This window comes from Microcebus murinus, chromosome 5, assembly GCF_040939455.1.
Source record: "Microcebus murinus isolate Inina chromosome 5, M.murinus_Inina_mat1.0, whole genome shotgun sequence".
Classification (NCBI taxonomy): Eukaryota; Metazoa; Chordata; class Mammalia; order Primates; family Cheirogaleidae; genus Microcebus; species Microcebus murinus.
Window position 1 is genome coordinate 39,965,581 of NC_134108.1, and position 144,179 is coordinate 40,109,759.

Sequence of the window (144,179 nt, forward strand, 5' to 3'; positions counted from 1 at the left end):
TCCTGATGCTTTTGTTGAAAGGAGAAACTACTTTATTGCTGTTGTCAATGTAAGGCAAGTATGGTTTGTGTGCAGGACATTTTGAGCTCTCAAGTTCATTTCCACTTTGAAGCAGACTCCTCCAGGGAACAGGTAATAAATCTGCCACTCCACATGGATCCCTGAAGAAGACAGTGCTTTAGCTGGTGAGCAATACATGTCAGTCCAGGCATATCTGTAAGAAGATGATGACCTTATAGCTGCCAATGTCTTCAAATAGCAGACAGATAGCAAAAACAAGCTTGACAACACCAAGATGAAGAATTAAAAAAAAAAAATCAAGGGTAAACAAAATAATTTCAGTCTAGTTCACAGTGAGATGTACTTTGTCATTGAGTGTTGGTGTCAAAGAACTCTAAACAAGATAAATTTGGCAAGATAATTTTTATGTTACATCTAGCACACTCAATGACATATTGAAGATTTAACATGCTGTTCATATTGAGAACTTCTTCTGACATTATCATTAGCAGCTGTAGGAAGCTTGATATTGGTTCCATCACCTCTATTTCTCCCTTTCCAAAGACAGAGCAAGCTTTTCTTCACATCAAAGTTGATTTGTCTATTCTTTCTTTTTTCCAGACTTAACAGAGTAACTAGTTTTTGACTGAGAAAGTGGAAAGATTTTTCTTTTCCTGAAGAAAGTTTAATCAGTGAAGTAATCTGAATTACTCATCAGAAGAATAAATAGAGAAATGTCAGAGCCTCACTGCACCAGTTTTCAAATGGGTGGAATATTCACCAGTTGATTTTCAGAATAGTCTTCTGAAATATATTGGGACCTATTAATTATTATGGATAATTATTCCCCTAGAAGTAAAGCTATCTCTTATTTTCTGACATATTTATACTCTATATTCCACTGTATCTTTTGGAAACTCATTTCATTTTATATAAAGCACCTTTATTTTCCATTTGATTTTTTTTAAATAAACCATTCAACTTTTATAATTTTCAGAAAATGAGATTTCTCCTCATTATAGTGTGTACTTCCTTACTTCATCTCTTTGGTCTTCTTCAACTAGAGGAAAGATTGATTTCCAGAGCTCTAAACTGTCTTTCTCATGGGCTAAACTCTTTTTTCATGTGATTTGATATTGAGTCTCCAGGAAATGCTCTTCTCAGAAAGTTTAACACTAAGCTGAGATTTCCTTATAATCTCCATTCTATATTACCATTCTAAAGTACTTATATTGAATATCAATATGGTTTCTTAACCTTACAGTTGTTTTATCTCCTCAATTATTTGATCTAGAAAAGCATTAATATAATCTTAGTGTCAGGTATTATGATAAGCCCTTTGTAGGAAAGGCAAGTAAAACTTTCTTGATGATCCCAATGTGGAGGAACCCAGCTGTCTTTTCTATTACATACCAGACTGGCCTGGCTTACAGAAGTCAGTACCTATGTTTATTTTCCTGAGTTTTTTCTCTGGCAGCAGGTTTGTCCTCTGCCTTGACCACAACAGGCTGGACATATCAGAGAATACAAGCACTCTAGAAACATCATCACTCAACCAATGATTGGAGGACATTAGTATATCAGTATGTTGGCTCCCTTTTCTTTTGGGTGGGGTGATTCTAAGATTCTTGTTTCTCACAGACACCTATAATTCCTCAGTGAAAATCAGATCTTATTGCTTCTGGTGGTAATTTACTTTATAGCATCTCTTTAATTGACAGTTTTCTCTTCACTTTCTCATGTCCTGTCTCAGTTTAGAATCCTACAGAAGAAGAGGCCGAGACAAGGATTTAAATACAAGTTGTTTATATAGGAAATGCAAAGAACACTGGAAAGGAAATAGGCAAGTGATACAGAGAAGAAACCAAGCAATGTAAGTGTATATCACTAAGCCGGCAACCACAGGGGTTGCTTCACTTTGGAAGAAAAGAAAAATGCATGCCTCAGAGTTGTGTTGACCAAGAGAAAAGATAGTTGAGAATATACACTAACTCCCATAAATTATTAATTGAGGACTTCTGGTACACATTTAGTTCCCTGGTACTTCTGCCCTGCCAACTATACAAGCAGAGTGGTCTACATATCAAGGAAAGCCCCTGTGTATGGATATGTACATAATGGCCTCTGGAAATCAGAATGAGCATGTTGAAATGAGAGAGTTTGAGGATACTGGGTAGGAGACAGGCAAGGTCTTCTATCCTTCCCCACTTACCTACCAGTATTGTCTGGGATCTTCCTTAATGAATTATTTGCACTAGAATTTTTGTCTCAAGAGTTGATCTTGAAAGATCCCAAACCAAGATAACCAAGTGAAGATACATGAGTTGTCATAACAGGAAAAATACTAAAATAAATGTATAAGCAGCATGCTATGGAGAAATGGCAGGGGGCAGAATCAGGAAATGGCTTCTGGAGAAGATAAAGACTGAGATAAAAATCTTAGGACCAGTGGCAGCTATGTAGATGAAGACAGGGAGAAGGGGGCAGGTACCAAGAACATTTCATCAAGTGGCACTAGAGTATCAAAGGCAGGGCAGTGGGTGTTGCCTAGCTTAAGTGCAGGCAATAAAGTGGTGCATTTGTTTATAGGCAATTAGAAACAATAATAATGCCAACTAAAAATTTGTATAATTTTTGTCACATGTGTTCTCAATTCTTAAAATATCAGCGATAATATGTTTATTTAGGTTCTAAACTATTACTGCAGTTATATAATACACATGAGTGCTATATATACATATTTTATTATATATCATTTAATAAATATTATACTTTATGCAGAAGTTAATTTGAAAAACCCCTAGTTATCTAGTGCTCATTTATTTATGTTGGTTTCAAGAGTTGGTAATAGTTCAGAGTGATTTGAGTTTCCTTCTAATACAACTTGCATCTTCAACCCATATGGTGCTTCAATTTTCTGCATTTAAACAGATTTGAAATAAGAAACAATAACACCGTGATCATAAGATAAAAAAACATAAACTGAATTACTCCTATTCTGTCGTTCGAAAATGCCAGAAGAAATGACAAAAGATGCTGCTCTTTTACATTGCCAGCAAAATTAAATTGTCAATGTTTGAATGAATTGTTTTCATCATAAATTGGACACTATAGCAAAAAATGTCCAGGTTTGGTATCTTTCAGTCTTTTTTGTTTTTGTTTAAGCAGAAAAAAAGTTAAAAACTTTAACGGACATACTAGAAATTTTATAAACATTTATGATGAAATTTAGTGAAAATGTTTTGCTGTAGAGCTATTTGAAATCTGTAGAATGGATTCTGAAGAATGTAGGCATGGGGAGTATTACACATTTTGGATTTATTGTGAAATGAGATTTTTATAAATGTCTCCTAAACATATACTTACATTTAAGGTGAACTTTTCTATTAACACACACATATACACACACACATGTACTTTCTTGTGAAAGGAATATTTTATATTAAAAGATATAAAAAGTATCAGAAAATTGATGATAATGTAGCCATGGAACTTGAATAACAAAAAAGTCTATATATTTTTATTTAACATAAAATTGATAGTTTGAGTGTATAGTCACTATATGGATATACAACTGATTATTCATTTGCAGTTTAAAGTCACTTGTCCTTTTTTCCCAGTTTTTAGTGGTTATAAAAAATATTGTATAAGCATCCAGAATAGGTTTTTTTTTTTTACATAAACATTCCATTCTTTCAGTAAATGCCTGGTAGTTTTATTTCTCAGTCATAAAGTAAGTATATATGAATTTTATGAGAAACTGCCCAAGATTTCTATAGTAGTTATATTCCCAGCAGCAAGGTATGACAGTTTCAAGTGTTCCCTATGATTTCCAGTACTTGACATTATCTCTATTTTTTATATTAGTCAGTCTAATAGTTATATAATAGTATCTCATTGTGTTGTCAATAATTTAGAGTTCCTAAGAGAATAATAATAGGGGAAATTTTTTTTCATGTCTTTAGTTTTCATTATATATTATCTTTGGTGAATCATCTAAGATATTTTTCCATTTTTTAATTGGGTTATTGTTTTTTTTTCCAAGCTTTATTGACAAATGAAAATTGTATGTATTCAAGGTATACATATGTTGATTTGACATATGTATACTTTATGAAATAATTATCATAATCAAATTAATTAACACATTCATTGCCACACAAAATTACCACAGTTACCACTGTGTGTGTGGTGAAGACAATTATCATCTACTCTTTTAGCAAATTTCAAATATACAATATAGTATTATTAATTATAGTCACCATGCTGTACATTAGATCTCCAGAACTTATTCATCTTATAGCTGACAGTTTGTACCCTTTGAGCAATATTTTTTCATTTCCCCCACCACCAGCCACTGGCAACAACCATTCTATTTTTGGCTTATAAAAATTTGGTTAGATTTCACATATAAGTGTGATCATACTGTATTTGTCATTGTATGCCTGGCTTATTAGATTTAAGGTAATGTCCCCCAGTTTTAATTATGTTGTTGCAAATGGCAGGATTTCTTTCTTTCTTGTGTCAAAATGATATTGCATTATACATACACATATCCACGTTTTCTTTATCCATTCATCTGACAGACACTTAGGTTGTTTCTATATCTTGGCTATTGTAAATAATTCTTAAATGAATGTGAGGGTGCAGATTTCTCTTTAAGATATCGACTTCAATTCTATTGGATATACACACAAAAGTGGGATTGCTTGATCATATGGTAATTAAATATAACTTTTTTGAGGTTTTTGAGGTACCCCCCAAAAATACTGTTTCACTTATGTAACTCATGTAGTAAGCTCCAGTTTGGAAAAAATTTCTTGTGATAGTTCCTGTTATCAGGCAAATTGTTCACAAGAGCTCTCCCTTCATGGCCTTTGCCAGCTTCATTTTGCCAGGGTTTGACACAGAGACTCCATGTTGATCTGACTCCTTTCACTCTGTGGTGTGTGTCTGTGTGTGTGAGTGTATGCGTGTGTGTGTGTGTGTGTGTGTGTGTGTGTTTATGTTGGCTCACGTGATTATGGTGACTGGGAAGCCCAAAACTTGCAGTGTGGCTGGTAGGCTTAGGTCCCAGGAGAGCCCATGGAACAAATAGTTCCAGTCTGAAGGCAGTCTGCTGGAAAATTGCATCTTGCTTGGGAGGCCAATCTTTTTGTTCTATTCAGACTTCAACTGATTGGATAAGGCCCACATGCATTGTAGCGGGCAATTTGCTTACTCAAATTTTACTGGTTTAAATATTAATCTCATCCAAAAACACCCTATAAGTTGACACATAAAATTAACCATCACATTTCTTTTCTTCTTTTTTCCTTTTTTCCTTCCATGATAGAAGTATTTTTAACTGGTTTATATGCTTATCTGCTAAAGAAGCCATAGGAGAAAGAGGGAGAAGTTTGACAAGCAGGAGGGATGATTGATAAAGCAGCTTGCCTGAGTTGCATGTAAATCACAGAGAGAGATAATCTTGCCAAGAAAGAAATAAACTTAATCTGCTGAGAACAGAAAAAACCCTAGTGCTATCTCCACTGTACTTCACTCCCACTCGTCTACCCCCAGCGTGGTTGCAAATATACCATCTTCAATGTCTAAAATGCTGTAGTTTTTCTCTTGGAGTGCAACCACCTGCCTCATTTCCCCATTCACTTGCCTTTCATCATCAGCAAGAGGGCCAATCCCTCATTCCTCCAAGCCTTTTAGTTATAAGATTCAAAAAAATATGTATTTCTAAAAAGGCTGTCTTCTTTATAAAGCCCCTGTCTCCTTATTTGCTCATTCCACACTCTTCTTCATTTCTCTTCCTCTAAATTCAGTCTCCTAAGTATTGTTGGATATATACATTTTTTAATTTTGTCAATTGAATTTAATACAACGTCATGCTGTTTAACTTCATCCAGGGCCTGGCTGACTGTCAGGACATGTTTGTGTCTTAATTGCATGTTGCACATTTCTGGGGCCTAAGGTGATTTCAACATTCAATTTTTTTCCCACATGCTTCTTTCTCCAACACAAACTTTAATTAATTTACATACCACTTTCATGGAATTACACTAATGATCTTCTTGTGACAGTCAATACTCTTTTCTCAGCCTCTGTCATCCTCCACCTCTGCAGGATTTCCCTATGTCTACCATGTCCTTCTTGAAATAATCTCATTTTTTGGTTTTATTATTCATTATTTTTCAGTTTCTTCAAACTTCAAAGATGAATCAAAATAACCCTAAAAGTTTGGCTTGTTCCCACAAAGTCTACATTTTTTAAATGAGATGTCCTTCTTTTATATTCACAGTTACTCAGGGAAATCGTGAGGAAAAGCTAATGTCTTTTTATCTTGGCAAACATCTAAGAAGGCTATAGAAGTGAATATTTTTCAAAAGATGTATTATCCCTAGCTAGCATGGGGCATTTTGAGCCATTTGGAAATAATTTTATAACAATCATTACTCAGTAAAAAATGAAGGGGCTATACTGCTTTCATACATAATGAAGGAAATATTGATCATCTAAGAAGACAGAAGTTGACATAGAATTATACAACTACTGAACAGAATTGCTTGTGTGCAGATAGGGCTAAAATTAAGAGACTTGTAAATTGCGTATGATGTTATTATTAGCATCAACAAAAATAGAAATGTTTTATAAAATTGAGGCTATCCCTAACTAGGGAAGCAAGGAGACTGACTATAATAGTCATCATACATATAAAGGCTTATTATAGGAAATATATTAGTAGACTTAGCTTACATCACAAAGTAAGGATTCAGGCTCAAAATAAATTAAAACCTCCTCCTCTCTGTATAGTTCACGAATTACTGAGAGGAATTAATGAAGAAATTTTTTTAAATGTGGTCTTATTCCTTCATGTTTTTAATAGCAGGATTGTTTCCAATCTATATAATCTGGAAAGAAAAAAAACAAAAAACACAGGGCAAGGGATTGAACTAAGCAGGTTCTTGATAGATTTGTAATGCTATATTCTAAGAGCATTACAGTGAACTCATAAACAAAAGGGTTAGTATGCATGAAGAAGAATAAAAATAATTAGAGAAGATATTAGAATATTATTGAAAGGGAACATTGTTTTATTTTTTACATTATTTGAATATATAGGAAGTACATAACAACATTTATGCAGATATTCGAAATATCTGCATATCCCAAACACTTGCAAACCTGAAAAAGAACACAAAATTTTCTGGTAAAAATTCTTCATTTCTTTTATTGATGATATTATGCAATTAGAAAGCAATTCTTATACATAATGAGTGAGATGTGCACCATCTGGGGGATGGTCATGATGGAGACTCAGACTTTTGGGGGGAGGGGGGGAAATGGGCATTTATTGAAATCTTAACATCTGTACCCCCATAGTATGCCAAAATAAAAAAAAAAAAAAAAAAAGAAAGCAATTCTTCATTTAAATTTTTTTTAAAGTTTTTTCTTAGATGCCAGCTAATAATCTAGTTGAAGAAGCAGTGTGTGCATATATACGTGTATGAGAGAGAGAGAAAAAAAAATGGATATTTGGAGCATGGATTATTATTATTAATTTCTTATTTTTACTTATATTTACTAATATTGTTTTTCTGGAAAGTATACAGATAAAAAAAACCCTCACTTCTCAGTTTTTAAATAACAGTTTGAAAGAGAATCACATAATTGACCTCAAGGTGAGACACTCTGCCTCATGGTAGCTCAAACCTTTGATCTATCCAACATACTAACAATATTATTTTTGACAGAGAGCCAATGAATTTCAAATCTGGTCTCTATAAACCATTTATAGCTATAAGCAATCCTCACAGGCAGCCTAATTCTGTATTTATGAATCCTTGTGGGGAAGATTTCCCACTATATCTCCATTTTATCAGAATAGGAGAGAAGCAGAATATCAGTTTCTTTCGATATTTTTTGTCCCTAGACACATGTAACCATATTCAATGAAGAGTTTGCTGGAGAAAGTAAAACTTATTCACAATCAATTGCCCCTTTTGTACCAACCAAATTCATCTGAGACTTCAGTGATGGACATTTGTAGGATCAGGCAGATAATGCACTGGCTGAATATTTTATAATTTAGCCTGAGTAAACCTTCTTAGAGAATACAAAGTATTGAAATTCTAAGCAAGACAATGCTGTGAATAAATTTCAGAAACTTCTACAGAAAAAAAATGCCATTTAGAAGGATAACTTCTTTTGTTTTTGCTGTTCCCAGAATCTAGTCACCTTCCCAGTAAGAGCTTGCTTTAAGGCTAAAAAGTTCTTGATAATGAAATAATAGCTTTCACAATTCAGTTTGAGAGGAGGAGGGAAATCACAATGGCCTCCAGCTGTCAATGCTATACTTTTATCATTGATTGTTTTATTTAATCATAGCTATGTTTATATAAGCTTGTGGCAGAGTGAAAGATCCATGGCCTTATCAGAAAATAAACTTACCTTTGGTGAGAATTATTATGAAAATTATTGTAATAATCTCATTATTTCAAACCTTAGGGACGAAGTTTCATTTTAAAGGTTGTACCTTCGAATACTGTATTTGAAATGTAAATGATGGCCTTCAACTGTTTCCTTCCAGCCTAATTATTTTAATTTTTATGCCAAGAATTATTGAAAAGCACACTAAAGAACCAACATATGTAAAGATACCTTGAAGTTCAACAGGTAGAACAAATCATCACTTAGAAGAATTTTGAAAAGAAGAAAAGACTTTAAGAAAAATGAATAAAGGATTGAATTAGAAGGAAGTGAAATTTAGAAAATTTTAACTATTATGTCCTAAGAAAAAGTATAGTTTCACTTCTAACAGTAATTTAATTGTAGATTTTTCATGAAGCTGTAGTTTCTTCTATATGTATGAAAATGCACTATGCTCTGTTTTTGTGTGTGTGTGTATCACAAAAAAAATAACTTGAATCACTCACAGCATTTCAAGTATCTACATTGCTTTATTCATGCATTTTATCTTTCCTACAATATATACATCATTGCACTAGACATTACTTAAAAACAAAAGAAAAAAAATTCTCCTTTGCCATGGAAAGCTGTGACAAGTTGGCTAGGCTATAGTGGCCAGTTGTCAGTGGTTTGGTCAAACACCAGTCTAGATGTTGCTCTTAAAGCTATTTTTAAGAAGTGATTAAAATTTAAATTAGTAGACTTTGAGTAGAACAGATTATCCTCCATAATGTGGATAAGTTATCTAATCAGGTGAAAGCCTTAGAAGAAAAGACTGAATTTCCCCAAAGAAGGCATTCTGCCTCTAGAGTGCTTTTGGAGTCAAGATTACATCATCAGTTTTTCTCTGGGTCTGTAGCTTTCAGGCTTGCTGTGAAGATTTTGGAATTACCAGCCCTCAAAATCAACTAATTCCTTAAAATTTCTCTCTTTGTATGTATTTCTCTCTCTCTCTCTCTCTCTCTCTCTCTCTCTGTCTGTATGTCTGTCTGTCTCTCTCTCTCTCTCTCTCTCACTCTCTCTCCATCCCCCCTTCTCTCTATCCCCATTTCTCTCTCCTTCTCCACACACACACACACACACACACACACACACAGCCTCTTGGTTCAGTTTCTCTAAACAGGAGCTCATTCATTCATGATACTCTTTGTGAACCTTCTAAAATTGTTTCTTTTATTCCTATTCCTAATACTGTAGTCACTTACTTGCTTTTATATGTTTATTAATATTCAAAAGTCAGAGCTTTCAGAATGTGACATTTCTAGAGAGCTTTTTCTTATTCATTTATTCAAGAATTATTTATTGAAAGTGAACTAAAAGTGCTCCAGCAGCTAAAGCTATAGTGGTGAATAAGCCCAGCAAAGTGGGCTCAAGGAGTTTTCATTCTTATATAGACCAGTCAGGAGCCCCTGAAAAATCACTAAATTTTTAAACACAATTTATATTAAATGTTATCTAATTTCAATAACTGAGTATACCAAAAGTGTCTAAATAAAATTAAGATGCTTCTGGTTTAAGCAGTTCTGTTTCATGATAGTCTTTAATGAGTTGAAAACTTTTATTTAACATTAGCATATATATGGAAATGTGAGTATATAATAATTGTTTGATTAATTCATTTTTCCTTGACTCATTTAATTTATATACCTCTGAAATGTCTAAGAAGTATTTATGACAGCTTAAAAAAAGGCCAAGTCATTATAATTGCAATTTATGTAGGTAATAGTATGAAACTCAAAAGAAATAACCAGATACAGAAATATCAGATATTCCTATTAAAATTTAAACTTGGATTCTAATTTTCAAAGACAATTGCTTATTTTAAGTGGTTTTATGAAGTAGTTTCATTTCTAATTTACATTTTTTTCCTAAATACTGTTACTGGCCCTAATTGAGGATATCATTATCTCCCATTAGGGGTATACTAACAGCCTCTGGATAGATTTCTTTTACCTCCAGCCTTTGCCATCTTAAATCCAGCATATCCACCTATATGAATATGTAATTTCTGTACTCAAAAGCTTACAGTGATTTTGTTATATCAAACAGAACAAATCTCAGATATCTCCACTCCCAATTGGAGCCCTTTTCAACATTCACACCTAACACTCCAGTCCCTGTTTCATTTGATGTCCTTCTTCTCTTATTTTCATCTCTGCACATTGTATATATATCTTACTTATAGAGTTCTAGATATGCTTATATGGAATAACCACTTGAATTTTTGTTTATGAATATTTGTCAAAACTGCCATAGATTGTGCTACTCTTAACATAACAGAATTGGAGTGACTAAATAAACTCTCCGGGGAGTGGCAATTCTAAACACTCAGACTGCAACAACTTCATGCCAAAATGATTCTGCCTCAAGACTTCCAACTCATTCCACCAGTTGATATAAAGAATAGAAACATTCTTCCCATGGGACTCTTAGATCACGTATCCAGAGATTTTTATTAATATTCTTCCAATATTAGGCAGAACCTATGCTCATAAAATCAGCAAGAAGCAGTTACAGAAGACAGACCTCTGACCTTCTGCAATCTTTTAAGATTAAAGAGAAGCATTATCTCTGAGGGAGGAATGAGATAGGGAACTGGCAGGCACTGCTTAACACAGAGTCAAAAGTCCCTAACCAACCCTGATCAAAACAGGATGTGACGACAGAACAAGTTAAGACTAGTGAAAATGAAAATGGAAAGGAAACTAGCTACTACTTGACCTTAATCTCATCATGCCCTAGGTATAATATATTAGCATGCTTAAAAAAAGAAAAAAAACAAAACTTCCCACCAACATCATGACCATTCTAGGAGGGACCCTATAAAGTAAAATAAAAAAGGGAAGTTCCCAGTTTTAGGAAATGACTGCCCTTTCCCAAGAAATAACATGAATATTCTATACCTGCTTAGCCCATGATTAAGCTAGTGCTTAAATAAAAAACCAAAGAAACAAATAAAAACAAAAAACCTAAGAGGTTGTTCTCCTCAGTAGGGAGAACTAGCTTTTACTCTGTGGAGCAGATCCTCTGTGTTTCCTAAATAAAACTTTTTTTTGCCTCATACTGTGGACTCACTCTTGAATTCTTTCTCACACAAAGCCAAGGACCCACTTGGACCCCAAGTGATTCCCAGCATTGGGAATTACTTTCCTGTGATAAAGATTATTTCCAAAAATGACAGCTGTTCAAAATTCAATTCATCATTCAAAGTGTCATTCAAATTGTAGTGTTTTAAAAATTGTTCACATTGAAAGGCTTCTTCAGTTCTCTGGATCAGTCTTTTAGTTTCATATACTCATAAAGCATTATTACTGCATCTGTCAATATTTTTGTATTGGAAATACTTATATCCTTGTCTTTCTTCTTAACTACTGGAAAAAAACATGTCTCATTTATTTTGTATTTTTCCCAACCCATCATAGAAGTGTTGTTCGATAAACGTTTATGAAGTAAAAGTTCTTAGGTAAACACTTTAAAAACCAATAAGACTTATCTTTAAGGATCAGAACAACCAAATGTATGGGGGTTTCAAAAGAAATATCTGAAATTATCATTCCTCGTGATAAATAGGTGCACGTTGGTATATATTCTGAAGTATGACAACTGAATGACTAAAACCAACTTTTAGTGCTGAAAGTATTCATTCATGAGAGTTCTTTTAAATCTAGTATTTCTCAGGCCCAAAAAGAGTGAAGCATGAAAAAATACAATGAAAACTTTAATATAAAATGAAAATGTAACTAATTACTATTAACTCTAGATATATAACCTAAAGAAATAGTGTATCAACAAAAGAGGAAGGTGGAGCTGGAGTAGGTAGGATCCACATAAACCAAGTAATAGAGAAAGGTCAACTCACAGGCTCAAATCTGAGTACCGTATGACAACTAGTTGAACCCACGTATGGGATGTATGGTCAGAGAGAACACACTGACACACACAGAACAGGGCTCAGAGTTCCTGGATGAGGCTCAGGACATTATGTCCAGCTACTCCCCCCATCCCATATTAACCTCAAGTTAAGACTCAAAGGGACTTCCTTTCCAAAGTCTTAGGGTGTTACTGCTTTCAGCATCACTTCATCAATGGCACTTTGTCCCAGATGTAGCAGGTACTTCCAGACACCAAATTGCCTTTGCACGGTCAGAACCCCAACATTATGAGGTTCTTTTGGAGGTGACAGCAGCACTCTGGAAGGACCTTCCTTCCCATACTTGAGCTACAGCACGGTCAGAAACCCAACATTATGAGGTTCTTTCGGAGGTGACAGCAGCAGTCTGGAAGGACCTTCCTTCCCATACTTGAGCTCCAGCTTTAGAGAGTCCGTCTTTGAGACTGTAGATTTGGACATGCACTACTTTTTTCTCTTTACTGAAGCCCTAAAGGAGGTTGTCAGCTTCCTGTAGTTATTGTGGGATAACCCTACTAGGCCCTTCTTGCTTATTAAATGCTCAAATACTGGTATAAATAATTTTCTTTCTTAAAGTCCCTTTATTGAAAGAACTAGTATGTTTTCTGTTTTCTTGACTGGATATTGGACTGATGTACTTATAAATCAGAGATAAAAGGAAACAACTTTCTAAAATTGTTGATTATAAAATTTTTAATTGTGGTCAGGCTTTATACCTAGATGCTGGTTTGACTGAGACAGACCAAAACCTCATGCCCTCTTCTTACATAAAATTTAGTAGTTTATATAAATTTGGAGAGCAATATAAGATGGAAAATTAATATGCCATAATTATAACAAATAACAGACTACTGTACCTTTAAAGTAAGCTCACTGAAGCAACAATTTGTTGATATTACTAAATGCTGTTAATTGACAACATATTTTAAATACCACACAATGTTTTTTGTAGTTCTAATTTCCCCACCATGATTAACCACTAGGTACCAGCGTTGACTATAGTCGATAGCCACAGATGAAAGCGCACAGCCAAGTTATCAGCCCCTTATCAGATGTGTAGGATGCAAAAATTTTCTCCCATTCTGTACGTTGTCTGTTTACATTCATGACTGTTTCTCTGTCTGAAGGAAAAGCAGAAGCTTTGTAGCTTGATCATGTCCCATTTATTTATTTTTGTTGCTGCTGTGATTGCCTTTGGGGACTTCTTCATAAACTCTTTGCCTAGGCCAATGTCTAGGAGAGTGTTTCCAACATTTTCCTCTAGAATTCTAATAGTTTCATACCTTAGGTTTAAGTCTGTTATCTAGCTTGAGTTGATTTTTGTGAGAGGTGAAAGGTGTGGGTCCTGCTTCAGCCTTCTACAGGTGGCTATCCAGTTTTCCCAGCACCATTTATTGAAAATGAATTCTTTTCCCCAGCATATATTTTTATCTGCTTTGTCAAAGATTATGGCTATATGAGGATGGTTTTATATCAGGATTCTCATATCTGTTCCACTGGTCAATATTCCCATTTTTGTGCCAATACCAGATTGATATAATTACTACAACTTTGTAGTATAGTTTGATATCTGGCATATTAATGCCTCCCATTTTGTTTTTTTTGCCTAGAATTGCTTTTGATATTCGGAGTCTTCTTTGGTTCCATACGAAGTGTAAAATTATTTTTTCTATAACTGTGAAGAATGCTGATGGGATTTTAATAGGTATTGCATTGAATCTGTAGATCAGTTTGGGTAGTATAGACATTTTGATGATGTTGAGTCTGCCGATCCACGAGCATGGCATGGATTTCCATCTGTTTACATCCTCTGCTATTTCCTTCCTCAGTGTTTCATAGTTCTCCCTGTAGAGGTCTTTTACCTCCTTGGTCAAGTATATTCCTAGGTACTTTAATTTCTTTGTTGCTATTGTGAAGAGAATTTAGTCTTTGATTTGGTTCTCAATTTGATTGTTGTTGGCATATATGAATGCCTCTGATTTCTGTGTATTGATTTTGTATCCTGAGACTTTACTAAATTCATTGATCAGTTCCAGGAGTTTCTTGGGTGAATCTTTGGGATCTTCTAGATATAATATCATATCATCAGCAAATAGTGAAAGTTTGATCTCTTCTTCCCCTATTTTGATACCTTTAATTCCATTTTCCTGTCTGATTGCTGTAGCCAGGACTTCCAGCACTATGTTGAATAGAAGTGGAGATAGTGGGCAGCCTTGTCTGGTTCCAGTTGTAAGTGGGAATGCTTTCAATTTTTCCCCATTCAGTATGATGTTGGCTATGGGTCTGTCATATATGGCTTGTATCATTTTTAGATATGTTCCTTCTATGCCTATTTTATTAAGTGTTTGTATCATGAAGGGGTGTTGAATTTTGTCAAAAGCTTTTTCTGCATCTATTGAACGAATTATTTGGTCTTTGTTTTTGCTTCTGTTTATGTGGTGAATTGCATTTATAGATTTACGTATGTTGAACCATTCCTGCATCCCTGGGATGAAGTCCACTTGATCGTGATGGATTATTTTTTTGATAAGCGTCTGGATTCGGTTAGCCAGGATTTTGTTGAAAATTTTTGCATCTATATTCATTAGGGATATTGGTCTGTAGTTTTCTTTTTTTGTTAAATCCTTTCCTGGTTTTGGTATCAGGGTAATATTCGCTTCATAAAAGGTGTTGGGGAGGTTTCCGTTCTTCTCCATGTTGTGGAATAGTTTCTGCAAGATAGGTATTAGTTCTTCTTTGTAAGTGTGGTAAAATTCAGGTGTGAAACCATCTGGACCGGGACTTTCTTTTTAGGGAGATTTTTAATTGCTGTTTCTATTTCAGCTCTTGAGATTGGTCTATTCAGGAAATCTATTTCTTCCTGGTTGAGCCTAGGGAGGCTGTGTGTTTCTAGAAATTTGTCCATTTCCTCCACATTTTCCAGTTTGTGTACATAAAGATTTTTGTAGTATTCATAAATTATATCTTGTATTTCCTTGGGATCAGTTGTGATATCTCCTTTTTTGTTCCTGATGGAGCTTATTAGAGATTTATCTTTTCTGCTTTTCGTTAACCTAGCCAATGGTGTGTCAATTTTGTTAATTTTTTCAAAGAACCAACTTTTTGTTTTATTAATCTCCTGAATAGCTTCCCTGTTTTCAATTTTGTTTACTTCTGATTTGATCTTGTTGATTTCACTTCTTCTGCTGGGTTTGTGGTTGGTCTGTTCTTCTTTTTCCTGCTCTTTGAGTCGTTTCATTAGATTGTCTATTTGTGATTTTTTTTACTTTTGGTTATAGGCATTTATGGAGATAAACTTTCCTCTCAGAACTGCTTTAGTTGTGTCCCAGAGGATTTGATAACTTGTCACTCCATTGTTATTTTGTTCGTAGAATTTTTTATTTCCATCTTGATTTCTTCATTTAGTAGGAGGTTGTTAAATTTGCACGTTTTTGTGTAGAAGTGTGAGTTTCTGTTAGGGTTGATTTCTACTTTTATTCTACTGTTCTATTTCTACTGTGATTTGATAAGATACATGGTATGATTTCTATTTTTTTTAAATTTCTTGAGGTTTACTTTGTGTCCTAGGATATGGTCAATCTTAGAGAATGTCCCGTGAGCTGATGAGAAAAACGTTTATTCAGTGGATTTTGGGTAGAATGACCTGTAAATGTCAGTCAGAACCAATTGTTCTAGAGTTTTGTTTAAGTCCATTATTTCTTTATTAATTTTCTGTTTGGAGGATCTGTGTTGTGCCATCAGTGGGGTGTTGAAATCTTCGGTGATTATGGAGTTGCTATTAATCAATTTGCTTAGATCCAGTAAGGTTTGCTTTATGAATCTGGGTACACCTAAGTTGGGTGCATATATATTTAAATTGTTATCCCTTCTTGTTGGACTGTGCCCTTCACCATTATATAATGACCCTCTTTGTCTTTCACTACTTTTGTTAGTTTAAAAACTAAATCGTCTGAAATTAGAACTGCCACATCAGCCTTCTTTTGGTTTCCTCTTGCTTGGAATACTGATCTCTACCCTTTTACTTTTAGTTTATATGCATCCTTGCAGGTTAGGTGTGTTTCCTGAAGACAGCATATACTTGGCCTGTATTTTCTTATCCATTCAGCCAGCCTATGTCTCTTGAGTGGAGAGTTTAAGCCATTCACATTTATTGAGAGAACTGATAGGTAAGGTAGATTACTGTTCATTCTGTTGGGTTGGATGTTGTTGCTTTGATTTCTCTCTTGAGCCATTGTAATATCTGGCCTTTAATCTTTGGGTTTTTGTTGTTTTTATAATCGTGAGTTTTTATTATGGTGTTCCGTGCATAACACTGTTTTGAGTACTTCTTGTAGGGCTGGTCTTGTCTTGGTGAATTCTCTGAGAGTTTGCTTATCTTAGAATGTCTTAATTTCTCCTTCATGTATGAAGACTAATTTTGCAGGGTAGAAGTTTCTATGCTGGGTGTTATTTTGTTTTAAAAGAGTGAGAGTGGGTCCCCATTCCCTCCCTGTTTGTATTGTTTCAGTTGAGAAATCTGGAGTTATTCGGATTTGTTTTCCTTTATATGTAACTTCCTTCCTGCATCTAACAGCTTGTAGGAGTGTCTGTTTTGTTGATATTTTGTTCAGTCTGATGACTACATGGCGTGGTGTTTTTCTGTTTGCATTGTATCTCCCAGGAGTCCTTTTGGCCTCTTGTATTTCTAATTCTAGGTTACTGGTTAGACCTCGGAAGTTTTCCTCAATTATTTCTTCAAAAAGCTTATCTAACCCTTGGGTTTGCTTCCTCCTTCTCCGGAATCCAGTGGACCCGCAGGTTATTTTTCTTCGTATAATCCCACAATTCTTGTAAGCTTTGCTCATGTCTCTTATTTTTCTGCTCTAGCTCTGTGATTAACTTATTTGATTTGAATGAGTTGTCTTCCAGCTCTGAGATTCTTTCTTCTGTTTGGTCCACCCTAGTTTTGAGGCTTTCCACTGTGTTTTGAATTTCCCTGAATAAATTATTCATATCGAGGATGGCTGATTAATTCTTCTTCAAGATGTCAATCTCCTTAGTGAATCTTTCTTCCAATTCTTGTATCTTCTTTGTAGTTTTTTTGTGCTGGTTATCCATTTTTCCTTGCATTTCATTGAGCTTTTTAACAATCCAATTTTGGAATTCTTCTTCTGTCATTTTAGTGTTTTGGGTGTGTTCAGGCTCCATTTCTTGAGAGCTGGTGTATCTCCTAGGGGGAGTATTTTCAGCTTGATATTTTGAATCGCATTGGGTCCTCCCCATCTGGGTCAATTGCTAGAGCTCATTCAACTACTTTTTGTAGTTTCTTGATCAACCACTGGGCAGAGCTCTTCCACCACACTTGGAAGGTTCCCCTGACAGGGGTAGCTTTTGGGGAAAGTGGGTTTTCTTGTCTCGCCCTGCCTCCAGGGGTGGAGCCTACCTCTTTGGGCTAGAGAGATGGGGGCTGAGGGGACTTGGTATCTCCCCAGTCTGCCCTGCACCCCAGTGGCTGTAACTCTCCTTGGCTGCTAGACTTCTCAGTAGATCCTTGATGGAGCCAGGCCTGACGAGCTGATCACAAATTGTGTAGGGGCAGGATTTGCCAGGAGAGACTCTAGTCTGGGCAGGGGTAGGGGCCTTGGCCACTGCCGGCTGGGCTGTGGACCCCCTCAATGGCGATGGCTAGCCCACTCATAGGGCACCAGTACTAGGGGCGACTGATTAGGGTGCAGCCAGTGCTGGGTTGGGGGCCTGGGTCAATAGGATGCCCCGCAGGTTCCTCCATGCCACCTGCCCGCCTGTCTGTTCAGTCGGAGCCCACGCTTTTACTGACCCGCCCTGTGTGGTTTTATTTGCCCGGGACAGTTCCAGCTTAGAGCCCCCCCCCCCTTAGTCTCGCATGTTACCGGAGGCGAGGCTTCTAACCGCCTCCCAGGTCGCCCAGATCAGTTTCCTCCCATCTTGGAGCCGTCCTAGCATGGGGCTCAGGGGAGACATGCTGCGACCTGTCACCATCAACCGCACCCTTCAGCACCCTCTTCTCCTGCTGTGATTTTGCACCAGTTTCAGACAGGTCTCTGGCTGAGTGGGTGTGGAGGTCAATGGGGAAGCAAGGAGTTCTCCTGTGGGTCTGATCCCACTTCACCTCCTGGCCCTGTGGGCCAGCGCCCTCTCACGGGCCTTATTGTTCGCTTTGCACTCTCCAGAGAACACAATCTTATTTCCCGGTCACCTTGTTTATTTTTTTATGAGAGTCCGCGCTGAACCTCTGCGGATTCTCAACACTGTCCTTGTAGTGGGAGATCCACTCACGTGTAGGAGACCAAGATCTATGTCTCTTTCTCTGGAAGCAGAAGTCCGGAGAGTTACGTCTACTCCGCCATTTTTTCCAAGCTCCTATATATTCATTTTAAACACTATAGTACAAATCAGTTAAGTTTCTACAAAGAAGGGCAAATATATCTTTTCCCTTAATTGTTACCTCAGTTATTTGAAAGAAGGAATTACACTCAACAGTACTGACAAATAACGTAGAACATCAGCTCATTTATGGTGAAGAACAGTGACATCTTTTATTTGTATGTACTGCTATTTTTCTTAATAAATTTCAAACCAAAAGTCACAATAACACTTACCAGATGAAAAATTTTATAGACAGTAATTCTTCTCATATTCTTGTATTCAAAATGCTGATAAACTAAAAAATTACAAACTGAAAAAGTCAATTGTATTGTCTTGGCTGCTAAGATGACCCAGACCTATATATGAGGATGGGAACATAAAACATATCATTTAAGCATTTATCTTATTCTTTGACTTATCAAAGCACAGAAATCTCCTAAACTAGAACCTAACTTATGAATGATGGGAAAATTTCTTAATGATTCACTTTCTGGCCTAAATATTTTTTCTTCCCCCAAATATCTTATCTTCATATTCAATAATTTTGAAGTGAAAATAATATTCAATCTAGTAAATCTTTGTAGGAAATCCTAATCTCTAAGTAGAAAAATCTTATGTAATTTTATGTTTTGCTAATATTTAGACTATGCTGATATCCAATGAATGGTAAATAATAGGCATTTATTAGTATAGCTTATAAAGTAGAATATATACTATTTTAGGAAGAAATTAGAGATAGATTATCTGAATTAATGTTTTACTAAGTAAAATGAGGAAAAACTCCTCTGTGTATATACATATATTTAAGTACAAGCAACAAATGAGAGTAAAAATATTTAGCTATGCTTCAACTTACTTTTGTACAATTTCCCTTTATAGAGATTATCCTGTTGCCAACTAACTCTGTAAGTATAAGTATGGGCTTCTGAGGATTTTAAAACATTCATATAGTACTCATCTATGTAAAATCCATTTCATAATAATCAAAACAAACTAAGTGTATAGAAGTGTTAGGCACTAAATATTTTACTGTGTTATACATTATTATAATATTTAGTTGAAATGTAACTAATCTTTGAGATTGACTTATTCTACTAGGATGTTTTTAATATTCATGCAATTCATAGAATATATTTACACTCAATATAACCACTTTCTATTTATTTATCTCACACTACTTTTTACATAAAATACTTGTTTAAAAAAAGGATATGGAAGGGTCTGTACTTTCCACAAATGTAAACAAATACATATCTCATGAAGAATCAAATATTTAACAAAGACTCAGACTCTTTACATCTATCCCAGCAACAAAAATGTATTATTTTAAAAACAATATTAATTGATTTTACCATAAAATTTTGTGTTTACCTTCATGAATGTATACTATTAATACTATGGTACAGAAACTCAAATGTTTTATTTTTACAAAATAATTCTGGGTCCTTTAGATGCAATTCAGAAAGAAAATGTGGCTCAACTACCAGGAGGTGAATACCAAAATTTTGTCCAAAGCCCTAGAGATATATGCATCTCAATAGCCATAGGAATGTAAAACCTATTACATATTAACTTTTTGATATAATACATGATAGCATTATTGTAATCAGTTTATCAACTTAGTACGCATACTACATGCCTAAAAAAACATTATCTATTTGAACTATAATAAAATATATATTTCTGTTACCTTAGTAAATCCACTACCACCTGTACTAAATTATTTAAAATAAAAAAGTTTGGCATATAGGAAGTTAAATAATAATAAGGGAAATATATATGTGTGTATATACACACACACAGGGTGGTTGGGGGAAAGAGAGAAAGGAGCAGTTCCTTCTTCCCAAACTCCTATTACATTGACTAAATTATATTTCCTGTATAATTATAATATGATTTCAAATAAGAAAGACAAACTTAATCACATATGTTGTATATTACCTGAATAAATACTAGATTTATAAAAGAGGAATAATTTTCAAAGAAGCAAGAAATCATTCAATTACCGTATCTTGACTTTGGTCTAGGGAAAGACTGCCATAGCAGTGAATGCAAGTATCCAGCATTGATAGATGTATACTGAAGTTAGAATCAATAAACTGGTATTAAAAGTGTTAAAGTTTAAAAATAAAGAGAATCCAGACTCTTTAAGATTATCTCACTCCCATTTTTCTAATCATATTTTCCCCATGTAATTTTAATTTTGCTATCTATGCAGATTGATGAAATCAGATGCCTAAGTTTGATTGAACTTAGATATACCATGTAACAAATGTATGGCTCTGAGAAATTTATTCAATTTGCTCTGATTTAATTCCTACTATGGAATGGAGACTAGTAATAGCTCAAAGTCTTAGGATTATTGCAGGTATTGAATGAATTAATACATGTAAAGTTCTTAGAAGCCTGTCTGGCATATAGAAATTGGGTAATTCGGTACCACTAAATAGCAATTATCATACAGTGGGTTATTCGCTATGAACCAGGTAATAAAGTAGGCTTTTAAATACATAATTTTCTTAGTTTTACAACTAATTTGTGAGGTAGGATCATTTCTTTAGATAAGGGAATTGAGCACAAAAAGAAGCCCATGAATTATCAGTGACTACTAATATTCTAAAATGCTTTATAGATATATAATTTTTCACTTAGTGCTGAGATTCTTTGCATACTAGTCTCCTATGAATTTGGCTACAATGATTCAATTCCATAAAGAGTAATAAATTTTGGGAGACCAAATGTTACATTAGTTCATGCATCTCTAAAGCTGAAGATTAAACTTTGGAAGGTAATGAGAAACTATGCAAAGCACTGTCTTATTATGAGATTTTATTTGACCTCGGATGATGCCTAATTTTGTCACTTTATAAATTCAAGAAAAGTTTCCTGTCTGTCCTTTTTATGGAATGATTATGAAATCTTAAATTCAAATCTCATAATTTTTTCTGATTTTAATATTTTGAGTCATACATTCTATTTTATCAAATCCCCTTAGAATATCTATGAAAAATTTTCCTGAGATGTTTAATTCAGTTTAATATCCAATTGTCATGTTACATGTTTATAAATAAGCTAATGCAGAATGTGAGGTGGAAATCTCTTTTTTTCTGACCTATTATTTGTAGGTGAAAGACTTCCACTAGAATAACTCTTTTGGACTCTTTCCATCACCTTCCAACAATATGACATCTCAGTGGATATGTGTGTGAATGGAGCATTTAGAGAAAAGAAGATCAATCCCTTAACCTTCCTTTCTTTTAATTTCTATCATCATTATTACCATCATCATCATTAATGTCATATGTATCATTATTATTGCCATTATTATTACTACTTTGACTTGCTTGCCTTCAAAAATGGTATATTATATTCAAGTATAATGTATGTGGCAAGTTTAGGTGAATAGGTTTTACTCCCCAAGGAAGCGGACAGAAGGGCTGGAATTATCCAGGATAGTCTGTTACTAGGTTGGCGAATCTGTTTTATTCTGGGATGAATTCTCAGTGAGCTATACTGGTCACATATCTAGAGTCAAACTCTTCCATCTTTTTTTTTTTTAAGTAATTAAAGTATGGCTGTATTATACATCAACCTCTTCATTAGTTTTGAATTTTTGAAAAGATATAATATTAATTCTCCTCTAAAACTTTCAACACATAAGACAATCAGAATATCTTCATTGTGACCACCATACATGCAGGAAAAAATAAAAACAGGAAACTCTAGTTGTGAAGCCAAACATCATTCCTTTCCACAGTTCCATTACATAGTACTATTTCATTGCTTTAAGCATCTTCCAATTCTCTTACCTACCTATTTTCCCCCGGCTATTTCATCACAAAAGAAATAGAGATGTATTGAGGATCTGCTTGACTGAAGGCTTAGTATTGACTCTCCATACATATAAAATATTTTGCTGAAATATTATATAGATTTTGTTGAAATACAACATATGTTATACAACAACAAAAATTGTGATAATTTTATAGGAAATAAATCATCAAAGCAACCACTTTTCCTGCTATTGTAAGAGCAGCCAGAGGGAGTACATTTATACTGAACTCTCAAGAGGTAGAAAGAATAATATAATAGGTCATTTCTGGCTTTCATTTCTATGAGTATTTGGACTCATTAAATGCATTACTAAGCTCCCTAGTAATATGTACAAGAATTAATTTGCCTAAAAACATACTCCATTCTTTCAGAGAAAAGCATAAAAAGTTATTCATCCTATACATTTATTAGGGTCAGAAACTTAGTTTCTAAATAAAAGTCCCCAATATAATCAGTAAGTCAGAAGAATTTTATTGACAAAGGAATGAAAGAAGTAGGGAAAAGGAAATAAGATATTTTAAAATACTGTTGTCTTAATGTTGATATATGTGCAATCACCTGCTGAAGAGTGAGTTCCTACCTAGCTTGTGCTATTGACTACTAGTTCCTAATAACTAAAAGATAGAAGATGCTTCACAAGGCACTCATCCAATTCCCAGATCACTTTTGTCATCAAGCTCACCGACAGCCCAGAAAGAGCAGAACAACACAGTGTGTTTTGCTGGAGGAAATTCCAAGAATTGAAAGAATTCAAATATATGTATGGTCCATTTTTACCTATGACTATGAGTAGCATTAATGAAGATGAAAAGGGCTTCATCTACATCTAACGTATATCAAGATCCTAATGCATTTATTCATGGGAAGGAAGACTAGACACAGGAAAGACAAAAACGAAGTCAAAAAATATTTTTTTTCCTTTTTCTAAACAAGAACTGTATAAGCAGCATTCTACTAGTGATCTGGTCCTTTTGCTGGCTTACGGTCTTTGAAATATTTGCGTATGTCATGTACACATGAAAAATAACATTCTACTAAATTAATTGATTTAAGATTAATAAAACAAATAGACAAATATAACTCTTATTCTCAATGCTAAACAATAAAATATTGACACAAGAACAGAACAAAAATATTAAAATGTTTACAGAAGGAGAAATTTCTGCTACAAACATGTGAGCAAGCACCTCAAACTTCGATACTTTAAATTAAGCTTACCAATTGTAACATGCGTGTTTATATTAATACCTTGTTCTCTTCTAGTTACTGCAGGATATTTTTTTCCTTCACTCAGTAGTTCATTTCCACTTCAGAATATGGGTAACTTCTGTAATTCTATGTTAATACAGACTGTGTTTTGCTTTGTTGTGCTCCACAGATAGTACATTTTTACAAATTGAAGGCTTGTGGCAACCATGGTTAAGCAAGTCTATAGGTCAACATCATGTGCTCACTTTGTTGCTCTGTGTCACATTTTGATAATTCTCAAAATATTTCACACTTTCTCATTATTATTATATCTATTAAGGTGATCTGTGTGGACTGAGCCCATGTAAGAGAGCAAACTTAATTGATAAATGCTGTGTGTGTTCTGACTGCTCTACCTACTGGCCACTCCATCCATCTTTCTCCCTCTCTTTGGGCCTCTCCATTCCCTGAGACACAACATTATTTTAATTAGGTCAACTAATAACCATACAATGTCATCTAAGTGTACAAGTAAAAGGATGAGTGGCATGTCTCTCATTTTAAATCAAAAGCTAGAAATTATTTTGCTTAATGAGGAATGTATGTTGAAAGCCAAGGTAGAACAACAGCTAGGTCTCTTGTACCAAACATTAGCAAAATTGCGAATGCAAAGGCAATGTTCTTGAAGAAACTTAAAAGTACTACTCCAGTGAAAAAAATGAATGATAAGAAAGCAAAACAGGTTTACTGCTAATATGGAGAAAGTTTGAGTCATTTGGATAGATCAAACCAGCCACAACATTCCCTTAAGCCAAATCCTAATCCAGAGAAAGGCCCTAACTCTCTTCAATTCTATGAAGGTGAGAGAGGCGAGGAAGTTGTAGGAGAAAAGTTTGAAGCTATCAGATGTTGGTTTATGAGGTTTAAGGGAAGAAGACATCTCCATAACATAAAAGTGCAAGGTGAAGTAGCAAGTGCTGATGGAGAAGCTGCACTATGTTATCCAGAAGATCTAGCTGATATAATTGAAAAAGGTGGCTACACTAAACAACAGAGTTTCAAGGTAGATAAATTAACCTTTTGTTGGAAGATATCATACAGGACTTTCATAGCTAGAGAAAAGACATCAATGCCTGGCTTCAAAGCTTCGAAGGACAGCATCTTATTAAGGGGTAATGTAGCTGGAACTTTAAGTTGAAGCCAATGCTCATTTATCATTAAAAAAAAAAAAAACCCAGGGTCCTCAAGAATTATAAATCTATTCTGCCTGTCCTTTATAAATTGAATGACAAAGCCTTCATGACAGCACATCTGTTGACAGCAGGGTTTACTGAATATTCTAAGCCCACCATTGAAATCTGTTCAGAAAAAAAGATTCTTTTCAAGATATTACTACTCATTGACAATGCACCTGGTCACCCAAGATCTCTGATGGAGATGTATAAGGAGATGAATGTTTCTATGGCTGCTTTCAAAACATCCATTGTGAATCCCATGGATCAAGAATAATTTTAACTTTTAAGTCTTATATTTAAGAAAGACATTTTGTAAGGCTATAGCTGCCATAGATAGTGATTCTTCTGATGGATCTGTGCAAAGTAAATTGAAAATCTTCTGGAAAAGATTCAAAATTCTAGATGCCATTAAGAACATCTGTGATTCATGGGAGGAGGTCAAAATATCAACATTAACAGATTTGGGAGAAGTTGATACTGACCCTTATGGACAATTTAGTGTGGTTCAAGACTACAGTGGAGGAAGTAACTACACATGTGATGGAAATAGCAAGAGAACTAGAATTAGAAGTTCAGTCTGAATATGTGACTGAATCGTGGCAATCTCCTGATAAACTTGAACAGATGAGGAGTTCTTTCTTATGGATGAGCAAATAAAGTGATTTCTTAAGATGGATTTTACTCCTGGGGAAATGCTGTGAACATTGTTGAAAAGACAACAAAGGATTTAGCATATTATATAAACTTAGTTGATATTGCAGAGGCAGGATTTGAGAGGATTGACTCTAATTTTGAAAGAAGTTCTACTGTGGGTAAAATGCTATCAAACAGTATCACACACTACAGAGAAATCATTTGTGAAAGGAAGATTCATTCCCTTTGGAAATGTCGTTGTTTTCTTACAATTTTTTTTTAATTTTTTAAATTTCAGCATATTACGGGGGTACAAATGTTTAGGTTACATATATTGCCCTTGCCCCACCCAAGTCAGAGCTTCAAGTATGTCTATTCCTAGCAAAATTAAGTTTCATCTATGAAGGAGAAATAAAAACCCTCCCAGACAAGCAAACACTGATGGAATTGATGAAGACTAGTCCAGCCCTACAGGAAGTACTCAGACCTGCATTACACATGGAACAGCACATTAGACATTCTCCAAAGTGAAATCACTCAAGAGTTAAAGTCTACCTAATTTTCGTGAGTTCTAAGTATATTCTAGTTATCAGTCCCTTATCGGATGCATAGGATGCAAAAATTTTCTCCCATTCTGTAGGTTGTCTGTTTACTTTCATGACTATTTCTTTGGCTGTGCAGAAGCTTTGTAGTTTGATCATGTCCCATTTATTTATTTTTGTTGCTGCTGTGATTGCCTTTGGGGACTTCTTCATAAACTCTTTGCCCAGGCCGATGTCTAGGAGAGTGTTTCCAACTTTTTCCTCTAGAGTTCTAATAGTTTCATATCTTAGGTTTAAGTCTGTTATCCAGCATAAAAAGTGGGCAAAGGACTTGAACAGAAATTTTTCTAAAGAAGACAGAAGAATGGCCAACAAACATATGAAGAAATGCTCAACATCTCTAATCATCAGGGAAATGCAAATCAAAACCACAATGAGATATCACTTAACCCCAGTGAGAATGGCCTTTATCAAAAAATCTCCAAACAATAAATGCTGGCGTGGTTGCGGAGAGAGAGGAACACTCCTACACTGCTGGTGGGACTGCAAACTAGTTCAGTTTCCATATTGTGGAAAGCAATATGGAGATACCTTAAAGCGATACAAGTGAATCTACCATTTGATCCAGCAATCCCATTGCTGGGCATCTACCCAAATGATCCAGTGACACTCTACAAAAAAGACACCTGCACTCGAATGTTTATAGCAGCACAATTCATAATTGCAAGGCTGTGGAAACAGCCCAAGTGCCCATCAATCCAAGAATGGATTAATAAAATGTGGTATATGTACACCATGGAGTACTATTCAGCTCTAAGAAACAATGGTGATATAGCACACCTTATATTTTCCTGGTTAGAGCTGGAACCCATACTACTAAGTGAAGTATCCAAAGAATGGAAAAACAAGCACCAGATATATTCTCCAGCAAACTGGTATTAACTGAGTAGCACCTAAGTGGACACATAGGTGCTACAGTAATAGGGTATTGGGCAGGTGGGAGGGGGAGGGGGGTGGGTATATACATACATAGTGAGTGAGATGTGCACCATCTGGGGGATGGTCATGATGGAGACTCAGACTTTTGGGGGGAGGGGGGGAAATGGGCATTTATTGAAACCTTAAAATCTGTACCCCCATAATATGCCAAAATAAAAAAAATAATTAAAAAAAAAAAAGAGTTAAAGTCTAGAACCTGGTCTCTACGATGGCCCAAAGAGTAAAACAAAACACTGTGTTCTTATTTTAAGAAAGTCCCACCTCAGCCTTCAGCAACCACCATCCTACTCAATCAGCAGCATCAACATAAAGATAAGACCCTCCAATAGCAAAAATTGTATGACTTGCTGAAGGCGCAGATGAACATTAGCATGTTTTACAATAAAGTATTTTTAATTAAGCTATGTATGTTTTTTAGACATGAGGCTATTGTACACTTAATAGACTACATTTTAGTGTAAACATAATTTTTATATGCACAAAAAATTATGCATGACTGCTTTATTGTGATAATCGTTTTATAGCAGTGGTCTGGAACTAAACTCACAATATCTCCAAGCTTTATCAGCAAATAAGCTTACAAAAATAATTTGCTTATGATCAACACTGACTAGGTATGACTATAATGGTAGTATCCTTATTTAAAGTTTCAAATAAATCTTAAGGTATGGAAAATACAGGCTTATTGGCTTAAAATGTAGACACTACTCAGTTTTGACAGTTATGTGAAAAAAATATTTCTGCCTTTTTTTCCCTCTGGCTTCTGTACAAATATTTGATATGTTTCTGTTCACTGTTTAAAAATTATAATTGCTAAAGATCAATAATGGAAGACATTTGTGGTTCTTGTTGGCATGGAAGAATTTGATTTTTTCATTTAGTAAGTGCAAGGTCAAATCCCCAGGAAAGAACTAAAGAAAATAGCCTATTCTTAGTTTCCTATTGATTTGTTTTCTGATATTAATGAAATACATAAAAATATTAAAATACATTCTCCATATATTATTCATTCATAGGCAAAGTATGCATTAATTATGTCACTCTTTTCTTCTTGTCCCTATGGCAATTGCATTGAATAAACAGATCTGTTTGTATTTCAATTATACTAATTATAATTCAATATATCATATGAAAATAATTTTAATTTTAATAAGACAATTTTGCACTGGTACAAACTTAAGAAAGCAAAATGAACAATTCAGCAAAAAGCAACTGCTTTTAATTTTCTATACTAATTACTGAAGCAGCATTAGATTTTCAAAATGCAGTCAAGCTTTTTCTGTTTTTCAAGCATTCAGTCTTCCCCTTTTTTGAGGATCAAAGTACTTTTATTAATCTATATAATTATTTTTAAGCAAGGATTTTTAAAATATATATATTTGTTTTTAATTAATATGGGTACATAAAAATATATTTTATTATTTATATATTTATTTTTAAGCAAGGAATTTTTAAATATATATATTTTTGTTTTTAATTAATATAGGTACATAATGGTTGCATATTTTTACAGGGTATATGTAATGTTTTGATACAGGTATACAATGTAAATTAATCAAGTCAGGGTAATTGGAGTATTCATCTCTTCAGGCATATAACATATTTTTGTGTTAAGAACATTTCAATTTCACTATTTTAGTTATTTTAAAGTATACCTTAACTAACTGTAGGATATACTTAAAAAAAAAAAACCTAATTATAATTACTTTGTTGAACTCTCATTCTTTTCCCAAATATAAGATATCACCCCTTCTACTACAGATGCTCCTAAATTCATGATGGAGTTAGGTCCCTAACAACCTAAGTTGAAAATATTGTAAGTCAAAAATGCATTTAATACACTAACCTACCGAGTAGCATAGCTTAAACTAGTTTACCTTAAATGTGCTCAGAACACTTACATTAGTCTACAATTGGGCAACATTTTATAACCCAAAGCCTCTTGTATAATAATTGTTGAATCACATCTTTTAAAATATTTCACTAGGAGAATGGTTGTATGCGTACTCAAAGTACAGATTGTGCTAAATGTCACACCATTGTCAACTCAAAAAAATCAACCTGTTTTAAGTTGTAAACTGCATGTACATTATAATCTTGGTATTTATCTCACTTATTTTCTTCCTAATTCATGACATCGTTTTAAAATTCATCTTTACCAAACCTACTTTCCATTTCCTCCTATATGTATCAGATCCTGTACACCAAGTGCAGAGAAATACTTAATGACAGTCCTAATTAATACAGGATTATTACTACCATTTAGGATTATACACTTGCTTATAGATGAATATTATAGATAGATATTTTTGGATATTTTAACCAATTTCAAATAAAATAAGCTGAATCATTATTTAGTTCACATAAGTGACTGTATGTAACATTAATTTTGTATTCATTCTCAATCACAGTAGACGACAAAGGTACTCAAACCTGTGATTTTCCTTGCTATTAATACTTCTCCGGATTTGTCTTACATTAAGAACAAACTAAATATAGTACTGTGCCCATGAGAGCAGACCATTTAAATAAATTCACATTCTTTCAGTCATCAATGTACCCTATAATTCTTCAAACATAAGTATTTGAAAGTATTAGTGAAATCAATGACCAGCATAATTTGCACCTGTGAAAGATATCAACTAGGCTTTTTAGAATTTTTATCCAATAACTTTAATAAAATAACAAGTAAAATATATTCTTGATTTTTTACAAACAATATTAAATCATAAAAAGCCAAATGCATGATGTTTTAACTTTTCAAAAATGGTAGCTTAGATACTAAAGAAAAAAGATACATTTAATGTCTTGTGATTTTAATTTTCATTAATTTGTTAATTAAGTTAAAAATAGCATAGACTTAAATTTGAGGGATTTGGGACCTATACATATTACCTGTGTGACCTTGGGGAAATTATTTAATAAATTTTGTACATATTTTCTTTATTCACAGTATGAGAGATTTGGACCTGATAATCCCTGGGATATCTTCTAGATTTAAAATCTTGTGACTTTATTAAAAAAAAAACACAGCAAAAACATAAATCCCAAATACTGTAATATTCTAAGTGTTGAGGTACTATATGAGGTGAAGGTATTAACTCAATATGATTTTGAATATATTTTATATTGAACAGTGCTACCTCACCTAGATTTACAGTTTTAATTTTATAGTTTAAATACCCCAAGTGCCTTATTTACTTTTGGGGGAGGAGGAAGAGAAGAAATTGGTATGGAGTATCTTGTAATCTAAATATTTTGTCACCTAGTAACACATTTAAATTTGAGAACCTTTATGTAAAGGGCACTATGTACATTGTTTGCATAAATTTCCCATTTCACTTTATTTACCCCAGTGTATTTAACCTTGATTTTAACCTATTTTAATGAAAAATATTCAAAGAGGCAACCAGTAACCTTAACCAATAAAGTTAACAATGTTTTTATAGTTAAGACCAAAGGCATAAAGACTGAAAGGAGGGAAAATGGTATTTGGTAAACTCTCCTAATAATTTTCTTTCTATTTTCTGAATTATTCATATTCTGAGGGTTATTACTAGCTGGCATTAAATGGTGATAATTAATTGGTTGTATTTATCTGGCAATAGCTGAGTGATTGTGGAACTGAATGAGATCACATGAAAAGTGAGTAATATTAATTGCAATTGCAAATTTGAGTGTGTTAAATAGCCTGAGAAAAAACAGGAAGTTTGTCAAAGCAGTCATTCTAAAGGGATACAAAAGTTTTATATTAATTTTCTATACATATGAGAAGTAATCTTTACATACAAATATAATGAAGGCAGATTAGTCTGGACATTTAAGAAGCTATCTCAAAGTCTTCAAGTACATTTATTTACACTATAGTCCATCTGAATAGCAATGTGAGTGGTGAATTAGAGTCTATATAATAAGAAATTAGTGGTAACAACTTTTCTTTCAAGATAACCTAGAACTGTTATTAAAAATAAAAATAATTAGATTGCTATTTTGGAAACAGTGGTAGACTGGACAACTGGACTATGAATCCATTGTCACACAGCTGGCTAGACTGGGCTTATTCACACTGGCTCAAAAGTATATTAAGAGAGAACAGGAAGAGTAACTGATCTTGTCTTAATTTGTTCCTATGGCTATAACAAAATACTACAGACAAGTTAATTTATAAATACTAGAAATTTATTTCTCAGTGTTCTGGAGGATGGGATGTTCAAAATCCAGGCACAAGAAAATCCAGTGGCCCATGAGGGCCAGGTCCCTGCTGTTGAGATGGAGCCTGGAACACTGTGCCTTCACATAGCAGAAGGGCAAAAGGGGAGCAAAAAGGCATAGCTAATTATTTCCACTGATTTTCTAATGGCATTAATCCCATTCATGAGGGTAGAAACCTCATGACCTAATCACCTCCCAAAGTCCCCACTTTCTAATACTATCCCCTTGGGGTTTAATTTCCAACATACAAATTTTGGAGGGGCACACACATTCAACCATAGCTGATCTCTTGAAGTTAGGATCAGAACAGCTATTTCACTCCCATTGAATTATCTTGGCCAAAACAAGTCTCAAGACCAGTCTGTTTTATTCACTGGCTCTTCAACCAGTCAAGAGGGAGGAATTCCTGCCCCAGGTTATTGCTAAACACATAGCACCTGAGACTGAACAGATGTACTTGGTGGCAGTTTATTGGTCACATATACTCACAGCCTAGGGGAGGAGGGACCATGTTACACACACCATGTGGCAGCTGCCTTCAGGAACAGAGGGAAGCAGCACAGTCTGTGGGTAGCAAGGTTCATAATATTAAGAGGGGAGGAGACTCCCTGGTTCCTACAAAAGGATGTTACTGGCTTGTTTGAGTAATTTCATGAGCAGGCAAGAAGGTGAAACCCATGAAGTTGAGAACCATGTAGGATGCTGCTGGTCTGGATGATGGGGGAACTGACCATGAGACTGCTATTGCTCAACATGAGAGATTGGGGCCAATGGTTCTAAAGGAAATAGAGTGGAAAGAAATTCAGGATGGAATTCGGGGTTTGGAGAGTTATGATGATGTTCCAGAAGAAGATGACTTAACTATATTTGAATAAATGTAGATTGTTGTACCCTACTTAAAAAAAAATAACACATCCTCTGAAAATAAGCCCCAGGGTGTCTTCTTGAGGAAAATATAAATATGAGACCCTGTCTTATTTTCAGGGAAACACGGTAGCAAGAATAAGGGAACTTATGGTTAGAGCTTTGGGTTCCTAAGAGACTGAAAGATATCAAGGCAGCTCTTAATTAAATGTATATTAATTTTAGGCCTTATATCACATAGACAGAATGCATATTAATTTTAGGCTTTATATCACATAGAAAGGAAAAAAAGACATTTTATAAAAAAGACATCTGCACTAGAATGTTTATAGCAGCACAGTTCACAATTGCAAAGATGTGGAAACAACCCAAGTACCCATCAATGCATGAGGGGATTAATAAAATGTGGTATATATACACCATGGGGTTCTACTCTGTCACAAAAATCAATGGTGATATAGCACCTTTTGTATTATTCTGGATAAAGCTAGAACCCATTCTACTAAGTGAAGTATCCCAAGAATGGAAAAAAACAAGCAACACATATAATCACCATCAAACTGGTATTAACCGATCTACACTTAAGTGCACATATAGTAGTAACATTCATCAGGTGTCAGGCAGATGGGAGGAGGAAGGAAGAGACGGGTGTATACACACCTAATGTGTGCTGTGCGCATCATCTAGAGGATGGACACGCTTGAAGCTGTGACTCGGGTAGGGCAAAGACAATATACATAACCTAAACATTTATACACCTGGAATATGATGAAATTTTAAAAAATATATATGAAAACAAAAAATAAAAAAGAAATAAATAAATCTTCATCTCTATTTTAAAAAAACTCTTATTCTATATCAATCCTAGTATTTCCATTTCTCCTATCAAACCCTAATTGATACAGATCTTAATAGGAGAAGTTACAAAGTCATGTTGCAAAACTGTGGCTACCAGAAGAGTTTGAGACATGTACAAGTTATGAAGAAGGATTAACTTCTATGTAACTCCATGTACTAGTAATAGCATTAAAGCAATGGATTTATAAGGACATTAATTTCAATGTAATTAAGAGGAAGATGTTCTAAAAGCCATAGGTATCCAAAGATGAAACTTGCTGTCAGAAGCTAGCAAGTTTCTTTGACTTTGTACTTCAAAGTCTTCAAAGTTTAATTGGGATTAGCACTTAGCAAGGATACTACAGAAAGTAATGAAACATTTGTTACATATTGTACATCTCTCTAAAAATCAAGTACCAAAAATTATACAAAAGTCAGTGTCTGGGAAATTGTAGATAAGCATCCATTTGAGTCTGAGAAAGAAGAGATAGTGACAGAAACAATGTCTGGTTAAACCCTATAGTTCTAGGATAGACATAAAAAACTGAGTTATTGGAGGAATTGGCATAAGAATGACATTAAGAAAAATAATTAGCAAAGCAACAGGAATTTTTTTTTATTTCGGCATATTATGGGGGTACAGATTTTAAAGTTTCAATAAATGCCCTCCCCCCTCCCCCCATAAGTCTGAGTCTCCAGCGTGACCATCCCTCAGATGGTGCGCCTATCACTCGTTATGTATGTATATGCCCGCCCCCCCACCCTCCCTCCCCAATACCCTATTACTGTAGTACCTATGTGTCCACTTAGGTGCTACTCAGTTAATACCAGTTTGCTGGAGAATATATGTGGTGCTTGTTTTTCCATTCTTGGGATACTTCACTTAGTAATATGGGTTCCAGCTCTAACCAGGAAAATATAAGACAGGATTGACAGAATCTTGATAGAAGACAATGAAGAAGAGTGTGCCCATAGGAAGCATGTTTCCCATTTTTTTAAATTTCAAAATATTAAGGGGATACAAATGTTTCAGGTTACATGAATCGCTTTTATAATGATTGAGTCTTGGCTATAGGCGTGCCCATCACCCAAATACTGTTCACTGTACCCTTTAGGTAGGTTTTTGCCCCTCCCTGCCTCTCTTTTCCCCTCTCCCCACTGCTTGATTTCCACTGAGTTTACTTCCCTCTGTGCACATGTGTGCTCACTGGTTAGTTCCAATTTAATAACGAGTACATGTGGTGTTTGTTTTTCTATTCTTGAAATACTTAGGAGAAGAGTCTCCAGTTCCTTCCAAATTGTTGCAAAAGGCATTAAATTATCCTTTTTTTATGGCTGAGTACTCCATGGTATACATATATCACATTTTATTAATCCACTCATGAATCGATAGGCACTTGGGTTGATTGCATGTTTTCCATTTTTTTAAGCTTTAAAATATTTAAGGGGTACAAGTTGAACTCTGTTACATGTATACATTGTATAGTGGTGAAGTTTCAGCTGATCCATCACCCATGTAGTGTCCATTTACCCCATATATAATTTTTCATTATTCATTGCCTGCCACCCTGCCTCCTTGTGAGTCTCCAATAACCATTATACCACTGTGTTTGGCCTGTGTAGCCATAGTTTAGCTTCCACTTATAAGTAAGAACATGTAGCATAAATTTTTCTATTTGAGTTAATTCACTTAAGATAATGGTCTCCAATCTCATCCACATTGCTGTAGAAGACATTATTTCATTCTTTCTTATCACTGAGTAGTATTCCATGGTGTATCTATCTATATACCACATTTTCTTTATCCACTGATCAGATGATGGGCACTTAGGTTGATTCTATATCTCTGCAATTGTAAATTGTACTGTAATAAACATCCAAGTGCAGGTCTATTTTTGATATAACGATTTCTTTTCCTCTCAGTAGATACCCAGTAGTGGGATTGCAGAATAGAATGGTAGATCTACTTTTAGTTCTTTGAGGAATCTCCATGCTGATCTCCATAGAGGTTGTACTAATTTACATTCCCACCAACATTGTGTAAGTGTTCATTTTGCACTGTATCCATGCCAACATCTATTGTTGTTTGACTTATTAATAATGGCCATTCTAATTGGAGTAAAATAGTATCTCATTGTGGTTTTAATTTGCATTTCACTGATGATTTGTGATGTTGACTGTGTTTTCATATATTTTTTGGCCATTTGTGTATCTTTAAAAAAAATACCCATAATCATTTGTCCACTTTTTAAGGGAGCTTTTTTTTTCTTGCTGAGTTGTTCAGTTCCTTATTGATTATGGATATTAGTGTTTTGTCAGACACATACCTTGTGAATATATTCTCCTATTCTGTAGGCTGTATATTTACTCTTTTGATCATTTATTTTGCTGTGCAGAAGCTTTCTAGTTCGATTACATTTCAGTTGTCTGTTTTTGTTTTTATTGCATTTATCTTGGGTATACAAAAACATTTTTAAATGAAAAAAATATAAAATTAATATTAATATCTATTTATAAATATACCACCAGAATATACAGTCATGTACCACATAACATTTCAGTCATCAATGGACCACATATATATAATAATAAGATTATAATTAAAATTTAATACTTTTACTATACCTTTCTATGTTTAGATACACAAATACTTGCCAATATGTTACAATTGCCTACAGCATTCAGTACAGTAACATGCTGTAGTTGTTTGTACCCTAGAAGCAATAGGCTATGCTATATAGCCTAGGTATGTAGTAGGCTATACTATCTAGGTTTATACAAATGCACAATGATATTGGCACAACTTCTAGCAAAAACTTTCTCAGATGTATCCCTATTGTTAACTAATGAATGTATATTTTCCATCAGACATTTTGCTATAAAAATATATATTATACTATGCAGAATAAAAAAGAGAGATATCATTTTAGAGCCTCTTCCCCAATTGATGAATGGTGCTAATTTTATCATGTGACAATTAGATATCATTAGTTGTATTCAGTGATGTGGTGACAACATTTTTTAAAAGCAGCAATTTTCATGGTGTAAGTTACTGCCACCATGGGCTATTTCAGACTGCAAACATGAGGTCATTGAAAGCAGAGTTGAGAAGAGATGAACATAATTGGCTATTATGAGCTTTTACTGGTGGGCTCCATCACACCGTGGTGCTACAACTGGGCTATATTTTTTTTTACTTACCTGATTTTCTGCTCTTCTATCGTTCATTTTTTTTCATAAAATGTTTTAATGCATGCAAAGATATTGATCCTTAATAATCCCCTTTTTCCAAAACTACCTTTTGTTTCACCATTTTTTGCAGAAAATTTAAAATTTTATTACTAAAACTTCTGTTAGTATTACATTTAATTTGTAAATTAACTTTGAAGAAATGACATATTTATAAGAGTCAAAAACTTCCATCAAGGAAAAGAATGTTTCTGTATTTTTAAGGTTTAGTTTATATTTTGAAGAACTTTTTTCCTATTCTTTTTTTTTTTTTTTTTTTTTTTTTTTTTTTTTTTTTTTTTTTGAGACAGAGTCTCGCTTTGTTGCCCAGGCTAGAGTGAGTGCCGTGGCGTCAGCCTAGCTCACAGCAACCTCAAACTCCTGGGCTCGAGTGATCCTTCTGCCTCAGCCTCCCGGGTAGCTGGGACTACAGGCATGCGCCACCATGCCCGGCTCATTTTTTATATATATATCAGTTGGCCAATTAATTTATTTCTATTTATAGTAGAGACGGGGTCTCGCTCTTGCTCAGGCTGGTTTCGAACTCCTGACCTTGAGCAATCCGCCCGCCTCGGCCTCCCAAGAGCTAGGATTACAGGCGTGAGCCACAGCGCCCGGCCATTTTTTTCCTATTCTTAATTTTCTTCTTTCACATTCACTATTGTATTATTATAAGTTGTGTTTAAGTTTCTGAGTGTTTTTATTTATTCACTTATGCTATTGGGAAAGAATGAAAGTCTTCTATTTACTAAATAATTTCTTTGCTATTGCTTTGGTATAGGAATTTATTTCCATGTCACTGACCTTAAATTGGTTCTGAAATGGGTTTTATGCCTGTTTTGAGGCTTCCTAGGCAGAAAGGATGGTGCAGTGGTTAATAATCTAAGATTTACAATCACACAGAATAGGTCTAAATCCTGGCTTAGTAATATACCAGCTATTTAATCTTGGACATGTTTTTTAATATCTTGCTTCTTCAATTGGGGATGATAATGAGACATATAAAATGATTGTTGAGAGAGGTTAAAATAGTTATTAAGACACTTAAAACAGTACCTGATACAGAGTAAAAATGTTGGCAATTTTTAATATCTTCTACACTTTTCATCTTTTTTTTCATTATCTTGTTACTTGAGTAATTCTTAGGTTGTAATAACCCAGTATAAATAACATAGTCAGTATTTGTTCTCCAATCAACTTTTTATTCCAGAGATAGTTTTTACTATTTTATTCTTTTTCTTTTCTTGTACCTGTTTATTCCACTCTTATGTTTTGGGTCCTAAAAAAAGGAAATCAAGAAGTCAGATAAGATTCTAAGCTTATTTGTATGTATAGGTAATAGTGTATAAGCATATATTTTTAAATCTATTATGATTATGTCTCTTTCTCTCACTTCCTCATTTATAGCATTATTTCATTTCCTATTGCTATTGATGGCATTAACTAGAGGTTACCTCAATATATGAGAGCTAGTGTTTGATTTTATATAAATTCTATTATTCAATTCACTAATAAATATTTCTTATTTCAAGTTTTTCTTTCCCCCTCCATTTGGTTATAGTTCTAAGTTCTTGAGTGATAAACAAAGTTCAACCACTTTCCTTTTTTATAAAAAATATTTATGACCTTAATTTTCATATAATTTTATTAGAATCTCATTTGTTTTGATGGGTAATGTTTATATTTCCATTGTTTCCTTTTTTAAACCTCTAATTGCACATTTGATCTTTGAATGATTCACCAGTCATTTGGGAGAAAGGCTTCCATTCAATCAGGCTTGTTGTTATTGTTCTATTAACTTTGATAATTAATTTTCATTTGTAAGGCATTGTTATTCAACAGTGAAATTCATTGCCATTTTTTATTGCTTAATGTCATTCTTAATCTTAAAAATGAAATCAAAATGAAAATATTTTGCATACTTTACCTATCAGACTAGCATTTCTTTTGTTCAGTTTTTAATTTTATTTCTGACTTTTAATCTTTTTAATTTAAAAGTTTCTTTTGAATTTATTCTTGAGTAGATAATACTTGATATGGCTTAATATTCAGAAATTTAAAATGTTATAAAATGAAATCTTGCTCTTCTACCTTGAACTCTCAATTATTAGATCCTCGCCTGAGCTAAATAATATAAATATTTTATATATCATTCCAGAAATTTTATGTATATTTCACTTAAAATACATCTTCAAGGCTGTTTCATATTGATAAATAGAGAATTTCCACTTAGATTTTTTGTTCATGGCTGAATTGGCAACGTGTGATATATTACAATATAGCCAATCATTTTAAAATGAACATTATATCCTTCCCAATCTTTTGCAATAACTAACAATGGTATATTCATTAATTGCATACCTACATTGTTTTCCATATTTGTGAGTTAATCTTTAGGATAAATTGGAAATGGAATTGTTGACCAAAGAATATCTATAATTTATAATGTGGATAAATATTCTCAATAGCCCTCCATACTTGTTATACCAATTTGTATACCCATAAGTACAATGTGATAGTTCTAATTTTTTGAGACATTTTCTAATAAAAATGATTAGACTTTTGTTTTTGACCAGGTGGTAGGTGAAAGATCATACATTAGTGAAGTTATGTCTTTCCTGTCCTTCTCATAAGAGATTGGATAGTTTTTCATATGTTTTAGAGTCCTTTTTATATCATTTTAAATTAACTACCTTTTCCCAATTTCTCTATTGTATTTTTAGTCTTCTTCACATTGATTTATAGGTATTCTTTATCTGTAGATAATGTTTATATATTTGTTTCATGAGTTGGACATTTATAATATCTAAACAAATTTCTGAGATTTTTATATGTTAAGTATTGGCTTGATTTAAAATTTATTGATTTTTAACTGAAGAATAGACCCAACTTTACTTTCGCAATATGATTGTCAGGCACCAGTACAATTTATTCAATATTTCAGAGTTCCCCCACAAATTAGTATGCCACCATGTATTTTAAATTTTAATTTGTGTCTGTAATTTTATTAGCTTCTTTTGCATTTCATTGCTCATTCATTTTATTCATTAATGAGTACCAGAATATTAATTGTAAGTTGTTTTAATATCTAAAAGGATGAGTTCTTCCTTGTTGCTTTCTTTTTTGAAAATCTCTTGGACATATTTCCTAGTTTATTACTACTTGAATATTGACTTAAATAAACAATATCCTATAGGCACCTTTTCTTGGAATTGACCTAATTTTCAGATTATTTTAAAAAGAAGTGATATCTTTATGCCATGTCTTCCCAAAAGAAGGTATATTATTACATTTGATTAAGTTGTTTTTATGTCCTCTACAAATACTTTAAAGTTATTTTTGTATAAATATTTCCCCATTCTTAGTGCTAGTCCTGGTTATTTTGTCTGTCATTGTTATTGTAAATGAGCTGCTTCTTTCATTATATATTTTATGTATAAAAGTGGTGGATTATAGTTTTATCCAGATACCTTCATAATGTCTTTACTGTTTGGATAGTTTTTCCACTAGACCTAATGTTGTGTTCCAGGTATATGGTCATATCATCTGAAAAAAGTGGTGATTTTCAACATATATTCCAATTTTTATACTTTTAATTCATTTTATTATTTTTACCACTGGCAGAGTTCCAAATCAATGTTTTTTATAGTGATATTAGTGGACATACTATCTTTTTTAAATTTTAATGTGAGTATTCCTATTAATTATCCCTTTTGTATGATGCCATCTTGGAGTTGAGATAGAGATGGTTGGTATGATGTGGAAGAATGTGTGTATCTGTACTATACAACTTTATTTACTATCAAAAATAACAGCTAAAAAGTTCATGAAAGCATTATAGTCACTTATATTAATGATTTTTTTTCTTTTTGGATATGTTGAATTATACAGTAGATTCCTAAATAGTAAACCATATTTACAGCACCATAATTATCCTCACTTTTTCCTGGTATATGGAATATTCTGTTTAATAGTAATGTATTTAGGATTTTCACTAATTTTAAGTAATTTTGACAGTAAGGTTTTTTTTTTATTCATGTATGTAGTCTTCCTGGGTTTAAATACTAATATAATGACTACTTTGTGAAAAACTATTTGGTGATTTTTCCTCATTTACTATATTCTGGGATATCTTAAATAGCATCATTGATATGAATAGATGATATACATGAATAGAATCATCTATTCATTTTATCTTTTTTCAGAATTTTCCCATGAAAATGACTGTCTAGTTCTTGTTCTGTGGAGTTTGCAGGATAGCCTTTGTGTGAAGTCTGAAGCTCTGAAAGGCTTAAGATTGTACCCCACTTGCAAGCTAACAAGTCAATCTGACATAGCTGGCTGGAGGTCAAATCAGACCTTTATTTACTCACAGCAGTAACAGCAGCTGGAATAAGTTCATAACACAGGCTCTTCATGCCCAATTCTCTACAGGGCAACATGATGGGAGCCAGATGGTTATATCAGTATGTACAGAAATTAGAAACTACCCCTCCCTCCCACCACTGACAAAAACAAAAAAGAGATGGAGATGGAAATGGAAATAGAGATATTATTTTTTATTCTGCAATGTAAATACATCATCATTTGAGGAAGGAGGGTAAGTTCTATACCCTGAAATATAAACTGGCTCCAAGAAGATTTAACACATGCCAAAAGGTTTTATTACTCTTTGAATGGGAGCAGATAGCTCCTGGAAGAGACAAATATCTATGGGCATAACACATTCTCTCCTTTATAGCACATCAATTTCTATTTCTCAGAAGGCCAAGTATGCACAGAACACTGAGAAATTTAGGGAGGTTTGTTTTCCAAAAGTTTGGAAAGAATAACTCATTCTATATTATTTTGTTTGTTTGTTGTCTAACTTTTTTGGCATAAGTTTTAGTAAGATATGTTTTTCTAGAAAATTATTAATTTCATTTATGTTTTTTAATGTATTTGCATAAACTAGACTAAATCACTTATCATCGCTTCAATTTTCCCTGTTTCTATGTCTGTTTCATTTTCATCATTTCTTATTTTGAGTATTGATATTCATCCCTCTAATCTTGATGTGACTGGTTAAGATTTATTTTCTCAAGGATTCAGATGCATTTCTTTTTCATGAGCCTTTGTTTTTAAGTAACTAACTTTTGTTCCTGTGACAAATAATTCTTTTCTTCTACTTTGTTATTCCTATAATAATTTTTTGGTTTTGCAAACATTACTTTTACATTCATTCTTCCACTGAACATAAATATTTAGGTATATGAATTTCTCTTGTAGTACTGCTCTACTGTAACCAATATGATTTTTACACACTTGCCTTAGACATATTTTTTTAACTTAAAGGTAAATTATTAATGTAGAGGAGTGTCAAGAAGAAACAAAAAGTAGTCAATATGCCCCTATTCACATGCAACTATTGCTTTATTTTTTAAATAAAAGTTACACACACACACATATGGTTTGGAAATTCAAATGGTACAAAATGTAATAAAAGGAAAAGTAAAAAAGTCTCCCCCTCCCCATCTATTCTTCAAAGTTAATGCTGAATTTTTATTATTCCATACAAAATATGTACATACTCTAGTATATATGTCTTCCTCGATATATACCATTTTTAAACCTATGTAAGGATTATATGATATATACACTGAAAATATCTCTCAGAGATCCCTGTCTGTTGTCATCTAGAGTTCTACTTCATTCTTTTGAAGACATGCATGCCAATGCATGTCTTTTGAACAATGAGTATTTGTAAAGAGCACAAGCACTGCCCTTCAAATGATTTAAAACAGAATTGGGAGAATAATTAAATAAAGCTATACAATATTCCCTTACTTTTCACAAGGAAGAAGGAAAACAAATTAAAGGGAGATCAACTATTTCTAATGGGATATTAGATATTTTCTAGGTATTAGATATTTCTGGATTTACATTTGGACTTCACCTTTTGGCTAAGCGTTGTTTAAAGGACAGACCTTTATTTCTAATTTTCAGTTAGAGGAGCACATTGTTTTCTTGTTTTATTCATTTGTAGTGCTACCGAGCTACTATTAGCTGAAGTCATCTATATATTTTCACTATTTAAATATATTTGAGGTCTTTGTTTCTGTCTGATAGACGAATGCTACTGTATGATCATTTCTTATACAAATTTTGTGGGCACTTGGAAAATGGCTTGTTGTCTCCTTTCAGAATAAAAAAGTTAATATGACATTGAAGTATTATATAACCTTACACTTTTTTTTTCTACTTGAAAAAGAAAGGATGGCCTGTTAAGTTTTTCTTTTCTTAGGATCTTTGTTTTCCTCTCTTATTTCCTTCTTTTCCTTCACTATCTTGTTTCCAAGTGGTATCAACAATTCTCTACACATTTGAATCTCCCTAAGAAACCATGCTCTTCAGAGGTGGCTACATCTGGTTACACACAGCTTCTTATCTTTTCCTTCTAGTCGGAGCTGTGAACTACCAAGTGCTCATCTATGTTTAGTAATTTGGCATTTATCTGCTGTTTCTTTTCCCCCGGTGATTTCATGTGCTCCCTCTATGTTCTTTCCTCCTCTGCTCTTTGTCACAGGTTCCCTAAATCTCCACTCCTTGTTCTTTGCAGTGGGAGTTCTATTGGGATTTGTTTCATTTCTCCACTTAGAAAAATTTCAAGTATATGATGTTCTCTGTTTACTAGTAATGAGAAGGTCTGGGTGCTGTGGCTGTGTGGGTTTTGTTGTTGTTGTTCTTTCTCTTTTCAAGGCTTTGTTTTAAAAGATATAGGAGGGATTCAGTATTGAGCTGTTATATGTAGAATATTTTCAGTATTTTATAAGAATATTCTTTAATGTAGAAAGGTAGTTGTTTACTTTCTACAGAAAAGGTAAATTATAGGAAAAAACCATATTGGTTCCCCAGCTCCTTCTCTCTCTCTCTCTCTCTCTTTTTTTTTTTTGGTGTTTGCTTTATTTTATTATTTCATTGTCAAGTTTATATTTTACAAACATCTTCATTAATTATAACTTCTACAGTTGTTCAGCTTATTTCTATATAAAAATAATTTTCTGTATTCTATGTATTGTTTTACAATAGCTATGTATTGAATACTTATTTTTATTATTTTCTAAAATTTCTAAAATTTATCAAGATTTTCTTTTCAGAATGAACTAATGAGCACTATAAAATTTTGTGCATTTTAAAACATTTCAGTTTTAAAATCAAATATAAAAAATATTGGATCATATGTAAATTAATAAAAAAGTTTACTATATATATCTTCATCACCTTCTATGTTTAAATACTACTACAGAGAAATTTAAGACAGGCTGACATTTTCCAAATAGTCATGACTTTATCTTTTTGTCTAAGGGCCCATTGGATTATTCTTCCCATTGAATTTCATAAATTTTTAATCCTATTTCTGAGTGACAATAGTTATCTAGCAATTTATTTTTCTAGAGCATGTGCCTTTTAAAATATTTGCATTGAAATCTCTATTCCTGAAAGGTTTTATTTGATTATATATTTTTACTTTTTAAGTTTATAATTATGTTTTTCTCTTCTTAATGTTCCTAATTGTGTTTACACTGGAACTCCTTGGATTTCCTTTAATATCTATCATCCTTCAAATCAATCACTTTAATGCATTATTTTGTTCTCCATTTTCCTTCGTGTGATTCCCCAAGCATTGCTATTGTATCCTTACTTGACTCTATGTTTATTCCTCTTGAATCTACATTTTATTATTTTTATTATTTTTTTCATCTAGGAAGCTTTTTGTTTCCACTTATATTTTTGTTGTTGTTCTTTCCTTTTAATATCTTTTCTTAACTCATTTTATGAGTATCAATCTGTCTCTCATTTCTTTAAAACTATGGATCACTGTACTATTTGTCTAATCTCAGCAGATTCTTTAATCAACTTCTTTTGCAATATTATTTATATACCTTTTGCATACATTCCCTTCCATTTTTCTTAAGTGTATAGTCTTCGTTTCCACGATGGTTTACTTAATATTTATCTTAGAACAGTATCAACTCAACAGGGGGAAATTATGAAAAAAGAGAACTGGAGAAAAAAATAATTTTAGTTTTATATTTTTTTATATTAACTATCTCAAACTCTTCCCCATGTAATTATTGCACTGGAAATATTTCTCTCCTTAGTTTTCAGTATCAGCAAGTGAGTGTGGTTATTGAAGGGGTTTAATTGTGATGATCTTGCAATTGCTGCTTCTCCTTCTTTTATGTTGCCTCACCACAACAATCTTTGTCATATAAAAAGCTAGACTATGGAAATATAAATGCAATTTTGATATGATTTCATCTTTAGGTCCATCCCTTACCCATCACATCACTGTATATCTGGATCTCTGTAGATACACTTATGCACACACGTTTTTCAAGGCATGCCCTAGCCACTAGATATGCTCACTGTAATACAAATTGGTAGAAATAACCTTCAAAATGTGACAACTACTTAACAACTTCTAGGAAAATGTGCACCAACCTGAGGTCTACTGAGTTACATATATATGTTGCCAACATCATCCTTCATATATGTTCAAATTAATGGATTCAGTCTTCATATATGTTCGAATTAATAGATTATTTTCTTCATATTTGTGATCTGGAATCCTGATTTTCTCTGCTTTATTAATATAGACTTTTTTCCATTATTTTCATTGCTTGAGGTCAGGGGTTCAAGACCAACAAGAGTGAGACCCTGTCTTTACTAAAAACAGAAAGAAATTAGTTGGATTACTAAAAATATATAGAAAAAATTAGCCAGGCATGGTGGTGCATGCCTGTAGTCCCATATACTCAGGAGGCTGAGGCAGAAGGATCACTTGAACCCAGGAGTTTGAGGTTGCTGTGAGCTAGGCTGATGCGATGGCACATGGCACTCTAGCCTGGGCAACAGAGTGAGACTCTGTCTCAAAAAAAAAAAAAAAAAAAGGAGCTTGCCATTTTTCCAAAAAACTATCATCTTAAAGCCCCTCTTAATCATTACAAGCAAGCATATTCTCTATACCAAAACTCATGCTAGTTTTTTTTCTTAAGATACAGGATCTTACTATATTACCTGAGCTGGTCTTGAATTTCTGGGCTCAAGCAATCCTCCTGCCTCCGTTTACAGAGTAGCTGGTATTACAGGTATGTACCACTATGCCCATTTATACTAAATTTTAACTAGTGTTATTAGAATGCTCTTTAAAGTGAAAGAGAATATATATTATTGTTGAGGAAAATACAAAATTATAAGAAATGATATAATAAGAAGGAATTTAAAACTTATCATAGTGTTTAATCCCATAGTATAATTAAATAATTAAATTTAAAATAGTTTATGTAATTTTTTCTCTAGTTGTCTCACAATATACTTTAAAAAAAGAAAGCCTGAAAAATTGTTTCTTTCCTATTTAAAATTGCTTTTCATCTTTATCTCCAAGAGCAGTGCAAATAAATGTTTTACTATAACTGTGTGTACTTTAAAATGTCCCTTAAAATTGCCAGTTTTGCAGTTTGTAGGAAGAAAAGCCACTTAAAGTATCCACTTTAAAACAAAATTTAATAAAACCTTTGTAACTGCAGCAGGAAAGTGGAAAAAACACTTAAGCAACAATGTTAAAAGGCCATTTATTTAAGCATTCATGTCCTTACACATACAGGAAATGAAATGCAAACAAACTAACTAAATATAGGTTTTTAATCTAGGCCTCAGCAGTCCGTACATTCAGAAGAAAAAAAAATATTGCTACTTCAATGAGTAGAATAGGAAAAGTGAACTTATGAATAAAGAATTATATATAAATGTTGATACTCTTCATTATATTTAACATAAAATGTTGTAAAATACAATATAGATATTTTGTAGCTTGACCAGACCCCAATATAAAGCAAGGCCCAAGGACTGGAGAAGAGATTTCCAGAAGAACATCTCATTTCTTCACTGATGCCATAGCTTAGTACAATTAGATCAATTACTTAGAAATTAAGCTAATTCTAAACTTGCACAACTTTATTTTCTACTAAATTTCACATTTCCCATGAAGAAGATTATTACATAAACATAGATAGTCATAAAAATAACCCTATTTTTTAATTTCCAGCACTGGCAAAATGGTATACAAGAAACAATCCTAGAGATTAGGTACTAGGCTTCACCTCATCATTTCTTTTCTTATCATATTGAATTTTCTAACACCACATATTTAGAAATGAATATTTCCACATGCTTTCTTTCGATGGTGTTGGTTACTTAGCCAAGGTTAATTGAGATGAGGAGTGAGGAAATGATTCATTTAACAGGTTCAGCTAGATACACAAATCATATATATGTTATACCACCAAGCAAATTCTCAGTATCTATGTGTAAATGTGTTCTGTGTGTATCTGTGTGTGTGTGTATGTGTGTGTGTGTGTTTATGCACATGAGTAATTTGGCAAGTACAGATATCAACTCTCCACTTTTAAAGATGATTTTAACTAGACAAGAATAATTCAGGCCTCCTTAAAGTAAAAAATGCTATTAATTTTCACTAGGTTTTAAGCATGACTCAATAACATGCTATTTTCTTTTTTAAAAATTATTTTACTAATTTATAAATCTTCCAACAATGAAGCATCAAAATATAAGTTTAAAAGAATAGATGTTAAAATCAAAACACATTCAAGTATTTCCAAAATAAAATACAAATAAGGCAAAAGGGATTCTTTAAATAATCATAAATGTATTAATATAAGATAGTAATTCAATATTTAACTGGCAAATATTGTCTTTTTGATGAGATATTTTAAAAACAGATTTAGTATGTGTACATTGGGTGTCTAAAGTTGGTTATTTAGAAAAACAGAACAGATAAAAGAGTATTTATGCTTCATGGTTATTCCCTTAATAATTACGGAAAGTTATGGAGATTGTGTCTGAAGCAGGAAAATCTATAAGAATGGGTAAAATCTCAACAGTCCCAAGAATGAGTAAGTTATTCTTTAGACTGACAAAATGATAAGAGTAAAAGAATTTCGGAGTAATAAATATGGGGGAATCACAGAAGATCATGAAAATTATAGAGGGCCCCAAATTCCAACTGCAAAAAAAAGCAGACTAGACATTAGGGTTAAGATCAAAGTATAGTTCTTAAAGTTGAAATGAATGAAAGTATTGTGAAGTGTTTACTAAATGTAAAAGATGGAGTTTGATTTAAGAGCAAGTAAAAGTTTTTTTTTTTTTTTTCCAGACATGTATTTTAGGAGGCTAGATATCATAAACTTTAAGTGTCCAGCAATTAATAAGCAATTCAAATTTGGAATTTAAATAAAGAACATCAGAATGGTAACTTACTTATTTTGTCATAAGTCTCTCTGTGAGATTACACTTTTCAAACTATTTTAAATAATTTTATTAAAAAACTGATTTGATAATAATCTTTATGAAAATGATGCTTGTTAATGTTTGTGAGCTGATAAAACAGAGAAAACCATGGATCTGTAATTCTTGTGTGTTTAGACAAACAAGTCTTAAGGAAAGCTGCCAATGAGGAGACATGGAAATAATTATAAGAGAAGAATTGAGAGTGCATGTTGCTGTGGGGTAAACTGGAGAAAATAATATCCAACTGGGTGCAATCCATGCCTTCAAATGTTGTGGGGGCATCAATTAAAAATAAATTGAAAACAAGAAGTCATCAATGCTCTGTAAGATGAAGTGACTGATGACATAATAGAGGTGATGAGTTTACTCCACATTTTCATTAAGATTTGAAGTGAAATAAATGGCAATTCTAAAGTGAAACTTTACAGAGGTGGTAGGTTCAGTAAGAATGTTAATCTAGTCATAGAAAATATAAGTGAGAATAATCTATCAGCCATCTACTCTGTCAATTGGGCAGCACTTCAGTGATCTGGAAGTCCCCTCCACTTCAGTCTCCCACTACAATTGTGACATGCTCTACTCCATCGTCTGCCTGAACAGCTCTACTGCTTACATGTTAATTATAAACTCATTCTTTTCACCAATAGACTCATATTTCTCTCCTCATTCTCATTGTACTTCTTCTTTGATCTCAAGCAACAAGGGCACTTCTAGTTCTTCTCTGTATAGCAGACTCTTCCAATCCTCTCTTTTAACCTCAATCAAGCACTACTTGATTAAACTGGCCCTTCTCTACATTTCCTGCAGGCTGCTGTATAAAGTGACACAATAGCAACATTTTACACAATGATGAAGAAAATCAAGGCTTGAAAGCAACTTAAAAACTGCCTCCTAACCTTCCTATGTTTCTGAAATCGCCTTTTTCTCATTTTTACAGCAACCAGTTAATTTGTATCAATTTCTTCAACATAGTCTCTTGAATGCTTTTTCCACTCTAATTACCACCTTACCATCATTTAGATCCTCTTTCTAGCCAAAATTTTTGAATTTTCTTTTCTTTACTTCTTATTTAGTCCTCTCACAATGCCTTTGAAACTGATTTTTACAGATATATTAATTTATTTGGGATACTAAATTCAGAAGTCAAATCTTACTTTTTCATTATACTTTTTTATCAGCAGCTTTTAATGCTTCTCATAAAGGCTTTCTCAGATATTGCCTGTTACTACAATAAACTCTTCAGGGTTTGCTCCTTCTTATGTTGCCACTATTTTTCACATACTACTTTGTAATCTCCTTTTCTTCTGCCTACGTCTTAAATGACATTATTCCTTATGACCTGTCTTAAAGTCCTTTTTTTCTTCTTACTCCTCCTGGGAGATGTCACTCGCCATCAGGGTTTCAATAAATATTTATAGGCAAAGTATAGCCAATTCTATGCTTCCTTGCTAGTTCTCTCTCCTCATAGCCAGACACGAATTGCTAACACTTGATTTGTCACATAGACACTTCAAATTCATTATCTCCAACACTGAACCTATCATTTTTGTCCCCAGAACTTGCGTTTCATTCTGATTTGCAAATTTCAGTGAAAGTTGCCCAACTTTCTATTTAGTTGCTGATGCAAAAAAAAACTTTCATATCACTTTAAAAATAACTTCACTCTGCCGCTTCCTTCAATGTACCACCAAATCCTGTTAATTCTTAGAGTTAAGCTTGCAGATCATCCACTTTTCTTTCTCTTATTGACACTAACTTAGGTGTTTGTCACCTATATTGCTGAGATACAAAGCAAAACAATAAATATATATCTTTTTAAAAAGTTTACCTGCCACCAAGTTCTCTTTTCTCAATCCATTCCCAATGCTGAAGTCAAGAAATTATTCTAAGCTATAAATTCACTTCTTTACCTTTCAAAATAATCTCACTTTCTTTTCTTTTCATCATCATTGTCTGCAAGTCTTTTCACCTTCTGGCCCCCACTGACCTACCTAGAATCGTCTCGTGTTGAGACTTACATTGTAAAGTGAAATACATTAAAATTTCATTCTTTCAAATGTGCAATGTAATTTCTAACATCTGAGCTGTCCCCACTCATAACACTCTTATGTCTCCTTATCTTATAATATCTAGTAATCTTTTAGGTTTCAGAGTAGTTTTTTCTTATTGGAAAATTCCCTATTTCTAGTTAGCAACTGATCCTCTTCTGTGTTCCACAGCACTGACACCGATTTTATGTTATTTCCTTTTAACTTATCTCTATCTATTATTAAAGTCTAAATTACATGAGGGTCAAGAACATTGTGATTTGCCATTGTATCCAAAACACCTATGTCAGGCCGTATATAAATACTCTAAAGAGATTTATTAAATCAACAGATTCACTTACAACAAATATGTGGAAGGAAAAAAGCCTGAAAGAGGGGAGGGGGCAAATTATACAAATAGCTTATATTATATATTTACTCCAAAAATTCTAATGAATATGTCATGATCCCATAGGTAACTAAGGCTCATTAGATAGTGATTTTTGAACTGGAAACAGAGGTCTCCTGGGGCCACTATGAACTGTGACTGTCGTGTTTTTCATGGTCACAACTGTAGATGGTGAGAGAAAGTGGCTACTGGCATTAAGTAGATAGAGGCCACGGCTGTAGCAAAACATCCTACAATGCACATGGAAGCCTCACGACAAAGATTTATCCAACTCAAAATGATAATAGTGGCGAGGTCATATGGCATAAGGCTTAAAATTAGTATTATGTGCTGCCTTAGCATCTGATAAAGTAGGAGAGCCTCAAAGTCTTTAAGCCTTAAAGACTTAACCACAAGTTACCCTCCCACTCTACTCTAGTGAATAATGTCCTCTAGCTAAGAAAACTCTTTTTATCAAATGGACCAGTTGTAATTCCTGATTTTTCTGAGTAGTGGGTTCCCTGTCAGCCTGCAGAATTATTCAAAAAGCCAATAATATCCTCCTGCAGGAACTGAGGGACGCCCTGGCCTCTTGATGCTGCATAGCCTGCCTTCCACAGCCCCTTGTTGTTGACTCTTTTTTCCTGAGTGCAACCCCTGTGTGGCCCCGTGTGGTGCAGTGTCCTCATCCCTGGGCTGTGAGTGTACATAACTAATAAGATACTGTCTCTCTCACCTCTCCAGTGTCAGGGGGCAGTGTCCAGCCATCCCCATAACCCTAGGGCAGGAATCCCTCCCTCACCAAGGAGATAAGGAGTGAAACAGGTTGAGAAACCCTGCAGTACGGGAGCATGCCTCTATTTCCTGTTGAGAATTTCTAGATTAAATGAAGAAATCTTGAAAAGGTGAGAGACAATACTTTAGGCCTTAAAGTGGAATAGGATGAGAACCCAGAGTTTTCTCCAGGTCTTTCTCAGTATAAAGTTTTTGATAGTTAAATGACTCAGGGTAACTCAGCCTCCTGTGGATTCTGTTTCCTCAGAGTTGTAACTCATTCCAGTAATAAGACCAAATGGGTTAGTTTTCTGAAAGGCATCTTCCATACTTGGTCTGCCTTCTGTGGGCTTCAAAATCTTGTTTGCAGAAATCAGATGATATCTGCAACCTATATTCATCTGTAAATAGATAGCACTAGTCTAGAGATCTATTTGCAGATCTGGGGTGGTAGACTTATATATGGCCTATAGCCATGTTGGATTATTTAAGAAATTTTATGCCATCTGCATTTTTCTGAAGATATTGCAAAGTGATAAATGAAAAGACTTATACTGAACATACTTAGAAACATTCAGCAAAAATTTAACGTAATGTTGATAGCATCAATTTTCTAGGTCATTGGGAAGAATGATAAGGATGGAATAACAATAGAGAATGGCTGAAATATATCAAAACAGTTACTGTATTAAATTGTATAATATTTAAAATATTTATTATAAACTTCATTACATTATTAGCAAATAATTTCTACCAGTAATTATTAATATTTTCCAAATTGTAATGCAAAAAATATTTCTGATATGCTTGTAAAGTTCTGTTAAAAGCAATCCATGATAAATTAAGTGTGGGAAATGTTAAATTGTTTGGTCCCATCGCTGAGTCCCATAATTAACCTAAAAAATATTTTCAATGTTATTTAATCTAAGATTTCCTAAACCTATTTGATTAGAGAATCTCTTTTTTTAGACTTTTAATACCATGTATTACATTCAATAAACTTTGGAAAATATATGTAAACAATATATATAAAAACATGGATTTGAAGATTTAGAATCAGAAAATACAAAGTGTTCTAATAAGCAAATAAGCAAAACATACAACTTTGGGATAGGGTATTATTTTTCTACCCAAATTTGGCTAAGCAGATCAGTGACATCTTCCAAAACTATTAGTCACCTAGTAGTAATCAATTTTCAATGTCAATTTTCTCATGTTCCTTTTATCATATTGTTGTAAAAATGTATTCTGGAAACTGGAATGAAAGTGAATTAGTTGTAGGACACAGCAACTGGAGAAAACATACAAGCACCAAGTCAACTGCTGTAGCCAGGGACATCCCCACCCCAACCTTGGGAATACTGACCAGATTGTAGGGAACCCAAACAATTTCTTTAAGTAGACAGTAAATTAATTAGGAAACCAGCCAGATGGCTGAAAACACGTTTTCTTTTTTTCTTCCTGTTCTCTTTTCTTTTTATGATGTAAAGAATAGACAGGTGTGAATTGCAAGTGCAGAAACCTATCTTGCCTTGCTGCTGCCCAAGACAGCCTCTTACGTTAAGTTCCCCCTGAATAAAATCTTTGACTACCTACTACTAACTTGGAGTGTTCTGCCTCTTTCATTGGTCTGACTTTGCCCTTCATTTACTGAGATCAGTTCTCAGTTCTGGCAGATTTTCCCAACTAATATCAAAATATTAGTTCATATCCTGATTTTTATACATGCATGATTGTTCAACTTATGTGTATACCATGGCGTCAGTTTTATTGACTTTTCTATGGCTCTTACTCTGAACAGGAACCATGTTATAGCTTAGTCTGCGTGAACTCTACATTGGCCTTTTGTCAATATTTAAGAATAGAATTTGCATTTTAACATCACTGTGAGAGTCAGAGTTAATTTGGAATGTTCTTCTAAGAGATTTTATAATAACTCTGAGCAAATTTAAACTAAGATATACATTTGCCACTTTATATTTTAATGATATAATATTGCTATTGGATGATTTAGAGATGTTCTTCTCATTAGATATAAGAAAAAAAGATGGTAATGCTCATAGATGCAGGTGGTGACGTTACAGAGATGACCTGAAATAATCAAAAGCTGTGGAGATTTTCTCTTGAGCTTCCTGATATTTCTTCAATATTCTAAAAATATATCATGTGTCATTTACCCTAGAGAAACAAAGCTTTCCTTGATGATCTTGATTTAAGTTAAGCTTTTGCATTGGTGTTTGTTCAAAGTGTTTGTTCAAAGTCACTCTTTCTGATAAACTTTGCTTATATCATACCATCTAAAAGAGCATGAGCTCTCCACTCCCTCATTTTCTAACCCCTTATCCGAATTAATCTTCCTTCTTAACAATCACACATTCACACTTTCTTAATAAGTGATATGACATAATATTATGTCCTTATTCATCTCTTTCCCTAACTAAAATGCAAGATCTTGGAAGGCAAGTTCTTTGTCAGGTTAAGATTGAAACAGGATCCATGTCTCTCACCACTCACAAAAATTAATTCAAGATAGATAACAGACTTAAATCTAACACATGAAACCATAAGAATTTTAGAAAAAAATGTATGAAAAACTCTACTAGATATCAGCCTAGGCAAAGAATTTATGAAGAAGATCCCAAAGGCAATCACAATAATAACAAATATAAATAAATGGAACTTAATTAAATTAAAAAGCTTCTGCCCAGCCAAGGAAACAGTCAACAGAGCAAATAGACAACATACAGAATGGGAAAAAGTATTTGCATGCTATACATCCAATAAAAGGCTAATAACCAGAATCTACAAAGAACTCAAGCAAATCAGTGAGAAAAAGAAGAAAACAAACCCATTAAAAAGTGAGCAAAAGACATGAACAGAACCTTTAAAAGAAAAATAGACAAATGGCAAATAAACATATGAAAAAATGCTCAACATCACTAATCATCAGAGAAATGCAAATCAAAACCACAAAGAGATATAACCTTAGCCCTGTTAGAATGGCTTGTATCAAAAAGTTCCAAAACAATAGATGCAGGAATGGATGCAGAGAGAAAAGAACACTTATACACTGGGGTGGGACTGCAAACTAGTGCTACCTAAAATAGTATGGAGATTCCTCAAATAACTAAATGTAGACCTACCGTTTGATCCAGCAATCTAACTACAGGGTATTTACCCAAAAGAAAAAAAGAGATTTTTATCAAAAAGAATACTTACACTAAGAATGTTTATTCAGCACAATTCACAATTGCAAAGATGTGGAATCAACTTAAGTGCCAATCAATTCATAAGTGGATTAATAAAATGTGGTATATGTACACTATGAAGTACTGTTCAGCTATAAAACTGAATTAATACCTTTTACAACATTCTGGATGTAATTGGAAACCACTCTTCTAAGTGAAGTGTCACAACAATGGAAAACAAATAGAACATGTACTCACTATTAAATTGGAACCAACCTATCAGCACTCATGTGCACAGATGGAAGTAAAACTCGATGAAAATTATGCAGGTGGGAGGGGGAAGGAAGGTATAGGAGATTTCATACCTAATGGGTACAATGTACACTATCTGAATGCTGAGCACACTTATAACTTTGACTCAAGCAATACAAAAGCAATCCATGCAACCAAAACATTTGTACCTCCGTAATATTCTGAAATTTAAAAAAAGACAAAATTAAAAAATAATAATTGAATTAATAAACAAAAATCATTCAGGAAAGAAAATATCTAAATTTCATTTCCTGGCATAAAACATCATATATTTTAGGCAAATGGAGAAGGGACAGTGGATCCTCCCACCTCAGTAAAAGACCCAGTCAAAAAATCCATTGCTTTTGTAGAGAGGAAGAAGCAAAACCCTTCTTCAAGGAGGTATAGGAAAACCTCCTACCTCCAGAACACAAATAAAGATGTACTGCTTCAGGAAGACAAGAAGCAAAAACCCTCTGCATATGGGAGATGAGCAGGAAACATGCTGTGGTCCACAATATTGAATCAATAAAAATATTTCATTGGGTAAGACAGAGGAGGAGAAGTAAACAATCCTTTACCTACTAAGATCCAAAAATAGAAGCTGGAGTTTGGCTCCCACAAATAGGTAATTGACTCAATTTCACATAATAAAGAGAAGATTTATGTCCATTTCTGAGAGTAATATTATTTATCTTTGTCTCTACTGATATCATAGTTTTTGAAATTCAATTTTTAAAAATTATGAGACACAATAAAGCAAGAAAAAAACCTGACCATTATCGAGAGATGAAGTAATCAATAGACTCAAAAGATGCAAGTACAAAAAAGTCCAATGGAAATGCTAGAAATAAAAAACACAATGTAGGGAGCAGGGAGGAGGGGATGGGTATACGCATACATAATGAGCGTGATGCGCACCTTCTGGAGGATGGACATGCTTGAAGCTCTGACTCAATGGGAGAGGGGGGCAAGGGCAATATATGTAACCTTAACATTTGTACCCCCATAATATGCTGAAATAAAAATAAATAAATAAAAAGTGAAAAAAATAAAAATAAATAAATACCAACTATTAAAAAAAACACACACACAATGTAATAGATGAGGAATTTCTTTGATAGACTCATCAAAAGTTTGGACATAGGTAAGGAAATAATCAGTGAAAGTGAGGAAAAGTGAATAAAAATTATCCAAATTGAAATACAAAGAATAAAATGAATGCGTATGTTAGGGAGTAGAGGTGGGGAAGGTGGGAGCCAGAGCAAAGTTTCCCAGAGCTGTACAACATTATGAATCAGCACATAAATGTAACTGCATTTTCAGAAAGAAAAAAAGAAAGACAATGGGCAGAAGGAATGTTTAAAAAACATTGGCCTAGAATTTTCTAATATTAATGAAATACAGCAAACCACGCATCCAGGAAGGTCAGAAAAACTCAAAAGAGGAAAAATGTAAAAAGCAACACACAAATACACACACAAACATATCATGGTTAAACTACAGAAAGTCAAAAATTTCAAGCCAATCTTGAAAGCAGTTAGAGGGGGAAAAGCAAAACAAAACAAAATAATGCAAGACATTCAAAGGAACAACCATAATATTTTAGTTTTACTGTGTATAAACTATATCTCAAAACATTCTGATAGTTATTTCTCAATTGTATGCCAAAACTGGTTAAAAAATTCTATGAGCTTCTAAAAGGTTTCCAGAATTGTGACAAAATTTAATAACCATTCATGTAAGCAATTCTCAGCAAACTAGAAAGAGAAGGGAAATTTATTGATTTGGTAGAGGGCCATACATCTATTAAATCTTATTGAACTTTGGACAATTTATTGTTTTTAATTTATATATCAATAAAGTTCATTAACAAAAGAAAAAGAATGAAAAATTAGGCCAAATATAAAATTCAAGTATGTATCATTCCCAAGGAAAATATGTGAAGTTACCTGACATACAATAGTCAAGAGAAAATGACTGAAAATAGCAAAAGGTTAAAGAGAATAGATAAGTTGATAATAGTAAAAATAAAATTTAATTAAATCTTTACTTTTTAAACACATGATTTTACTTTTTAATTTTTAAATTTCAGAAGATTATGAGGTTACAAACATTTTGGTTACATATAATGCCTTTGCATTGACCAAGCCAGATCAACAGTCATACCATACCAAATTCACAATCATTCAATCATACCAAATTCACAACCATTAGTTGTGAATTTACCCATCTCCTCCACTTGCTTATCCATCTTCTCCCCTTCCCACCTGCCCAGCACCTGATGAAAATTGCTTCCATGTGTGCACCTAAGTGTTGATCAGTTAGTACCAATGTGATGGTGAGTGCATGTGGTGCTTGGTTTTCCATTCTTGTGATACTTCAATTGAAAGAATGGGCTCTAGCCCTATCCAGAATGATACAAGAGGTGCTAGTTCATTGTTTTTTACTGACGAGTAATACTCCATGGTATATATACACCACATTTTATTAATCCACCCATGTATTGATGGGCACTTGGGTTGTTTCTGCATCTTTGCAGTTGTGAATTGTGCTGATATAAACATTCTAGTGCAGATGTGTTTATTATAGAATGTCTTTTTTTTCCCCTTTGAGTAGATGCCTAGTAGTGGGATTGCTGGATCAAATGGTAGTTCTATTTTTAGCTCTTTGAGATATCTGCATATTATTTTCTATAAAGGTTGCACTAGTTTGCAGTCCCACTAGCAGTGTATGAGTGTTCCTATCTCTCCACATCTATACCAGCATCTGTTGTTTTGGAATTTTTTGATAAAAGCCTTGCTCACTCGAGTTAAGTGATATCTTATTGTGGTTTGATTTGCATTTCCCTGATGATTAGAGATTTTGAGCACTTTTTAATATGTTCGTTGGCCATTATTCTGTCATCTTTTGCAAAGTTTCTGTTCATGTCCTTTGCCCACTTTTTAATGGGGTTGTGATTTTTTCTTGTTGATTTTCCTAAGTTCTATATAGATTCTAATTATCAGCCCTTTATAGATGTGTAACATGTAAACATTTTCTCCTATTCTTTAGATTGTCTATTTATTCTTATGATAGTTTCCTCAGCTGTGCAGTGGCTTTTTAATATGATCGGATTCCATTTATTTATTTTTGTTCCTGCTGTGATTGCTTTAAGAGTCTTCTTAATAAATTCTTTGCAAAGGCTAATGTCTATAAGAGTTTTCCCAACATTTTCTTCTAGAAATCTTATGGTTTCATGCCTTAGGTTTAAGTCTGTTATCCATCAGGAGTTGAGTTTTATGAGAGGTGAGAGGTGCATATCCAGTTTCAATCTTCTGCATGTGGCTATGCAATTTTCCCAGCACCATTTACTGAATAGGGATTTTTTCCCCAGTGTATATTTTTGTCTGTTTTGTCAAAGATCAGATGACAATATGAAGATGATTTTATATCTGGGTTCTCAGTCCTGTTCCAAAGGTCTATTCCTCTGTTCTTGTGCCAATCCCATTCTGTTTTGGTTACTATAGCCTTATAGTATCGTTTGAAGTCTGGTATATTGATGATTGCTTTGCCTATATGGGGTCTCCTCTGGTTCATACTAAGCATAGAATTATTATTTCTAGATCTATGAAAAATGATGATGATATTCTGATAGGGACTGCATTGATTCTGTAGATCTCTTTAAATAGTATAGACATTTTAACAACATTGATTCTGCTGATCCATGATCATGGTAGGGTTTTCCCACTGTTTACATCCTCTGCAATTTCTTTTCTCAGTGCTTAATAGTTCTCCCTATATAGGTCTTTTACCTCCTTAGTTACATATAATTCAATCTTTAGTAAATGATCTAATGAATCATTTTAAAGTTACTTTATTATGATAAAATATGCATATCAAAATTTTTCATTTCAACCATTTTAAGCATATGGTTCAGTGGAATTAAGTTATTACATTGTTTGCAATGTTGTGCAGCCATTACCAGCATCTATCTTCAGAAATTTTTCATAATTCCATATTAGAACTACTCAATAAATAATAATTTTCCATTCTCCTCTTCCTCCACTCCCTCATAACCAGGGGTTACTTTCTGTATCTAAGAATTTGACTACTCTAGATAGCTCATATAAATGGAATCATACAATATTTATCTTTTTGAGTTTGGCTTATTTCACTTATTATAGTATCTTCAAGCATGTATCAGAATTCCATTCCTTTTTAAGGCTGAATAATATTCCATTATATGTATATACTATATTTTGTTTATCAATTTATCAGTGGATGGACATATGGTTCTTTTAACTTATTAGTTATTGAGAAAAATGCTATTAAAAACATTAGTATACACACATCTCTTAGAGTTCCTGCTTTCAATTATTTTGTGTGTATTATCAGAAGTGGAATTGCTGAATCAAATGGTAATTCTATGTTTAATTTTTTGAGCAACAATTATACTATTTTTCACAGCAGCAGTGCTATTTTATGTTCCAACCAGTAGTATAAAAAGGCTCCAATTTCTCCACATCTATGCCAACACTTGTTTTCTATTTGTTGTTTTCTTTTCATTTTTATGTAATAGATATCATAATGAATGTAAACTGGTATCTCATTCTGGTTTTAATTTGCATTTCTTTAATAATTAATGATGTTGAATATCTTTTCACATGCTTAATAGCGATTTGTATATTTTCTTTGGAGAGATGTCTATGCAAGTTCTTTGAATAGTTAAAATACTATTTTGAATTTGAATTGATTTGAATTGGGTTGTTTGTTTTCTGTTATTGAGTTTTAGGACTTCACTATATAATCTGGATATTAATTTCTTATTAGCTATGTGATTTGAAAGTACCATCTCCCATTCTGTGGCTTGCCTTTTTATTATGTTTATAGTATCTTTTGATGAACAAAGATTTTAATGTAGATGAAGTCCAATTTGTCTATTTTTTCTTTTGTTGCCTATGCCTTTGGTGCTATAGCCAAGAAATTACTGCCACATCCAGTATCATAAAAAGTTTTCCTTTTTTTTCCTAAGGGTGTTATAGTTTTTGCTCTTACATTTAGATCTTTGATCCATTTTGAATTATATTTTGTATGTGTTGTAAGTTAACTTTATTCTTTTTCATTTAGACATCCACTTTTCCCAACATCATTTATTGAAAAAGAAATTATCTTTTTCTTATCCAAAGGTCTTGGCGCTCTTGTCAAAATCATTTTATCATATATGAGAGATTTTCTTTCTGGGCTCTCATTTCAGTAGTTCATATGTCTGCCATTATGTTAATGTTAATACAATCCTGTTTTGATTACTGCACCTTTGTAATACATTTGGAAATCAGGAAATGTGAGATATGCATATTTGTTCTTTTATTTAAAGATTGTTTTGGCTATTTGGAGTCCTTTGACATTCTATATGAATTTTAAGATAGACTTTTCTAATTCTGCAAAAAAATTTTATTGGAATTATAACAGGGATCACACTGAATCTTTAGATTGCTTTGGGTCATATTGACATGTAAACAATATTGACTCTCCCCAATTCATGTACATGAAATATCTTTTCATTTTTTTATGTCTTCTTTGCTTTTTTTCAGCAATATTTTATAGCTTTCAGTGTGCAAGTCTTTCACTTACTTAAGTTAGTTCCTAAATATTTTATTCTTTTTGATGCTATTTAAGTGGAACTGTTTTTTAAATTTTCTTTTCTAATTGTTCATTGGTTCATGTTATGATAAAATTTATCAATCAGTATTAAGCTATAACTAGTGAAAATTTACAGCAATGCATTAAATAGAAACATAAATAGAAAATTATTGGAATAAAACACTTATATTAGGGGAAATCTACTTCATCTTCCTGACTATTTTACAGATCAAATTGAAAATAAAATATGAGAGTAAAGGAGAAAGAATCACCACAATGATACAGAGAAGGAGCTGGCAATCTATGGCCAGTGGTTTAAATCTGATCCACTGGTTTTATAAATAAATTTTCACTGAAATATACCCAGGCTCATTTGTTTGCAGAGATCCTTAGTTGCATCAGAGACTATGTGGCCCACAAAACCTAAAATATTTGCTATCCAGCTATTTCTGGAAAAGCTATTTTCTGACCCATGAAAGAATCAATCTATTTTTCTATGTTGACAGTGGCTTGAAGAAACATAAAACTCCTAAATCTCACACCCATGAAGTCTTATTGTTGGCTGTCCGAATCTCATAAAGTAGCAGTTATTGTTATCATCAGGACTCAAACTTGGTCCACTTTCTGCTTACTTGTTCAGAACTGGTTCAAATGGCCACTTCAAGCTACAAGGAAGTCTATTAAGTGGCATATTCTTAGCTGCACATTTTATACTGTAAATTGTATTAGAAATACTTTGATTCATTGCCAGTAAGAAAAAAGGGGAAGAAAAGATATTTGGGGCAACTTGTGATATTTTCTTTTTGCGCTGCACTCCTCAAATGCTATGAACCATGGAGCATTAAAAGAACTAATTATATATTAATTATGAATTAATAATAATAGGATGAAAATAAAATCATAAGAAATCGCAACCAAAATGCACAAGATGCTTTTCTTGATGCTAATGATATAAAAGAATAAATTAATAACATCAGTCTAACTAAAAAGAATTATAAATATTTTTGAATAAATGGAACTAATCTTTTAAGTAAAACTTGGGTCAGAGATTATGACAGCACTGAATTTTATGGTCAACTAGTAGAAAAGAAAATTATAACATTTCAAATGGAGATTTTAAATGGTATTCAGAAGGAAAAGTTTTAAAGTCCTTCTTATTATAACATCAAAAACGTACAGTAAAACAGGTTGTTAAATGAAACATTCAATCCATCTAATCAAATCAAATAAACTGGTAAATATTTATAGAATAAGTATAGGGAAACAGAAAAATATGGATAAATATAAAAATTGATTTAGAAAACTTAAAAGCAATAAAATTTGGAGCTGTGTTTGTTGTTGTCCCCCTCATGTTGGAAATGAACACCTGGTTTGATTTTACAGCAAATGCACACCAGCATACTCTACCAATTATGTATAGCCAGTATCTGCTCTGATATGGTGGTTATTTGAATATTATGAGTATCACCAATGTGACTACCCAAATACTAATGAAGTTTATTATGGACACATTGTTAACATAAGGGGAACTGAATTGTCAAATATAATTGAAGTGAATTCAGTTGAACAGGAAATATTTAAACTGATTTATTTCAATTGACCACAATCCACATATCCTTCTGAAGAATAATCTTCAGTAAGCTTAAAAGCTAAAGGTCTAAGAGAATTGGTTTAAAGGTCTTCCTGCCGCCTGCTGTCCATCTCCCTCCCTCTCACCTTATCTTTCTTCTCTGCCTTTTCCTTCCTTTTCTGTGTGTGGATCTCACGATAGGCACTTGTTTCTTCCATGTTTAAAATGTACAGTCTATATTTCTCATATTTTTGGTGCATGAATACTGGTCATTTATAACATTTATATAATGTTATAAATTAACTATATTATTAAGGTTGCCCAAATGTCCCAGAAGACTATACATATTGGGGTAATGCTGCCTATCATATGCTATCAGAAAAGAGCAATACTTAAAGGCAAAGATCAGGGTATATAATATTCCTAAGTAGGGCAAGTAGAATTGGAAAGAAATAGTATAAAAATAGGCTGCTCTTCGCATAAATGAAATGGGTTTTTTTAATAGGTAATTTCTCTCGGATTCAGACTTGACCAATTGAAAGTAATTGAGCATGATGACATCAATAAAACAATTAAAATTCTGCAACCCAATTGGTCTCTCATTCCTTTAAATAAACATCATAAAGGGTGAAAAATACTTTATAATAATCTAATATAACTAATCAGGAATAACAGAGAAACAAAAGTAAAAACATTAAAAAACAAATAGGAGCTATTGCTACAGTTAGGGAGACACATCACGGTACAATAATTATGAGAGAATACTAAGTGAGGCTCTGTGTTCATGCATTGAAAAAGTTCCATTAAGTGGATCATTTGCTAGGAAAACATAAAAAAGGAAACTATTCCCATAAAGGAGAAAAACCAATAATGTATAAAATTGGAGGAAAAAAGTAGAACTATTCTGTACAAAGACACTTATCCATATTAATTTATCACTCATATCTTCCAAACTCTCACTGAAAAGATAATTTTATTAAAAGCTGAATTCATGTCTTTCACTATATATTTTAATTTATTTCATATAGGTCTTGATCATTACTTATTAACAGATTTAATTATAAATGTTAATATGAAAGATGTCAGTCTAAGGGTACAAAGTTTCAGTTAGGAGGAATATGTTTTTGAGATCTACTGATAAGCATGGTGATGATAGTTAATATATTGTATATTTCAAAATTTTTAAGAGAGTAAATTTCAAATGTTCTCATCATAAAAATGACAAATATATGAAGTGAAATATATGTTAATTAGCTTGATTTAAGCATTCCAAATTGTATACATATATATTATAGTTATTAATACAATGTACTCCATAAATATATACAATTATAATTTAAACTACCATTTCTGTTGAGGGAGGGCATGGCTAGCAGACTTGTCCACAAATTTCTCGTCTCTTCTGGGAGGAGCCCACCCTCCCTGGAGGCAAGTCACTGGCACAAATACACATCACCAATCAGAGCATTTCAGGCACAGCCCACAGCCAGTCTGGCAGCCCTGCACACAGTGGATTAAGCTGCCTCTACCACCTCTGCTGCAGCTGGACCAGGGTTGGAACTAGAAATATGGGCCCCTGAATTTTTGTGCCCCTGAAAGACAGATGCCACTGTCACTACTGAGAGAGGGAAGTTTAAGCAGCTTGTGCATCCCACAGCTGCCTGCTTCTATTAGTCTCATCAAGAGGGGCCACCCCTCCTGTCCTAGGCTCACAGGGCATCCACTCTTCTCCTGCCTGAGCATTCTTATGAGCCAGTAGATCACTCCATCCCTCCATATCACAGCCAGTGCCTGAACTCAGGGAGGCTTTGTTCTTTGTTTGCCAACCTAGTCTTGTTGTGGTGCCCTTAGGACTCAAACATACCATCCAGGGCATGAGGACTGGGAATTACATAATTTAGTGCACCATCACTAACACCTGAATGGTTTTCCGGGGATCTAAAGTCTAACCAACCCAAATGGCCAGCAACATCACAGTGAGTACCTACCTGTATGAGATAAAAGTCAGTGTACCTCTCCTTCTCTACATTGAGTAGCAAAATTCCCAGCAGAGAAGAATAAGTGAACCACAAAGCTATTTTGAGCTGAGAGAAGAGGTTCAAGATGGGAAGGAACAAGCATAAGAACTCTTGAAAGATGAAAAAAAAACAGGGTATTTTAATACTCCCAAAGTATCACACTAGCTCTCCACCAATGGACTCCAACAATCAAAAGGAAATTTTTGAAATGTCAGAAATGGAATTCAAAATATGGATCACAAGTAAGCTCAGAAAGTTTTAATGACAGACTAGACAAAGTAGAAGGAAGAATTTCAGCACTCATTGAAGACAGAGATTTTAAATTAACCCAGTCAGTCAAAAATAGAGGAAAAAAGAATAAAAAGAAATCAACACAGCATCCAAGAAATACAGGATTATATAAAATGTCCACATTTAAGAATCAGAAGAAGAAAAAAACAAAAAGCATGGAAAACCTAGTTGAAGGAATAATGGAGGAAAACATTCCCAGTCTGGCTAGAGATTTGACCATCTAGATACAAGAAGGTCATTGAAATCCTGGAAGATTCATTGCAAATAGGACATTACTAAAGTACATAGTCATTGGATTGGCCAAAGTCAAAGTGAAGAAGAAAATCCTACCTGAGAAGAGACAAAAGCAACAAGTAACATACTAAGGAAAACTAACAGCAGATTTCTCAGCAAAAATTTTACAACCTAAAGAGATTGGGGTACTGTTTTTAGTCTTCTTACACAGAATAACTGTCAGCCAAGAATTGTGTATACTGCAAAACTAAGTTTCATAAATGAAGGAGAAATAATTCCTTTCCCAGAAGAGCAAACACTAAGGGAATTTGTCACCATTAGACCTGCCCTATAAGAAATGCTTTAAAGTATGCTAAACACTAAAAATAATGATCAGTATTTACCAATATGAAAAAAACACTCAAAAGTAAAAACACATAGGTTGTATAAAACAGTAATACAAGGGAGAATACAAAGCAAGGAGGTAACAGTCAGTATGATGACTGGGACAGTATCTCATATGTCATTAACATTGAATACAGATAGTCTAAATTCTCCACTTACAAAATATAGATTAGCAGAATGGATTTAAAAAATAACCCATATTACTACTGTCTCCAAGAAATCCATTTGACCATTTAATGTCATACCTCAAGAAACTATAAAAGCAAGAACAAACCAAGCCCCAAACTAGAAGAAAACAAAAAATAACATAGATCAGAGCAGAAATAAATGAAACTGAAACCAAAAAAATATATATATATGAAATGAAAAGTAGATTCTTTGAAAAGATAAACTGCTAGCAAGATTAACCAAGAAAAGAGGAGAGAGGATTCAAATAAACTCAATTATAAATAAAAAAGGAGACTTTATAACTGATACCACAGAAATATAAAATATTATCAATACTTTTATGAACATCTCTATGCACACAAACTAGAAAATGTAGTGGAAATGGATAAATTATTGGAAACACATAAGCTTTCAAGTTTCAATCATGAAGAAATAGAAATCCTGAACATACTGACAATAAGTAGTGAGATTAACTCAGTAATAAAAAATTTCCCAACAAGAAAGAATCCAGGAACAGATAGATTAACAACCAAATTCTACAAAACCTATAAATAAGAATTAGTAAATAGTCTACTGAAAGTGTTTTAAAACATCAAGAAGGAGGGATTCCTCCCTAACTCATTTTGTGAAGCCAGTATTACTATGATACCAGAGCCAGGAAAGGACATAACAAAAGAGGAAAACTATAGACCAATATCCCTCAAAAACATACATGCAAAAATGCTCAACAAAATACTAGCAAAATGAATGTGACAGCACATCAAAAAATAATTCAACCTGATCAACTTGGTTTCATCTTAGGGATGCAGGGTGGTTCAACATATGCAAATCAATACGTAAGATTCACTACATAAACAGAATTTAAAAAATCATATGATCATCTCAATAGATACAGAAACATTATTTGATATTAATAAAATGCAGCACTGCCACTTCATGATAAAAACATGGTCATGTGGTTGAGAAGTAATGCTCAAACTCTTTTGAAAGCTAAGATAGGTGAATACGCACCAGCTGAGAGAAAGAAAAACCCTTAACAACTAGGCATATATCAAACATATATCAAAATGTATATTTTGATATATATAACATATATAACATATACCAAAATAATAAAAGTCATATATGACAAACCCACAGGCAACATCATACTGAACATTGTTTTGTTCAGGTGACATTTTTCAGCGAGCCAGCATTTCTCTATGGATGTTATGGTACATGGATTCACATTCAGAAGCAACCTCCTTGACCTAAGTCATGACACCACGAAGACATTCAGTTATGACAGCCGCTCTGTCTGTGCATATACCACACAAAATGACCAATTCAGTTTTCCTGATATATAATCATTCAAAGACTTGAATAGTTCTGAAGCTGTGGTGTTGTTTGACAACGAAAGTGCACATAACGTAACCCCATGTACATCCTCCTGAAAAATATATCACACAAAACCAAGTATTGTTGCCTTGTTGTCAATACTGGTAGACTTGTCAACCTGGATTGCATACTATGGTAGCTCACTAATCCTCTCTAACAATTGTGCTTCAATATCCTCTGCTATTTCATCAATTCATCTAGTTATGGTGCTAGCTAAAAGAGGAACATATACCACTTTTTGAACTGCAGCCTCTCCTGAAAGTTCATGGCAAATGTCCCTTGCAGCAGACAGGATCAACTCTTCACCAATAGCAAAGGGCTTCTTAGCTTTAGCAATGCGGTTAGCCACTAAGAATGATGCTCTCAGTGCAGACACATTTGGTTAGTGGTGACCTTCAATAACTACTTCTTCTGTCCTTTGCGTTCATGTTTGTTTTTTTTATTTTCTTTTGAAAAACTCCAAAGGCTTGTCTTTTAATGCAGGGTGCTTGGTCTCCATGTGGCGAAGTAGATTTGAAGGTTTCATGGCTTCACTGGGTAGCCAGTCGCCACATACTATAGAAAGTAGGCTTATAGAATGTGAATCACCTGTTGCAATGAACCTGTAATTTAAGTAGGCCTCTTGCTATTTTCTTTTAACCACTTCACTACGGTGCTCACAGCCTGGAAACCTTGCCCACAGCCGGCACTCATAGTCCGCATGATAGTTTGTGCTGTGCATTGACAACGAATCCATTTTGTTCTTGTGTGATGAGGAAAGCTTTAAAGCACTGAAAGCTTGTTTTACTTTACAGGCAGCTTTACTTGTATGTAAATCAGAATAGGTAACATATACATATATGTTTTTATTACGTTATTTTTGAATGTTCACAATTTTATTTTGATAAATGAAAAATTAGAAAAGACATATCACAGCTGTCGGCTAAAATCGCTGTGTGCGTTCATCTGTGGCTGTCGACTTTAGTTGACGTTCCTACCAAAGTGGTTAAATGCATCTTTCATTTTGTTGGCAGTCTTAGAGTCTTCTGCTGTCTCACCATTGGGTCTTTCCCCGCTTTTCAAAGAAGCTATCTAGCAACATTTGTTTTTTACTCATTTTTGCAAGGATTAGCTCGTGGACTTAACAAAATTGTAACTGAAACAAGTGTGCAGTGTGGGAAAGAAGTGCAGATGGAAGTGGTGAATAAAATAATGGGCTGGCCACGTGCAGACTAAAATAAGTGTCAGATTCTGACTTAAAGCCTGCTACCAGATGCAGTTGTACATCAACTCACTTGCCACTATAAAGCCTGCCACCAGATGCAGCATAATGCTCACTTGCCACTCACTGGGTTTTGGTATCAGTCTGCAAGCAGTTGATTTATTATGGTCTCTGTGCAGTCAAACCTCTCTGCTAATGATAATCTGTATTTGTAGTCACGCCCCAGTGCTACCACCACTGCCTCAGCTCCATTCTCAGATCATCAGGCATTAGATTTTCATAAGGAGGGTACAACATAGATCCCTCGCATGTGCAATTTACAATAGGGCTTGTGCCTCTATGAGAATCCAATGCTCCTGCTGATCTAACAGGAAGCGGAACTCAGGCAGTGATGGGAACAATGGGGAGAAGCTGTAAATGCTGATGAAGCTTCACTTGCTCACCCACCACCCACCTCCTGCTGTACAACATGGTTCCTAACAGGCCTCGGACCTGTACCAGTCCATTGCTGGGGGTGGAGACTGCAGGTTATATGGGAAAACTCTATACCTTCCTCACAATTTTGCTTTGAACCTAAAAATACTCCAGAAAAATCTTATTTTTTAAAAAAAAATACATAAAATCACATAAGCAAAATAAAACACAACTTAGGGTCAGAAGTCGGGCTGCCTGTGATTAAATTCTGGCTAATTAGGAAGCTTAGGAAAGTTACTTAACCTCTTTTGTTTTCAATTTATTTTAAAATATGTACTGTAAGAAATTTTAGAGATACAAAGTCATACAGAATAATGTGATGCTCATTTAATCATCACAGAGCTCAAGAAATCAATATTACTGTATTTATCCCTTGATAATTTACTATATTCTTATGCATTTCTAAAATATGCATTGTAATTTTTCATGTTTCTATACTATACATGTTTGGTGTCACACCATATGTGTTCTTTTGACATTTCTTTTTATACTCACAATAATATATTGAGTTCATTCCTTTTCACTTTTTTATAGTTATGTTTTATGATTTTAAAGACAATTGACTTTTTCATTTTGATATTAATACTTGTATAATTTTTAATTTTATATTATTTCAAACAATGTTATAAATATTGTATATCATATGGCACACATAATCAAGGCATTCAATAAAGCACACATGTTGGAGTTGAATTTAAAGTTTATAGGCTGTACATATTCAGTTTTGTATGATAATATCAAACTGGGTTTTCAAAATAGTTTATATCAATTTTCATTCTAATTTACAATTATAAGAGTTATCATTGTTCCAAACCCCTGACAGCACATCATCAGCACTAAGTGATAGCTCAATGTTGTTTAAATATGTGCTTTTCTGATTATTCAGGAGATTGAGCATATTTATATACATTAAATATTTGCCAGCTTTGTTTGTTCTTCAGGGAAATATGTGTTCATATATTTTGCTTATTTTTGCATTGAATTTTCTATATTATTGATTTATAAACGGTCTTCATAAGGTATGGATTATATTTTCAAATATTTTCTCCTTGTTCTTCATTTATTTTGCTATTTTCTTTATAATGGCATTAGATAAACAATTATTAATTTTAATGTGTAGTTAAAACAGTCATTTGCTTTAGAAAATTTGCCCTATCAGTGTTAATAAAGAAATCCTTCTTTACCCCCAACTCATAAAGATTTTTTAATATTATCTTCTAAATATTTGTAAGTTATATCTTTTACATTTAATTTCTTAGTGTATCTGGAATAGGTTTTAATATATGATTTCAATAAACAGAGTGAAATTATATTTTCTTTCATGTGGATAACTATTCTAGTATAATTTACATAATTAATTGTTTCACACTTGATTTGCAATTTCAATTCTGATAGGTGTACATGTGTTTTGAGACATTTTGTTCCACTGTTGTGTTTATCTATTCCTGGCACTATTTTATTAAAAACTTCAATATACATAAAAAGAGCAACTGAATATTGTGGATTTAAATCTTGGTTCTGTACTTAATCAGCAATATGTCTAGAGACAAGCTATTTAATCTTCAGAAAATATAATTTGAGGATTTAGTAAGATTAAATTAGTTTATATATGTAAAAAGTAGAAAATTACATGGTGGTTAAATATTATTATGATAATAATGGCATTGATACTGAGTAGGACATATATATGTCTAGCTTGGTCTTCTAAGGGAATAATTTATCTACTCTTCACTCCTTTTATTCTTATAAATTTTAGAATGTCTTTGTTTTTAAACTTAAGTGATACATTTCTATAGAAGAAAGGAAATATAATATTCTCATTCAGTTAGTCTTTAACAGGATGCAATATTTTGCAACAAGAACTTGGAACATCCTGTTCTACTAAAATGACATATGATAATATTCATTTGTCTGTGATAATATTTGTGTGCCAGAATTTACCAGACACAGTCAGCGGACAAATTCCAAGGGTAAATGAGCGTACAAAGATGGCCAGACAGATATTGGCTATGTGAAAATGAAAATTGATTAATCCAATGATTAATCATTAATCATTGAATTAATCAATATAATTGGTATTAGGTGCCACAGAGCCAATGAATGCAGTATGAGATGAACATTGGCCAGCTTTCTAGTTATTTCCTAGACCTAATATTCCCTTCTCTACCAAACAGGCTATGATGACATTTAGATTCTCCTGGTTTCAGTGTCAAGTTTATTTCTGTGTCAGAGTGCCCAAAATTGTTGGCCATTTCCCTTTCCCCAACTACTCAAGTAGTTGGCCATAAATCCCTTTGGGGAAAGATGATGCTATAGAGTTCTCCTCCTGGACATCTGAACTCCTGTTGAGACAATGGGGTCAGGGATTAAAAATTGGTTAAGGTACATAATTTTTTTAATTATTATTATTAGAGCCAGGGGTCTCATTATGTTGCCTAAGCTGGCCTTGAACTCCTGGGTTCAAGCAGTCCTTTCACCTCAGCCACATGAGCAGCATGATGTCTTATTGTAGTGACTGCCATCAGCCTTCTGACCATCCATCTTTAATATTTTACAATTGCAAATGATCAGTGATTCCCCTGTTGATTGCCTATCTGTTTTGCCCCTAGAAATACTTTATTCAATTAACCATCTTCAGAATTATCTGAGTTAGACTTTTTGGCTGCCACTTTGACTTTAACACACATTAAAATCACTCTACCTGGTAGTGGAGATTTAGTTACTGATACCTATTCATTTGGGGTTCCATCATTCTTATCAGTAAGCCTAGTTCTACAGTGGCCTTGATCTGATCTGATCTATAGAGCAGACCCAGGTTCAGGTGAAGTTCTTACCAAAGTATTTTTATGGCCTTGGTAACTCGTATGCCCCCTGGGCCTTCCTTTGGAAAGCATGAATCTTTAAATTCTGTTGCTTTTTGTTTGTTTTAAAACATTTTTAAGTTCATTTTTGAAGGGCAATATTCTTCCATGTAGAAATATATTAATACATTGTAGTTGCTTTCTGTCAGTACTATCAATGCCATCAAAATACTATTCAGCAATAAAAAGGAAGTACTTATAAATCATACAACATGGACCAATTCTCAAAACATCATTCTAAGTGATAGAAATCACAAAAAACACATATTGTATGATTCCATTATATTAATAGGCAAATTCATTTAAAAAGAAAATAGAATAGTGGTTGCCAGGGTTCAGGGAAATGACAAATGACTGCTTAACAGGTATGGCATTTCCTTTCGGGGTGGTAAAAATGTTCTGGAGGTACATAGAGGTGATAGTTGCACAAAATTGTGGATATCCTAAATGCCACTGAATTGTGCACTTTAAAATGGTTAAAATAGGCCAGGCATGGTGGCTTACACCCAATACTTTAGGAGGTCGAGGCAGGAGGATTGCTTGAGGCCAGGAGTTCAAGCAGCCTAGGCAACACAGTGAGACCTCATATCTATAAAAGAAAATTAAAAACCTGGCTGGATGTAGTGGCATGCACTTGTAGTTCCAGCTACCTGGGAGGCTGAGGCAGGAATATCGCTTGAGCCCAAGAGTTTTAGGTTGCAGTGAGCTATGACATTGCTATTACATTCTAGCTTTGATAATTGAGCAAGATCTTGTCTCAAAAAAAAAAAAGTTAAAAATGCTGAATTTTATATAATGTGAATTTTACTATAGCAAAAAAAAATATGCTAAATAAAAATTGCTTTTCATTTTCTTTTTTCTGTCGAAATGATAGCTATTAAATCATCATTGCTTCCTTAAATTAATATTACTTTTTTCTTTTTTGTTTATACAACTTTTATTTGGTTTACAAAATATTAATATTGCTTTCCTAGCTGTGGGCTTCTTTGGATTTATCTTGGTTGAGGTTTGCACAACTTCCTAAATTTGTGGCTTTGTGTATTTCAACCCTTGGAAAGTTGTTGGTCATTAATTCTTCAAATACAATTTTCCCTCATCATCCTTCTCCTCCTCATCTCTAGCTTCAATTACACATAGTTTGGATCTTTTAATCATGTCCCTTATAGTTCATATATTTTTACTCTCTTTTGGCTTGAGTCCATATTTTCTAGTTATCTTTCTTCCAGTTCTTCCTTGATGTGTATAATCTGGTGGTCTTAATACCATCTCTTGAATTATTAATATCAAGTACTGTGCATTTCAGTTTTAGAATTTCTATTTGATTCCTTTTTTATGGATATAGATTTAGTTTTTTGGTGAAATTCTCTAACTTGCCATCTATTCTCTTGAATATAATCAAAAAATTTTTCTCTAATTCTGTCTAATTGCTTTAGGATCTGACTCATGTGTGGGTTTGTGTCTCATCTATTTTTGTCTTGAGTTTTAGACATTTATTTCTGTCTTCTTTGAATTTTTACATGCTAGCACTTACTTATAAAGTAAGGCAGATGACCTCTACAATGTGGTCCTCCTACAGAGATGGTTCACTTGCTTTTGCCAGGCAATTAGAAAAGGAGCAATTCTTGTCCGAATCAGAGATTGAGATTATTAGACTACATTTCCATCTCTGTAAACATTGATCTATTTCTGATACTCTTCACTTGAGTATCTTAACTGAAAGCCTCTTGGCAGTCTCAATTGCAAGCCAAGTGTGCATACAGGGACACACTCTTGGTGGTCCCTAAGTAATACTTCATGTGTCTCCTGCTCCATACAACTGGCTACAGATCTGCTTAGCCTTTCATCCTTTTGTTACAACTTTCAGCAAATGCCTTGAGAGAGGGAGAGCACTACATAATGTCAGTTCTCTTCCCTCTCTTTTATTTTTCTCCAGTGTTTTTGTGTCTATTGCTGCCTGTTTGGGAAATGTACCCTTCATGCCTTTCTCTTTAGGACAGAGAGACAGTGAGACTACTGAAGTGCCTCATTTGGCTCAGTCACATGGCCCAGCCCCACACTGTAATTAGTGGATCCATCACAGTGGAAAAGTGGTGGAGAATGGTATTTGCTCCACAGTGCATTTTCCTTTATTTGGGATCTTTTATACTCAAATCTGGCTACCTTGGATGTTCTCTGAAACTTTCAGACAACTGGGGTTTTAGTCTCTTAAAAGCTGTTCCATGGTAGCCAAAAGTGACTTTTTTAAACATGGAAATTTTTTGAGAGCCATGTTGAGGGTGTATTCTTTTTTAAAAGATTTGTGTTAGCTTCTGTCATGCGCCATAACACAATTTTCAATTAATTTCTCAGTTTGGAATTACAATTTGAAACCCAAATCTACAAAAAGGCATGCTTCTTTTTCTTTGATAGGATATTTTTTAGTCTCAATTTCATTAAAACTATGTCTTTTCAAATATTTTGGCTTTACTTGAGGTCCTCAGTTCTTATTACCCATCTTATATGAACCCAATGTCTTATCCTTAATTCCCTATGTTCACATTAACATTCCAGACTCTGGGTAACCAAAGACCACTAGAGTCAGCAGGTCTTCACTGGCCCCCTCCATCCTACTGATCGTATTCTCCTTTTGGTTTGCTAAGTTTCGTTCAATTGATCCTTTTGGTAGGCTACTGAAGAAATCCTTCTAAATTACATGTCATCCTGAATTATGTATGATTTATCTCTTTCTTTTAAAATATGTTCATAAACACAATATAATTTTCTGAGAAACACTACAATCAGTTTTATATGCTTTCTATAGCAATGATGCAGCCCACAAACAAACAAACAAAAAATAAAACAAACACAAGTTTTGGTTTTGTTAGTACAATAATAAAACCTAATACTAATTAGTTCCTCAGCCTTATTCTATATTGTCCCAAACCATTCCTAATAATGTTTTATGTTTTAGATCCAGAACTCAAATACATTTTTTTTCTATTGTAAGCATGGTATTGCAGTTGGTTTTCCTAGTTTCTAGTGGAAAAATGTCTATATCAACAGTTCCAGAGGATTTTTAATATTTTTTTGTCTCTAACAGGCAAATCTGCAGTGGCTCATCTCAGCCAGCATAGCAAGGCAATGGTTTTAACTATTAAAGCTTATTTGACAACTGCTTAATATCTCCATCCAGAAAGTTCTCTAAGCGTTGAAGAATTGAAGTGTTTATAAATGTTAAATAAAATTGATCTTCAGTTTGCAATTTCATGGGGAATATTTCTTGAAAATTGATTTTTCTCTATTTAGAGAAAGCATTGGTCCTGCCTAACTCTGTTTTTCTAGTAAGTCCCTAATGGTTTCTGATTCAGATCACAAAGCAGTCTCTGCTGAATGCCTCTGACTTTGCAAGTGTGTTCCACAGCCAGTCATGATTTGATTAGTCGAGTTGTTTCCCTTTGTATAAACAGTTGGCTGTCTTGAAAAAAAAAGTGTTATATTTGCTTGTTTTAGGATAAGAATTTTAATAGTAAGTGCCACTACAGTAAGTACTTACACAGTACTCTGGCATATTTTTTTAAGACATTTTAAAAAGATTCACTTTTGCAAAGAGTCAAAGAACTTCTATCAGTACTCTTAGGAAAATTCATTACAATTCTATTTTTGTAGAAATTTTCATTTTGCATATGGCACAACACTTACCCAAACATCTTCTCCTTTAATGTAAGCTCCCAAACTCTTCCTCACATCCAAATGACTCCCCCTACCTTTATCCCATCCTGCCTTATCTTCTGAATACATTTTATTCTCTTTAGAGAATGTTACTTTTCAGGTTTCCAGTGTAAATCAAGCTAGCATCTCTGGACTCAATTACTTATTTTTACCCATACCTGTGATCTGCTTTAGAATAAAAAAAGAGAGAGATTTCTAGTGAAAACAAATGCTACTTTAGCTTGTTGGGATGTACAAGATGCTCTAAAGGATCACCAAATAATCCGTAGTATAACATACACAACACACACGCAAACACACACATACAATACACACATCACAATTTTTAAAATTCTGACCCAAAACTTCTCTGTTCAATTTAATATTCTTATATGTTGAATAGAAAGCTTTCAATCCAAAATTAACTGCTAAAATTGTACTTATAAAAATCTTTGAATTTTTGTATTTCTTACAGTTTTGCTAATCAGTATCTTGCCTACAAAAACCATTCTTAATAAAGTCCTTTATCACCAAGTGTTTACAAACATGTCATAAGTATAAATTTAGATTAGAAAGCAAAATCATTTAATTTGCCAAAATATTAACATTCTTTCCTTCTTCCAACTATACACTTAAGAATAAGGTTAATACAATTCTTTCAAACAGATGTTCAAGTATGAATTTTTAGACCATTAAAATATGTTGTTTAAGAACATATATTTCATTTTCAGCTTCATTTTCACATTTCAATCAAAAGTAATTTGGACACACCTACTATGTAGATTTTCCTAATATTTTTTGTCTATCATAGAAGCCTGTCTATATATAATACTGGGGAAAGGGATTAATTGCATTTGCATTTCCCATTGTTTTATTAGATTGCTATGCTGAAGCCAAACTATCAATTAAAAATTATCTTTCTTTAAAATGTTTATAATTAGATTTTTAAAGTATACACTATGTAATAGACTTATGCAATTATTACTTACGCTTTTCTTTCCAAACATATGCAATGCTTATTTAGTTTTACATCCAGTTACTCAGTAATAAAGCATAGATTAGACTATCTGACAACTTTTAGATTAATTTTGCCTATTCTGTATTACTAAACAGTAAGAGTTGTTGTTGAAGCTTTATCTTTAAAGATAATGAAGAATGAGGGTTATAACACCAGGTGGAATATAGCAGTTTATGGCAGGCTAACATTCTCAATACCAACAACTAGAAAAACCTGGCTAAATATATTTTTATAAGTATCAGAGAACTGAAAAACAACTTGGACTAGGCAGTCTAAAATTCCAGAATGGGGAGCCTGTGAAGCATGGGCAGCCATATTCCCCTCTGAACCCTGCGAGTGATTTTTTTGATCGATTCATGACAGGAAAGAATTTTGCAGGCAAGGGGGGAACATTTGCTTGAGTTCAATTTGCACTATGTTCTGTTTCTTGATCTGAATGCTCATTAGATACTTGCTTTTAGTTTTTGAAAATTCATTGAGCTCCACACTTATGTGTTTGAATTTCATATTTCAATTAAAAAATTTAAGTGAAGAATGGCATCAAAATACACAAACTAGAAAATTTTGTAATTTTATGATATCTGAGAATTCACCGAGTTGAGAAATAGACCAAGGTATGATTTAATGGTGTTTGTAAATAACATTTGATTGACTGTAATTATGACATAATTTGAATGCATTCATGAATGTCACCATTTAATTTTCTGTAATCAAATTTAAAAAAATACTGTGCACAGTGACAAGTTCAACAATTTATAAAAATAGCTTCTTGGACCTCTTTAGATTTACTGATGAATCTAACATTACAGCATATTTTATCCAGCAGACCAGCAACTCTCACTAAGCATGTGACAATACAGAAACAATGATTTGCCCTCTTCTCTCTGATTATGCTGTAGATTTATATAACTATATTTCCTGCTGCATAGATTATTTCTCTTTTTTTTTTTTTTTTTTTTTTTTTGAGACAGGGTCTTGCTCTGTTGCTCAGGCTAGAGTGAGTGCCGTGGTGTCAGCCTAGCTCACAGCAACCTCAAACTCCTGGGCTCAAGCAATCCTGCTGCCTCAGCCTCCCAAGTAGCTGGGACTACAGGCATGTGCCACCATGCCCGGCTAAATTAAGAAATATATTAGTTGGCCAATTAATTTCTTTCTATTTATAGTAGAGACAGGGTCTCACTCTTGCTCAGGCTGGTTTCAAACTCCTGACCTTGAGCAAGCTGCCCTCCTCAGCCTCCCAGAATGCTAGGATTACAGGTGTGAACCACCGCACCCGGCCGATTATCTATTTCTTAATAGCACATTGTACTTTTCTGGCTAGAATTTTTCACCTTGCAATATAAGATTGCAAACACTGATATGAAGATACTGGTTTTATTTATTTGCTTTGTGTGCATGTGGAAAGAAAAGTTAAATTATTTCAAAGGCAATAATTACATGGAAGAGATGGCATTCTAACAGAAAAAAAGTAAGAAGAAAACCCAAGAATCACATGAAATCCATAGAGTATGAAGGATACATAAAATATATCTGACTCACCTGGCTTCTAGAACAATTTCTGGAATATAATAGGCACTCAATAAAAATTTTGAGTTAATTGAATACATTTTAAAAAATTCAAAATATTTTTGTAAATCTTTAAATTAAACTTCACAAAAATACAACACAAATATCTTATATCTTTGAGAGCATCTTGGCACATCATTGTATTCCCTAATGTGCATATCCAAAACTGAGAGGCCCAGACCACAAATATAAAATTAGGAATATGTTAAAACCTTAAGTGATAGGTTTTTTCATCACAGCATTCGTTATAAAGTATCACTATAAAATAGAAACTGCATAAGCATCAAAAATGAGAATTAATTAATCAATATACACACACATAAATACTCTACTGATGGTATAAGCAAGAGAATTTATTTCTAGGAACTGAATGCTTTTACCTTTTTATAGATTCATGTACTTATACTATCTAGATATGTTGCATAACATTAGCTAAAAGTTTAGGATTTTTGTTAGAATTTAGTTAATACAAGTGAAGCACTTATCATTATGCCAGGCACAAAATAAGTGCAATATAAATAAAGCTATATATGCATTTTTATTGTTTGATGAACACTTATTGATATTATTTTAGGAAATTAGAATATATTATTAAAATAAAAATATTTTATGCAGGTGTTCATTGATATAGAAATATTTTTGAAATAATGTTTAGTGAAAATACATGTTAGAAAATTATACATTATATGATTTTAACTACATATAAAATGTACACTAGAGACGAAATAAATCAATAGAAACTAAAAAAAGAGAAAATGTTAATGTTCATCCTGATTTTTTTAAATTATATACTCTTTTTACTTTTGTCTCCCACTCTTTTCTGTGTTTTACCAAGAAATGCCACATAAATTAATTTAAATAAAAAATGGATAATCACTATGTACTCTTTTTAGAAAACTGTAAATACAGAGGCAGATTATGACCAGTTTATGCCCAAGTTAGTATAGCATGAAGGCATCTTTTTATCATCTAGGCTCAAATCTTAGCTTTATCAGTTTTTAGATATAGATTATCTTGTTTCCTCTTAAGGATAAGGCCTCAAATATTGAACATGAGGAAACTGTAAACTGATGATCTTCAATCCACTAAAAAAATGAACTCTTCAATTGGGACAAATAGAAGAAAAACAATCTGAGTTACGTATCACCTAAAATATATTTTTATCCTACTTGTTCCAGTTTATAAAGCTCAAGTCTCATATCAAATTGTATCATTTTTGTATCATTTTCTGTTCAAAGGATCCTGGAAATAGCCGAATCATAGTCAGCTCCTATTTTTTCAAGCCTAGGTAAGAGGCTTTTCATAGCCTTTTCATAGACTGAGTGTAAACAGGCCAGTAATTTTCAATGAAGTCCATGAAGCAGCTATCAACAAAGGTGTAGATGATTCCTTAAAACAAGAGGGGAAATAATTCCTGCATGTTCCTCTTTCTAACAATTTATGAAATAGTTAGAAACCAATATTTAGTTGAGTCCTTCTGTATGTCATACAGTCCTTATAAGATCAATTGCAAATTAATTAACAATATTCTTTAAAATAGCTTAAAGAAAATACTCATATTGAGAGCTTGAAGCATGGAAAACTACATACCATTAAATCTTCATATAATCCCATGAAAAAGATAGATCAGGAGAAACCTGTCAAACAGGTTGATATAAATTGGGGCCAGAATCTAATCAGGAAGGAACCTGTTTATTTTACTCTTCCCATAAAATCCCATAAAAGGCTGAGAACCACTTTATTTCTCAGTGAAATCAAGCCAGAAACAATATGTGGAACATCCTATTTCTACTTCTTTTGTAGCACATAGCATGCATGGATTTACCAAATACATAATTTCTGCCTGGAGAGGATCATTGTTGGGATTAACTAGCTACTAAATCTGAAGTGAGTTTGCATCCTTCAGATTTCCCTGAAAAGAACTAACTCACATGCCCTGACTCTGGAAAATTGCAGGTGGCAGTGGGCCTGATTAGCAATTTACTTAAGCATAAGCATGTTCTTATTGAAGGGGTACATATGAGTGAGTAGATTATGGAAGTTACTTTTTTCCCAATCTTTCTGCTTTATATATTTGTTTTCAACATTTACTTAATTATTGGACATTTCATTTCTCCTTTGGGAAAAACTAGAAAAGGGAGAATAGAATATGAATAAAACCTACAACTATTCATTTTCAAAAGTGTTAAATTAAAAATTACCACTGGAATAGGTCGACGATTTATAAAAACAACACGTTTACATTATCTAGGAGTTTTTTTTACCTACACTATTCTTCTTTCCCAGAGATGTAGATAACTAAAATATTTAAATTTGCCCATGCTGCCCTCACCAATTTTTCCCTATAAGTCATTTTAAGTGTAAGAGAATGGCCTCTGAATGCATTTTATATGGACAGACACATACACTCTCAGAACTTCAACTAAAGGAAGTAGCAAGGTTGGTAAAAAAAAAAAGAACCAGGGCAAAGAGCCATGTCATTTTTATGAAACCATAAGAATTTTGAGGCAGACTAATACTTTTCAAGGTTTTGACATATTTATGTATATGAAAGCATAGTATACAAAATCACATGAGAATCAGTTTCCTAATGAAAATTGTAAAGTATGCTAAATGTTCTGAGTCTCTTTGTTAAAAATGACATTCATCAACAATACTATTTTTGGATTATATATTTGTTTTATTTGGAAAAGTTAATTAACCCTAGGCTAGTTGTCTACAAGAGATTGACCAGTTCATTAAGTTCCCTTCAATATTGTCATACAACACCAGTGTGGTGAACAGCAGTGTGGCTGGTTTATTCTGGGAAGCAAATGTGACAGTGCTAATGAGAAGTGTTAGAAATATTGAAACTACAATCAAACATTAGCAAGCCTTTATTCCAAGGGGCATTATTCATGCACACTTTGGATCTCTTCTTGAGTAGGAGAAACTGGAGGAACAGGCCCTGTTATGAATCCATGCATGTGCACATCTAGCACAGCTAAAAACCCACATAAAGATTTAGTGAATAATAGAATTGCTTTGATCTGATGTATATTGTTAGTGCCTGAGAAGAAAAATTGACATCTGCAAGAAAATCTGTCTAAACTAATCCCGACCTAATCAGGCCCAGAATGTGCTAATTCAATCTTTGGTCGTCATTTACATCCTAATGAGCTGTGGCAATAACTGAAATGTTTAAGTACTAATGTAACAGTGAATGAGTAGTTGAAAGTTTCAGTCAGGGTTTAGGGTTTAGGTTATTGGATAGTGTCAGCTTTACAAGATACACAGGTACATAATTAGCCCAGCATCCATATTATCTCTTGTGTGCCCATTTACCTTTGATTTAGATCAGAAGTCTCAGGAAAAAGTAATGTGTCAAAGTAAAGAAAAATTACCTAGGAAAAAATGTTCTCAAACACTGCCATTAAGCTCTGAAGAATTTTCAGAGGCTTAAAACTTTAATTGAGGTTGAAAGATAAGCACAAGAAAACCAGTAATGAATAAAATCAATAATTCAAAGTAAACCCAGTAGAAGAATCATTTCATTCACTAAGAACCAAAAATGCACATTTCTTAATGAGATAAAAATCTCACCTACGTATCATGTCCTTTTTACTTTATTTTGGACTTTCATTTTGTATTAAGTTCATATTAAAATTGATGCCATCTTTGATTGTTTAGTTAGTCACATCTCCTGTCAATGAAGGTAAGTTATAATTCATATGCCAAGAAGGGTCTGCTAGGCTTGCAAAACTCCCCTTTCTTTGTATTTTATATTGTTATCTTAAAAAGACATTGCACATCACTTGCTGTGATAGGAAATATTATGAGGCGGACATAGCTTATAGAGTACTAACCAGTGGTGATTTCTGCTACAAAGAAAGACCCCACACTAATTTAGGATAATTTAATAGATTAGAAAATAAAAATATATTTGTCAACCTCTGCCAGACTTACCTGTGCTTATTAGCAATAACACCTGGAACAAATAAGTAGTACTTTCATCTAACTCCCACTTATTTTGGACAAACTAATGTGCTAATTCCACATTAAATCACCTAAGGTTACAAGCCAAAAGAACACCAAAGACTATAACACTATGTGAACCAGAATATACCCTGTATCATATACTACTTTGTGGAAGCAGAGTCAAGTTTTCAAGTTCGGTGAAGTACGTTTGGGAAAGGACAGGGGCTGAGGGAAAGACACGTGTCATTGATTGGTGGGTAAACAGCATATAAATATGTACAAGCCTTTAATAATCTTTATAAGCATCTCGAAAACTAACTGGGGACTTCAATTGAGTTCTAAACAGACTGCTGATTTTATATTATATTAAATACTAATTCTTAAAATGAAGTGCTCTTCAACTGACTGCATTTTAGCATTACTAGGGAGTTTGTATACAATACTGACTTCTAAGTACTCACCCACAGAGATTTTCATTTAATTAACCTGGAGCTGGACCCAAGAAACAGTATTTTCACAGTTCTAGAGATGAGTCAAAAAATGATGTCAACATTTTGTCTTTAACCACTTCGGTACCACGCTCACCTGCCGTGAAACCTTGCCCACAGCCGGCACTCACAGTCCGCAGGATAGTTTGTGCTGTGCATTGACAGCGAATCCGATTTGTTCTTGTGTGATGAGGAAAGCTTTAAAGCACTGAAAGCTTGTTTTACTGTACAGGCAGCTTTACTTGTAATGTAAATCACAATAGGTAACATATACATATGTGTTTTCATTGTTATTTTTAAATGTTCACAATTTTATTTTGATAAATGAAAAATTAGAAAAGTCATATCACGGCTGTCGGCTAAAGTCGACGCTTGGCTGTGCGCCTTCATGTCATGGCTGTCAGCTAACGTGGCTGTGCCGGTTCATCTGTGGCTATCGACTATAGTCCACGCTGGTACCGAAGTGGTTAAAAGATATATTGACATGATCGTACATCTGGCAGATGTGCTCAAGGAGAAAAGAAGATGCCCCTGATCCCCAGAAGTCTATGCCTACTAATTTTTCTGCACAATTTTAAAAAGGTGAAAATGTGTTTTATAAATTCGATACAGTCACACCACTCTACAAAAGAATGATGTCACTTCAGTAGGTGAAGTCAGAATATTCTACAAAAGATTATTCTGAAACTTCATAAAAAATCAGACAAGCCACTTATACATATATGCACACTCATCCTTGTATGTTTTGACTCTATGGCTCTAAGCATGGCAGAAATCCACTTTGATCTGGTTCCATAATCACCAACCAAAGAATATCTCCTGTGGAAAAAAATTAGCAATGGGTGGATGCTGGCAGCATCTGGCAGTATCTGGAATATAATTTTGTTTAATTTGCAAGGCTTAGTATAAGCCTGGATAGTCATGGTTAGGAATGTCTTAAAACATTTTTGTTTATTTGTAATTCAGCATGATTGGTTACCACTAATTATAGCGATAATTATCACATAAGTATAGCAATGTAAGTCTGTAATTTATGAAATGTAGGTTTGGGTTAAGTTTGCAAATGAAGTTTTCAGAATCAAGGTAATATTTCCCAAGAATCATGCTTTAAAATTAAAATCACAAAAGCTGTGCTTCAAGGGAAAATTTTAATATTGAATAGCATATATTAGAATAGAAGAAATAACTAAAATCAATAATCTAAGCTTCCACCTTAGGTAATTAGAAAAAGAAGAGCAAATAATATACAAAGTAAGCAAATAAAAAAAAATAATAAAAATTAAAAGGTAAAGAAATTGAAAACAGGAAATCAGGACAATCAACAAAACCAAAAAAATGGTTCTTTGAAAAGATCAATAAAGTCAAATAAGCCTCCAGCCAGGCTAACTAAGAAAAAAAGAGAGAGAGATGAAAGAAGTAGCATCAATAAAGAATCTACATACTTCATAAGAATAATGAAGGAATACTAAAAACAAATCTATTATCACAAATTCAATCACTCACATGAAATGAATTGATTCCTTGAATAATACAATGTGCCAAAACTTACACAAGAAGAAATAGTCTGAATAGAGCTGTATCTATTAAAAATTGATTCAATAATTAATAGCTTTAAAATCAGAAATCAGAAAGTCCAGATGGATTCACTGGTGAATTTTACCAAACACGTAAAGAAGAAATTACGTCAAGTCTCCATAATCATTTTCAGAATATTTTAATAGAAGCAGAAGGAATACTTTCTAACTCATTCTGTGGGGTCAGCATTACCCTAATACTGAAACCAAAGACATTATAAGACATTATAAGAAAAGAAAATTACATACCAGCATCTCTCATAAATATAGATGCAAAATCATAAATAAGATATTAGCAAATAAAATCCAACCATTTATAAAAAGAATTATGTACCACAACCAAGTGAGATTTATCTTAGATATGCAAGTCTGGTTCAACTTTTGAAAATAAACTAATGTAATCAACATACTAGAGAAGAGAATTCATATTATTATACCAACTGATGCTGAAAAAGCATTTGACAGAATCCAACATTCATTCATGATAAAAAAAAAAAAAACACTCAGAAAATTAGGACTAGAGGGGGATTTCCTCAACTTCATAAAAAAACCTATAAAAAAATCTATAGTAAAACTATAGTTAACATCATACTTAGTGTTGAGAAACTAGAAGCTTTCCCACTAGGATGTGGAATAAAGCAAAAATGTCTCTTTTTTTTTTTTCTTGTCTTAAAGATTGCTAGAATACAAAAATGTCTCTTATTGTTACTTTTCAATATCATAATGGAAGTCCTACATAATGCAATATGACAAGAAAAAGAAATAAAATATATATTGAAAAGGAACAAATAAACCTATAGTTGTTCACAGATGACATTATCATATATAGAGAATATCTGAAAAAATTAACAAAAACTTCTACAACTTATAAGTGACTAGAGCAACTTTACAGGATATAATATTAATATATAAAAGTCAATAACTTTATTATAGACCTTCAATGAATAAGGAAAATTAGAAATTAAAAGCACAATTAGAAATTAAAAGCACAATATTATTACATTAGGACTGCCAAAATATGAAATACTTGGTATAAATTGACAAAATATGTACAAGATCTATATGAGCATAACCACAAAATTCTAATGAAAGAAATCAAGGAAGATTGATATTGGAGAGATGTTCTATGTTCATGGAAAGGAAGATGCAATATTGTCAAAATGTCACTTATTTTGAATTTGATTTATAGATCCAATGCAATTATAAACAAAATCCCAATAAGTTATTTTGTGGATATCAACAAACTGATTCTAAAGTTTGTTTGGAAACCAAAGACCCCAAATAGTCAAAACAATATTGAAGGTAAGAACAACGCCAAAAGACTAACACTGCCTTATCTCAACACTTACTATAAGCTATAGTAATCAAGACAGTGTGATATGGGCAGAGGAAGTGACAAATAGATCAATGGAAAGAATGGAAAGCCTAGAAATAAACCTACATAAATATATTCAACTGATCTTTAATAAAGGAGAAAGGTAATACAATGGAGAAAAAATTAGTCTTTTCAACAAATGTTGCTGGAACAATTGTACATCCATATACAAAAAAAAAAAACTAGGCACAAAATTCACACTATACAAAAATTAATTAAAAATAGATCATAGACTTAAATGTAAAAGGTAAAACTATAAAACTAGGAGATAAAATAGGAAAAGAAATGAATGATCTTGATTATGAAGATGACATTTTAGACACAACACCAAAGGCATGATCCTTTGAAACAAATAATTAATAAAATGGACTTCAAGAAAATAAAAAAAATATCTGCAAAAGACATATTCAAAAGAATGATAAGACAAGCCAAAGACTGGGATATTTGCAAAGATACATCTGAGATTTTTATCCAAAATATACAAAGATCCCTTTAAGTGCAGCGGTAAGAAAACAAACATCCTGATTTTAAAAAGTGTACATGAGATCTGAACAATCACCTCATAAAGATGATATACAGATGATAAATAAGCATATGAAAACATACTCCATATCATATGTCTTCAGGGATACAAATTTAAAAAGCAATGGGCTATCACTACACACCTGCTAGAATGGCCAAAATTTAGGACTGATGACACCAAATGCTGGTGAGGATGTGGAGCAAGAGGAACACTCATTCACTGCTAGTGGAAATGCAAAATTGTATAGCCAGTTTGGGTGACAATCTGGCAGGGTTTTACAGGACTAAAGATGCTCTTTCTATATGATCCAACAATCGCTCTCCAAAGGAGATGAAAACTTATGTCCATATAAAAGAGTGCATTTAGATGCTTATAGCTACTTCATTCATAACTTTCAAAACTTGAAATTAACCAGAATGTCCTATAAGTAAATGGATAAAAAAGGCATACATCTGGACAATGTTATATTATTTATTCACTGGTAAAAATAAATGAGTTATCAAAACTTGAAAAGTCATAAAGGAACCATAAATGCAAAGTACTAATTGAAATAAGCCAATTCAAAAAGACTATATTCTATAATATATATCAACTATATGACATTCTGGAAAAGAAAAAATTATAGAGATAGTAAAAAGACCAGTGGTTGCCAGGGGTTTGAGGTTAGGGGATGAAGGAGTAGATGGAGCACAGAGGTTTTTGATGCCTCCTCCAGCCATGAAAGAAACAAATGCATAGAGTATTTCTAGTGCAGCGAAAATAATCTGTATGATATTTTTCATTATATATTTGTCCAAAGGCATAGAATGTACAATGCTAAAAGTAGACATTAATATAAACTATGGACTTTGGGTGACTATGATGTGTCAATGTAAGTTCATCTTTTAAAACACATATACCACTCTGGTGGGGAATGCTGATAGTGGACGAGGTTGGGCATGAGTGGGGATAGTAGGGAGTGAATGGGAACTCTCTCTGCTCGCTTTTGCTGCAAATCTAAAACTTCTTCTTTTTTGTGTGTGGTTTTTCATCTAGTTTATTTGTTTTTTTTATTTTAGCGTATTATGGGGTTACAAGTGTTAAGGTTACTTATAGTGCCCATGCCTCCCTCCCCCCTCGAGTAAGAGCTTCAAGCATGTCCATCCCCCAAACGTTGCACATCTTACTTGTTGTGGTTGTGTACACCCATCCCCTCCTCCCCCCTCCCACCCTCCTGACACCGATAAATGTTACTCCTATATGTCCACTTAGGTGTTGATCCATTAATACGAATTTGCTGGTGAGTACATGTGGTGCTGGTTTTTCCATTCTTGAGATACATCACTTAGTAGAATGGGTTCCAGCTGTATCCAAGAATATACATGAGGTGCTATATCACTATTGTTTCTTTTTTTTTTTAAATGTTCAATATTTTTTTATATTTTTTTATATTGGCATATTATGAAGGTACAGATTGTAAGGTTTCAATAAATGCCCTTTCCCCCTTCCCCCCACAAGTCTGAGTTTACAGCATGACCATCCGCCAGATGGTGCGTATCTCACTCATTATGTATGTATATATACTCACCCTCCTCCCCCGTCCCACCTGGCCTATACCCTATTACTGTAGTACCTATGTATCCACTTAGGTGCTGCCAGTTAATACCAGTTTGCTGGTGAGTATATGTGGTGCTTGTTTTTCCATTCTTGGGATACTTCACTTAGTAGTATGGGTTCCAGCTCTAACCAGGAAAATATAAGATGTGCTATATCACCGTTGTTTCTTAGAGCTGAATAGTACTCCATGGTATACATATATCACATTTTATTAATCCATTCTTGGGTTGATGGGCACTTGGGCTGTTTCCACAGCCTTGCAATCATGAATTGTGCTGCTATAAACATTCGAGTGCAGATGCCTTTTTTGCAGAGTGTCATTGGATCTTTTGGGTAGATGCCCAGCAATGGGATTGCTGGATCAAATGGTAGATTCACTTGTATCACTTTAAGGTATCTCCATATTGCTTTCCAAAGAGGTTGAACTAGTTTGCAGTCCCACCAGCAGTGTAGGAGTGTTCCTCTCTCTCCGCATCCACGCCAGCATTTATTGTTTGGAGACTTTTTGATAAAGGCCATTCTCACTGGAGTTAAGTGATATCTCACTGTGGTTTTGATTTGCATTTCCCTGATGATTAGAGATGTTGAGCATTTTTTCATATGTTTGTTGGCCATTCTTCTGTCTTCTTTAGAAAAGTTTCTGTTCAAGCCCTTTGACTTCTTTTAACGGGGTTATTTGATTTTTTCTTGCTGATTTTCATGAGTTCTCAGTATATTCTAGTTATCAGCCCCTTATCAGATGCATAGGATGCAAAAATTTTCTCCATTTCTGTAGGTTGTCTGTTTACTTTCATGACTGTTTCTTTGGCTGTGAAGAAACTTTTCAGTTTGATCATGTCCCATTTACTTATTTTTGTTGCAGCTGTGATTGCCTTTGGGGACTCCTTCATAAACTCTTTGCCTAGGCCGATGTCTAGGACATTGTTTCCAACATTTTCCTCTAGAATTCTAATAGTTTCATACCTTAGGTTTAAGTCTGTTATCCAGCGTGAGTTGATTTTTGTGAGAGGTGAAAGGTGTGGGTCCTGCTTTAGCCTTCTACAAGTGGCTATCCAATTTTCCCAGAACCATTTATTGAAAATAAATTCTTTTCTCCAGCGTATATTTTTGTCTGCTTTGTCAAAGATTAGATGGCTATATGAGGACGGTTTTATATCAGGATTCTCAGATCTGTTCCACTGGTCAATATTCCTATTTTTGTGCCAATACCAGATTGATTTAATTACTACAGCTTTGTAGTACAGTTTGATATCTGGCATATTAATGCCTCCCATTTTGTTTTTGTTGCCTAGAATTGCTTTTGATATTCAGAGTCTTCTTTGGTTCCATACGAAGTGTAAAATTATTTTTCTATAACTGTGAAGAATGCTGATGGGATTTTAATAGGTATTGCATTGAATCTGTAGATCAGTTTGGGTAGTATAGACATTTTAATGATGTTGAGTCTGCCAATCCACGAGCATGGCATGGATTTCCATCTGTTTACATCCTCTGCTATTTCCTTCCTCAGTGTTTCATAGTTCTCCCTGTAGAGGTCTTTTACGTCCTTGGTTAAGTATATTCCTAGGTACTTTAATTTCTTTGTTGCTATTGTGAAGGGAATTGAGTCTTTGATTTGGTTCTCAATTAGATAGTTGTTGGCATATATGAATGCCTCTGATTTCTGTGTATTGATTTTGTATCCTGAGACTTTACTAAATTCATTGATCAGTTCCAGGAGTTTCTTGGTTGAATCCTTGGGGTTTTCTAGATACAATATCATATCATCAGCAAACAGTGAAAGTTTGATCTCTTCTGCCCCAATTTGGATACCTTGAATTCTACTTTCCTGTCTGATTGCTATAGCCAGGACTTCCAGCACTATGTTGAGTAGAAGTGGAGATAGTGGGCAGCCTTGTCTGGTTCCAGTTCTAAGTGGGAATGCTTTCAATTTTTCCCCATTCAGTATGATGTTGGCTATCGGCCTGTCATATATGGCTTGTATCAGTTTTAGGTATGTTCCTTCTATGCCTATTTTATTAAGTGTTCGTTATCATGTAAGGGTGTTGAATTTTGTCAAAAGCTTTTTCTGCATCTATTGAAAGAATCATGTGGTCTTTGTTTTTGCTTCTGTTTATGTGGTGAATTGCATTTATAGATTTATGTATGTTGAACCATCCCTGCATCCCTGGGATGAAGCCCCAGGGTCGTGATGGATTATTTGGTCGGATGGATTATTTTTTTGATAAGCCTCTGGATTCGGTTAGCTAAGATTTTGTTGAAAATTTTTGCATCTATATTCATTAGGGATATTGGTCTGTAGTTTTCTTTTTTTGTTGCATCCTTCCTGGTTTTGGTATCAGAGTAATATTTGCTTCATAAAAGGTGTCAGGGAGGTTTCTCTTCTTCTCGATGTTGTGGAATAGTTTCTGCAAGATAGGTACTAGTTCTTCTTTGTACCTGTGGTAAAATTCGGGTGTGAAACCATCTGGAATGGGACTTTTCTTTTTAGGGAGATTTTTAATTGCTGTTTCTATTTCAGCTCTTGAGATTGGTGTGTTCAGGAAATCTATTTCTTCCTGGTTGAGCCTAGGGAGGCGGTGTGTTTCTAGAAATTTGTCCATTTCCTCCACATTTTCCAGTTTGTGTGAATAAAGATTTTTGTAGTATTCATAAATTATATCTTGTATCTCTTTGGGGTCAGTTTTGATATCTCCTTTTTTGTTCCTGATGGAGCTTATTAGAGATTTCTCTTTTTTTGCTTTTCGTTAGCTTAGCCAATGGCATGTCAATTTTGTTTATTTTTTTAAAGAACCAACTTTTTGTTTTATTAATCTCCTGACTAGCTTCCCTGTTTTCAACTTTAGTTAGTTCTGATTTGATCTTGTTGATTTCACTTCTTCTGCTGGGTTTGGGGTTGGTCTGCTTTTCTTTTTCCAGCTCTTTGAGTCATTTCATTAGATTGTCTATTTGTGATTTTTCTGACTTTTGGTTATAGGCATTTATGGAGATAAACTTTCCTTTCAGAACTGCTTTAGCTGTATCCTAGAGGATTTGATAACTTGTCTCTCCGTTGTCATTTTGTTCATAGAATTTTTTATTTCCATCTTGATTTTTTTCATTTATGAAGTAATCATTTAGTAGGAGGTTGTTTAATTTCCATGTTTTTGTGTAGAAATGTGAGTTTCTGTTAGGGTTCATTTCTACTTTTATTCCACTGTGATCTGAGAAGATATATGGTATGATTTCTATTTTTTTAAATTTCTTCAGGTTTACTTTGTGTCCTAGGATATGGTCAAGCTTAGAGATGTCCTGTGAGCTGATGAGAAGAACGTATAGTCAGTGGATTTTGGGTAGAATGTTCTGTTAATGTCAGTCAGACCCAATTGTTCTAGAGTTTTGTTTAAGTCCATTATTTCTTTATTAATGTTCTGTTTGCAGGATCTGTCTTGTGCCGTCAGTGGGGTGTTGAAATCTCTGGTGATTATGGAGTTGCTATTAATCAATTTGCTTAGATCCAGTAAGGTTTGCTCTATGAATCTGGGTGCACCTAAGTTGGGTGCATTTATATTTAAAATTGTTATCTCTTCTTGTTGAAGTGTGCCCTTCACCATTATATAATGACCCTCTTTGTCTTTCACTACTTTTGTTAGTTTAAAAACTAAATCGTCTGAAATTAGAACTGCCATGCCAGCCTCCTTTTGGCTTCCACTTGCCTGGAATACCCATCTCCACCCTTTTACTTTTAGTCTATATGCATCCTTGCAGGTTAGATGTGTTTCCTGAAGACAGCACATACTTGGCCTGTGTTTTCTTATCCATTCAGCCAGCCTATGTCTCTTGAGTGGAGAGTTTAAGCCATTTACATTTATTGAGAAAACTGATAGGTAAGGTAGATTACTGTTCATTCTGTTGGGTTGGATGTTGTTGCTTTGATTTCTCTCTTGAGCCATTGTAAAATCTGGCCTTTAATCTTTGGGTTTTGGTTGCTTTTATAATCGTGAGTTTTTACTCTGGTGTTCCATGCGTAAAACTGTTTTGAGTACTTCTTGTAGGGCTGGTCTTTTCTTGGTGAATTCTCTGAGACTTTGCTTATCTGAGAATGTCTTTATTTCTCCTTCATATACAAAGGTTAGTTTTGCAGGGTATAAGATTCTAGGCTGGGCATTGTTTTGTTTCAGAAGAGTGAGAATGGGGCCCCAGTCTCTCCTTGCTTGTAAAGTCTCATTAGAGAAGTCTGATGTTATTCGAATTGGCTTTCCCTTGTATGTTATTTATTTCTTTCTTCTTACAGCTCTTAGAAGGGCCTCTTTAGTTGATATTTTGGCCAGTCTGATGACTGCATGTCGTGAAGTCTTTCTGTTTCCATTGCATCTCCCAGGGGTCCTCTGAGCTTCTTGAACTTGTATATCGAGATTTTTAGCAAGGCCTGGGAAATTTTTCTCTATTATATCTTCAAATAGCTTGTCCAACCCTTGAGTGTTGTCTTCTTCCCCTTCTGGTAACCCTATGACCCTCACATTAGGTTTTTTCTTGTAGGCTTTGCTCTTTTCTCTTGTTTCTCTGCTCTATCTCTGTGACTGATTTATTTAATTGGAGGGTGTTATCTTCAATCTCTGAGATTCTTTTTTTTGTTTGATCTACCCTGTTCTTGAGACTTTCCACTGTATTTTGTAGTTCCCTGAATTGATTCTTCATTTCCAGGAGTTTGTTTAAACTTTTCTTCATTGTGTCCATTTGTTTAGTGAACTTTTTTTCCAGGTCCTGGAGGCTCTTTGTGGTTTCTTTGTGTTGGTTATTGAGTTGTTCTTGTAGGTCGGTGAGTTTTCTTATGATCCACATTCGAAATTCCTCTTCTGTCATTTTGGTTGCCTGATTTTGGTTGGTGTCTGTTTCTAGGGGGCTGGTGCTCCTCTTTGGGGGTGTGTTTTCTATTTGGTTCTTCATATTTCTGGAGTTCCTTCGCTGATTTCTTCCCATGTCGATCAGTTGTTGTTTCTTTAAGTTTTCGTTTGGGTATTCACTCGCCTTGTTTAGTTTCTTAGCCGGGATGTGGTGTCTGTGGGTGAGATTGCTGAGTAGTATTCCATGGTATACATATACCACATTTTACTAATCCACTCATGAATTGATAGGCACTTGGGTTGTTTCCATAGCTTTGCAATTGTGAATTGTGCTGCTATAAACATTCAAGTGCAGGTGTCTTTTTCATAAAGTGACTTTTGATCTTTTGGGTAGATGCCCAGTAGTGGAATTGCTGGATCAAATGATAGATCTACTTGTATCGCTTTGAGGTATCTCCTCATTGAAATCATTTGAGGTATCTCCATATTGCTTTCCACAAAGGTTGAACTAGTTTGCAGTCCCACCAGCAGTGTAGGAGTGTTCCTCTCTCTTCACATCCATGCCAACATTTGTTGTTTGGGGACTTTTTGATAAAGGCCATTCTCACTGGAGTTAAGTGATATCTCATTGTGGTTTTGATTTCCATTTCCCTGATGAAACGTGATGTTGAACATTTTTTCATATGTTTGTTGGCCATTATTCTGTCTTCTTTTGTGAAGGTTCTATTCATGTCCTTTGCCCATTTTTTGATAGTGTTGTTTTATTTTTTCTTGCTCATTTTCCTGTGTTCTATTTTTAAAAGATAATCCATGTTTCATAATCATCATAAATTGCAAAATAAATAAACCAAACCAAAACAAAAAAACATATTAATGAGCTTTTGTACTTCATATACTCTATAATTTATAAATGAAAGAGTGATTTATATAACTCACAATATTCTTAAAAAAACATAAAAATTAAAGCCAAATTCTCACCAAAGCTTCTTAGTGAATAGTCCCAAAGAATTTGAGGTTTGGCAGAAAGGCTTATATTACAGTATTCATGCTAAGTGTAATAACAGAAACTATTCCAGACCATCATACACAGGCTTTAGACACAAGTTCATGTGTACAAAGTGTTTACTTACTGAAGATGAAATTATTATACCATGGTAGTTACTTTGGAGTGAAACAAGATTGTCCAATAAAAAGCAATAATTTATATTCATCAAAATTTAGCAACTCTCACTCAGAAATAAATATACACTGATACTAGGCAAATATCTCCATACTGGAGAATACAACTTCAAATAAATATATTCAAATAAGTACATCTTGTGAAGTAAAAATATTGAAAAGCAGTTACTGGTGATGCTGGGATATATAAAAATGGGCTTCTAAATAAAAAAATAATAGGGAAAGTCATAAAGTTCCTGGAATATGATAGATCCCAATACATTCATTTATGGACCTCAGAACATGATTTTTTGGTGGAGAACTTTTACATAATAATTAACATGTCATAGGGATATTGTGTAGTAAGGCTGCCTGGAATTCTGTGTGGGAGCAGTTATTCTAAATGAGAAAAGCAAAATAGCAGTTTTGCTAATTCTTATAACATTATTCTAAAAATAGAGATAAAGAATTTTATTAATTATTACTTATTAAAATATATGTATTGTAATGAATAACACTTTCTTTTTAGTATATTTCTACATATAAAGATTTAACATATCTTTCCAAATAAAACTTACCAAGTTCAAAAGATTCAAGTTACGACTGCAAAATGGAAAAACATGAAGACACAGACACATGTGATACTCAGCCGACCTTTCTAATCTGAAAGCTAACAGTGTGAATCAACAAATCAAAGTGATTGAAATAGATGAAGAGGAAAAAGAGCACTGCTTTATTCTAGTAATAAATGCTACAATGGAGTTCAAGTCAAAAAGAATTAGGAAAACAATGAAAGGAATAATTAGCAGGCCTTGAGAATTGTTATTAAGACAAAAAAAATCCTCTGTGTGTCTTTATAACTTTCCAAACTTATATTAATTGTTGTTTTTGTTTCCATTACACATTTTCATTCCCAAGGTTTTTTATGCTTGCAAAGTTTTTCATAACATTTAAAAATAAGGAGGATGAAAATGCACCTGCTTCTATGAAACAAAACCATTCAAACATGCTTTTCTTCAGAGATATTGTTTTTTCCTTTATAACTACAAAAGCTGCATTTCTTTTATAATTCACAGGGGACAAGAAACTGTTAAGCGGCTGTGATCAGCGTCATGGCCAATTAGACATCCTGTGTATCCTCCCAGCACAGATATTGGCAGAACATATAGTTCTAGCCTTCATAGGAAGTAGAGGAAGACCCTTAGGTAATCACATCACCAAATAACACCCCATGTCACCCAGACATAAGCCTACTCCCAAAAAACATACAGACATACTGGAAGGAAAACAAAACAAACACAATTTGGGGACAGAGTTGGAAGTCAGGAACCACAGGAAAATGGGAAGAGTGTGGTTCTCTAAGGCTGGGTGCCAAGGGCAAAGCTGCCATCTGATATGATTTAGCCTTGGCCCACATTGAAACCAGATGCCTGCATATGGGCAGAAATTTAGGATACTGGAGTTGTTTCTGGTCAGTAGCTCCCCCTGGAGATAAGCAGAAGCAAAAGCAAACCTGTCTGGAGGAAACAACAAATGCAGGGCTATGGGACTCCTACAAATGGAGATCAAGTAATGAGCTGCTTCCATACCTATTTATCATTTGGTTTCCTAATCATTCTTTCCGGTAACACAGGGATTTACTGTGGATTTATTTTTCTTCTTTTTGAAAGATATCCTAGAGAATTACCTTAGTGCAGACCTTTTTTGGTGGCCTTTTAATTCATATTTTTTCTTGAATGTTAATATTTTGGGAAATTGAAAGGTGGGCTGACAATCATATTTCCTCAACAATTTGAAGATTTTTCTTCTTCCCTCTATTGCTACAATTGAAAAATTCTATTATTGTCTAATTATAATTCTTTTTTGGTTTTCCTTCTCACTTTTGTATTCTGCATTTTTACTATGATGTGTTTGGACTTAGGTTGATTTTTTCGTTGTACTGCTTGTGATATGTTACAAATCCTGAGTCAGTGAGTTTATATCCTCTTTACTTATGAAAAACTTGTAGCCATTTTCTTTTAAATATTAATTTCTTCTGTCTCTCCCTCTAGTCTATGTTGACACATGTTAAACCTAACATTTGCCCAAGTAGCTTTTATCTTCTCTTATATATGTATTCTTCTATTTTTCTGTGCAGCATATTGAGTGATGTATTTAGATATCTCCACCACTTCATCCATTCAGCTGAGTCTTCACTATAAGCCCTCCACTTAGTTTTTTATTACATCAACCATATTTTCAATTTCTAGAATTTCAATTACTTTTTCTTTTCTTCTTAAAATTATTTTTTTCATTCTTAAAAATTTCTTTATGTATAGTTCTTGGAAGTCTTACTTATTGCTTATCTTGTCTTCCACTCTTACTAAGAACTTTGGCTATCAATCCAAATAAATATTGTATTTTAAAAGAATCATAGTGACATTGATTAAGATAATGAAAAGTAGGAGTATTTGCTCTATCAAGTTATAGTTCCAAGCTGTAGTAACTATAACAGTTTAAAATGGAGCAGAGCTAAACAAGAGGCCAATGAAAGAAGAGATCCTTAAAAATGTTGTATGCATAAATGGAAACTTGATACATGGCCAAAGGTGGTGTGCAGAGCAGTGGGAAGAGGAGAGATAACAAAATGACTCTGGAATCGTTTCTTGTATTTGTGGAAAGCCAAAATGTGATAATTAGCTACCATAAACAAATACCACAGACTGAATGACTTAAACAACATAAATTTATATTTTCACAATTTTGGAGGCTAACAGCCCCAAATCAAGGTGTCAGTACATTTGATTACTTCTAGATCTCTCTCCTTAGCTAGCAAATGGTCACCTTCTCACTCTGTCCTTGCATGTTCTTTCCTCTGTGTGTACTCATCCCTGGTGCTTCTGTCTGAATATCTTCTTCTTATAAGGACACTAGTCATACTGGATGAGAGTCCACACTAATGACCATGTTTTAAATTAATTGCCTCTTTAAACACCCTATCTGTAAAGATAGTCATATTCTGAGGTAATGGGTGTTAGGCCTTCAACATATGCATTTGGGAGGGTGGGGCAGAAGTCAGCCCATCACAGATACTTTAATAAAAATTACTTATAAATGGATTAAGAACTTAAATGTGAAAATAAAATCTTTAATCATTTATAAATGTAAAAAAGTTTTGTTCATGGAATAGTTAAAGATATATTAAATAGGACATATATACACATGTTTGATCAAATTGACTAGAATTTTAAAATTAAAAATTAGAATTTAAATAATTTTAAATTAAAATTTTTAAAATTCCCTTTTTCAAAAGATAAAGAAATTTTTAGAGAAACACATACAAGGAGAAACTATTTAAAATACTCATAACTTCCCAAAAGTTGAGATAAAGGATACATTTTGTGGAAATTAGAATAAACTACTTAGGAAGCATAATGAAATTCCCCCATTGCACTAACATCTGGAATTGCTTATAACAAGAATAGAAATTTCAAGGGTAGTATATATACAGGGTTGATGTGCCTGATAAATTTGTATCTTGAAGATTATAGAAACATTCTGCAATTGATATTTAATCCAGACAGAACCACAGAAAAATCAGATATATTGCTAGGACAATTAAGCGAGAGAGAGAGAGATGTCTCTTAACTTCATTGTAAGTTCACTAGTAACTTTAGGCTGATCAGTTGACCAATATGCCATCTCTATCCCTCCATGCCCATTAATCTAGATCAGTGTTTCTTTATTTGTTTAATCATAACAATAATAAATTATTTTAATATTTAAATTCAATTTGAAAATGGCTTTTACTTTTAATATTATTATCACTATAAAAAATTACAAGTTGCGGTGATAGATATATTAATTAGCTTGAATGAATAGTTCTATAAAGTATACATAGATCCAAATATCACATTGTATCTTTTAAATATACACAATTATTATTTGCCAATTAAAAGAAGAAAATAATTTTTAAAAATGGTCTGGATGATAACCATTACTTACTGTTCAGTTTCAATACTTACTACTGTGTTCTTGTTTATGTTTTTCTTGGTGCCAATGATATGACTTTAATTATAGCAAAATAATAGGATCAAAAACAGGGTAATGTATAAATAGTAGTCACTACTAGTATGTGAAGACTAAACCATATCAGAACATGATATATGAGTAAATGTCTCACAATAATTCAACTAGGGGAAAACAATGGAATAATTTACTTATCAGATTTTATGTGGCAAACTCACAACATGCAATAGTAAAAATACACAAGTCACACTGTGAGCAACAATTCAGTTTCTGCAAAATGGCATTTCTTAAATCAAATTAATCCTTTTGATTAGAATATCATTAATTTTTAGTTTTTCTTTTATTTAACTTACAAATTTTCCTTTTGTTTTACAATTTATAGCTGTAAGAATGTAGAGTTTATATTTGTACAAATTTAATAAACATTATAATAAAACAATTTAAATAACTCTCAGGATACAGGAGTGGGTTCTTCTTTAAATATTATCCATCCATTACTCTTCCAAAACATAGTTATACCTTTTTCCTTTTAAAATGTAGGATTTATATGTAAGAAATAAAGATGTTTGAAAATAATTCTCCTACAGAAATGCAATATTAGTAAGATAGTATTTCTAGATCTCTTCCTACTTCATAGTTTTGACTCTGAAATTGGACCAAGAAGCGTCCAAATATTTGCACTCTAATGTATGACAATTTTACACTATAAGAAAAAAATCTTAATATGCAAGTATTTTCTATTTTAAATTTATTTATATTAAATCTTGGATTTCAGATGATCATTTATTTGTCACAGGTTAGCAAGACTAATTTCTCATGAATTCTTGTTATAATATGGGACATATAATATCTCTCCAGCAGAATCACTTTCTGTAATGATAGCACATTGTGATTGCTGCAGGATTCCAACTAGAATAATGTTTTCCATTAAGGACATAATTTTCTTTTAGACAAACTTTGAAGAAGTTTCTTGAGCCCTTAAGGTAAATTGAAAGATTTACTGACCACTAGAAATAATTGGAATCTGAGTAAATTCACTTTAGTCTAACAAACAATTCTCATCATTCAAGTCCTAACATTGCCATTAGAAATAGTTGGAAGGGTGAAAACCTACTTAATGGATATAATGAACACTATCTGGGTGATGGACACACTTATAACCCTGAGTCAAGCACAACAAAATTGATACATGTAACCAAAAACATTTATAGCCCTGTAATATTTTGAAATTAAAAAAAAAATAGTTGGAAGTTATTTGACTTGGCTATAAATTGCTAAAGTGTAAATAGAAATAGGAAAATGTATTATTCTTCCTTTAAAATGCACAAGCACATTTTAATATAGAGTGGAAATAGGTATCTATTAATAAAACTAAAATCGGCCGGGCGCTGTGGCTCACGCCTGTAATCCTAGCTCTTGGGAGGCCGAGGCGGGCGGATTGCTCAAGGTCAGGAGTTCGAAACCAGCCTGAGCAAGAGCGAGACCCCGTCTCTACTATAAATAGAAAGAAATTAATTGGCCAACTGATATATATATATAAAAAATTAGCCGGGCATGGTGGCACATGCCTGTAGTCCCAGCTACCCAGGAGGCTGAGGCAGAAGGATCACTCGAGCCCAGGAGTTTGAGGTTGCTGTGAGCTAGGCTGACGCCACGGCACTCACTCTAGCCTGGGCAACAAAGCGAGACTCTGTCTCAAAAATAAAAAAAAAAAATAAAAATAAATAAAACTAAAATCATAATACTATTGAATAACATATTGTGACTAACCACTTAAAAGATTTTCCAGAACTTATTAACCATATTAATTTTGTGAAAATACAAACACAGGCTAACATTTTCTCTGAGCCCCAAAGTATGGTGGTTCTTATGTAAAAGGTTATAAGTCAACCTTTAAACTTTTTAAAACTAACTGCAAATTGCTGATTAATTATATAGTTATATCACAATGTCATATAATTATGTTAAAATTTATCTGACAACCCATATGGCATGTAACAGAAACAGCTTGAACATTAAAGAAAGAAAAGCACAGATTCCAAGTTCAGCCTCTATACTTAACTTTATATTTAACTTTTTAAAAAAATATTTATTAACCAGCAATACATCAGTGACATGTAAATTTCATTTTTTATGCCTTATAGATTAAAATATAACTGTTTTATCCATCATTTAGAAAATAAATAATTTTAATAGTTGATTTTTTTATTTCAGAATATTACAGGGGTACAAATATTGTGGTTACATAGCTTGCTTTTGTACTGCTTGAGTCAAATTTGTAAGTGTACCCATCACCCAGATAGTGTACATTGTACCCATTAGGTATGATTTCACCTATTCCCTCTTCCTCCCTTCCACCTGCATGATTTCTGTTGATTTTTACTACCCTCTATGCACACAAGTACTGATTCATTAGTTCCAATTTAATAGTGAGTACATGTGGTGTTTGTTTTTCCATTCATGCAATTTTACTTAACAGGATTGATTGTCTCTAGTTCCATCCAGATTATTGCAAAAGGTATTAACCATTTGCACTCCCTTGATTTTTTCTCATTATCCATTTGCATTTCTCTGATAATTAGCAATGAGCATGTTTTCATATATTTATTGTCCATTAGTCTATCTTCTTTTGAAAACTTCTTTTCATGTTTTTTTGCCAATATTAATGGGATTGTTTGATTTTTTTCTTGCTGATTTGCTTGATTAGATTTATTTGTAGATTCTGTTTATTAACCCTTAATCAGACATGTTCTCCCATTCTGTAGGTTGTTGATTTGCTCTGTTGATTGTTTCCTTGCCTGTGTGGGCCTCATTCTCTTCTTATTTGTTAGGACTCAGTTGAGAAGCCTATACTTAGCACGATGGGCTTTTCTTTGGAAGTTACTGATGTTTTCTTCTTACAGCTCACAGGAGTTCCTCTTTGTGTAAACTTTGGCTAGTCTGATGACTGTGTATCATGGTGATTGCCTCTTTGTGATGAACCTCCCATATGTTCATTGAGTTTCTTGTACTTGGATATTTAAATTTCTAGCATGACTGGAAAGTCTTCAACTATTCCCTCAAATAGGTTTTCCAACCTTTGTGTGTTTTCTTTGTTTCCCTCAGGGATGTGTGTAATACTTATATTTGGCATCTTTATATAATCTCACATTTCTTGTAGGCTTTGATCCTTTTTATTAGTTGTCTGCTCTTTATCTTTGATGGACTTGATTAATTTGAAGGTGTTGCCTTTAAACTTTGATTCTTTCTTCTTCCTGCTCTAGTCTATTAAGACTTTCCACTGTGTTTTATATTTCCTTGAATGAATTTTTCATTTCCAGAATTTCTATTTTATTTTTTTTATAATTTGATTTCTTTAGTGAATTTTCATTCATTTCTTGAATTTTTTGTGTGTGGTTTGTTTGTGTTGGTTGTCCATTTTACCTTGTATTTCATTGAGCTTACTTATAATCCATACTTGGAATTCTTTATATATCATTTCAATATTCTGATATTGGTTGATTTCCATTGCTTAAGAGCTGGTGTTCCCTTTTGGGGGTGACCTTTCACTCTGACACTTCTGTTTCTGATACTTCCAGAGTTCTTTCATTAATTCCTTCTCATCTGGAGTCATTGTTGCTTCTTATTTTTGGATTTCCTTTTTTGTAGATAGGTATTTTTCCTCTTAACTCACTTATACATGTGTGTCTGTAGCATATGTTGTGTAAGAATCTTTGGCTTTGCTTGAGGATTCTTTGATGGCAATCTAGATTCTAGATGGATGCCTTGGTTATAGATATCTTTGGCATGGTGGTTTTCTCAGTTGCTAGTAGTTTGTAAGCTATAAACGTGATGAGCTAGGTGAGTGGGTAGATTTCCTGCCTTTCTTTGATAAGGGAGGATGGATGTCTTTGAGTTCCTTTTTCTGTGTATTTAATTTTGTTGGTCAACAAACTATCTGAGCATCTGTTTCTTCATCTATAAAATGCATAAAATAAACTTTCCATCATAGGTAATTGCATAAATTAAATGATAAATATAAGGACCCTAGCCTAAGAGAAAGTTCATAGTAGTATAGTCATTACTATTCCTACCATGCCCAACTTATCATTACAAAACTAAAATGCAAGTTGTCATGTTTTTATTATGTCTGAACTTCTAATATAGTTTTTGTCATGGGGAAACTATCCAAAAATATATATTGAATGGATATGCATTGTCAACTCATTACCTAGGCTTTTAGTTCTTACTAGGTGCCAAAGAAAGACAACAGAATTTTTATTAGACATCTCTTTAAACAAATGCTAATTTGTATTATGTGTTTTACAAATTGGGAAATTATACTTGGAAATATAATTTTCCAATAAGGAAAATTGTTATTTATAAATGTATATCAGCTAAATTGATTTAGTTCTCTTAATTATAAGTTTTCTATATGTGTATAAAATCAATTTATTATCCACTATAGTTTAGATGTATAATAATATTTAATACTTATATACATATTTGCAGTTTAAATAATGTTTTCCCATACTATAACTCATAATGTCATGGAAAGTATTATACAGATTTCAGTACTTTCATTTAGATCTCTGATCCATTTGGTATGAATTCTTGTGAGAAATTAATCAAATTTTATCTTTTTTTAAATGACCATTCTGCCAGTCAATAATATTTATTAAAACATTGATCTATGCCCCAGTGACTTAAGATATCTCCTTTAGAACACACTAAATATTTGTTAAAGTATATTAAGTATATTTCTACTGGCCTACCTACATATTCAGGCACCTGTACCAAGCAGTTTTATTCTGAATTTGTGAAATTTCCCAATTATGGCTTTAATTTTTTCAATGTTTTATTGATCATTCTTGAATAATTATTTTGCCATATGAAGTCAGGTATCAACTAGTTCCATACATAAGCTTTTAGATAATTTTTGTGATTAGTACTAACTGTTTAATATTAAGGGAGAACTGAAATCTGTACGATGTTGAGTCATGTTATCTAAGAATGAGATGTCAAAACATCAAAACTAAGTAAATCTGAATAAATTATGAACTTTAGTTAAAAATATGTTAATATTAATTCATTAATTTTAGCAAATGTAATCTAAGATGTTAATGGGGGAATCTATGTGTGTGGGACTATATGGGAACTCTCTGTACCATCTGCTCAATTTTTCTGTATATCTAGAACTATTCTAAAAATAGTCTATTCATAATAATAATTTTAAAAGATAAGCAGAAGTCTAAGAGAGCTATAGGGATATTTTTTGGATAGTTATAAAAAGACCTTGCAGGTCCCACTTGCCTTTTTCCTTTAAAAATGTACATTCCGTGGCTATAAGCAAAGTCAATTCAACATTTTTTTTTTTTTTTAAATAGATCTCTTCGTGTCACCCAGGCTGGAGTGAAGCGACACAATCATAGCTCTCTGCAACCTCAAACTCCTGGCCTCAAGTGATCTTACTGCTTCTTCCTGCTTTGGCTGCCCAAAGTGCTGGGATTACAGGAGTGAGCTACTGCGCCCAGCCAGGCATATTTTTTTTAAGTATAAAAGAAAGTGTGCAATCATATGTGAATTAGAATTCTAGATGCTCCATTTTTCATACATGCATGCCCTGGAGCACAATCCAAACAATGTTTAAAAAATAATTTTGTCCCAACTTGCATCTAGACCATCAGTTTATTTCCATAATGTGGGAAAAGACCAGCACATCCTCAATTCATACAAGAAAATATAAACCTAACATCCACTCCCTTTCAGATGTCTTTGAGATAAATTGTTTATACTTGTAAAATATCCTTGAAATTCATAAAACTATAAAGTGACAGAAGCAAAATTTGGAGAATATTGTTAATATATTTTATTTTTGATTCAAACTATAAGTCAGCAGAGAGATGGGTACCTGCACCTATGCTCTGATATTGTTTGCAGGCAAAAATCACTCTTATTGATCTCTGCTTAGTCTGATGCCTTCAGCCTATTTTGAGTATCAATAGAAGGTATAGTCCTGTGCAACTCCCAGTTGCATCTGTTATTTAAAAAGCAATAGTACAATATATCAAACTGTATATACCTATGAGGATTTCAGGAGAAAGGTTGTCTAAAAAGTGTTGTATTTTTTTCTAAGTAATTGGTTTATTTTTACGAACTCTGTGAATTGTGCAATTATGTAGGTTTTCACATCAACTTTAGCTTGTAGAATGCTTTCAGTAAAAACATTGGATTATTTGAAGCAAGTACATAAATAATATACTGAAAAATATGTGAAAGCACTTTTGCCATCATTCTGTACTAGTGTATCCATTGTTTATATTACGAATTGATCACATCTTTTCTACTGATGAGCTATACAGCCTCAATATCCTTCTCAGTTAGGAGAGCTTCAGTCTGATATACCAATTAATTAGAACAATTTCACATACCTACTGTGGATCATTACCATATACATATGTGTTTTCCTATTCCTGGACTATTTCATGTTCCCACATTGTTTATTTCTTCTTTCACTTTTACTTCTAACTTTTAGCATTTCATCGTAAACAAGAGTGCTTTCTTGTTGTTGTTCTGCCTCCATTTTGGTCTCTAGAACAACACTCACTAGTTTTGAAAATGCTTCTTCCAATCTTGATTTGAATTAACTAATATTACTTTCCGAACACTGTGACTGATATAAAGAAAGCATAATAAAAGACAGCCTCCAAGAATGCTTAAAGAATATTTTTACAAATATTGACTAGATAAAAATAATACTTTTAAACATACATGAGAAATAAAGCATCACGACACAGCTCTCAATATCTTACCTGTGCGTCTCTGTGCACAGGTGTGAGAGTTCTCCAGGATATTTAAATTGAAATGCAATCTTTGGGCCATAATACATGTGATTCTTCAACTCTAGAGGTAAAACCACGTGATTTTTCCCAAAGTGGCTGTACCTATTTACATTTAGCACAGCACTATAGTTGTATTCAACTTGCTTCACATCTTTGTGAAGCAAGCTACTGCTTGCTTCTGCTGGGTTCGTCGTCGTTTCTCCAAAATAAAACTGGAGTTTGTGTGATGGTGGCTCATTTTGGTTTTGTTTGTATTTATCTTGTTGTTAGTTACTTTGAACATCTTCTCTCATAGTTAGCCATAGGATATCTTCTTTTGTATGGTGCCTGATCACCTCTTTTGCCTGTTCTCCTATTGTGCTATCTGTATTTTTCCTGTTGATTTATAATAGCTATTATAATTTCCAGATACTCTTTGTTCAATTTTATGTTACATAAACTCTTCTTAGTTTTTTATATTGCTTTTCATTCTCTTCAAGGTGACTTTAGGTGAAAACAAATTTTAGCATTAATAGTCAATTATATATTATTTTCTTTATGTTAGTGTTTTTTGTGTATTTTAAAGAAATATACCCCTACTTTGGTGCTATGAAGATTTTTATCATGTATTTTTATAAAATTTTAAATCTTTTCCTTTCACATGTAGATCTTTAATCCAACTAGAATTGTTTTTTATATAGAATTGAAAGTTCAGTATTAATTTTCTATTGTGTAATAAATTGCCAATTAAAAATACTCATTAATTATCTCACAGTTTCTATAGGTCAGAAGTCCAGACATGGCATAGCTGTGTCTCCTGCTCAGAATCTCACAAGTTGGGATCAAGTTGTCAGATGGGCTGCATCCTCATCTGAAGTTCAGTGTCTTTTTCCAAGCTCACTGGTTGTTGGCAAGATTCATTTCTTTGATGCTGTATTACTGGTCCCAGTTTTCTTACTAGATGTTGGCCATAAACTGCTTTTACCTCATACATGCCTCCCTCATGGCCTGGTCACATGGTTCCTTCCTCTTTACTTCTTCAAGGCAGAAGGAGAACATCTTGTACTGCTTCTTCTCTTTTTAAGAAATTGCTTGATTAGGTTGTACTAACCAAGGATAATCTAACTTTTGATAGACTCAAAGTTAGCTGATTTGGGGCATTAAATACATATGCAGAATCCCTTTTCCCAGGTAATATAAAATAATTATGAGAGGGATATATCACCATATTCACAGGATGAGCCTACACTTAATGAGAAGAGATTACATGAGGCATATATACCAAAGAATGAAAATCCTGAGTTCATCTTAGAATTCTCCCTAGCACAGGGTCTCATTTTACTTTTACACTAATGGAGAGCCAGTTGGCCCAGTCTCATTTTGGTCATTTTATTTCTCACTATCAACCACTGTAAGACTTCTCATAAATCAAGTTTTCATATCATGTGGGTGTGTTTCTAGATTCTCTATTCAATTTCATGATGCAATTACTTTTTACTACACCATTTTAATTATTATACCTTTATGATAATTCAGGTCAGCAAGTTCTTTCACCATATACCTCTTCAGAAGTGTTGTAGCTATTCTTGGCACTTTGCCCTTTTTTAAAAATCTTATAATTAACTGAACAAGAGTCAATTTTGAAAACATTGACATCTTTAATAATCCATGAATATTGTCATGAATTTAAGTCATCCTTAATTTATGTAGATATCCTTTAATATAATTTATAATGCCCTAAAGTTTTTATAAATATCTTGATTTTTTTTCTAAATATGTTCCTATTTACTTTATTATTGTTGGTCTTATAAATAGTACCTTTAATTGAATGACATTTATAAACTACTTTTGTGGTACAAGGAAATACAATTGACCCTAATGTATTTATTTTTTATCTTCACCTTGCTAAGCATTCAAAATAATTATAAGAATTTAACTATAAGTTCTTTTGTGTTATTTACATAGGCAATCATATAGTCTATTAAAGCATGGCTTTGTTTCCTCCTTTCTGTTGATATATTTTATCCTGCTTTGTTTTTTAGCTAGAACTTTAGTAAGATGATGAATGGATATGGTGACAGCTTGCATCCTTGTGTTGTTGAGCTTAAAGCAAAGGCTTTCAATGTTTTATCATCAATAATGATGGCTTCTATGCTATTTTTATTGGTATAAGAAAATAGGTATAAGGATATATCTGATACTACAGATGTTTCTTGTTAAGGCTCAGTACTAACAAGATATCTATGATCTATGGTCATCTTTGATCATCTTTCATAGATCATCTTTGACACAAAAGGATGTGAAACCTTGAAGCTGCATTTGCCACACTCTCCTGTGACTAGAGTCCCAAATAGATTTCACCATGAGAAGCACTGGGATGATTTGCAGAGGATGAAAGAGAAAGAAAATTTGGTAGCAATGAACAGAAGTGTTTTTTGTTTTGTTTGTTTGTTTTAAGATTTTGAGTGTCTCCTGAGAACTAATCACTTCATTGTTTATGGAAGCTATGATTGTGGGTGACAATTTTTACATCATCTAAATACACCCCAGTTTTTCTTTTTAAAATGGCCTTGCTGGCATTTATTCCTTTAGGCTTTAAAGTGTTGTACAGGCTTCTTACACCCTATACTAAGTGTCATTTCATTTTAAATACCTAGAATGGCTTTGCTTTCAAGATTGAACCTAACCAAATCAACATTTGTTACCAGAAATGATTCTAAATAAAGAACTACAAACATGAGAACCTGGAATGAGTTATCTGACCTAGTTAGATTTAAAAGCACCAACAACCTCGTTATCAGAAGAGAGACATTAGTGTGTAGTGGCAAACATAAAAGTTTAGATTAATATTGGCCATTGTTTAAAATGAAATGGTAATTAAAATGGGGTTTGAATGACCAAGTAACTGTTTTAATAGAACATTATGATGGAAATAATCAATATAAGGATTGTGGATATGGGATGGCTGAATCACACTATAATAGAATGCCTAAAGAAGACATTGTAAATCCTGAGTTTAAATTCCCAGGTGTAGGTATGTCCTGACAACCAGAGAGCTCCTATGACTTTCCTGAAATAATTTCTCATATCTCTCTGTAACTACTCATATAGTTACAGAAGAGTGTTTTTGAAAATCAGATACAAATTTTGACCCTGTGAGTTGCCAAATTACAATGCAGGCTAAATCCAAAGCCTTATCAAATATTTATCATTAATGTTAAGACAATGATTGGGAAAGAATGGTTTCATGAAAATCAAAATGGAAATATTTGATTGGATTCTCATTAGTAATGAACACCTTGCAGTCCAAATCCCTCTGAGCCTTTCTTCCCATAATAAGCACACTTTCTTCCACTGACTCCACCTTCTGAAGACCCTATAATTATCTCATCTGAGTGGGTTGCCTTGTAAGGAAAGCTGATTCTTCTCAGGACCCATGCCAACAACCCTCAATACTTACAGATCTACAATTAGAGGACAGGAGGACAAATTAACGTCTGTTGCAGGAGAAGATACATAGATGGAAAGGTTTTTTCAATATATATTTACAGAAACCTTTGGAATAAGTGGAGAGATGGATTCCAAGGAAAAATAAAAACAAGAAAGAGTGATTATATAAAATCAATTACTATATTTAGAAATAATCTATGTGGCAAATCCAGGAATGAAATATGCATACTTGTTTAGTCCTGTTTCTGAAACTAGTCATAAGGCTATAGTTGATATTCATAATGTCCTTGCTATAATCACTCTTTCTTGTTCCCTTTGCCCTTCGCTAGAAACTGACTGTGGTGATTTATCTTGATGAGGTAACTCAAACTTTATTCCTAAAATTTCTGATCAATCAGAAGTGTTTCTTTTACATCATACCAAAGGAGTTCTGGTATCCCAGCTTACCTTAAGGTACTGCTGGTATTTCAGTAACCAACCAAGAAAATTATGATTGCTATTTTCAGCTGCTCAAGCTTGTACATTACATTATGAATTTCTAGAAAATGTTCTTATAACTAAAAAAAATCTGGACACATCCAATATTGTATTCTTCTTACTTGATCTAATATCCTTGGAATCCATCTCTGATATATAGCTTTATGACTAGCTTCAGAAACAGGACTAAACAAGTATGCATATTTCATTCCTGGATTTGCCACATAGATTATTTCTAAATATAGTAATTGATTTTATTTTTACTCTCACCTTCCTCTGTTATTTATTATAATATATACTGATTATGGTTAACATTTAACTTAAGTCATCAATTTCTATCATACCAAAGAATGATTGTGATTAAATAAGAAAAGAAATGAAAATCATCCAGAAATTAATGAGGAAGAATAAAAGACATTGTGTCTCTTCATTTGAGAGAGAAGGTGAACTTATCTTTGCCTATTAAAGGATAGTAACATATAAAAAGATGTAACTATCATATTTTAGCTCAAAATATTGTTAGAAGTGTGTTTTTAGATGTTAAATATTGAAAGACATGGCTTGTGCCTGAGATTGTTTGCCAACATTCAGTAATACCCTTACACATGGAAGTCCTCCCCTATTTTACAGGGGCATAACATCTGTAAACTATATTTCTAAATCCCCTTGCCAGTAGAAACTCAGCTGTATCCTAACAATGAGCAATGTTTGGAAAATATTTGGAGCACAGAGGGAAACGTGTGTCATTACTACCTGGAGGCAACCACGTTGAGCTGCCTTGGTGTTGGGAGAGAGCAGAAAAAGGGTTTTGACAGCAATTTCTGCACATCTTTCTGAGAAGAACCCATTCAGGGGCTATAGGAAGTCGAAAAAATAGGTATTGGTTTTTCTACGATTCTAGGTCTTCTGGATTTACTAAAATTCACCTTTCTAATCTTTCCTGAATTGCAAAGATTTTAAAAATCATTACCTTCCCAAATTAACTTTCTGCCTATATTGATCATCTAGGGTAGCTTCTGTTTTCCTTCCTCAACTCTGATGATTTTCCTTTCCAAGGTACATTTGCAATTTGGAGCAGAAATATTGTGTTCCTCTCAGATGGTGAGAATTCTGATGTTTAAATATCTGGCATTTTGGCAGCCATGCTTCCTGCCTAAGTAAAAGAAATCCTCAGTAATAATGGAAAATGAGTTCAACATTTGGATAAAATAAAATATTAACCACAGAGCTTCCTAAAGGCACTGAAATTTCTCATTCCTGACATCCTGGTATCACAGCTATATTCCCGCCCTCACCACAGTTTGGTTATATGAGCTTTGGCTGTCTCGTTTTTCCTTAAGTTAGTTTGTGTCAAGTTACTATCACTTGAAAACAAAAGCCCCCAAACACACAAACATACACACACACACACACACACACACACACACACACACACACACACACAAGACTTTTGACATAACATACATGCAACCTACATATTTCAACATATATAGAAATAAGGTTAAAATTTAATTAACTAATTTGTTCTTGGTTTTATAAAACTGCTGATTCATCTCCCTTGCTATAGAAACTATGTAAAAAATGAGAAATAACATCATTTTTAAAAAGTCATGATAAGGTAGAAAAAGTTCATGTACTGATATTGATGAGTCTGCAGTATAGAAATCTCAGAACTTCTGTGGGTTTCTGCCAAGGATGTATATATATAAAATATTATAAATGTAATAAATATGTTATATTTATAAATTATATTATATAAATATGCATATTTCTATAAACATCTAGATAATTATCTTTATATTATACAATATGCTATATCTGATGTCTCAGATATACTTCAAGGATCAAGTATAGGAGTCAATCTATTGATGTATTATCATAAATATTTCAAATTTGCTGATCATAAAATATACATATTTGACAAATAATTTAAAATTACAAAATTTCCTGGAACGTAAACAGGAAAGAATTCAGATAAAATAGACTATTCTGACCTTTTCAGTCATGAACCCAAGTACCCTTCACTCTCATGAAGAGTAACTGTTTCAGCAGTAACATCTTATTATCAAATGGCCTAGAAGTCATTAAAATAACAAAACTTTCCATTATGCTAGGTGATTCTTATTTCACATATGCAGTAACCTTTTAAGTTCTGTATTCATTATCCCAAATGAGAAAAAAATCACTTCAGTGTTTCTGATAATGAAAAGTGTGCTTTCAATATCACTTTCAGGAGAAATAAGCAGCAGCAATTTGTTCTGTATTTTTTCTTTTGGATGAAAAAAATTAATAAAGTAACAAATTGAGTAAACAAACTTGCTAATGCATGATCCTGTCTTGTTTTGGAGCATACTGAACTTTTAGGAACATATACATTTACATCATTATCATTAATTATACATTACATTGATAGTAGCGCTCTCTGTCCAGTTTAGCACCTTTGCGCTTAGGTTTTCTGCCCAGAGGATAATGAGCAGGAACTGAATTTCAACAGTGAATATAGCACATCTATATTCAAACATAAAAATTGAAAGCAATTAATTCAGAGTGTTTAACAGTGTCTTTAATTTTGAATCAGTCTGTGCTACTAAAAGTAGATCACCTTATCTTGATGCCACAGAAGACCAAATTAATCTTTCTGGCCATTAAGGCATTATCTTTAAAATTACAGCCACCTTCATTCAATGTACTTCCCGTGACCTGAAAAAGTAAATATACCTCCAAATGACTTAATTTACATTCCATAAATCTGGCAATTTGTTATCTCTTTACTACATTATAAAAAGGCCCCTTTTTACCTGGCTCCTAGCAATTTTGCCCTCCTCATCTACCATGATTGCCCTCATCAAACTTTATGTTTTATGTTCCTGGAACATCACTCACAGTTGCCTGAATGAAACTTGCTTCTTTGGTGTTTTACTTATTCTTTTCTCATTATCCACCCACAGATATTTAATCAGATATTTACTCCGTCTTCATAATGTACTTTTTTATACACACACACCATGGAATACAGTAAACTTAAAAATGTGATGAAAGTAATAATTAAATTATTGTATGAATGTATTTATTTGCATATTCATTCATATATATATATAATGTTTTATAAAATACATGTTATGTGCACAGACACGTATTAGGTTCATAGGGAATATAAAAGCAAATAAAAAGAAATGGCAACTGCCCTTCAAGGAGTTAGAAACTAGGATTTGGGAAGGTTTGAAAGTAACCATAATGTGAGACAAATTAAATAACTTTCACAAAGTAGGTATATATTTCACAGAGATAGAGTGTAAGGGGCAGTTAATTCAACACAGGAACTGGGGGAAAATTCATGTGTGAGGAAGACTTCATGAATGAAGTAATTAATCTAAACAGAGGAAATAAAATTTCAATAAGTATATAAAGAAATAAAACGCCTTAGATAGTTTTGTTTCACATTGTAAGCAAGTTTTCAGAGGCATGCAAAAACACATATGAAAATAAATATGAAAAGAATTTTGTCGCTAAAGCCCAGACACACAAGAAAATGAATGTGTTAGCACTAATTGTCTTCAAATGATAGAGACAAATTGGAGCTAGTTTACAAAATAAAATTGGGATAAGACAAGAAAAAAAATTGTCATATAAAACAGATCTGTCTCATAGAACCCAAAGGTGGGGATCTGCCAGGGATCAGAGGGGTATTGGAACCAGGACCTGGAAAGCACTCAGATGCTTTTTCAATCTCTTACCTTTTCTTCTCTCTGAACATCTGATCATTCTATTTTTTAAGGAGTTGAATAGTGTAGTTTGGGGCAGTAGTTTTTGTTGTTTCTTTTAGTAAGTATATTATGAAATATAAAATAGCAAATTAAAAGTGATTCCAACTATTATGGAAAAAAAATCTATTTATACAAGGGGGCAGTCATGAAAATTTCATACCATATAAAGAGGCTTACCCAGTATAGAAAAGAATCTATATTCTAGAAATAGGGCTAGATACTCTATATAACAATTAGTACTTCAGGTGGTTAAGAGTAGGAGGGAAATTCCAGCATCCATGTAGATACTAAAAAGAATGAGAAAATGTATCTTTTATTTATGGACAAAAATACAGGCTTTGTTAGATTTTCATATGTTTAAGGATGACAAACAGAACACATGTAGGGACAAAAACAGAAAAATAAAGTTCCATCTCATAAAAGACAAAAAACATAAGATTCAAGAAGGACAAACTGTTTGAGCTAAATGCTGTTGTAAACAGGGAAAAATGGTATATTTTTAATGAAATTCAGGAAAAAATTATAGATCCTGCTGGAAATAATATGGTCACTCATTTTCTCTATTTGCATGAAAACTAGTGTGATGTGTCTTTCTGCCTTTTTTTATTTGTCATTTTCTTTATAAGGAAAAAGCTAGGATTGCCAAGTAGAAAGTGTGGGTAGAGTGATCTCATCTCAGGTCTAACTTTACAATAAATCCTACCCCTTCTCATCTGTGGCATTAATTGTCTCCACCAGTCTTGTGTTTTAGGATCATTGTGAAATTTCATCTTTTCTGAGTTTCTAAGTAATAATTTAATTGAGTAATTGGAAAATTGAAACCCATACACTATCTAAATCCCATGTGTACTACAGTTTATGATTTAAAAACTGATGAAGTTCTGGATGATGTCAAAGAACAGGGTGTAAACATGAATACAAGAGGCAAAATTTTATGGATGTGAAGTTTGTTAAAGTGGAAAAAGTTAGGGATATGTAGCACAAATCTTAAAAGAGTCATCTCCATGATGTTGAAGGCCAAAACATGAAAATTATTGGAATAAGCTACTGAAGAATAGTAGATAATAACCAGATAATATTGCCTCAAAAGAGCAGTTGTTATAATCAGGCAGCATGGCTGCCAAGAAAAAGAGGATTTATATGAGAATGAGTATGCATGTAATGGGATATATACAGTAATAAGAGCTGGGAAGAAGCATATCAGAGTGATAGCCAGTGGTACATGAAATGGGAAAAACCTTTCACTTAAGGGAGCATGTACAAAGCAAGGGCTTTCCTTATGGCAGAATCCAGTTAAGACAACAAAACAATTACTTCAATGAAAAGTTAATATTTGTATAAATGCTAAATACAGTTTCCAAAAAGGCATGATAAAAGAATTTGAATTTGAAATGGTGAATACATTTCTTAAAAATTTAATGAAAACTGATGCCATATCAGAAAATTTGAATTTGGCGAGTTCTAATAAGCTCTATATATTCAGTGGTTTACACAAAGGACAAAGTATTTGCAATCATGGAGCTTAGCATAAGTCATATATATATATATATATGTGTGTGTGCGTGTGTGTGTGTGTATATATACACACAACACAAAATTATGCCCATTTAAAGAACATAAAATAGGATTTGCTTATTATCTCTAATATTTTCTTATGACAGTATTTTAAAAGAATTATGTTAATCTCAGTGATATCTACATTATAACTTTCCTATTCTTTTTTTCAAAAATGGACCTAAAAATGTTTAAATGAGTTTAGATAGTGAATACATATAGATACCAGATAAACTACAACAGTATTAAAGAATTCTCAACACTAGATATTAAAAGTCTAAATTCATAAGCTCCTGGTGAATTCTAAGTTTTACTAAAACAAATGCTTCCATAGGTAATTACAAAAGAAAATATATACAGTACTCAACATTTCTGGACTATACTTTTTGTATTACTGCACTGCAGGCACTATCCCCCAAAGTATAGTGAGATAATTGTATCATTTTCAGAGGTGCTATAGTCAAAAACATCGTGTTGAGAAGTGCACACTCCAAACAGCAAAGGAAGCTCTCATGCAACCAGCGGGCATGGGCAGTTCACTTGACCTATTTTACAGGTCAGATGTTAAACTTTGTATGGTCCTTGTATACCAAATATACCCCTATAAAGATCTGTAAGATTTTTTTTATACTTGGTATCTAGGAAAAAAGTAATATATCTGGGATATGAGAAAACCTGTATTTGGAAGAGTATTTTTCTAAATTTTCACTAAATATTTTACAACCATGAAAAACCACCATTATCTCCTTTGGCTGAAGTAGGCTTGATGCAAATTAGGTATCCACAAGATGATTACTTTATCATTCTGTTCTTTTCCCATTTGTATTTAGTTTCATTAGGACTTCTTTATAAGAAATGTATATAATTGTTATATATAGCATTTTGTTTTCTTATTTCCTTAAGACAAGAAGTTGTAGAAAAAGACAAACATAATTTTAAAAGGATGGAATAGTAAATGTAGACAGGAGCAGGAATGACAACATAAGCTCAAACCTGAGTGTGAAGATGTCTCTCATCAACTATGTTACATACATCAAAAATGTAAGTAAAAAATAATGACTATAGAGAAAAGGCTTAATTTTTTTCTTTTGAAAATATCTGTGAGTTAAATTATGTTAACATTTCCTATTACCATAGTTTCTCAGTGGATATACTGTTTTTGTTGTTGTTGTTGTTGCTAATCATTCTTCTTATTGTCCAATGCATTCATTATTAATTTCTTTATACTTCTATATTGCAGGAAAACCTGGTGAATTTCATGGAGTGGAACTAATGCTTAGCAAATACATTTGCAAGGCATTCAATATAAATTTTGCACACCAAACGGAATATCTCTGGGTCTGAACTACTGCAAAACTTACTTGCAACACTGGCGATGCCCATTTATGGGAAATCAGAATCCTAACAATTTGTATGTAATTGTACTTGTCAGCAGCAACTATAACTTGAATATAAGTTTTGAAGGACTGCATTTATTATGTCAAAGGCAAATTAGCAGCTGCTGAAATGGGGATGGTAGAATTTTAATATAACATCTGCAAAATAGCTTTACATATCTAGAATCAGCTTTTCTCACCATAGAGCTTTCAGTGAATTTCATTGAGAAACTGCTCACTTATATGTCTCATACAGAATTTCCTATTCTCCATAGTAACAACTATTTTAACTGGTATGGCTACACTCAAAAACCTTTATGTCATTAAGACTTATCCATCTCCTTTACAACCCTTTCGACTGAACTCTCGAGGTCAGTGTAATGTTTTCCTAATTCATAAAACTGCTCTATATTTTCACATTAGTCCCATATCAATATAGGCCTGGATGATTGAATAGTCTGTGACGAGCTTTTCAATTTCCATCCAATATATTTTTAAAGCATCATATTTGTTACAATGCATTCTCTTCTCAATGACTCTCCCATGGAACTCTGAGAAAATGATGGCCCAGTAATAGAAGGTACCCAAGCCCTGCCACGATAAAACGAAACAAAACAAAAATAATAGGACAAGAGAAAACATTGACAAGGAAACTCTGGCATACACATGCATACAGAAAGTGTTATCTATATATCACAGGCAAATATATTTTTTCTTCCTTAAATGTAGAGTGAAAATAATCAAATTTAAAGATATCAGTAAAGAATACATATCTAAGACTGAGAGAAGAATTCTATATTTTGACAAAATATTTAAAAACTTGGAAAGAAATGAATAGATGTAGAGGATAGATGGTAAGCCTGGCCAAGAAAAAGATGGCAAGCATGAAGCTACTGTAAAGAAAGCCACAGGTCATGAGCATTTTTTAAATTTGGATTTTCAAAATGTGGATGGGTCATATTAGGAAAAATTGGCCACTTTTCTGATCTGAAGGGAAATTTCTTTAGATTAAAGAGGGAAAGGCTGGAAGTAAAACAGATGTGAAATTTCCATTTGCAACACCTATTGCCTCAGCAGACCAAGAATGAGACTTTAAGGGTTGCATGGTGATAAAGACACATGTGCAGAAACAGGACTTATCAAACCTGTGAACCATGCACCTCTCCCCTAACCCTGATTTCTTCTGCAATTTCTGAGCCTTACATCAACTTGGGCAAGCACTTTTCTGAATCTGAGAGACATTCTCTTCAGAGATGTAGAATATTCCCCTAACTACACCAGGAAAGAAACCAGAGATAAAATAAGACATAGTTCCACTCATGAGCTAAAAATTGACTGAATCTTCAGAGAATACAAATATGGTCTATGAAACAGGGAATTCCAATGATCTAGAGAACATACTGTTTTCATAATGAAACATGATAGAACAAATCATCAAAAAAGGTAGAGAGCATATAATGGATAGAAAGAAAATGGTGATCAAACATACAGGTAGAACAATCATTTCTTTCATTACTTTGGCTGCCTAGAGAACTGTCTACAATGTCTACAGCACTCAATTCCAAAGTGCCCTCTCTTGCGTGGTTGAGAGTCATTACCCACAAGCCTTGACTAATAAAGGGAAAATGATGTATTCCTCAGGAGGTGATATGGAAATGTCCTAGAATTACGTCAGGAGTTAGAATGAAGAGACAATTGTAGGTTCCAAAATTCAAATGAATTGAGAGAATGACCTAGAAATAGGCAGATGATAGTAAAAGAGGGAAGGAGGAAAAAAAGACCTAAAGCCAATTGACCCTGAGCTTCACTAAAGGGGGTATTTTACAAATAGATTTTTTTAAAAATGTTTAAAGCAGCAACACAATTACAAAAATATTAATAGCTTCTACTTCTTCAGAAAAAGTTTCTAAAGTAGAAACATTTTAAAACTAGTGTTGATATGAGATACCCAGTTTTCAGTTAGAGCAGTGATTTTGAAACCTGGATGAATATTTCATCCTGTGGGGAGAATTTCTCTTTTTTAAATGCTTATATGGTCAGTGATTTAATTAGTCTTTGGTTGAATCATCGGTATCTGAGAACCACTTAAAATAAGGGGGTGCAATGAAGAAAAGAGTCAGGGAATGTAAGTTTGCTGCTGTAGCAGCTTAAAACAACACAAATGTATTACCCTGAAGTTTTGTTGTTCAGAAGTCTGACACAGGTTTCACTGGGCTAATGTCAAGTTGTCAGCAGGGCAGGCTGATTTCTATAGCCACTAGAAGAGAATCTCTTTACTTGACTTTTCTAGTTTCTAGAGTCTACATACATTCCTTAGCTTATGGAGCCATCCTCCTTCTTCAAAGCCAGCAACATTGATTCTCTCTATTCCTTTCTTTGTATCAGTGTTTCCGACTCTTCCTCCACCTCCCTCTGATATTTTAAGGCCCCTTGTGATTACATTGGTCTCACCCACATAATCCAGAGCAATCTTTCTATTTCAGGGTCATCCCATTAGTAACTTTAATCTGCAAATGTAATTCCCCTTTGTCACATAACCTGACATATTTATAGATCCTGAAGATTAAGATGTAGGCATTTTGGGAGTGAGGCATTATTCTGCCCACCACAGAGAGGTATTTTCAAGGAATAATAGGAAGCTAGAATTTACCGATGGAACCCAAGATTTAGATGCACAGGAAGATTTTATTAATCTCATGTTTTTAGCTTTAAGAAAAAGTGTTGCCAGATCTGGTTGAGAGCCCCCAGGAGTGTGGGACTGAAACTCTGCAGACGGTACCTTGCAACATGGAATGAGCTAGAGCTAGGTGAGCTGGTGACGCCAACTAAGATAGTGAATAACTGAATAGGAAAATAGAGATATGGGAATAGGTGGAGTTTCCATAAAATACTGAGGGCTAATGGAGAAATCAGAGACTGGAATTCTGGAAAATAGAAATTGTTATGCAGTTGGAGGAATTAAGTATATTAAAGAAAATAAAACAAGAAACGGAAATTAGAAAAAAATATATTTTAAAAATATTCTCAATGTTAGAAGCACTTTAAAAAATGTTTCAATAGTTGGGTTAGACAAGGAAAAATTTTAGATCCTCCTTACCATAACTGTTTTCTTTGCATTTTTGAGGTACATAGTTAAGTAAATGGTTAAAATTAAGTTTTTGAATCAATAATGGTCATACATTTATACTTGTACATTTAGTTTCTTTGTCCTGAACACTGCATTTTTATGGTCATTGATTAGTAGCCATTAAGTTAAGCATTGATTTTAATTTTTACATTGCACAAATACATTGTATAAGTATGTTGCTATTCACAGTTTAAGTGGAATGCTCCCCTTTCTAGAAGTAAATAAATTAGTGTGATAATTATTATATCCCACTGTAAAACTTGAGTGATAGCTATAATGTAAATACTCTTTGGCTATTTTTAAAACGCCTTTAAAATGTCCAGACAAAAAAAAAAGTTTTATTGTTTGAAATATTTCATCAACCATGTTTTTCCTTTTGACTTACTGGATTAGGGTGATTTAGTCAATTAGAAGGCCATAAGTCCCAAATAAGTTGATATTCAGTTAGTCAGAGCAGAGACTATCCTGGGTGGGCATGAACAATTTAAAGAGACTGGACCCTTCCTGAAGAGAGAAATTCAAAGTAAGAGCTGTTCTACCAGCCTCCATGCTGCAAACTGCCTATACCAGGACCAGCTAATAAGGGCCTGAGGGCAACTTCTAGGAGCCAACAGCAGTCCCTGACTGACAGCCAAAAAGAGAGCAGGGGACTTCTGTACTACAGACACAAGAAACTGAATTTTGCCAGCTACTCAGGGAACTTGGAAATGGATCTTTCCTTAGATGTGGCCAGATGAGGATGAGCTAGCTTATATCTTGATGTCAGTCTTGTGAGTCCCTAAGCAAACAGTTTGTTAAGGCCCTTAGAAAGTTGCCTCATAACTAGTGAACCTCTCTTATCCATTCAAAAATCATCTTTGACTAATGTTTACCACAAACATCCTTATAAAATCTGACCTCAAAATTCTCCCCATTATTTTTCCCCATAAGAACACATGAATATGCACGTGGACTCATTTCCATGACTCAAGCAACCAAAACCCTTTATAGGCTGCTCTTCCCAGCACAGGGTGGAGCATTTCTACCCCATACTCCCTCCTATGTTATGGCACTTTGCAAGAAAAAACAGAAATCTTGTTTCCCTCTCCAAACAAAATTTTATTTTACAAATTGGTCTAAAATAACTAGTCTGACATCTCTAGAAGCATAGTGGTATGGCTTTCACCAAGAATGGATATGTCTCCATTGGAATTGTTCATGGGTGGGCATGAACAATTTAAAGAAACTGGACCCTTCCTGAAGAGAGAAATTCGAAGTAAGAGTTGTTCTACCAACCTCTATGCTGCAAACTGCCTATAGCAGGACCAGCTAATAAGGGCCTGAGGGCAACTTCTAGGAGCCAACAGCAGTCCCTGACTGACAGCCAAAAAGAGAACAGGTAAAAGTAATATTTATAAAAGTAATAAAAGTAAAGTAAAAGTAATATTTATATATATGTGTGTGTGTCTATAATACTGTAGCAATGTGTTACACTGACAAAAAGAAGCAAGGTAAAATCCTTCTATACAATACAAAAATCCTGCATATACATGGACTGTGGTCTTCCACAAGGTGTTCTCTCTGGCAATCTGTTGGATGTTGACCAGGTATCACATTTGTACAGCCTAGGCCCTTCCTCCACACTCTGACCCCGCAAGACTCAGGCCTAGAGTTTACTGAAAGTACATATAACCCCTGTTGAAATGAGACCCTGGCAAGGAAGAAGACAATAATTCATGTTGTTATACAAAGTGGTTTACACCTCCTCCCTGATTTAAATGCTTCCATTTCAGGAAGAGATTTTGTCTCTACTTCTACATAATCAAAAGAAAATATTTTATATTCCAAAAATAAAAATTAGCCTTCTACAAAGATAAATCAGAAAACATCTGTGACCAATTTAAAATAATAATTTGTACCTATTTTCACTCATTCAGGTTGCAAATATTGAAACACATCATTGATAGCATCACATTAAAAGTTTGATATAGCTAAAAAGATATTTGAGTTCAAAAATTGAGACTAAGTTATTGTAAAAAATTATTATTATGCAACACAGTGTAATTTCATCATAACTATCATGGATAAAACAAATTAGCATTTATAGAATATAGGTATGTGTATAGCTCTATAATTTGGATGACTGCAGTAAAGGATCTGTGTGTAATTACATTTAATGAGCTCACTTGGATTTGATATATAGCATCAGCTAACACCCAAAAGATTAGCAGAGGTTAGCACTAATGGGTATAGGGTGGCTAAACTAGCTTAGGGTCTGTGATAATTCCAATTACAATTCTTAATTGCCTTATTTCATCACTTGAATCATCCACTCTGTCTTGAAATTTTTATGTCTGTTAGAATGGTCTCCATTCTTATAGACATTTTTTTGTCTCCCCATCCTCATAGCATCTAACTGCCCAGGACATGCAAATCAATGACTCTGGAATAAAGTAGGGAACTTTTTGTGGAAAGCATGCTGGATATTGAAGGCAAGAAGAGGCCAAGGGCTGTGTTAGATTGAAGAATGCATTACCAGACTAAAAGCATGTGAATGTAGACTTATTTGAATATGATATAACCAAGGAAGGCATATCTGAAGAATAATTCATGCCTACTGTCTCAAATTAGTAGTTTATAAATTCATTGTGGGGTGGGGGTCAAAGAATCCTTTAAGATTGTAATGAAAGATTTTTCTCCATGTGGAGTTTCTTCTGTTTTTGTGTTATACTTTAGATAAATTCATTTAAACCTACAGATGCATTTTTCATGTATGTTTTAATATTTGCACACATATATGTATATATGTGTTTGTACAGTTGACTCTTGAACAACACAGGGGTTAGGGGCTCAGAGCTCCGCACAGTCAAAAATTTTTGACTCCCCAAAATCTTAACTACTAATATCCTACTGCTGACCAAAAGCCTTACCAATAATATAAACAATTACCACATATTTTCTACGTTATATGCACAATATACTTTATTATATTCTTATAATAAAGTAAGCTAGAGAAAAGAAAATTATTATTAAATTATTATTAAGAAAATCATAAGAAAGAGAAAATATATTTGCTGTTCATTGAGTGGAAGTGGATCATCATAAAAGTCTTTGGCCTTGCCTTCTTCACGTTGAGTAGGATGAGGAGGAAGAAGAGGAGGAGGGGTTGTTCTTGATATCTCAGAGGTGGCAGACATAGAAAAAAATCCACACATAAGTGGATCTACATAGTTTAATCCCATGTTGTTCAAGGGACAATTGTATATATGTATATATATATATACATATGTACACACTTCACTTTTATTAAAGCAATAAATGTACATGGTTTAAGGATAAAAAGATTACATAAATAAATAAATCAATCACATAAATAAAAATCAACCACTTCCTGCTCCCATTTTTGCCTATTTCTTTTCCCTGCCCTCAAAACTACCATTTTTGACACAAATTTTTGTTTAAATTAACACTGTGTATTTTAAAATTATTTTTATTGCTTATTAAAATGATCAAATCTATAACATTTATTTACTTTAAGTTATGATGGGTGAGGATTAAGCAATCTTACAATAAACTCTACTGTTCTTACCCATTCATCTTTTTTTTTTTTTTTTTGAGACAGAGTCTTACTCTGTAGCCTGGGTGCCCTGCCATCAACCTAGCTCACAGCAACCTCCAATTCCTGGGCTCAAGTGATCCTCCTGCCTCAGCCTCCTAGAGTGCTAGGATTATAGGCGTGAACCACCATGCCAGACCCTGTCCTTACCCATTCTCTCAATGTATTATATCCCTATATTCCATTAAACTAAAAAAAAAAATTTATGATAATATGTCTTTGTAAATGTGATTCACAGTAAAGCCAACCACAGTACTATCATTATATTTCTTTTCTTTGTTTTCTTTTTAATTTTTAAAAATGTATTTATTTATTAATTTATTTGACAAATAAAATTATTTCTATTTATAGTGTACAACATAATATTTGAAATATGTATACATTATGGAATGACTAAATCAAGCTAATTAACATATACATTATCTCACATACTTATGTTTTTGTGGCGAGAACATAAAATCTACTTTCTGTGATTTTTCAAGAATACAGTACAGTGTTATTAACTATAGTCATCATGCTGTATAATGCATCTCTTGAATTTATTCCTCCTAACTGAAATTTTGTATCCTTTGACCAACATCTCACATCTTCCTAACCCCACTTAAAATAGCTCACTTTTTTGTTCTAATGATTGTCTTTATAATATAAATCTATGTATTATCCTCTGTGGTATTATATAATATTAGGCTTAAAATTAAGATTATGTGCTGCTTTGATACTTGAAACCAGGAGGGCCTAGAATAGCTAAACTTTCAAGTTCTCCTCTCTTCTTCCTTCCTACGTATAAGGTTCCTTAGTCAAACAATATTGCTTACAAAACACACCAAATTCAGTTCATGCTGATACCTGAGTAGTAGGTTTCAGTTCTCTCCTGATCTATAAAATTATTCAGTCATCTCATCCTTCTGTGGGAACCAGAGGCTCTCTCATCCTCTTAATACTTCAAAGTCTACCTCCCACATTCCTGGTTGTCCACTCCATCCCCAAGCATTCCCAAGTATTAATACAACCCCCATGTTCCCCTGCATGGCATGTAATTTTCCCATGCCCCTGGGCTGTGCATACATGGGACTGTATGATAAACTGCTACTTATCTGTGTAGTGCTACATGTCATGTATTCTGCCACATCCACAATCGGTCCATAAGGCTCCATAAGGGTCTTATGCTCCTACAGACAATAATTTAAAAGCTCTGAATAAAATGGAAAAAAAACATATTCATATAAAACACCAGACAATAAGATAAATCAAGCAGATTCTAGAGGGCATTTAAAACTTGGAAGATAGTACTAGCATTGTATAAATTTCCCATTTTCACAGTTTTTAGATTGAGGGCAAAGTCAGTTCTTTATGGGGCAACAAAACTTAGAAAAGCCATAGTCTCTTTGTCTCAAGATCCAAAGGACAAAAGTCACATAACTTGAGCTACTGGAAAGGAAGAAAGAAATGCTAAGAAAAGAGAAACCCAGAGAGGGAGTCACCAATTTGGTACATAAGTCCTACACATCTATCTGCTAACCACTAAATCAACTATCATTTAACTGAGATCTAAGCTGCAGCCCGAGACCTAATCTTTACAATTTGAATTTAACCAAATAAATTGCCTACTGAAACAAACAACATCAATGTGTTTTGCAATAATAAGACATAATCCAGAGTCTTTAAAATATAATATTTGCCATATACAAGATTTAACCCCAAACTATTCAATATAGAAATAACCATGAAAACATATCCAGCTCTCAAAGAAAGATAATCAAATCAGGCCAAATCCCAAGATAATACAGATGTTAGAATTTACAGACAATTTCAATGCAATTATTATGACTATAAATTGAAGGAAAATATCCTTCCAATGAACAAAAAGATATCAGCAAAAAAGTCAAAACTAAAAAAAAAAGGAAAAGAAATTCTAGAACAGATAATTATATTACCTAAAATTTAAAATCTACTTATTTAACATAAAATCAGAATGAAAAAAAGACGAAAGCATGAAGGAACTTTAAAGTTGAAGGTAGAAATAATCCAATAAAATGACAAAAGAAAAAAAGATTAAAAACAAAAACACAAAGAGCTTCAGTGACCCTTTTGTTACAGTAATAAAAAGTATATCATATGTGTATATTTAGAATTCTAGGAAAAAAATAAAGAGAATGAGGCAAAAAGGAAAAAAAAGGAAGCTATATGGTCTAGGAAATATCCCAGATTTGTTTAAAAACATGATCATATACATTTATATATATGAGAAGTACATAAATCAAAAGTAGGATATTTTCAATGCCTTGGTACATAATTGTCAAATTGCTGAAAACTAAAGATAATACAAAAATCTCAAAAGTAATCAGAGAAAACCAGGGTGTTATACTCAGGGAAACAACAAGGTGAAAACTATTAACTTCTCATAAGACATTATGAAGATCAAACACAGTTAAGCAACATCTTTAATGTGCTAAGAGAATAATGAACTATAAATTCAGAAATCTATGCATAGCTAAAATTATCTTCAATAATAAAGGCCAAATAAAGACATTTTCATATAAAGGAAAATTAAGAGTATTTGTCATCAAAAGACATACATTATAAGAAATGCTAAAGGAGTATCAGGTGAAAATATGCATCTTCAAGGAGAAATGGAGTGTATCAGAAATAAAATAAAAGGCTACTTTATCGTATTTTTTTACAATACATATGACTGCTTAAAATACATATATATAAATATACACATACACACATATAATTAGTGTTATGTCAACAAAGGGGCAGTTAAAATAAAAAAGATAGTGAGGCTGAAAGTAAATGGATGAAAAAGATATAATATGCAGACAATAAGCATAAAACTACACCAAAGTGGCTAGATTAATATCAGGAAAACTAGGTATCAAGATATAAACCATTACCAGAAATAAGATATATTTTCCTAATGAAAAAAGAGTCAGTTCATCAATAAGATGTGAAGTCATAAATACATTATAACAGTCATAAATCTATTAATAAATAATTTTAAAAGCTCTGGAATTTATAAAGTAAAAAGAAATTATTACTAATCCCCAAATCTTTGTATTTTTATTTGTTTTTTCATAAATTGACATATTCAAAGGAAAAAATAGAGAATTTCATAATCATAGTTGGTGGTTTTAATACCCAAGTTATAGCAAATAAAAAAAAAACAGAAGAAAATTAACAAAGATATTAATACTGTAAATAAGATAATCAACAACTTTGATCCAGTTGATATTTATAGAACACTAAACAATGGCCTTACAGAACACACATTTCCTTCAAGTATACATGCTATGTTCATCAAGATATATCATATACCTACGTGAGAATGTTATACCAGCAGACACATTGCAATGCATTGAAAAGGACAGAGACAGGATAAAATAAAGACAGACTGTTAGACTTCCAAAATTCTATAGAAACAGGCTGATAAAACTATTCAGCTGCAAATATGTCCTATCTTTCAAGAAGAAGGAAAAATGCTTCCCAGGGCAGAGTCCTGGGCCTAGAGCCTCAAACTGCAAAGGGCCAATCTCAGCCTTGAAAACTAATAGAGTTTTACTTGTTGGATTTTTGAAATCGCTTGGAACTGATGCTTTCTTTCTGCCTTTTGGAATAGTAATGCCTACAACTGTTATCTCATGTCTTTGTAATCATTGCATTTTGGAGGCAAATAACTTATATTCTAGTTTCAGAGGTCCATAGATAAAGAGGAATTTTACCCCAAAATGGATGATACACAGAGTATTGTCACACATAACTTGATTTAGATGATGATATTTTGTATTTTTGAGCTAATGGTATTTAGAAGAGACTTTAGACTTGAATTGATATGGTAGTGGGGTAAGACTTTTGGAGATGTTAGGATTGCACAAATGTATTTTGGATGAGAGATGGAAATGAATCTTTGAGGGCAACAAGGAGGACTCTAGTAAGCTAAATAATGGCCCTCAAAGATATTCACTTTTTAATCCCTGGGACCTACGAATGTTACCTTACATGGTAAAAGTGACTTTGCACATGTGACTTAATTAAGACTCTTGAGATGGGGAGATTACTCAGGACCATCTGAGTGGGCTCTAAATGTAATCACATTTGTCACATAAGAGAGAGGAAGTGGAAGGTTTGACTACAGAACAGAACAAAAGCCATGAGACAATGGAAGCTAGAGGGAGAAAAGTCAATGTGATGCAATGAAGGGATCATGACCCCAGAAATGCAGGCAGCTTCTAAAAACTAAAAAAGGCAAGGAACCAACCCTGCCAATACCCTGACTTTCTGGTGAAGGGTAGAGGGGTGGAGTGGGTAAACCCACAGTTAATGGGGATGGGGCACACTGTATGGGGGAAGAACACACTTGTGGCCCATGCTTGAGCAAGGCAAATGCATTTCATGTAATGAAAATGTTTGTATCCTCATAAAATCCTGAATTAAAAAAAGAAAATGAGAGACTTTTTTGAGCTTCTGGTCTAAAGAAATTGAAGAAAATAATTTTGTGTTGTTTTAAGACACCAAGTTTGTCATAATTTGTTACAGTAGTCACAGGAAAGTATTCAATAGTAGAATTACATTTAGAAATCAATATCAGTAATATGCCTACAAAAACAAAATATTGGAAAATTAAATAATAAATCTCTATATAATGCATGTATTAAAGGAAAAATCACAAGGGAAATCAGAAAATGTTTCAAACTGAATAATAATGAAAACATACAAAAACTGCAGTATACAGCTAATGAAGTTTCTTACAATTTCAAGAAAAACTTGCAGCTTTAATGCTTGTATTTTCAAATCAGAAAACTCTAAACTCAATGATCTAATGTTTCACCTTAAAAAACTAAAAAAAAAAAAAAAAGACCAAAGTAAACCTAAGTTAGTAGAAGGAAAGTTTAAAAAAATGTGCAGAATTTGTTTTCAAATTCCAGTAGTCTCATGGCAGAATCTCTGGGGTTTCTGGATATAAGATCATATTGTCAAAAAGTGAGAGTTTGACCTCTTCTTCCCCCATTTGGATCCCTTTGATTTCCTTCTCTTGTCTGATTGCTCTGGCTAGGACTTCCAGAACTATTAAATAGATGTGGTGATAGAGGGCAACCTTGTCTGGTTTCAGTTCCACGTGGAAATGCTTTCAAGTTTTCCCTGTTCAGTATGATGTTGGCTGTGGGTTTCTCATATATGGCTTGTATCATTTTTAGGTAAGTATCATGTATGCCTAGTTTGTTAGGCATTCTTATCATAAAACGGTGCTGAATTTTGTCAAATGCTTTCTCTGCGTCCCTGAGAGGATCATATGGACTTTGTTTTAACTTCTATTTATGTGTTGAATTGCATTTATAGATTTGCATATGTTGAACCATCCCTGCATCTCTGGGATGAAGCCCACTTGCTCATGATGCATTATTTTTTTTGATAAGCACCTGAATTTGGTTTGCTAGGATTTTGTTAAGAATTTTTGCATCTATATTCATAAGGGATATTGGTCTGGTAGTGTTATTTTTGATGGGTACTTTCCTGGTTTTGGTATCAGGGTGATCTTGGCTTCATAAAATGTGGATTTTTAAAATGAAGGATTCATTCCTTCTTGAGGTTGTGGAATATTTCTACAGAATAGACACCAGTTCTTTGTAGATCTGATAAAATTCAGGTGTGAAACAATCTATTATAGGACTTTTCTTTTTAGGAAGATTTTTTTATTGCTGCTTCCAATTTGGTACTTGATATTATCTGTTCAGTAATTCTGTTTCTTCCTGATTGAGCCTAGGGAGGCTGTGTGTTTTTAAGAATTTGTCCATTTCCTCCATGTTTTCAAGTTTATGTGCATAGAGGTTTTTATAGCATTTATAGATAATATTTTGTATTTCCAGGGTATCAGTTGTAATTTCTCCTTTTTAATTTCTGATTGAGCTTATTAGAGTCCTTTCTTTTCTGCTTCTTGTCAATCTAGCAAGTGGCATGCCAATTTTGGTTACATCTGGACTGGAATGTTTATAGCAGCACAATTCACAATTGCAAAGATGTGGAAACAACCCAAGTGCACATCAATACATGAGTGGAATAATAAAATGTGGTATATGTATACCATAGACTTCTACTCAGACAAAGAAAACAATGGTGATATAGCACACCTTGTATTATCCTGGATAGAACTGGAGCCCATTCTACTAAGTATCCCAAGGGTGGAAAAACAAGCACCATATGTATTCATCATAAAACTGGTATGAATTGATCAATACTTGTGTGCACATATAGTAGTAGTAAAATTTATTGAGTGTAGGGTAGATGGGGGGAGGGGTATATTCATACATAATGATTGTGGTAGGCACCGTCTTGGGGATGGATATGCTTGAAGGTCTTACCTGGATGGGGCAAAGGCAATATATGCAACCTAAACATTGATATCCCCATAATATGCTTAAATTAAAAAAAAACTGAGCAGAAGTCAATAAAATAGAAAAACAATAAAAAAATTAGCAAAGCCAAAAGTTTGGTTAATAGGTAAGTATCTAGAGAGATTGATTAATATCGCTTATAGTTTTGACTTGAGCAGTACAAAGGCAATTTATATGACCAAAGCATTTGTACCCCCCATACTCTGAAATAATAAAAAAACAAAATAAATTAAATAAATAAAATAAAATGAAAAGAAAGTGAAAGAAGTACAAATTATTCATGTCAGAACCAAAATAGGGCTTATAAATATAGATGTTATAGACATAAATCAGGTAGGAATATAATACAACTTTATGCCAATAAATTTAACTCCATAGATAAAATGAATAAATCTTTTAAAAACACAACTTACCATTTGATAGGGTTGACTTTTTTCTTGCTGATTTTCCTGAGTTCTAAATAGATTCTAGTTATCAGCCCTTTATAGGATGTGTAGCTTGCAAAAATTCTCTCCCATTCTGTGGGTTGTCTGTTTGCTCTCAATAGTTTCTTAGGCTGTGCAGAAGCTTTTTAATTTGATCAGGTCCCATTTATTTATTTTGTTATTGCTGTGATTGCCTTTAGGTTCTTCTCCATAAATTCTTTGCCTAGGCCAATGTCTAGAAGAGTATTTCCAATGTTTTCCTCTAGAATTCTAATAGTTTCACACCTTAGGTTCAAGTCTGTTTCCCAGCGTGAGTTGATTTTTGTGAGAGGTGAAAGGTGTGGATCCTGTTTCAGTCTTCTACATGTGGCTATCCAGTTTTCCTAGCACCATTTATTGAATAAGGATTCTTTTCCCCACTGTATGTACTCTATCAAAAATGGGCAAAGGACATGAACAGTAATTTTTCTAAAGAAGACAGAAGAATGGCCAATAAACATATGAAAAAATGGTCAACATCTTTAATCAGGGAAATGCAAATCAAAACCACAATGAGATATCACTTATCTCTAGTAAGAATGGCCTTTATCAAAAAGTCCCAAAATAATAAATGTTGGCATGGATGTTGAGAGATAGGAACACTCCTACACCACTGATGGGACTGCAAACTAGTGCACCCTCTGTGGAAAGCAATATGGAGATACCTTAAAGAGATACAAGTAGATCTACCATTTGATCCAGCAATCCCATTACTGAGCATCTACCCCAAAGAACAAAAGACATTGTATAAAAAAGACATCTGCACTCAAATATTTATAGCATCACGATTCACAATTGCAAAGATGTGGAAACAACCCCAGTGCCCATCAATACATGAGTAGATTAATAAAATGTGGTATATGTATACCATGGAGTACTATTAAGCTATAAGAAACAATGGTGATATAGCACCTCTTGTATTTTCCTGGATAGAGTTGGAACCCATTCTACTAAGTGAAGAATGGGAAAAAAAGCACTACATGTACTCACCAGCAAATTGGTTTCATTGATCAACACCAAAGTGGACATATAGGAATAACATTTATCAGGCATCGGACAGATTGGAGGGGGGAGGAGGGGATGGGTATATACATACATAATGAATGTGATGTGCACCATCTGGGGGATGGACGCACTTTCCACACTCTGGGTGGAAAGGAGAGGGAAGACAACACACGTAACCTAAACATTTGTACCCCCCATAATATGCTGAAATAAAAAAAATACAACTTACCATGCCAAAAGTGGCACAATATGAAACATTATATCAGAATATCCCTTTATCATTATACATATACATGCAAAGTTTACATATAAATATGTATAATGATAGAGGTATATATATATATATATATATATATATGTATGTATAATGATCCCTTTATTATTGTATAGTGTGGGTGTCTGTGTGTGTGTATGGGGGGAAAGAGAAAAAGAGAAGCAGAGATAGACACACAGACAAAGACAGAGACAAGGAAAATGATAAAGAATCTCCCCACAAAGAAAACATAAAGCACACATGGCTATACTGTGAATTCTACTAGATATTTAAGGAAGAAAAAGCAACAATCTTATACATACTCTTTTAAAAATTAAGACAAGATTAATAATAGCAAATTGGGATTTGCTATAAAGCTATCATGGTCCTACTACAAAAACTTGACAAAAATACAAGTATATTATAGACTCATGTCCTTCAATGAACACAAATAAGAAAATCCTTACTAAAACATAAGCAAATCAAAGTCAGCAATATATAAAAATACATATTATCAGGAAAAATCAGTGTATATGACAAGAATGCAAGATTGGTGTAAGGTTCAAACATCTATCAATGTAATTCATCATTACAAACGAATAAAGGAAAGAAAAACTGTAATATTTCAAAATAAGCAAAAATTATACTTAAAAAAGCCAATACCTATTTGTGATTTAAAAAAAAATTGTCAGCAAACTGATTTATAGCATTTATGGAAAACCAATAGCTGGCATCACATATGAAGGTAAAATATTGAATTATTTCCCACAAAGATTGGGAAAAAGACAAGGCTGCCTACTCTTATCACTTCTATTAATATTACGCTGGGGTTATTAGCCATTACATGAAGAAATAAAAAGGAAATAAAGTTATTGTGATATTAAAAAAAAGTAAAATTATCTCTATTGGCTCATGACATAACTTTTTACATAAAAATTCTATGGAGCAATGAAAACTATTAAACATAGTATGTGAATTAAGCAAGGTCACAGAATACAAGATTAATGTGCAAAAGTCAAATCTATTGTTATACCAGCAACACAAATTACAAAATAAAATTTTAACATAATTTCTTTTATAATAGAGTCAGAAAACATGGTTAATAATAAATGTAATGAAGGATGTGTAATACTTCTTTTCACTATTAAACTTTGATAAATGAAATTTAAAAACTAAAAAATGGAAAGAGGTGTGGATTTGATTGGAAGATTCAATACGATTAAGATATCAATTCTGCAAAAATTGATCCATAAATTCAATGCACTCAAAAAAAATATTTCAAAGTCATCGACAAGCTTATTCAAACATTTTTATGAAATATAATATCAGACTATAGATATAGAATATCATAAACAATCTTCACAAAGAAAAACAAGATTGTAAAATTTATATTACCTAATTTTAAGACTTAGAAACTCTAAGAATAGACCCACACTTATATGGTTGTTTGATTTCTAAAAGTCACCAAAGTAATCCAATGGGGAAATAAAAGCAATTTTAACAAATGATACAGAGAAAACTATATATCCATATGAAGAACATGAGCCTTTACCTCTACCTCACATCATATGTTATAAAATTAATTCAAGATGGATAATAGCTCTCAGCCTAAAATCTAAACCATAAAGCTTTCAGAAGAAAACATGAGAGAATATTTTCATGAATCAGAAATTCATAAGCATTTCTTAGAAAGGCATAGAAAATAATAAGCAAAAAATTGATCAATGGGTTTCACTAATATTAAGATTGGCCATAACAAGACATTAATTAAATAATTGTCACAGGTGAAAATAAAATATTCCAAAATATATATCTGACAAAGGAATAAATCTTATCATATATAAATAATTTCTAAAATTGAATTAAAAAAGACAACCCAGTAAAAAAAATGAACAAACTACATATATGAAGATATATAAGTAACCAGTAATCACATCTGTAAAAAACTGTTCAAACTATCATTTATTAGTAGAAAAATGAAAATTACAATCATGATGAGATGTTACTACATACCCACCAGAATGCTCAAAGGTAAAATAACTGACAAAACTAAATATTGGGGAGATTCTGAGGTGAATGAAACTCATATACATTGTTAGTGGGAAGGTAAAAAGATATAAGCACTTTAGAAAGAAGTTTGCCAGCTTCTTCTAAAATTAAATTGTACACCAGTCATGTGCCCAGCAATTCCACTTGTATGTATTTTTCTAGTAGAAATAAAGACATACATTCACACAAACATTTGTACAAAAATGTTCTAAGAAGCTATATTTATAGCAACCCAAACCACAAACAGATCAAGTTTCCATGAAAAGGAAAGTATGTAAACTATGATGTATTCATGCAGTGAGATATTCCCAACTATAAAAAAAATGGGAGATTTACAGATGTACATGTCAACATGGAAGAATTCCAAAAAGAGTAGGAGAATCTTGACACATTGAAGTTCACACTGTATTTCTGCATTTATAGGAAATTATAGAATACATAAAAGTAACTTATTGTGTAAACAAGCCGGAACAATTATTGCCTTTTAAAGTGAGGAAAATAAGAAGCAGCATAAGGAAACTTTCTATGATACTAGGGATGTTGTATATCTTCATGGGAGTTTGGATTACATGGGAGTTTGGATTACCTGGGAGTTTGGATTACATGGGTGTATTCATGTGTCAAAACTCAGTGAATGCAAATTTACCATTTGGACATTTTGTTGTATATAGATACTACTTAACCACTTTGGTATGGTGCTCACTGGCACTCATAGTCCACATGATAGTTTGTGCTGTGCATTGAAGATGAATCCGTTTTGCTCTTGTGTGATGAGGAAAGCTTTAAAGCATTGAAAGCTTGTTTTACTTTACAGGCAGCTTTACTTGTAATGTAAATCAGAATAGGTAACATATACACATATGTTTTCATTATGTTATTTTTAAATGTTTACAATTTTATTTTGATAAATGAAAAATTAGAAAAGTTATATCATGGCTGTCAGCTAGTCACTATGTGCGTTCATCTGTGGCTATTGACTATAGTTGATGCTCGTACCGAAGTGGTTGAAAGGAAAAAACTCTAAAATAAGTTTTGAACTCTACTTAACAATATGTATGCTGAAATAGTTAATGGGAAGTTTATTAATATCTTAATTTTACTTTGAAATATACCAAAATAACTCATGGATTAATGGATGGATAAAGGAATGGATAAATTGATAATTTTATAACAAAGGGGGAATAATAGAAAGTTAGTGGTAAAATTTTGGTCATGGATATATGGTTATTCACTGTAAAATTCTTTCAATTTTGCTGTATATTTGAAAGTTTTTGTTAAAAAAAAGCTAGAAAATACATGGAACATTACCATCCTTTCAGAACATTACCTTTTTCCATCTTACAGTTAACTCTCCCTTCCTTTGATTCAAACAGCTAATGATCTTATTTCTCCCATAATACTTTAATTTGATCTACTCTAGACCTTTGTGTAAATGTAGTCTCACAGTATATATTTTATTGTGTCTGGCTTCTATTACTCAGTATGTCAATTTTCATTGGTTGATAATATTCCACTTTATAAATATATCACAGTAGAATTATCCATTAAGTTATTGATAAGTATTTACATTATTCTAGTTTCTTATTATTAAATAAAATTCTAGGAAATGTAATGACTACCCAGTGTTTCAAACAGACAGAATTGAGAACCACCTAACTGTGTGACTATTAAGATTGTTTTATATTAGAAAGCTTGGTATTAACAGCTATCAAGGGAAGGATTCGAAGGAAGATAATCATCACTACAGTTTTAGCCCTACTACTATGATACAGATGTCTACAAATTAATTAATACCTATCTAATTGCTGTACACTTCCCAATTAGAACCAATTAAATTAAGCAAATAAACGGGCTCATAGGTCCATATGTGTCAGATTTTAATAGATTTTTAAAACATAGTTTGCTTAAAGTAAATGTGAAAACTATTATGCTTTAGAGTAAGGCTAATTGGATGAGTTTAACACTATAAAGATGTCGCAAATAATCATAATCTTGTGTGTATGAAATAAGTTTGCAGTCTATATAAACAAAGAGTTGGCAGTATGATTGAAAGAGTTGTTTCAGGAAATTATTCTTCATTTTAGCCTCCCAATTTTAGCCAGTTCTCTTACGTGAATAGTATAATAATGAAAAAAAAAAAAAAAAGCCACTAACCTGAGTTTGAAAACACAAGTCAGGTAAAAGCCATGACAACCAAATAATAAAGCAGTCCTTCTTTTGATATCAGTAAGTCTCTGAACTTAAAATGCTGTTTTTAAAATCACACCAGTAAAATGAGTAATATTTGGAAACACACAATAATTCGTCAACATAAAAGATTTATATATATATATATATTTTTAAAAATTACCTAGAGACACAAAAGAATTAAAATGAGTACTTTACATTTAATATAAGTGAAAAACATATTCCCTCAAGGATTACATATAGTATAATTTTTTTATAAAGTTACAAGCAATTATTAAATTAACTTTAATTTGGTCCGAGGTTGCCTCCATACCTTGAGCCCCTGTGTAGCAAACTTCAACTTAGCTTGTTATGTAAATAAAGCAAAACCTAATTTAGGATTATAACAAACATCCAAGTTTCAGGCTATCACAGGCAGCCAACTCATCACACCATTCCCAAATAAGGAAGATGCCTATCTGCAGCCAATCACATGATTTCTCTAATTTGTTTGTGCATTCTGCCTATAAAAGCTTGCTGCTTTGGGGGTCTTCCTCAAAAATTCTTTGCCTAGACCAATGTCTGATAGGGTTTTCCCAACATCTTCTTCTAGGATTCTTAAGGTTTCATGCCACAGGGGGTGGGGGAGGAATGGCAGGGGCAATATATGTAACCCTAACAATATTTGTACCCACATAATAAGATAAAATAAAAGGAAAAAAAAAAAGCTTGCTGCTCACACTACTAGATGAAATTCTCTGAACCCCTTCTGGTTCTGAGTACTGTCTAATTCACAAATTGTTCTTTGCTCAAATAAACTGTGTTAAATTTAATTTGTCTAAAGTTTTTCCCTTAACACTATTGAGACCAAAGAATATACCTTTAAGGAATGCTCACTTGACAAAATGATCTATATAACAATGGAAAGCAAAGTATTTGAAGTGCCGATTGCCTGGAGTAGTCAGAGGCAGATAAATGGGATGGAGGGAGGAAATTAGACTGATAATTATCAAGTTCTAGTTTTCATTTAGAGGAGTGAGTTCATGATTACTTAGTGCTTTACTAACAAAAACAAAGTAAATAAACAAATCCCTACCTAAATAAAAACAGACTATGCATGGGCCAAGGATGAGAGTGTATCATGAATCATAAATTACAAATTATCCAATTGTGTGTACCTGAATGTAAAATTAAAATAAAATAGAAAGAATAAAAACAAAATCCTGTCACAGTAATTAAAATGTCTGATAAATGAGAGACCATTGAGCCAGACGTTATTACAATGCCTATGGGACAAAAAAAAATATCCAAAGCCAGAATTTTGAGAATGGTTTTTTGTATTCTATTTTTACAAAGAGCTCATACCTCTAAAAGAACCTAACCATCACATATTCAGTCAGGCAATCCTTTGCTTAAAAATTCAAAACCTCCCCAGCATATATTAAGGCCTGAAACACAATGACCTATTAAGGTATAGAAACTACATGATTAAAAAGATAGGTAAAAGACTAGAATCCCAAAAGAAAAATGGACAAGAGATATAAGTAAGCAAATCATAGTATAAGAAATGTTATTAATGAATAAACATGGAGGCAAATATATAGCCTTACTCGTAATAAGTGTTTTAAAAATAAATGAAACACTGAGACTTATTGTTCATAACTCAGATTTGAAAAGATTTGGAAGACTGAAAACATTCACTGCTGAAGAGAACCTGTGGAATCCAGCACAGTAATATCTGTTGGTAAGAGTGTGAACTAAAGCTGCCTTTTGGGAAGGCAACTTGGGCATATGTTCAAAAATAAAATATGTATATCCTTGATGAAAAAAAAGTCAGAGCCTGCTATCTCAATATAATACTTTGTATTTGAAGGTGCTAGCATGTCAGTTGAGCATATTTCCTCCTTCACATTTATTGGCCATGACATTATATGCTTAGGTCAGATGAAAATACTCAATTAGTTCACATAGGAATTCAGAAAATAATAAAAAGTAAAGACTACACTTTATGAACATGATGTTTAGCTTATGAATAATACTCTATGGAGGTCTTAAAATAAATGTGAGTGACGTCAAATAAATAGGCAAATGTGGTTCAAGGAAAGGCAATGGTTTCTTTTTATCCTCAGGCCAGTAGAATTTAATCAAGAGTCTGAACTATGTTTGCACATTAATAAAGGCACCCACCAGAGAATGTTAATCGTGAGGTTTTTATGCAGAGGAAAACAGCTAACTGAAAATAAGCCATCATGGCTTCTAGCTTAAATGAGCTTGTTCAACTTGGAGGTCATGAAATAATCATCCCATTAGAATAAAGTCCTCCATAATTTGTGTGTTTCTTATAACTAAAAGATAAATTATTTGATAGGAGCAGCATCCAAAGTAGATTAATATCCTTTAGCGAGTTTAAAAGAAAGGAAGGTCTTCTGAGTGGATCTACGTGAGAATAAACCAGCTCAGTAAATATAAATAGGTGACCTTGTTGCCCCCAAACAAACTCTTACCATAGTGATTCTGATTTTGCAATTCAAACAGAAACATACCTAGCCAGTTCCCAGCTTTTGCTTTTTTCCCCAGCACAAGAGCACCACCCTAACTCACATTCTAGTTTATAAAAATAAGATTTTTCAAATAGCCACATAATATATATTACAGATATCAGTCCCCAAGATAGGGTCTTTCAAGAGGCAGAAATATTCTGCTGGAGTCAATAAAATGTATCTAAATTGAGGGTACAACAAGAAGGTTCCCAATTATATTAAGAAAAAAACTTTAGAACATTGAAAATCTTTGTAAGATTCTCCTCTGAAGAGATATATAGAATAAGAACAAACCCTCAAGAGATACAAAGGAATAAAAATAACACAATAACTACAACTAAATCTGTGTTACACTTCAAAGCTTGCATCATTTTTTATCTATTATCTCTGCTCATCCTTACAGGAACCTTGCAAAATACACATTACTAAGCTTGTGTTACAACTGAGATAACTGAAAGACTTAGAAGGTAGTTTGCCCAAGCAACTGGTGTGCCTGGGATGAACAACCCAATCTCAGAGATTCATTTTTCATTTATCCAATTAGGTTCTGGGTTTTCATGGGCCTGTTAGTACAATTCATATCCTTGCAGTCATTAGCCTGAAAACTTTCTATCTCCTGTAGTGACTTTCCAGTTTATAGTACATTGTGATGCTCTTGCATCTTGTTTGACTCTGGTTCTCTACCAGGATTTTAGCTATGTAATATCCTAGAAGATGCTTCTCTATATTCTTCTTCCTTCTGGCTATTTGTTAGGGTCCCATTGGATTCATGTCTATCCCCACTGACCACTACCACTATCCTTGGTTATATACAAAATTGTTCTGACTGCAGGTACTGCGATAGTCTGCACTACTATATTATCCTGCCATGTCACTGTTAAAACACTATTGACAACACAGATAAAGAGTGTCAATTGCCCACACTGTCTTGGACATTTTTATTTGGGTTTAGAGTAATACTCAAAGGAGCCATATCCAAAGGCAGGCAAATGCATCTGTCTGTCCCAGACTTTTCATTCTCCAGTTTACACAAAGATTACAAAGGTTCTACTTGCTTGTGATTTCTGTCTCATTTTTGCATCTGGATAATAAAGAAGTTAATATTTATTGAGTACTGGCTATGCACCAGGTATTGTATTCTTCATTTAGTTATCTCATTTCTTAAATACAAAATACCATTTCATAGACATTAGTATCATCCCCATTTTGTAGATGAGAGAACAGAGGCAAAGTGAGGTGAAGTTTCTTGCCAAAAGACCACATATCAAGTCAGGATGCCAATCCAGGCATTCTGACTTTTAGTGTCTGACCTGTAAACCCTACTTTGATATTCCTTCACAGAGTGAAACGATGTGATTTTGACGAAGGTTATCATTATTTAAGCTATTTCTGTAAGAGAAGAGTGCTCACCTCTCTAACAAACTGGAAATCTTAAACTAAGTTTTGAATTAAGACAAGCATTAAAGACAGATCAAGCTTGATCTGTGGGCATTTATTGAAACCTTAAAATCTGTACCACCATAATATGCTGAAATAAAAAAAATAAGTAAAAACATAATAATAATAAAAAAAGACAGATCAAATGAATTAAAGAAAAACAAAACTTAACTATCTGTCCTGTTAAGTTAACTTTCCCTTCTCCAGTCAATTCAAAGTAAAATTAGACTCACCAGTTTATGTCTGTTTTTACATGATCACTTTGACCTTGGATTGGTCATCAGGACATGAGAGTGACGGCAGCCATAAGCACTGATGGATGTTACCTTCCACCTTTCTGCTCCAAACCACACTCTTCTCATCACTGCCTTCCCATCCCTCAAAACCCGCTCAGACATCCGTCCCCAGAATGTCTTACTTGATCCCTTGGGCCTGCCTAAATGCCTTTCCCATATATGACCATGACAACCATATTTTGTCATAGTTTGTTCTGCCTGGCCTGAAATCATCCAAGTGTTTGTGCTCTGCCCTGAAACTGACACCTCTCTCTGAGATTGTCATAGCACACTACGTCTAGCATTTTGCAGGAACATAAAAACCTCAAAACTGGGAATGTATGTAGTATGGGATTAGGTAACTGTACTTATTTGGTATATTCTTCTTTGTGAAGCCAGAAATGTGAAAGTCTGCAACTAGTCAATCCATAGTTATAATTACAATTATTGCTTTGATCTTAGAAAAATTGCAAATGCCCTTCAGTCTTCAATTTTCTCATCTGGAAAATGTGCTCACTCATGAGATTCTTGTGATAATTAAATATAATCCTTATAAAATTATAAATAAATTATAAAATAATAAGCATTTAAATATTACTCATTTCTATCATATTATAATTTGTTTTTGAAAGTTGAGCAAAAAAGAGTATCTTTTCTGACGATGGTTTGGCACAGCAAGACTGGAGGAGATGAAGTAAATTACACTTTCTTCAATGTTCTCCTCTATTCCTTCTGAACTCAGTCCAAAATAAGCCAGCAGGAATCATGGGAAAAGAAAGAAAAGATGAAGGGGAAGAAAATGACACAAAGACCTCCAACTGTTAAAGTGAGTGGGTTTTCCTATTCTTCAATAAATATTTTATTCCCTTATTCAAGTTTGATATAGTGCTATGGTTTTATAATCTTAGGATTCATTTCAGACACTGTGAGAATCTGACTTGCAATATTTCAAATATATCTTTCCCCTTCTGTGACCATTAGCCACAAATTTTGCAATGACTTACAGCAACGAGATGTTTCACAATCATTTTGATGTGCCACTGAAACACAATTTGTACTACCAGAGGGGATCTAAAATGTTCCCTGAGTCATAGAAGGCATTTTGGAGACAGAACTTTTCCAAAAACTAAAGAAGCTATATTGTATGATAAGAGACATTGTGCAAAATGATGAGGAAACTAGAGGCTAGTTGTCACAACAAATAATTAATTTATCCATTCAACTTTCCCTAATTTAAAATTCAATAATATTATATCAAATAGAATCAATTTTAGTCAATTCATGTGTTACAGAGCAATTTAGACTTTCATTAGAGCTATCTTTCTTCCCTTCTGTCAACATAAAATATAAAAACATGGTACAAATTGCTTAAGGCTGACTTATTATTTTGTAACCAACAATAAAAGTTTTCTGTATAGACTATCAGAAAAAAAATGTACACTGTCTATTGTTTCAACGTCATTCTTCAATAAAATAAAGGCCTGAACCCAAAATAAGGAGAATCAATGCCAGACATGGTGGAGAGCAGGCAGGTACTCTGGGTAAAGCAGAGAAGACCTTCTTGGCTGCAGATTTGGGAACAAGCTGGAAAAGGTTCATTTTCTTACAAGCAAATCAAAATTTCTTATTTGCAAACAATTGAAAGTGGATACAGAAGCTAGTGAGAAAATCTCCCCTGCATTCATTTGGTCCTCCTCCAAAAATATTAAGATCCTTGAGAGCAAGTAAAGTGTATCAATTCACTGTACAATATCTGACATTTAGTATATTCTCAAAAAAATTAATGAATACCAGATGCAAGAATATATAATAAAATTATTTCAAATGAATATGTCAAAAAGAAAGAACTATATGTAATGGCAATATTAAATGAGATTTAATTGGAAGTCCTTTAGGTGAAGTTAATGCACCACCTACCTGACTAGGCTTACTCTGAAGTGGGAAGAAATGGGAATAATCCAAGTTTGCGCTCTGGTTGTGATGCCAGTGAATTAATACATATACAGTTCTACAGATATTCCCCTAAATCCCATACCAGTGGATAGCAATAATGTGAATCATTAAGTGAATCATTAACAGCTCATCATTCTGCAGCTACAAAAAAAAAATCGTATAAATCTTGTGGCTATGGAAAACTTATAATAAGATAATGGCTTATTTTAAATCCCTTCAACTAAAATAAACTGATGAATTCCATGCATGAGAAAAATCCCATACACTCTGATTTGCAGCAGCAGAGAAATGAAAAGGCCATTTAGATGCATATATAAACTTCAGTAGCAAATATTTAAATCATGGATCTAAGTAGTGTATATATATTTGCTATGTCGACTGGTTAATTAAGCAATTAATTAAAAGGACTATTATCTACCTGAGCCCTACCTAAATGTCCAGCACTCAAAAGGAAAACGGCCTGGTCTTCCCCTTAAATCATAGGAAAATGTAAATCAGTGCTTTGGAAGAAGCCTGCTACAGCCTCCAGAGGAGATCCATCTAACTATGTTGAAAGATTAAGAAAATATTAAAATCAGAGTAATAAGAGATAAGTAAGAGTTAACCACATGAAAGGGTGATCCAGACAGAGAAAGTATAATATGCAAAGCTTGGAAGGCGTGAGAAAACACGGGCGTTTTGCCTGGTTCATCATCAAGGAAGGGTTTTACACTGTAAGTTTATCTTACAAACACTGGTGAAGTCAAATGTATTACAATGATTGAAGACATAGAGAGAAAAGTTAAAATTCTGACTAAATTTTCCTTAACAGAAACTCTCTATAGGATGATATTACATACCTCAAACAGATTAGGAGAAAGAAAATGCATATATCCAATGCATGTATGTTCAATACACACTCACAAATACATAGTCCACCAGATAAACACCTCTAAGTTTGCTTGTTACAAAAAGAACAGAGGGAAAAATGTCTTAGTCACTAATGTATTTTATATGTGTGATGTATTGATATTATATATAAATTAATATTTCTGTATCAAGGTGAAGTGAAAATATTTGAGATTAGAAAATTATGATCATATTACTGGCTGAGTAATAAAAACAGCATTGAGTGACATTAACTGTGTAGCAAATGGAGCTGGGATTTAATTGAGAAGTCACAATAGGGTTATCACTCTCTAAACACGCTTTTATCTTCCTTGGTTACATAAATAAGCTACCTAGCCTATTAGTATGGACTGAATTGTTTTAAGGTCCCAGTCACTGGCAAAAATAGACGATTGCCCCTCTGTAATCATTACTAAAATGGCACTGAAAAAGGTACAGAAATTATTTAAAGAGGTTGGGCTAGAAATTTGGAAATCTTTTTATGTCCAAAGTTTAGTTTACCTAATTGCAGTTGATAATTGTTCTTACATCTTATAATGTAAATCTATCTGTGTAAAATAATCTAGCTTATAGAAACTCCTAATATATATTAACATTTCTCATTAATATTGAACAATCCAGTAGGTTCTATTGGCACAGCAAGGAGTCCTACACAATCTGAAATCATTTTTGAGTGAAATATTTTTTCCAAAGAAGCAGCTAGTTTTTAAATTCCCTTAAATAGCGCATAACATATAAAGTATAAAAATGTTTCAATAGACATCTGTAAAGTGATATAAAAACAGAATATTTTGAAAACACATGTTTTATTTTTAATCTTTAAAATTGTGAAAGTCCCAATGGGACTGTGTCCTAATTACACAAAATGCTACATATTTAATATTTCTTACTTTGACTCTCTATTAAATTTTACTTAAAACATGCCAAAATATAGTTTTTTATTTGTTTGCTTCTTTCTCTTCCATACATTTTTTCTAAGTATAAGTAACAGGTAATCATCAAGCTAGAGTTTGAGAGGGGATATTTGGTAAGAAAACCAAATTGACAAATTTCATACTAATATTTTTGCACTATGCCTCCAAGTTTACAGAAAGACATTGAATTTAAGTCAGAATATGTACATTATCAATGTATTATGTCTTATTTGCAAAATGGTCTTATAACCATTTTATACTTACTTACTCTTTGGTTCAGAAATGCAGACCATACCTATAGTTTAAGAGTGGCATAAAATGGCAAGAATGGAAATAATCCAATTCCAAATTATTATGGTAACATGCTTTCCCAGGTAAATTACCTTATGCCAGATGCCAGTCATTAATGTTCCAGAAATTCAAGAAGACAACTGGAATAGCATAGGGAGTAACTCACAGCAGCACAGTGCAACACACAGTATGAGCTATCAAAGGCGGACTATAAGTATTGTAGATAAACTAAATACAATCTGCTAAAAAAAAAAAAAAACTTTCTATAATTGATTGCTATAGAACATTATCAGAAATATACTTGCATTCATATTGTTCCAGAAGGTTTCACAAAAACCATAAGGATGTTGAGTGCCTATAAATCTACCCAAACAAGATTATTATACATTATAACATTCAGGTGCTAAAGTGAACATTTTCTTCAAAGCCATGGCGATTTCTTAGTAAGAATAACTAATTTAGAAGAATTATCTAAATTTTTTGAATGAAAGAGTCCTAAAGATTAGGAAAAACAAAAACAGTGAAAAGTGAGAAGAATAAGGAAGATGTTTTTCACTACAATCTCCATGTTTTAATAAACAATTCCATCTATAAAACATATGATTACATGCCCAAATAACTGATAAGAGAATAGTATCATGCTTACCTCTCTCTTGCACTGATAAAAAAGAAACATCATCTTGAGATGGTTTGCTGTTATTAATCTTTTCTCCTTCTGATTCAATGAGATAAATCTATAAAAAAAAACCAGCAGTCTTATTCAAGTGGCCTATCAATAGAGAATTAATATTATATTCAAATACATTTATATTTTGTTGAGACACATAATACAGTCTGTAAGTTTCCACGATTTTTATATTTTTATTGTGAAATTCACAGTAATTGAGATTTTTTTAAAAAATAGTGATCAATTATAATGAAAATAAAAGGCATACATTAAAACAAACATACTCTTTTAAAACATTCATTTTAAAAGACTAATTGTAAACTATAAAATAGATTTAAAGTCCTGCCTCATATAATGTTAGGAAAGTATATTCTACAACATCTGTATAATTAAATTATTTACATAAAAATTGTGTGGAACATATACCATTTCATACTAGAAATTGTACAAAGGGCAACTGAAAAGGCAAATCCCTTTTAACAGTGTACTTATTAGCATAAACAGATATATGAAAACCATGTACAAATATCCAAGATTTGTTTTAACATTAGAGTGAGTGGTTTTTGCATGGTCAGAAAAAAATGAATGTGTTGTGAGTTACAAGTTCAGGCAAGGTGAAAGGCAATAAAGTTATTTTCAAGATCCAAGGAAATCAGTAACACTGGAAGATTACTTTTTCACAAGGTGAATAATTTCTGCTTGGTTTTTATAATTTATCCAACACTTCAGGGGATGTGTGGGTCCATATTCCCTCATGGATATTCTGACTTAGACACCTTGTAATTTTGAGCTCTCCTGTAGAAACACATATGCAAAATACATGCCTTAAAGCCCTGTTAGAATAAATTCATCTTATTTCAATTTGTAATGTCATCAAAAGATTAATTTGAAAACTAACTTCCTTTTAATTGCTTTAGCTATTAGGCCAATTAAATGTTTTGGAGAGTTTATTTTAGAACACACTTAATTTATGAAAAATCAAACAAAAGTAAACCTCAAATATATCTATTTTACCCTTCATTTATTATACTTATTATATTTACAATGATTAAAAATTGCATCAATTTATTAAATGTCAAACAATCCTAGGATATATGAGGTAAAGCCTTAAATATCCTACTGCACCATTCCCCAATACATTCTATTCTGTGCATCGGAGATCATATTTAAGTGATCATATAGGATTTTTCTCTATGCAGTTATCTACATGCTTTGTACACACAATTACATTGATTTGTTAAAAGAAAAATGGAGAGATCATACTATAGATACTTTTTTTGGAAAATTTTTCTTAAAAATTTCCTCATTAAAAACTCATGAATATACTGCCACATTATCACAAATCTACCTCATTCTTTGTAAAAGGCACAGGGTATTACATAGTGCAGATATATCACTGTATAATCAAACATTCTCCCATGGTTGCAGGTTGCCTCCTATGTAGGTTGCCTTTAAAAATTTCGCTTAAAATGTGTTATCTTGAATATCCTACAACAGACCATAGTTGAGCACATGTACAAGCATTTCTATAGTTTTAATACCTTGGAAAGGAATTTCTAATCAAAGGTTATGTGTATTTAAAATTTTGATAGTTATTCAAGAACAGACCTCAAAAAAAGATTTATCAGTTTACCTATCCAAAATAAATGAAAATACAAATTTTCACCCACATTCAATACTAGATATCATTCATCATTTAATGTGTTTCAATATAATATGTAAAAAATAGTATTCGTTGATATAAAACAATTTGATTTTCACTTATTTTCAGCGAGTCTGAACATATTTCAGGTACTTATTGATTATTTGTGTAACTACTATAAATTATCCATTTACACGTTCTGCCTACATTGTTCTTAAATTGTTTGGGGGCTTTATGTAGATTTCTAAAGGAATTCCTGTATAATAAATAACTTATGTAGTAAATAGTCTGCAGATATTTATTCCCAAATTTTATCTTATATTGCACCTTTTCTATTTCACTATACTGACTTGAAATGTCAGATTTCCAAATCCTCAATATTTTCTTTGTACTTCCAAAACTTAAGTAGAAATCTATGTATCCCTCCTTACAAAACTATTCCAATCTGGTACTGTCATATTATTTTCTACATCTAAGTTATTTGAGCATTTTCAATATTTGGTACAGTGTTAGCCAAGAATTTAACATTACTTTTGATACAAATCAATCGCTAACTTTTCCAAAAGCATTTATTTAATAGCTATGTTATTTCACTTTAGCCCAGTGTAAAAATCTTCATTTTCTCTAGCCTGCTTTGAGCCCATCTTTTAATATATTTACATTTCTTCTTTAATTGTACCTTTATTTGCACTTTGTTTCCTAATCTTCTAGAATCAAATGTTTCTCCCCAATTAAATAGTACCAATAGTGAAATTTAAAAATGCAAACACATAAACAATCCACTACT